The following is a 112043-nucleotide window of genomic DNA, read 5'->3' as shown; positions in this document are numbered from 1 at the left end:
GGAGCAGCTGAACTTCACCTTCAGAGGGTTTTGTGATGCTCGTCGTCGCATCTGGTGACGAAGCTTCAGCTGCAAGATGCAAAAAAAAGCACAACAAGTGCAAAGAGCAACAGCAGAGCTATGTCCAGATGCTCTTCATGGACTCCAGTTCTGCATTTAACACAATAATCCCAGACATCCTCATTACAAAACTGACCACCATCGACCCCCCCCCACCTCTCCCCCGCCCGACGGACATTTACACCTCCCACTGCCTCATCAGAGCCACCCCGGCTCTGACCTGTTTGACCTGCTGCCTTCAGGAAGATTCTACAGAGTCATCAGGTCCAAAACCAACAGACTGAAAAACAGCTTTTTTCCCTAAAGCCATAATCGCCCTGAACAAAATGTGAATGTCTTCAATTACTGTTTTTACCGTGCAATCTTTTGCACATGTAAATTAAGATATCAAGTGTTAAAGTGTGAAATTCTTTGTTTTGTTGTTTTTTTTTCTTATCATCTCTTGAATTCTTGTTTTTTACATGTACAAAATAAATCAAATCAAATGAAAAAAAATCCTTACTTTTTCCCGGCCTATCTGTGCAATATTCCACCACATGTGTAGTTATATGTTATTATCTGTGGATAGGATCCCAGGTCTTGATTTGACTATTTAAAAATGCACCTTAACCTTTTTATATTATTTATACTTCTTGTATCTGTTTGCACTGTCTTGCACTGGAAAGGTGATGCTGCTTTTAATCTCACTATACCCATGTATAACGACAACAAACTATTCTATTCTATTCTAACACACAGATGCTTACGTGTGTTTAAGAGAAGCACTGAGTGGCTTCAGTGGATAAGAGACAGACAAGAAAATAAAGAAATGTTTGCAAAAAAAAATGATGGTGTGAATGACATATTGTTCTATATGTATTATGTGAATCTTAAAGTTACCTTGCATTCTTTTTCTAGTGCAGGAACACCAATTATATTAGGCAGTATTTAAAAAAAAAACTCCACCCATCTATAGTCATAAAAAACAAATCCTACTCCAGGTAAAAAAAAGGAAGATAACTCTGAAATTAATTTGTTCACAGGTATTGTTGGAGTCACAATAAAAGTGCTCTACTCTCAATATGCAAGGTGATGGTGCCTAACACACAGTAGCAAGAAAAATATGTCAAACGTTTGGAATGAACCGGTTTTCTTCACTAATTTATAATCAAATGTAATCTGTTTTTCATCTGAGTCTCAATATTAGACAATCACAATGTGCATGACACGATAGCACACAAAAACAATTGAGCACCCGTTAAAGGAGCATGAGGCAGGATGAGGCAGGATTTATGAAAAACATTCGTATACGTTTTAAGTTTTCTAGTAATAATGTCAGATGAAGCGTTCCAAACCAAAAAGAATGAGCCCTCTAGTGTATCTCTCCGTTGCCTTGAACAGGCTGTGTGCTGCAAAATGTGCTGCAATTGTGGGCCCGAATTTCCCGCGCTGTCCTGCGGATGTGACGTCACATGACGCTGCATGCGCGTTCTCCCCGTTCTCCCGTGCCGACTTCACTGTTGGCTGCAGTACCCCCAACGGCCGTCGTGGTGAAGTGTGGCGCTATAGAGTCTCATTTCTTAAAAGGAGCCTCATGCTCCTTTAAACATTCACAGTGCTGTTGGAAAAAGTAAGCGGACCCTTGGATGCAGTAACCTCTGATCATCTGCACAGTAGTAACAGGGAAAAACAATGCATTTAGCAGCTAGTTGTAGGGGTTGGAGTTAACATCCTAACCCCACCCTTTCTCCTGCTGGGTGTCCCTCATTTGAAATTTGTGTTACAGATTTGTGTTACCCTTTTTGTTAGGAGGTAATGACGTTAAACCCTTAAAGAAATGCTTTGAGGGACGTCTGTGTTTTCATATGTCACCTTAAAAGAGCTCACCTTACCTCAGTTTCGTTGGATCGGTTTTGTTGTGTAAAAATGCTGAAGTCACCGTGTTTATATATAAACAATAACCAGCCACGTCTGATATGCCGGTTGGAGGAGAAATACAACATACAGGAACCACTAACGGTGCTTTTATACTAGTACCTACTCAACGTGACTCCACTCGCCTCCACTCGCCTTGCCCTTGTTTGTTTTTAGACACCCAGATCAGAAGTAGGAGGTTGGAGTGAAGCTGCTGTGACGTATTTGATTGTGTGATTTAAACGGAGAAGACAACAACACTAAAGATGTAGAACCTGAGATGATATATGTGCTGCTGGGTCTGTGGCTTGTATTTGATATCACGTTAAAAAATGAGAGAGAGAGAAGCTTCAAGGGGCTACGCTTTTTTTGTTTTTTTGTCTCGGCGTTGCTGAAAAGTCAGCTGGAGCCGTGAGCAGCTATGAAGTGACAGAGCTCCTGGTGGATCTGGTCGTTCCTTATCACCCGTCTAGATCCCTTTTTAATTCTCTCCTCAGCCACCAGGTTTATGAACATCTGCACCTCAGAGTTGGATCATGAAACCGACTTTTGCTGCCATTGCTGGTGGAATAAAATGAACAAGAATCCGTCAGAGTCTCTTTCTCTGATGTCACATCCTGACTCAGACGTCTGACTCCAACCCCCCGACCAATCGGGGGCCTGTAGTGTGATGACGTTGGATACAGCCGACTCAGCAGCTTAGAACCTTGGCAGAATAGATACAGAAAAGTATCTACTCGGCACGTTAGACCCCCTAGTATTAAAGAACCAAACCGAGGCGAGTCGAGTTGGGCTGAGTAGGTGCTAGTGGAAAAGCACCATAGGTGACTGACTGCACTCACAGCCGAGCAGTTGGACAGCAGACGCCGTTACTAGGATCCTGTCTTTGCTTCATGCGTCTCCACCGATGTGAGTGCACTCCATCCTGAAAAAAGAGAGTAGTACGCCGACCGAGCCGCGGCAGAGGCTGCTCATCAGGAGCCCCGACTGCCTGGATGGAAGCTGTTTACACACAGATACGTTATGTGAGCACAGACGCCCCTGCAGGACGTCACCTGCTACAGTTTATACTTTTATTTGGATCCCCATTAGCTACAGCAAAACTGCAGCTATTCTTCCTGGGGTCTGACACATAATACACACTACATCACAACAAAATATTAAAAGCAAACCTAAAGAGGTAGCATATAAAAAAGAAAGGAAAAACAGAAAAAAACAGAAAAATAAAAAGTAATTCTGTTTAACATTTAGATATAAATAAAACAATACATATTCATACATTTTATAACACCAACAAATTCAAACAATGCATAGTTATAGTTTGTACCAATAACCATTTTTTATAAATGTAACCCTAACCACCCACGAGTCTTTATGTCAAACCATTTAAAAGTTATGGCAGAAAGTAGGGACTATCAAATATGGACCAATCAGATGAAGGGGGGACACGCTTTTTGGCGTCTATCGTTGCCACTGTAACGCTTTTTTTTTTTATATATTTTTATCCCGTTTTTTCCCCCCATTTTTATCACCCTGTGCTCCTACCTGACAGTCCTGGGCATTGCCATCCTCTACCAACCCCGGGAGGGCCCCGCACTGAGCTCAGGTCTCCTCCTTAACCTAAGGAGTAAACAGGCCGCATCTTTTCACCAGACAGGGTGGGGTTTCTCCGGCCGGACTTAGCGCGTGGAAGGATCACGTTATTCCGGACGGATCCTCCCCACCCCATCTGGTCCCTGGTTGGCCAGAGGGGGCACGTATAACTCAGGACTGGTGCATGTTTTTGTGAGGGTAGCTCACATTGCTACCCAGGGGAACACGGGGAGAACATGCAAACTCCACACAGAAAGGCCCTTTCGCCAACCCCACCCAGGGTGTGGGCACTGAAGTCATGGGGGAACTAACACGCACTTCAGCACCCACATGGTCCCCGGCGGGAATCGAACCCTTGCTGTGAGACGGCTGCACTACCAGCTGCGCCACCGTGCCCCTCACTGTAACGCTTTTGACTGAGAAAAGTAATGCAGGTTGTCGCTTGATGGAGACGCACATTTTGATGTATAACACACCAGGGTGCACGTTACGGTTCGGACGAAGATGCGGCCGAAGAAATGGCATAGATTGCGCCAAAATTACACGATTCATTCAAATTGGCCGACTTCCTGTTCGGTTTCGGCCATGGCGCCAAGAGACTTTTTGCGACATGATACAGGTGTGTACGGATTTTCGTGCATCTACATCAAACCGTATTGTGGGGCGTCTCAGCGCAGCTGCGGGTAACAAAACTTCAAAACTTCGGGAGCATTTTAGCCTGGATACGGCGAATACTTGCAGGGTTTGCAAAGGAGACCTTGGTTATCACGGGAGCACGTTGATAATGCACGAGCATTTGAAGAGAAAGCACCTCGGACAGTTGAACGAAACGGACTCGCCTTGGTAAGATATTAAGCGTATTTTGGCTTTAAAAGAGAGCATTAACGTTAGGCCTGACTGTGCCTGACAAAAGTATTTTAAATTAAATGCATGCAGGCCGATGAAGAGCCACCATGGAGCCCTTTCTGCAAAAGAAGCAGACGTGTTCCTGCACCAGACGACTGCGCTCACTGATCAATACTGCAGCTGATCTGTGATATGAGGCTCTCCATGGTTGATGGTGACGGGTTTCACGGATGATACACCAGTTCAACCCACAATACGCCCTGCCATCCAGAACCCATGTACCCACTTGATGTAGAAAAAATATGAGACGTTTTATTTTATTTTATCATTTATTTTTTATGTAACACAATTGCCTGTCCTTAAAAAATGAAAAATAATAAACAATTGTCCCAATTGTCCCCCTCGCCCTCGTTTTCTTCACTTCCCCTAAATTTTGTGCGTTCCCGTGAGGGTAGTGGTGTCCCAATTCCTCTTTTCACCTAGGGGTAGGGGGCATAAAAAGGGGGAGGGGCTGAGAATATCCCCTTCAAATCGAGGGTTTTCACATGCTGACTTCGCAAGCGAGGGGCTATGAAAATTTCCCAGAATGCTACGTAAACTACGCCGTAGGCCAATCAGCGCAGAGCTTCATTATCATAGCCCCCCCGCCCCTAAAATGAAGCACAGAAAAAGGCTTTAGAAGCGGTAAAACTAGAGACATGGCCCACAGGCTGAATTTCCGATTTATGTAGAAAAAACAAGCTTTAGCTTGTTTTTAAGACATTCAAGGCCTTTTTAAAATATACATTAAATGCCATAATATGCCCCCTTTAAAGGAGCTTGAGGCAGGATTGAGGCAGGATTTATGAAAAAAATCTGTATACATTTTAAGTTTTCTAGTAATAATGTCAGATGAAGCGTTCCAAACCCAAAAGAATGAGCCCTCTAGTGTATCTCTCCTTTGCCTTGAACAGGCTGTGTGCTGCAAAATGTGCTGCAATTCGGTCCCGAATTTCCCGCGCTGTCCTGCGGATGTGACGTCACATGACGCTGCATGCGCGTTCTCCCCGTTCTCCCGTGCCGGTGTGGGTACCAGATTGTATCGGGCTGCAATATTTTCCCCGGAAGTGTGCATTTTTTCCCCGCGATGGTATTTTAGTCAGAAGCAGCAGATCATAGTGGAGGTAAAAGGGAGAAGAAACATATACAAGGAATTATCAGAATTATCAGTGATCTTACTGACATAGGCTAAAAAAATATTAGAGTTAAAATATTTATTAGGGACTATTTTCATTAGACAATTGGAGATTCATCAGTGAGCTGAAACAATAATAGCCTACTATGTACAGTATAGGGTAAACAATCTTTTGCTTGCTGCATAGCAGTAAGCAGTTAAATATTTTGATCTTAATAGACATTTTAAATTATCGATTTGCTTTATTACATTTATTAATCATCAGTTTTCACAAGACGGAACGTCATCAAAAACGTCATCACGTACGGTCAAAAGCCAATCACAAGACGAAACGTCATCACGTACGGGGAGCCGGTAAAAAAAAGCAGGTGGGAAAAAAAAGCACCGACACCGGCTTCACTGTTGGCTGCAGTACCCCCAACGGCCGTCGTGGTGAAGGGTGGCGCTAGAGAGTCTCATTTCTTAAATGAGCCTCAAGCTCCTTTAAAGGAATTTGCACACCAGAGATGCTGAGACGAAAAGCTTGATCTTGAGAGTCAAACCTGGGGTTTATTTTGGGGGAAATCCCTGCAAAAAAGCCTTTGGAAGTCTCCAAAAGTTAAGTCAAGTTTAGTCGGATCCTGAAGCTTTACGGCGTTAATGACATCATGACAGTGAGCAGGCTGGATGCTTTGGACAGATCAGGAATGCGATTTTTCATGTGAAACACCGAAGGAGTGTTCGTGTACAGCATATGTGACTGAGAGACAAAGGAGATGGCATTGTGAGCAGTGGTGCATGGGCTGCCATGTTTCCATGTCTATTCAGTAAGCATGCTGATGTCGCTATCTCAACTACCGCTATCAGTTAATTCTTTCAAAAGAAAAATATTAGGCAGATCCTCGAGTGACGCAGCGACCAGAAAAGATGATAAGAAGTGGAACGAACAGTGACTATTTCTCCTGCGATAAAACACTCTCCTGGATACCAGAAAGATAACAACGTGATGATAAGGTGTGTTTAAAATGGACTGAGGCAAAGTAAAAAATGAAATAAAAAATGGTCAGGTGAGTCAAAATTTTAAGGTCGTTTTGGAAACCATGAGAGACCAAATCCCCTGGACAACAGGGGGACCATCAAGTTTGTTATCAGCGCTCTGGTCTGATGGTATTAGGTTTATTTTAATGCTGTTTTGACTCTTTCATATGTTAACTCCAGTGCTTTTTCCTAATGGGGATCTGTGTTGTGGACGCCGACCGTCGGGCCCTGATCTGGGCAGTTACCCCGTAGTCATGCCCTCATTGGTCATTGGTGGGGTGGCCTCCAAGTTATCATTCCTCACCTCAGCATCAGGCCAGGTATTTTATTTATTGAGGTATTTATTTATTCATTCATGATGTTCACGATTAGATTTTAATGTCTATATGGGGTTGGGGGGGGGATATATGTGTGCTGTGTGGGTATTAATGTGAGGATGTGTGTGAAAATGACCAGATGTGTGTGAGTTGTTCTATGTCAAATGTTGATTTTATGTAAAGCACTTTGCGTTACTATTGTATGAAAAGTGCTATATAAATAAAGTTTGAGTTTGAGATCACCAAGATCAGTACGGACTGGGAGTCTCTCCATGACAATGTCCACTGCATCTGGCTCATGGCATTCGTAGTGCATTGCGTATGTGCATTTTATACTAATATTATTATTGATAATTACAGAAATAATACATTTTATTTGCTTAGCGCTTTAAAAAAAACACAAGAAAAGCGTAACAGGACACAATAACACATTAAAAGGTCTGAACAGGTGGGATTTGAGGATTGATTTAAATGTGGGTAGGTCTGTACAGTCACGGGTGTGTTTGGGGAGAGAGTCCCAGAGGGTGGGAGCAGGTATGGAGGAGGTTCTCCTCAGGTCTGGTACTTGGTTCTGAGGCTGGAGACAGGAGGTTGGCGTCGGAGGGGCAGAGGCTGCAGGAAGGAATGTGGCGATAAAGCGGGTTGGTGAGGTTCACTGACACAGGGAGCCAATCTTCTCATCTCTCCTGGCACTACTCCAGCTAAAAGCAGCTCTTTTGCTCAACATTCACAAGATTATTGCATATCAGGGGATATTTTTAAATGTTTTATTTTACTTTTTATATAAACCTTAGTGACACCATTTACAATTTTTTACATAAGCCAGTATGGAAGAACGTGTTGGTGAAAAGAAAGCCACAATGTGGCTTTACTTTGGCGAATTTCACGGGAGACAGTAATCACGGAGTACATTAAAATTCAAATAACCATTTGTTCCAGGGGGTAATTTAAAGTTTTAATTCTGGAGTTAGAGCAAGTTAGAGAGACCAAACGTTACTTGTGCTAAATAGGTCATGTACAATGAACTAGACCACGCAAATATTATATTCCTAAGGATCCCTTAGCTGTCTGACAAGGTGCCTAATGTAAAACATTAAATTCAGCACTGAACAGTTCCTGCACAATAACAATACAGTAATACTAGGGAATTTACAACACTTATATTGTCACCAGTTTTGGCTTAATTTATGGGAAACATCCCTGTGATCAGTATATGACTCTTTCAGCTCAGGCCACACATAATAATAATAATAATAATTCATTTTATTTAACGGCGCCTTTCATGTCACCCAAGGTCACCTTACAGAATAAAAACAAACAATACAATGACATAATGACATGTTATGCAATTGGTTAAAACCAACAACCAACAACCTGTATTAAAGAAGACTAAAGGGATCCCCCTCTCCAATCGGCCTGATTCTTTAATGGGGATCTGCCACCTCAATCAGCAATCCTTCTTTCTGAGTCTAGCCCCTCAAACAATGTCCTCAGATATTTTTAGCCTCCAATATCTGAACATCTTCCAGAAATGTTAGTAGGATCTATAGTTCTTCAGATTTAGCTAAAACTCGACCACAGCTACACCAATTGAAGCCTTCAATTATATTGAAGAGCCTGATATCCTGACAACAATAATTGATACGCTCATCCAAAACTCCAGATGTGAGCTGGCACTGGTGCAATGGATTCTCTCACTGGTAGTTGTCCAAACTGGCTCGCAACATCAAATCGGCCAGTAGTATTGACCAGGCCCCCAAAACTGCCAGAACTTCCTTCTGGTTTGGGACAAAGCCAGGCTCGAGTCACTGAAATCAATCTACCTGCAGCTGGACCCGCCCACAACCTAAGTGGGACCCCAGATACTGGACCTTCCTCCATCCAACTGCACCTTTCTCAGGTTGGTAGCGACTCCATCCTGCTTCAGGGGCTTCAGCATCCCGGCCACTTACCGATGGATGGATGGATGGATGGATGGATGGATGGATGGATGGATGGATGGATGGATGGATGGATGGATGGATGGATGGATGGATGGATGGATGAAACATTTTGAGTTGGGATTGATATTAAACGCAAAGTAAATGTTCTCAATGATGCAAAAAGTTTTTTTTTCATAATAATACACCCCTGTGATGCTAAACCAGGTAAAGTACTGTAAATGACAGCTGAAATAGAGACTCACACCAACAATGTGCGTCTCTTTTGGTCAAAGGAGGTGAAGTAGAAATGATTCTGTTCCTCCAGAACTTTCTCTCTGAAGTCAAACACTTGTTTGCACAACCCTCATCTGGGATCATAAATGGATCCATTCTTCCGTAAAGCTTTGAAAACCGATGCCATCTCTTCAAGTCACTGAACTAGAATTAGCAGAAAGCCGGAAGCTGCTTCTCTGTTTGGATTCATGAGTGACAGATGAAACAATGCTGGATGATAACGATAATGATAATCTTTAAAAACCAAGAGACAACAACAATGATCAGACCAGGAAAGTTTGGAATCTAAATTACTGATGAATGTTTGTGGGATGGAAAAAAACATGTTGAAGTTTTCATGGCAGGAAAACTCTGAAACGACAGCTACATGTGACTGATTTCAGACTCCAACACGGTTGTGAATATTTTCTGCTTCCTGTCACTCCTTTGCCTGTGAGCTCCAGAAATGTCCTGCACGTCTGTGTTATTACAACAACTCTGCCTGAACCTGCAGCGTAGTGGAGATGGAGAGTTTTCCAGGAACTGGAGGAACGAGTTCTGCTGCTGATACCTGTCCCTCCTCCTCCTCATCCTCCTCCTCCTCCTCCTCCTCCTCCTCCTCCTCCTCCTCCTCCTCCTCCGTCTCAGGTGCCGCTCCTCCTCATTCCAGGATCAGTTGGGTCTCAGTGGGTTTCGTTCCGACTGCAGAATCTTCTGCTTCAACTCTTTGGACTGTTTTGAAGATACTGTAAGTTTGTTTGTTTCACTCTTGAACTTTGTCTTCAGGAACTTTCCTGTTTGTTTCTGCAGATTTTGATCCTTCTTGTGCTTGAAGACAAATCTACACGATTGTTAGATGACAATATTCATATTTTACTTTATTGTTCAGCTGATGATTAGTTTTCTTCATCAAACAAACTTTGAGGTGTTTTTATTTCCTGGAATGAAGCTGTTGTTTCCAACATTTCACTTCTTCATATTTTTCATATTTACAGGAAACATACTGATGTAGAGGCCGAGTCTCATTCAGGTTTTTCCAGATTTTCAACTCTATGGTTTCTGCAGTAAACACTCTGTTGTTCAAAGAATGTTCTATTTTTAATATGACAAACAGCAAATCAGGGAAATCAGTGACTGGAAGCTCCACCTCCCACTGCTGTCTGACTGCATTCAAGTGACACTGATATAAAAACTAAAGAGAGGAGCAAACCAGTGCAGGATCAGCTGATCTCTGTACAACACCAGTGATGTGTGTTTCCTCTGCAGATGGAGGTGTGTGTGAGCTGATGTGGACGTGAATTCAGCAGAATGGATCAGTGTGAGGACAGAGAGGAAGGAGTCCCTCCCTCTAAAACCTCTCTGTGTGGGGAACATGAGAGTCGGAGCAAAGCTCAGAGGTGAGATGAGCATATCTAAATGTCCGTGACTCTTCTGCAAGTCAGAGGTCCAAAGTTACATCACCAAACATCATTTTTTACAGGAATCAACCTGAACCTGAACCTGAAACTGAACCTGAACCTGGACATGGACCTGGACCTGGACCTGAACCTGATCATGAACCCAGCTGTCTGTCCTTGACGAGTGACCATTCAAAGGACGATATTATTAACTTTAAAGGAGACCATGGACCTGCTGGAAAGAAGTGAGTGAAAAAAATGCTTCCAATGAATGTTTAATTATTTTTAAATAGCCTGCATATTTTTATGTTGATAATGTAGTTTTAGTATAAACAGAATTTGTGCATTTGAGTTGTTTTTCTTCTATCAGGGTCCAAAAGAAAAGCGACTCTCTTGCAGATGGACCCAGCTGTGTGTCCTTGAAGAGCGACAGGTCAAAGGGCAGGTTAATTAACTTTACAGGAGACCAAGAGTCTTCTTCAGAGAGGTGAGGTGTGTTTAAATGTCAGTCAGTCAGTCAGTCATCTTCTCCCGCTTTATCCGTTACCGGGTCGCGGGGGCAGCAGCCTCAGCAGGGATGCCCGGACTTCCCTCACCCCAGACACCTCCTCCAGCTCTTCCGGGGGGAGTCCGAGGCGTTCCCAGGCCAGCCGAGAGACATAGTCTCTCCAGCGTGTCCTGGGTCTTCCCCGGGGTCTCCTCCCGGTGGGACATGCCTGGAACACCTCCCTAGGGAGGCGTCCAGGAGGCATCCGGTACAGATGCCCAAGCCACCTCAGCTGACTCCTCTCAATGTGGAGGAGCAGCGGCTCGACTCCGAGCTCCTCCCGGGTGACCGAACTCCTCACCCTATCTCTAAGGGAGCGTCCAGCCACCCTGCGGAGGAAACTCATCTCGGCCGCTTGTATCCGCGATCTTGTCCTTTCGGTCACTACCCAAAGTTCATGACCATAGGTGAGGGTAGGGGCGTAGATTGACCGGTAAATCGAGAGCTTCGCCTTTCGACTCAGCTCCCTCTTTACCACGACGGTCCAGTACATCGACCGCATTACTGCGGACGCTGCACCGATCCGCCTGTCAATCTCACGCTCCATTGTTCCCTCACTCGTGAACAAGATCCCGAGATACTTGAACTCCTCCACCTGAGGCAGGACTTCTCCACCCACCCGGAGAAGGCATGCCACCCTTTTCCTGTCGAGAACCATGGCCTCGGTCTTGGAGGTGCTGATTCTCATCCCTGCCGCGTCGCACTCGGCCGCAAACCGCCCCAGCACATGCTGGAGGTCCCGGTCTGATGAAGCCAACAGGACAACATCATCTGCAAAAAGCAGAGATGAAATCCTGAGGTTCCCAAACCGGATCCCCTCCGGCCCCTGGCTGCGCCTAGAAATCCTGTCCATAAAAATTATGAACAGGACCGGTGACAAAGGGCAGCCCTGCCGGAGTCCAACATGCACCGGGAACAAGTCTGACTTACTGCCGGCAATGCGAACCAGACTCCTGCTTCGATCATACAGAGACCGGACAGCCCTTAGTAGAGGGCCCCGGACTCCATACTCACTCAGCACCCCCCACAGAATGGCACGAGGGACACGGTCAAATGCCTTCTCCAGATCCACAAAACACATGTAGACTGGTTGGGCAAATTCCCATGAACCCTCGAGCACCCTGCGGAGGGTATAGAGCTGGTCCAGTGTTCCACGACCGGGACGAAAACCGCATTGTTCCTCCTGAATCCGAGGTTCGACTATCGGCCGTAATCTCCTCTCCAGTACCCTGGCGTAGACTTTCCCCGGGAGGCTGAGAAGTGTGATCCCCCTGTAGTTGGAACACACTCTCCGGTCCCCCTTTTTAAACAGAGGGACCACCACCCCGGTTTGCCACCCCAGCGGTACTGTCCCCTTCCTCCATGCAATGTCGCAGAGGCGTGTCAGCCAAGACAGCCCTACGACATCCAGAGACTTGAGGTACTCAGGGCGAATCTCATCCACCCCCGGTGCCCGGCCACCGAGGAGCTTACGAACCACCTCGGTGACCTCGGCTTGGGTGATGGATGAGCACGCCTCAGAGCCCCAACCCTCTGCTTCCTCAGTGGAAGGCATGTCAGTCGGGTTAAGGAGATCCTCAAAGTATTCCGTCCACCGTCCGACAATGTCCCCAGTCGAGGTCAACAGCTCCCCACCAGCGCCATAAATGGTGCCGGCAGAGTACTGCTTCCCCCTTCTGAGGCGCCGAACGGTCCTCCAGAATTTCCTCGAGGCCGACCGAAAGTCCTCCTCCATGGCCTCCCCGAACTCCTCCCAGATCCGAGTTTTTGCCTCCAAGACTGCCCGAGCCGCGGCCCGCTTGGCCTGCCGGTACCTATCTACTGCGTCAGGAGTCCCACCGGCCAACATAGCCCGGTAGGACTCCTTCTTCAGTCTGACGGCATCCTGTACTTCCGGTGTCCACCACCGGGTTCTAGGATTGCCGCCACGACAGGCACCGGAGACCTTGCGTCCGCAGCTTCGAGCCGCCGCGTTGACAATGGAGGCAGAGAACATGGTCCACTCGGACTCAATGTCCCCCGCCTCCCCCGGGATCCGAGAGAAGCTCTCCCGGAGGTGGGAGTTGAAGATGTCCCTGACAGAGGGCTCAGCCAGACGTTCCCAACAGACCCTCACAATCCGTTTGGGTCTGCCCGGTCTGTCCAACCTCCTCCTCCGCCAGCGCATCCAACTCACCACCAGGTGGTGATCAGTTGACAGCTCAGCCCCTCTCTTCACCCGAGTGTCCAAGACATGCGGCCGAAGGTCAGATGAAACGACAACAAAGTCGATCATTGACCTCCGGCCTAGGGTGTCCTGGTGCCACGTGCACTGATGGACACCCTTATGCCTGAACATGGTGTTCGTGATGGACAAACTGTGACTCGCACAGAAGTCCAACAACAAAACACCACTCGGGTTCAGATCGGGGAGGCCGTTCCTCCCAATCACGCCTCTCCAGGTATCACTGTCATTGCCCACGTGAGCGTTGAAGTCCCCCAGTAGAACAATGGAGTCCCCAGTTGGAGCACTATCAAGTACTCCTCCCAGGGACCCCAAGAAGGCCGGGTACTCCCCACTGCTGTTCGGCCCGTAGGCACAAACAACAGTGAGAGACCTTTCCCCGACCCGAAGGCGCAGGGAAGCGACCCTCTCGTTCACCGGGGTGAACTCCAACACATGGCGGCTGAGCTGGGGGGCTATAACCAAGCCCACACCAGCCCGCCGCCTCTCACCCTGGGCAACTCCAGAGTAGTGGAGGGTCCAGCCCCCTTCAAGGAGCTGGGTTCCAGAGCCCAAGCTATGTGTGGAGGTGAGCCCGACTATCTCTAGCCGGTATCTCTCAACCTCACGCACAAGCTCCGGCTCCTTCCCCCCCAGCGAGGTGACATTCCATGTCCCCACTGTGAGGGTTGATGTCCAGGGATTGAGTCGTCGAGGCACCCCGCCACGACTGCTACCCAGCCCACAATGCACCGGCCTGCCATGGTCCTTCCTGCGGGTGGTGGGCCTACTGGAAGTGTTTAAGTGTTTAAATGTATTAAATGAATTTAATCAGTCCTCAGGTTAGGAAATGTCCTGGATCTTGTAAATATGTGAATGAGCAGAGCTCTCATTGAGGTCACATGTACGTTCTCAGTGAGATCAGCAGGACTAGTAAATCTTCAGCACCAACAGTCCTCTGATGGACTGTCCTCATCCAAACAGGACTTCATGGACCTCCAGCTGGTGTTTGTCTCTGTGAGGACAGACATGATGTGAGCAAATTCTTCCTGGTTCCTCCACAGACTGGACCAGCAGAGCTCAGAGCCTCCCAGCGGTCCGTCTGTCCAGCAGGATCAGACACAGCTGGACTCCATATTTCTGGTCTGTACATGAACAACAACTGCTTCTCCATTTGTTCGGTTGATGTTTGTCTCCATGCTGGTCTCTGGAGACCAGTGGACTGTCAGTCTGTCCAATATGGGCCTGATGTGTGTCTCTGTGGTTTCAGTCTGATTGTGTCCTTCATGTGGTCTTCTGTTCCAGCTGCTGGAAGACAACATTGTCCTATTTGTGAAGAATGAGCTGAATAAGATCAAGAGGGGTCTGAGTCCAGATTACCCAGAATCCCTAGAGCATGTGTTGCAGGGTGAGGATGAAGAGCAGAGGAGGAGCACCAGAGAGGCGTTTGTGAAGATCACTGTGAACTTCCTGAGGAGAATGAAGCAGGAGGAGCTGGCTGAGCGTCTGCAGAGCAGTAAGAGGATTTCTCTGAACATTTCAGCTGCTGTATAAATGACCCAGAACAGGAGATGAACAACATTCATAGATCAGCCACAAAATTAAAACCACTTAAAGATGAAATGAAGAACTCTGCTCATCTTGATCAAACAATGTTATGCTGGACTCCAATCTGCATTCATTATTCACATGAAGATTATGTTGACCATTGACATTCACCTAAACTTGGAACTTTATAAAACACTAATTGTTTTCTTTTTCCACTTGTATTAAGGCGCTTTTGCTGGAGTTTGTAAAAAGCAGCTGAAGTCTAAGCTGAAGAAGAAGTACCAGTGTGTGTTTGAGGGGATTGTAAAAGCAGGAAACCCAACCCTCCTGAAGCAGATCTACACAGAGCTCTACATCACAGAGGGAGAGAGTGGAGAGCTCCACAATGAACATGAAGTCAGGCAGATTGAAGCAGCATCCAGGAAACCAGACCGAGCAGAAACAACCATCAGACAGGAAGACATCTTTAAACTCCCACCTGGAAGAGATGAACCAAAAAGAACAGTGATGACGAAGGGAGTGGCCGGCATCGGGAAAACAGTCCTAACACAGAAGTTCACTCTGGACTGGGCTGAAGGCAGAACCAACCAGGACATCCAGTTCATGTTTCCATTCACCTTCAGAGAGCTGAATGTGCTGAAAGAGAGAAAGTTCAGCTTGGTGGCACTTGTTCATCACTTCTTCACTGAAACCAAAGGAATCTGCAGCTTTGAAGAGTTCCAGGTCGTGTTCATCTTTGACGGTCTGGATGAGAGTCGACTTCCTCTGGACTTCCACAACAATGAGGTCCTGACTGATGTTACAGAGTCCACCTCAGTGGATGTGCTGCTGACAAACCTCATCAGGGGGAACCTGCTTCCTTCTGCTCATCTCTGGATCACCACACGGCCCGCAGCAGCCAATCAGATCCCTCCTGAGTGTGTTTCCATGGTGACAGAAGTCAGAGGGTTCACTAACCCACAGAAGGACGTGTACTTCAGGAAGAGGTTTAACGATGAGGAGCAGACCAGCAGGATCATCTCCCACATCAAGACATCACGGAGCCTCCACATCATGTGCCACATCCCAGTCTTCTGCTGGATCACTGCTACGGTCCTGGAGAACGTCCTAGAGACCAGAGAGGGAGGGGAGCTGCCCAAGACCCTGACTGAGATGTACATCCACTTCCTGGTGGTCCAGGCCAAACTGAAGAAGGTCAAGTATGAAGGAGGAGCTGAGATGGATCCACACTGGAGTCCAGGGAGCAGGAAGATGGTCAGGTCTCTGGGAAAACTGGCTTTTGAGCAGCTGCAGAAAGGAAACCTGATCTTCTATGAACCAGACCTAAGAGAGTGTGGCATCGATGTCAGAGAGGCTTCAGTGTACTCAGGAGTGTTCACACAGATCTTTAGAGAGGAGAGCAGCCTGTATCAGGACCAGGTTTTCTGCTTCATCCATCTGAGTGTTCAGGAGTTTCTGGCTGCTCTTCATGTCCATCAAACCTTCATCAAGTCTGGAGTCAACCTGCTGGAGGAACAAAAAAACACCTCCAGGTGGTTTAAAACAAGAGCAGAGACTCACCTCTATCAGAGTGCTGTGGACAAGGCCTTACAGAGTCCAAACGGACACCTGGACTTGTTCCTCCGCTTCCTCCTGGGTCTTTCACTGGAGACCAATCAGACTCTCCTACGAGGTCTGTTGGAACCAAAACAAAGAAGTTCAGATAACTATCAGGAAACAATCAAATACATCAAGAAGAAGATCAGTGAGGATCTGTCTGCAGAGAGAAGCATCAACCTGTTCCACTGTCTGATAGAACTGAACGATGGTTCTCTGGTGGAGGAGGTCCAACGGTACCTGGGGTCAGGACGTTTCTCCACAGATAAAATGTCTCCTTCCCTGTGGTCGGCTCTGGGCTTCATATTACTGTCATCAGAAAAAGATCTGGAGGTGTTTGAACTTAAGTACTTAGCTTCAGAGGAGATTCTACGGAGGCTGCTGCCGGTGGTCAAAGCCTACAAGAAAGTTGTGTAAGTACCAACGGACACACCTGTAATTACAATCAAATGTTGTGATCATGGAGAACATCAGTTAAATTCACTTTTCACCTGAGTTCAGGTTCACGTAGGACCAGTTCTCAATGATAATTCATCTCAGGGAACTTTACATGAAGCAACATTTAATGATTAATAGTTCAGTTTATCAGTACTCATTAAAGTTCTGTTATTTATTTCTTGACATAATCAATGTTTAAATAACTTAATCATCTCCTCTGCAGGTTGAGTGGTTGTAACATCTCGGAGGACATCTGTGCAGATCTGTCCTCAGTCCTCAGCTCTCAGTCCTCCAGTCTGACAGAACTGGACCTGAGTGACAACGACCTGCAGGATTCAGGACTGAAGAAGCTGTGTCGTGGACTGGAGAGTCCACACTGTCACCTGGAGTCTCTCAGGTCAGAAACTGTTGACCGTTAGACCTGTGGTTTATGTTGAAGGGACGTTTAAGGACTAGAATTTATTTTGCTGTGTGTTTGCAGGCTGTCAGGCTGTCTGATCTCAGAGGAAGGCAGTGCTTCTCTGGTCTCAGCTCTGAGCTCCAACCCCTCCCATCTGAGAGAGCTGGACCTGAGCTACAACCATCCAGGAGAGTCAGCAGTGAAGCTTTTGTCTGCTGGACTGGAGGATCCACGCTGGAGACTGGACACTCTCAGGTACGGGACACAGCTGCTGCAGACACACGGTGTCTAATAGAGGACGTCTCTGTCCTTTACTCACATTCTGTCACATTCAGAACAGCTTGAGGAATTTTATTTGTTTTAGCATCAATCATATAAACTCCACCATAACTGAGATAATACCTACTGACGGTGCACACAGATTCCTGCCTCTGGTGGCCTGATGTTGGTCATTACTGCCCATCACCTTTGTCCCACACTAAAACACTCAACCCCAAATGATCCCAGCTGAGATCAGAAGAACTTCATCTTCAGGATGTTTTTCAGATTAGTTGGTCTCTGACATTGATCACATCTTCATCAGTGTGAGAGCCATGTAATGTCCATGTTTGCTGAAAGAGACTATGCTGGTCTGATCCTCCTCCTCCTTTCAGGGTGGAGCCTGCTGGACAACGATGGTTGACACCAGGTCTGAAGAAGTGTAAGTGTGTTTTTATTTCATTCACACATTCAACCATCTTCACACTGACACATCACTCATTGATGAGTCCATCAATGATCAATAACAGATCGATAATAACTGCAGCTGGGTTGTTTGTTCTCTCCATCAGATTCCTGTCAACTCACCATCGACACAAACACAGTCAACAAACGCATCAAACTGTCTGAAAACAACAGGAAGATGACGTGTGTGAAGGAGGATCAGTCATATCCTGATCATCCAGACAGGTTTGATCACAGGTGTCAGCTGCTGTGTAGAGAAGTTCTGACGGGTCGCTGTTACTGGGAGGTCGAGTGGAGAGGAGAAGTTTCTGTATCAGTGAGTTACAGAGGAATCAGAAGGAAAGGACTCTCTAATGACTGTGTGTTTGGGAGGAACAATCACTCATGGAGCCTGTTCTGTTTTTATGATCGTAATCGGTACCAAGTCTGTCACAATGACAAAACATATTTCACCTCCTCTTCCTCTTCCCGGGTCTCTGACAGAGTAGCAGTGTATGTGAACGTTCCTGCTGGAACTCTGTCCTTCTACAGCGTGTCCTCTGACGGACTGATCCCCCTCCACACCTTCAACACCACATTCACTGAACCTCTTTATCCTGGGTTCTGGTCTGGTTCTTCAGTGTCTCTGTGTTGAAATCAGTATCAACACAGAGAAACTGTCCCTGATGGACAGAAAGTCCAGTCTTTAAAGATGGAAGCTGCCGTTATTCCAGGATCCACATATTGTTCGTCTGTCTGTTTCCAGTCAAAGCTTCACAGTGAACATCAGCATGTTTCTCTGAAGCTCAGTTCAGCCGGTGTCATAGTAAAGGCAGGTTTATTTACGGTACATAGCACAATTCAACAACAGTTATTCACAGTGCTTTACACAGACATTAAAAAGCATGATGTAAAGTTTCCGATTAGTAGTTACCTAAAGACACAAAATAGTCCCCGTCTTTTAGATAGGACTCTAACCAATCCAATCCACTTTATTTATATAGCACAATTTAAAAAACAACAGGGTTACCAAAGTGCTGCACAATAAGTAAAGCAAGACATAATAAAATAGTAAAAACTAAAAACAGAGTAAAATAGATAAGAGCACATAAAAGCACGAAATAAAAACACACCAGACAAACAACAACCAGTGATTCAGAAACATAAAAGACAAGACAGAGACCACACAACTCTCATGCTGGATTAATAACCAAAGAATAAAAATAAGTTTTAAGATGAGATTTAAACATTTCGAGGGTGGGGGCCATTTTGATGTGGGGAGGAAGCTCGTTCCATAGTTTAGGAGCTATTGCTGAAAAGGCACGGTCGCCCCTGGTTTTTTGCCTGGTTTTGGGAACGACAAGACGTGACTGAGCAGGGACCTCAAAGACCTCGAGGGAGTGTAAACGTGTAGGAGGTCTGAGATGTATTTTGGTGCCAACCCATTTAATGACTTAAAAACAAACAATAATATTTTAAAATTAATTCTAAAAGAGACAGGGAGCCAGTGAAGGGAGGCCAGAACAGGGGTGATGTGATCATGCTTGCAGGGTTCCTGTTAAAAGACGAGCAGCCGCATTTTGGACTAACTGTAAGCGTGCAAGGGAGGTCTGGTTGACGCCAGTATAGAGGGTATTACAGTAGTCCAAACGGGTTGAGATAAAAGCATGAATCACTCGTTCAAAATCATTAAAAGATAAAACAGATTTAATTTTAGATAAAAGCCTCAGATGATAAAAACTGGATTTTACTACAGAATTTACATGCTTATCCAGTTTAAGATCACTGTCCATTTTGACGCCGAGGTTGGTGACTGTAGTTTTTAAGTAAATTTGTAGGGAACCCAGATCAATAGGAGGGCCATCACAGGCCCGATTGGGTCCAAACACCATGACCTCAGTTTTACCTTCATTTAAATTTAAAGTTTAATGCCATCCAGGCCTTAATGTCCTTTAGGCACTCTAGCAGAGGCATCAGGGAGCTGTTGTCATTTCTTTTGAGGGGCAGGTAGATTTGTCATCTGCATAAAAATGATAAGAGATGCCATGCTTTTTAAAAATCAGTCCAAGGGGGAGAAGGTATAAAGAGAAGAGGATGGGTCTGAAGGCTGAATTACACTTCTGCGTCAAAACGACGCCGTGTCTACGGCGTGTGGTTTTTGGACACGCAGAGGACACGCCGTCACATGCGCCGTCAGTGACGTGCACCTCCCGAAAATTGTAACTACGCGTCGAGGAGACGCAGACCACACGCAGACCGAGAGGGCTGTGATTGGTTCGTTTGAAAGCGAAGCATTTCCGGTTTCCGGTTTGAATCAGTAGTGAACTTCCAGGGCTTTTTTCTTCGTTTATATGTGATTTTTTTTGTTTTTGATTTTTGCACAATAGTTGTCCTTATTTCTTTGATTTACTGTGACCGGAAAAAGTCGGATAAACCATTCAGAAAAAGATCGCTAACTAGTGGCCGCGGGGGGTACTGCACCGCGACCAAACGGAGAGACGGAGAAGTCTGAACGATTCGTGACGGCACCACGGGTGCGCCGTGTGCTCTGCGTGTGTGTGACGCAGAAGTATACTCAGCCCTTGAGAATTGAACCCTGGGGAATTCCACAACATAAAGGGACAGAAGATGATTAGGAGTCACCAAGTCTGACTGAGAAGCATCTCTCGGACAGATATGACCTGAACCATTCCAAGGCAGTGTCTCTGATACCAACACAATGCTCTAGGCGAGAAATGAGAGTTGTGTGATCAACTGTATCAAAGGCAGCCAAATTTCAGGCAACCAGGCAAGTGCTGTGCCAGAAAGTCCCACCCAGTTCTTCAACCATACTATCAATATATTATGGTCAACCAACCATGTTGAATGCAGCACTGAGATCCAGTAAGACCAAGACTGAAATGTTGCCAGTAACCGTATTGGAGTGGATGTCATCTAGGAGCTTTACTAGATCTGTATCCTCTCACCACTGCTCTTCTCCCTCTACACCAACGACTGCACCTCAGGGGACTCGTCTGTGAAGCTCCTGAAGTACACGGATGACACCACCGTCATCGGCCTGATCCGGGAAGGTGACGAGTCCGCGTACAGTTGGGAGGTGGAACAGCTGGTCACCTGGTGCAGTCAGAACCACCTGGAGCTGAACCCGCTCAAGACTGTGGAGATGACAGTGGTCTTCAGGAATTCCCCCTCACCATCCTCAACAGCACTGTCTCCACCACAGACTCCTTCAGGTTCCTGGGATCCACAATCTCCAGGGACCTGAAGTGGACCACCCACATCAACTCCGTCAGGAAGAAGGCGCAGCAGAGGTTGTACTTCCTGCGTCAGCTCAGGAAGTTCAACCTGCCACAGCAGCTGCTGATCACCTTTTACTCTGCCATCATACAGTCTGTTCTCTGCTCTTCCATCACTGTCTGGTTTGCATCAGCCACCAAACTAGCCAGGCACAGACTGCAACGGACCATCAGGACTGCAGAGAGGATAGTTGGGACTAACTTCCCATCTATCCAGGACCTGTACCGGTCCAGGACCAGGAAACGGGCAGGTCGAATCTCTGCGGACCCCTCACACCCGGGACACAGTCTGTTCCAACTCCTCCCCTCTGGACGGCGCTACAGAGCTCTGTACGCTAAAACCTCCAGACACAGAAACAGTTTCTTCCCGCAAGCGGTTGCTCTGATGAACTCTCACAAATAACAGTCTCATGGTAACCAAACACGTGCAAAAAAATAAATAAATTATCTAGCACCCTCTTTTATAATCATGTCTGCCTCACCCTGCTGCACCTCTCACTTTGTATTCACTACCTCAAACTGCTGCACCTTTAAAATGTTTATACTGTACATAGAAATACAACATTTGTTTATTGTTTATTTGTTTATTGTTTATCTTTTAATACCAAAGAGCGAAATAACCAGAGTCAAATTCCTTGTTGGACAATGTTCGAACCTGGCCAATAAAGCTGATTCTGATTCTGATTCTGATCAGTGCTGAGATGTGGACAGAAATCTGACTGGCAAACATAATTTATTGTAAGGAGGTTATACGGCTTTGAAAAAAAAAAATTCTATGATTTTATTAAGAAAGGGGAGGTTTGATATGTGCCTATATCTGTTTACAAGTGATTTATCTAAATGAATAAAGTGGTGTTTGTATACTCTATATGTAAGTTCTAACCAAGATGAATACAATGATCCATCCATTATCTAAAACTCTTTCATGTTCAGGGTCACAGCCTTGTTGATTTTAAACTGTACTATGATGATTCTTATGTACATTTGGAGAAAACGGCGTGCTCCTATGTTAGTTTGCTCTAGAACAGTGTCTCCCAACCTGGGGTCCGGGCCCCCCCTTGGGGGGGCGCCAGAGATCTCTGGGGGGGGCGCAAATCTTTGTGTGCTTTGAAGATATGCAGTTGTAAAAATTATATTTGCGCATGTTAAATAAATAGAAAATCATAATAACACACCTAATAGAATACTGTAATCCAAGTCTGTATAAACCCACTTAGTATTTTATTTATTCATACTACTACTCTGACAGGTTGTTGAAGGAAAAATGTTGAAAAATGTTGCTCTCATATTAAAAGACGCATTTTTCAGAAATTATTTTATGTTTTTGTTCGTATTTTATACATTGGTGATACAAAATGAAGGTGAGAAAAAAAAAAAGTGTCTGTACAGGATAAACCAAAGAGAAATGTATCAAAAAAACATAATAAATGTTAATTTTTTTCAATTAAAGATTTGTAACGAATCACTTTACTCTATTGGTGCTAGTACGTATGGGTCGGGGGGGCCTGCTGGTCTTAGACACAAGTAGGGGGGGCTCAAAGGAAAAAAGGTTGGGAACCACTGCTTTAAACCCTTAAAGAAATGCTTTGAGGGACGTGTGTGTTTTCATATGTCACCTTTAAAGAGCTCATCTTACCTCAGTTTCGTTGGATCTGTTTTGTTGTGTAAAAATGCTGAAGTCACCGTGTTTATATATAAACAATAACCAGCCACGTCTGATATGGCTGTTGGAGGAGAAATACAACATACAGGAACCACTAACGGTGCTTTTATACTAGTACCTACTCAGCGCGACTCGTCTCGCCTCCACTCGCCTTGCCCTCGTTTGTTTTTAGACACCCAGATGAGAAGTAGGAAGTTGGAGCGAAGCTGCTGTGACGTATTTGATTGTGTATCTAAACGGAGAAGACAACAACACTAAAGATGTAGAACCTGGAGGAGATGATAGATGTGCTGCTGGATCTGTGGCTTGTGTTTGATACCAGGCTAAAAAATGAGAGTGAGAGAAACTTCAAGCGGCTACGCTTTTTTGTGTTTGTTTGTCTTGGTGCTGCTGAAAAGTCAGCTGGAGCCGTGAGCAGCTATGAAGTGACAGAGCTCCTGGTAGATCTGGTCATTCCTTATCGCCCGTCTAGATCCCTTTTTAATTCTCTCCTCAGCACCAGGTTTATGAACATCTGCACCTCAGAGTTGGATCACCAAACAGACTTTTGCTGCCATTGCTGGTTGAATAAAATTAACAAGAATCCGTCAGAGTCTCTCTTTCTCTGATGTCACATCCTGACTCAGACGTCTGACTCCAACCCCCCGACCAATCGGGGGCCTGGAGTGTGATGATGTCAGATACAGCCGACTCAGCAGCTTAGAACCTCGGCAGAATAGATACAGAAAAGTATCTACTCGGCACGTTAGACCCCCTAGTATTAAAGAACCAAACCGAGGCAAGTCGAGTCGGGCTGAGTAGGTGCTACTGGAAAAGCACCATAGGTGACTGACTGCACTCACAGCCGAGCAGTTGGACAGCAGACGCCGTTACTAGGATCCTGTCTTTGCTTCGTGCGTCTCCACCGATGTGAGTGCACTCCATCCTGAAAAAAGAGAGTAGTAGCTGACCGAGCCGAGGCAGAGGCCGCTCATCAGGAGCCCCCGACTGCCTGGATTGAAGCTGTTTACACACAGATACGTTATGTGAGCACAGACGCCCCTGCAGGATGTCACCTGCTACAGTTTATATCCCCATTAGCTACAGCAAAACTGCAGCTATTTTTCCTGGGGTCCGAGACATAATACACAGTACATTACAACAAAATATTAAAAGCAAACCTAAAGAGGTAGCATATAAAAAAGAAAGGAAAAACAGAAAAAAACAGAAAAATAAAAAGTAATTCTGTTTAACATTTAGATATAAATAAAACAATACATATTCATACATTTTATAACATCAACAAATTCAAACAATGCATATTTATAGTTTGTACCAATAACTATTCTTTATAGATATAACCCTAACCCTAACCACCCGCGAGTCTTTATGTCAAACCATTTAAAAGTTATGGCAGAAAGTAGGAACTATCAAATATGGACCAATCAGATGAGGGGGGGACGCGCTTTTTGGCGTCTATCGTCGCCACGGTAACACTTTTGACTGAGAAAAGTAATGCCCATCGTCGCAGGATCGAGACACACATTTTGATGTATAACACACCTGCGTGCACGTTACTGTTCGGGCGAAGAAACGGCCGAAGAAATGGCATAGATTGCGCCATAATTACACGATTCATTCAAAATAGCCGACTTCCTGTTCGGTTTCAGCCATGGCGTCAAGAGACTTTTCTTTAAGTTGCAACATGATACAGGTGTGCAGGGCAGCTGACAGTCCTGCCGGGGCCCGGGACAAAATAATCTAAGATGGGCCCCCCTGCGAACGGATCTCTCCTTCTCCTCTTCCTCTCCTCTCCCTCTGCTCTTCAGGTTTTTATACAAGCTAATGGACGTTAACATTAGAGATAGCCAGTTAGGTTAAGTTACAAGGTTGGTAAATGTTGGCTGTGCTGTTTCTTACCTTGCTCTACGCTGACTTTATTAATTCCAGCTTCACCGTCACCACCTTTTTAAAATATTTGTGTAGAGAATCTATGAGGCCTCTATTTTCTTCTTCTCTTCTTCTCTTTTCTCTTCTTTTCTGAGCACCAGACTTGTGCTGACCAGACATTTTGACCATTCTAATGGTTGAATTAAATGATAACATCAAATTTTGATCAGCGGCCAAACCATTTTTGTGTTGGGGGTTCTTGACCACAAGGACAACTAGGAAGAAAACAAATAACAAGCTTTTATGTAACTCAAATACTACATATTTTTTCCACAAATAGACATATTTTGAAACATTTTGAAAAATGATTCCATAATTTAATGAGAATTTAAAAAAAAAAAAAAAAAAAAAATTCTCTTCAGTTCTGGGCCCCCCCCTACCCTGGGCCCGGGACAACAGACCCGTTTGTCCCCCCCCTATCAGCGGCCGTGCAGGTGTGTACCGATTTTCGTGCCTGTACGTCAAACCGTATTGTTGGCCTTGAGGCACAAAGTTTTCTAGGGGGCGCTGTTGAGCCATTAGGCCACGCCCATTAATGCAAACCATTAAATATCAAATTTTTCGCCAGGCCTGGCTTGCGTGCAAAATTTGATGACTTTTGGGGCACGTTTAGGGGGAAAAAAGGCCCTCATTTCGTCAGAAGGAGGAAAAAAAAATTCCTACAGATAGAATAGGGTTTTCGCACTGTCAGTGCTCAGGCCCTAATTAAATTAAATAAGATAAGATAAAAAGCAAAAATAATGCCCCAAGAAGGCTTCTGAGACTCCACGGGCCACTTTTGACCGTACTCTGACTGTACTGGACTGTGTACTGTGGCAGGGTGGATTAGCTGCAGCCACTCAGGCTGACGGGACACAGGTGTGTCCCGTCAGCCTATCCACCCTGCCAGCCTTGATAAGGACTGGGAGACTGCAGCTGGGCAGGTGGGAGGCTGAAGCTGCTGGAGCTGGAAGCACGTGTGTCCTGTGTGTTGGTGAAACTGCTGTAATAAAAGGGTCTGCACGAAACTCCGTGTCTCTCCATCCTGTCGGTCGGGCCCCGTGGCAGCGAGACCTGCTACATGTACCTTCTGGAGTTTGATGGACAAAAAGATGTGTGTGGGTAACCTATCACTTTAAGAGTGGGAGAGCCCCTCAGTGGGCTCCTCCTGTTCTGTTTTTTCTTCTTCTTCCCTCACAACAACATCTTTCTTCTGCTGTGATGGCTTGTTGCCGGGGTAACAGGCCTGAGAATAGTTGAGTATTTCAAGCATTGCCTAGAGAATCAAGCAATGCTAACACGCAGCTGACATAAACAAGCAGCATAACAGGTATTTTTGACCACAAGTCAACAACCACCTGGTGCTATGGGATTCTATTCTCGTTTCAAAGGTGCCATGTTTGATATTCTTCTCAGCTGCTCTGCAAGATTGTCACCAAAGCATGCAGCAGCATATGACAGAGCTTTGGGTTCTAAAGCTAAAAATCAACCCTAGTTATGGTTATGCCATGTGTTAAGTGTCAGCAGTCATCCTTCCTCTCATCTCTATCTAAATCTCTAACAGGCATGTTATTTTGTTCCTCCAGCAGAGGACGCTGTGAGTGTTGCTATGTGGAGGCTTGTGCCAGGAGTGAGCCATATCATACCACATGGCTATTTTATTTAATCTTCTTTTCTATTCAAGGAAAACATTAAAGCACCTGAAAACTATAAATTACTGACTTGAATGTATCCATGAATTTGGATGTATGCATTACAAGAATAAAATATATCAGTCAGTCAGGAGCAGCACACTTTTGTTTTACCTCTTTGTGGTGCTCTTATTTCACCAGATTATTGAGCTCCTCTCTTGCCAACTTAAAGCACAGCAATCAATTGTTGCCTGCCTCGTGCTGAATTTCTATTGCTCCCTTTATAGCCTTCCTGTTGACTTGCTATCAGTCCGTCAGCTACAAAACAAAAGCACCACTAATTGACAAGTGAGGGTTGATATTAACAGTGCAGATTAGTGTTTTTAGCTCTCTAGTAATTCATACTAATGGCTAAACAATGTACTTTTTTCATATATATATATATATATATATATATATATATATATATATATCACCACTCCTATTAGGTGTGTACTTGAATCGTAGTTACACAAATTACAGTACCAAAGCAACATATGCACGTTTCACTTCTTAAATATGTACCATATTGAAAGACAAAGATGTCACTATAAACACAGAAAATAATACAATATTCCTGCTCCTGCAACACCCGAAATGTATAGATGACTGGGATATCAAAAAAAGGTTATTTCACTGATTTATTTAACACTAACAGCTATTTTTTAAGCTGGTATAATTCACTTATCCATCTACAAAAATGTAATCAATATGCATAGTCACTCATTGTGTCAACTGGAACACTTCGGCCTGCAGCAGGTGTGATGCAACATCTTGCAATAAACAATGTGTAAGCCAGAGGCTAGTTGCCAAAGTTAAAACCATGTTTAGGGGGGAAAAAATCCTGTTCACAGATGCAAAAACCACTTTTAAAAATAATTAATCTTACCTGCCTGTGTTCCTGGACTAGTCTGAAGTACAGCAAAGGGAGGCGAGAACTGCAGGGCAGTCAGTCCACATCAGAGGTGTTATGGTGTGCTTTGATTTGTGTTGGTGTGTGAGAGTACTCAGTCCCTGTTCCACCTTTTAAATGAGAACATATTCTGGGTATTCAGTAAGTATTAATGGTTTTCAGTGTCCTTTTCCCCTTGTCTGAACATCTGCCACACTGAGTTGGTTTTCAGAGAAGTTGATGCGTGCTAGTCCCAAACCCCAGTCCTGAAGTGGCCTGCTGGCTCTGTAGGTTACTTTACATCGAAATTCCACAAATTAACGTTGACGAAATGAATTTCATGTGCAATCACTTATTTGTGTGATATAATAGCTTCATTGTTCCCAGAAGGAGCTACACCTGAAAAGGGATGCTGATGTGGTGCTGAAAGAACAGCTCCCAGTTCTTCATGGAGGATGGGAGAATGCAAAACAACAGTATGAAGGAGGCAGTTTTGAAATATAACTATAATTTGTCTTTTTATTTATTGTCATTAGTGAGATACTTAATTGATGCGAGGAAGAGAAATACAGGATTGTGCTGGAAAACATTATAACTACAGAAGGTTATTGAAGATAGTGACTGCCTCTATGGCAATACACCATCCTAATAACAGCAAAGGTGTCAAGAGGGCCATCCATTTCCTCCCTCTCTCCACACACACACCTCACACAACAAAGAAAAACACTTTTGAAAAAACAACAATCCAGTCGGGTTGTTATTCTTCTTTCATGACTGAATATGCTAACAACATCCAAAGTGACAAAAAAAAAAATCTCAACGTGCAGTTAAACTGCGACAACACGTTTTATTATTATTATTTCAAGAATAGTGTTTCTAAAACTGTTTGGTATGCAATGCTTTGGTTCACTTTATGTCTCTTTTTAAAAGTGAGAACATTTTCCTTTAGATCTCAAGCGTACCCCTAAATTAAACTTACCTGCTGTATTCTACTGCCCTTATTTTTAACAGCTTGTGCATTTTATTATTTTACTTCTTTTCTTATCATCTTATTCAATCATATTTGTTATTTACTGTGTAATTATGTCGAATTATTTACTGTCTAATTATGTCTTGCCGCTTTTAATGTCAATGTAAAGCACTTTGAATTACCTTGTGTTGAATTGTGCTATATAAATAAATTTGCCTTGCCTTGCCTTTCATTGATAGGATGTTTTGAGGAGAGATTCCCTCCCACGATTAAATTGGGTCTTTAGGATAAATGAGGTGTTTAATTTGAATGGTAACCACCATAAGTGAGCGAGGCGGTGCTGGGTGCGCGGCCTTCAGGGAGGGCGCTTAAGGCTGATTTATGGTTCCGCGTTACACCAACGCAGAGCCTACGCCGTATAGTGCGCGTCGCCGCGTAACCTACGGCGTAGGTTCTGCGTTGGTGTAACGCGGAACCATAAATCAGGCTTTACTCCAAACAGGAGCAGCTTTAGGACCCGGTGCTTCTCCTGTGTAGTTTGTGAGGAGACGAGGCAGCTGAGAGACGCTTCTTCTTCTCCCGATCACGATTCACACCGCGTCTCCCCGAGGATGCTGAAAGGAGGAATTTGAAACCAATATCAGCTCCTGCAACTCGTGTTTTTTTGTTGTTTGTCTTTAGTTTTTTAGTTGTTTTTTTTTGTCTTTTTTTATGTGTGTGTTTTGAGTAGCCCCCCCACACACACACATTTTGTATTTATTAAAGTCATAAGAATATTTTTCTCTTTTTTTCCCTTCTTTTAAATGTATTTCTTCCATGAAGCCATCACTATGAGGAGCATTCCTCCTGTTGGCTGCAACCATGATTTACCAGCATTTGCAGCTTTGCTCTAATGACAGTCTCGCACTCACAACAGTCTCATGAAAACGAGCGAGTATTGAATTGTCCTTAACTTTCCGGAGCATCAACCCCGATTCCAGCTGCAGCAGGAGCTACTTTTTACACTTGAGGTGAGTGTTTGTCTCTCCTCTCAGCCACAAAGCTCCTTTATTTGATCTCTCCTGTTGCCGAAGAATATGCTGAGGAGCGTGGGAGTGAAGCATCATCTCGACAATATTGCATGTCATAGCCCTTTCCTCTCCTTATTTTCTACATTTAGTGCTTTTTCTTTGTATAATGGGTGCGATAAGGCCTTTAGACTCATATTTTTGGTAACAGTGATGTTAAGTGAAAGAAAGCGTGGGACGTGTCAATGAATACTAATTACTGTCAGTGGCTGTCTCAGCCTCTTTTTCTTCCCCCTCCTTCCTGTTCTGATGTATTTATTTATTTATTTCTCGCTGAAGGGGGAACCCCTTCAGAAATCAGGATTTACCAGGGTTATATTTGAAGACAGTGCATGCCAGATGCAGTGTAAGTGTAGTCAGTACTCGAGTTGTAAAAAAAAAATCAGGAGCGATGGTGGATTTTATCATATGGGGACAGATAATTTGTGCTGATTACAAATAATATAATATATTACAAATAATAGCACTAACCAAAACACCTGCGGAAATACTGCAGGAATGACATAGCAGCAGTTAAATGCAGCCTTCTGTAAGCTTTAAATATCCACTGGGCTTACATCAAATACATCAAAACACAACAATAAAAAACAGTTTTCTGAATTTATCAATATGACTCTGTCCTTAACAGGATAAGTAAAATGGATCACTGCAAAAACTCAAAATCTTAACAAGAATATTTGTCTTATTTCTAGTTAAAATGTCTCATTTTAGTAAAAAAAATCTCATTACACTTAAAACAAGACTCATCACTGGAAAAAACAACAATTTTTCACCTGTTTCAAGTAGATTTTCACTTGAAATAAGTAGAAAAATCTGCCAGTGGAACAAGATTTTTTTGCTTGTAATAAGAAGATAAATCTTGTCCCACTGGCAGATTTTCCTACTTATTTCAAGTGAAAATTTACTTGAAACAGGTGAAAATTGTCAAATAAGTTATTTTTCTGGTGATGACTCTAAAGGTTGAAATAGCAGTAAAACCACATTCATTGATGAAATGACATAAGGGATGGAAAGGGGGGATGGCAGTTTTACAGGGGGGATGATTTTGACCATCCCCCCTCATCCCCCCTCATCTCCAGTACTGGGTATGTGGGATTGAGCTGATCTGTGCCCGCAGGTGCGGAGCAGCCATGAGCCGGGGCAGCCCGTCCTCGCTGCTGCTGAGCGCGCTGGCGCTCACGGCTCTCTGGAGAACCAGGTGAGTGTCCACTGGGGAGCCATGGAAACGAATAGCATCCAAATGCGGGATAATACACACTTTTTTGTTGTTTTTTTACCCAGGGAACGACTGGAGCTCTTTAAGTTTTTAATCTAGGGCTGCGTCCCAAATTGCATACTTCCACCCTAATGAGTATGCAAAAAGAGTAGGCTATGTGAGATTTTTTAGTGCGTCCGAAACATTAGTACATACTCAATCGGTGCGTCCGAAATGCCATACTAAATAGTATATACTAAAAAGTATACTTAAATTCGGCACACTTTTGAGTAAATATCAGTAGTATGCATTAATTCGGACGTTCTATCAAGAGCGCACACGTCATTTCCTGCCGTTGGCAGGAAGTGACGTGTCACAGCAGCAGTAGCAGTGCTCCGCTCTTTCCCGTTTATCCTGGCCCAAACAAGATGACGTTATATAATATTATTATATACGAATATTATAATATTTATATTATATAATAATATTATTATACTTAATATTATACTTATGACATATACGTATCACTTAGTTAGCAACCAAACGCCGCTGCATTGCATTGTGGGAAGTTTCTGCTCGGCTAGTGTCCATCAATCCATACTAATACATTTCTCCGGAATGAGTATGGATAGAGCATACTATTGAGTACGTACTAATGTTTCGGACGCACTAAAAAGTCTTGCATACTCATTTTGCATACTAATTAGGGTGGAAGTATGTGATTTCGGACGCAGCCAAGTGATACGTATATGTCATAAGTATAATATTAAGTATAATAATATTATTATATAATATTAATATTATAATATTCATATATAATAATATTATATAATGTCATCTTGTTTGGGCCAGGATAAACGGGAAAGAGCGGAGTGGTGCTGCTACTGCTGCTGTGACACGTCACTTCCTCCCAACGGCAGGAAGTGACGTGTGGCTCTGAGTAGTACATCCGAATTAATGCAGACTACTGATATTTACTCAAAAGTGTGCCGAACTTAAGTATACTTTTTAGTATACTGTTTAGTGTGGCATTTCGGACGCACCGTGAGATGGCTATCAAATGTACCAAAGAGTATCAGGGCCATGCAGGAGAAAAAATAGTTGAGAGGGGAAGATTTTTTTTTATTGTGCACTTCGAGAAAAAAGTTGAAATGTCGAGATTAATGTTGAAATACAATTTAATGAATACAGTCGAAATTTCGCATTTCTTCTCAACATTTCGACTTTTTTCTCGAAATTGTACTTCAACATTAATCTCGACATTTCGACTTTTTTCTCGACATTTCGACTTTTTTCTCAAAGTGCATAATGAAAAAAAAATCTTCCTCCTCTAAAATATTATTTGTATTTTTCTCCTGCCTGGCCCTAATACTCTTCCGCACAAATGAGAAATTAAAACCCATAAAAGCCTTTAAAAGTAAGTCAATGACATGTGAAATGTCTACAATGTTGGGCTAGGATTTTTAAATTCATTTTTCATTTTATTTAATTAAAGACAGTATTTATTACCACATTCCCATAGACCTTATCGGTGTAACTAGGTTTCCAATGATCTTGGCCACAGTGATGGATCAGGTCACTCTCTTTCGCACACTCAGTTACTGCTGATAAAATATAACAAGCAATGTCAGAACCACATCAGGCGAACTAAATAAGGCCACTGAATTCCCCTTGAGGCTCCGGGATCCCACTGAACAAAGCTTTCTGAAAACCCACCCGTGTCATGAGATGTTGATGTGTAGAGGAAAACTATGGCTGTGACCTATAGCAATGATGCTGCTGATAAGCTTATTTGTTCCACTGAACAGTTTCAAATCACACTGTGCTCAATATTATTAACATAACCTGTGATTTTACACTATGACAAATTGGACCTATGCCACCTGTAGACAGTTTGTAAAAGATAGATGAACCCACTGGTTCATCAGCTACTGTACAGCAGCTCTTAGGCATGTAATCTGACCATTATTGTTTTTTTGAGCCAGAAATTACCAACTTTAGACACAAAGGAGGAGCGTTGTGTTTATTTGATATAAGCTAGCTTGATTGGTAATTGTAATGTCATTGTGAGTCTCGATAAAACATCGAAAGAAAGTGAACATCTTTGGGGTGTAATGTACACCTCTAATGCTAAATGTGACACAATTAAAACTATGAAGAAACATTTTCTTATTGAAAAGGTCAACTGGCTGACTGTTGCTCCAAATAAAAAGAAGAATGAGACATAATTATATTCAACTGAAATCTGAAAACGTACCATGTTTTCTCAACTTTTCCCAGTATGCAAGCAAGAGCTCTCGTCTCTGACATATTTGCCACCTATGGATCGGTTAATTTCAGGTGAAATGTCAAGGATTTTCAGCTTTCTTTTTTTTAAGCTGGTTATTTGGTTCTGGGAGCTTCGAATCGTGATCAACGGGAGAGTTATGTCTTCGTCTGAATATTTACTGCTTTCAAGCCTTTACGTTACAATTATATTAGCTGGAGAATTCGTCCACATACTAAATCTGGTTTGACGATGACGTGATTAATATTCAGTTTTATGAAGCACCAGCAACTTCTACAGGTGTCATTACTACAAGTATACAAGTACATAAGACTACACTTGAAGATAATAAATTAAATAGTTCTGGTCTAATAGATTGTAAGACAGGTAAGTATGTCACATGAGTATATAAGCATGTAGCCCAACACTTTAAATGGTAGCAGCTAATTAGACTGTTATGGTCCAAATGTAAAGAGGGAGAAAAATCCTAGATGCAAACAGTGATTAATATTGCATATGTTCACATGCACTGCTTCAAGTAAAATATGCCCACAACCTGAGGCTGTTACAGCAGAACTGTCAACTGGGGTGATTAAGTTGAGCTTTAATGTGGGATCTTATCTGAATTTATTTACCATGAGTCTCTGCACTGATTGCATTTAGATATTCAGCTGTGTTTTGGCTCCAAGATCGGATGGCTCTCGAATGTTCTGCCTTGAAATGGGTCAGCTATGATGAGAAACAATATGTATGTGTCTGTCTACAGTATGTGGGCGTGAAGTCTTTCCCCGATAATAATGAGGCCTTTGCTTTCCATAAATCAGGCCTCTGAAAAAAACCCAAAAGAATCTAAATACATTTGAAATGTAATCAGGTTGCCGGTTGCTGAAGTCTGTCTCAGCTGGTCATGTTGCTGTCATGTCTTTGCTGACTAGATCAGTGAAAGCCGATGACACATCTGATGCCTTTCAAACCAACATCACGCTGTTCACACGCATCTTGGACAGCCTACTGGATGGATATGACAACCGTCTGCGGCCTGGTCTCGGAGGTGAGGAAATTATGGGCTGTTACTGCATGTACGCTCTTCATTCGGCTCATGCAAATGCATAAATGTTATGAAACTGCACGTCTCCTTTCTGAGAGTTGATCGCTCATTTGAAATGAGAACACTTGATTTAACATCATCTTTCATCGTACCAATAACCTTTAGGAGCAGTTCTCTCAAGAGTAGACAAGGAAACACACACGCATAGCATGCACAAACACACACACACACACAAATAGATTGCGTACCACTCAGTCCACCTCCTGGACAGTAGCAGCCAAAGAATCTACATTTATCCCCACAGATGGCTGTTTGTTGTTTGCATTTTTGTTGACGATCTCCCAAAATCTGCCACATAATAAGGAAAAGACACGAGGGAGATACATGGCAGCACCGACTTTGCTCTTTAGCGTTGTGCATTTGTGATACTGGGTTGTCGAACTTGTTGAAGGAATATGGCTGAAATTATTTGGTAAGTAGATAGCAAATGTATGAGTACGTTTTGTATGTTATGTTAGTATATTTAGATTTGACTGGTCCATGAATATCTCAGGTTGAGAGATGAAAAATTTGACACATTTAAAAAGCATTTTTATTTATGGTTATTTACTTATGATGCAACAGATGGGGATGCAATATATTTTCCTTCGAGTGCGTTGTAACTGGAAGCTTCCTGAGCTTCTGTTGGGTCTCATATTTCAACCTATGGAAGCATGAGAAACCTTATTTTAAGCATTATCTGCAACGCTTGGTTTTTCATTTCCAGTTGGCCCCTCACCCCAAACCATACCCCGTCCCTCAGACTTTGGAGCCATTTGAGTGTCAGGTCCATCGGCCATCATGCCAGGAGCTGCCATATGTGGAAAATACCTCCTTACGCTTGATGGCGGTCTGCCTTTTCAGCTGGATGTAGAGTGCTGGTGCTGCCAGGTCATTTACTGAACAGGAAAAGCTAAAGTGTTCCTCACGTATACACCTGTAGGTCAGTCATATGCGCTTCCAGTTTTAAGTTGGAATCTTTCACATCAAGAGGATAGAAATTCTTTGTTTTCAATAGAAAAAAAAAGGAATGTACAAGTGTTGTGGATTTCGTAGATCAATACAGGGCAGAAATGATACACAGGTCAAAAACATCACTTCACTACTCTCTCTGTTTGAGTTTCTGTTAGCAAGACGTGCTTTGACCACATCGTTTCCAATGGCAATCAATAATCTTCTGGCAGGATTCTGGTTGGATCTTTGGGTGACGGTGTTATGCAACTCAGGTAGCTAAGCTGATCAGTTATCGAAGGCTATTAATGAATATTATTAATAATTATTAATAATTAATAAAGTTGACTATTTATCAAATTGAATTATCAAAATGATAATAATTCTCGTCGGGGCACCACCCCCGGTGCCTTACTCCGGGGGAAAGATGATAACTAAACAGCAGAAAATCAGTCTCATATGATTTGAATTATCCTGCATAACAGCAAATCCTACTATCACTTACAGGATAACAGTTGAAGGCGTGATATCCGAACACTAGGCTCTGCTTAAACAAATCAATTTGTGACCAAATCTTGCATGAAATAACAACAACCACTCATTAAAAATCAATCAGGATTTATTTACATACAGGTGTCAAAAGATGATAAACGCAACACCCCAAATAAACCTGATGGCAGAACTTAAGTATTATAAAACAATTAATTAACTAGGAAAACAACAATCAATAAAAATGAAATGAAAGTTAAATGCATGGAATGGGAAAAAGAAATCAAAGCAATAATAAAAATGATATCACGAACATGTACGGTTTAAAATATTGTGGCTGCATAAAGATGGCTGCGTTTTTTAAAGATGGCGGGACTGTAACCACGCCCCGTGCAGATCTAGACCGGATGTTACTCCCGGTGTTTTAAACGTGACTACGGCAGAAAACAGCGCTTTAAAACATGAATGACTAGCAGAAAGTAGTGACTACAAATTAATGACAACAGTCATGATAATGATGCTGATGTAATCTCAGCTCTGACCACAGATTTAGCTCTCTAACACTCCCAGTTAAACTCATACACCCAGGTCTCAAAACATCACGCCTCCTCGGGTCTCCGGGTGCCGATCAGGGGTTCCTGCCGGGTCTTTGGTCGGAGTCCGATCCAAGAGAGTCCTCCCGCCTCTCCCGCTCCTCCTCCTGACTCTGGAATCACGAGAGGACGGGGGTACAGCTGAAGCAGCCGGCGCTCCCCCCCCGGTCCGGAGGCTATCACGTCATCTCGGGTGCGCGCGGGGCCGGCCCACTTCTTTACAGTGCCGGTGCCCGTCGGGCTGAGCGCGTGGCCGCGGGACGGGGCGGCAGGATGCGTCTCGGTTCTGCGCGGGGCAGGCTGTCCACAGGTCCTTTCAGGTGAACTCAAGAGCAGAGAGAGAGAAGTTAGGAAAGAGGAACGGGTCTCACCCTGGGCCGGGGCCGAGCCTCGAAGCGGCTTCCCCACCCCCTTTCCAGCTCCCAGGGACCAGGGGCACGTGAAGCAGGAGTCGGAGCTCCGGATGAAAAGTTGAGACCGAGTTAATGGGAGCGGCTCCGCGGCTTCAACGGGCTGCAGGTCCAACGGAGCGGCCCGATCCGATGGGGGGGCTTACACCTCCCCCCAGCCGGGGGAGAAAGGAAGATGGGACCTTGGCCCGGAGCCAAAAGTCCCGCTGTTCAGGAAGAGAGGTTGATCGGAAGAGAGAGAGGAAAAGGAGAGAGAGGGATTCTGCGCCGCGGGTCCTCGCTGATCCTCCGGCCAGACCACGCTGCAGACCTCTCCTCTTACCCCCCCCTTTGGGGGGGGAAGGCCGTGGTCCCTTTGGCCCAGAGCCAGAAAGATCCAGCTCAGATGAGATGAAGTGGAGAAGAGAGAGAGTGGAGGAGCAGCGCAGCGTTTTGATCCTACGCGCGCTGCGGTGACGTCATCAGTGCCTCGTTGCGATTGGATGCGCGCCGCTTGTAGGCGCCACCCCCCCCACGCAAGGCATGCTGGGGGTTGTAGTTCATGGCCAGGCGGCCATTTTTGGAGGCACATTACAGCCGATTTTAGGCTTGGGGGGTTGACCAGGGTTTCAAAGTTTTCTTCTGTTCAAAGGGGCAGCACCCCCCCCTCCGAGGCCTGGTTTACTGGGTTTTGCTGTCCTGCTTTGATCTGCCATGCAGCGGGGGTCGTAAACGGACTATCTCGAGCCCGGCCGAGATAACCAGAAGTTAGCAGCAGGGGGTCATAAAACTGACTTCAGGAAGCAGGGCCGAGTCTGGCCTTACTGGACTTCATAATCACAAAATGTTCATACATTTTATAAGTTCAGAGTTCACATGGGCGACGCACAACAACGGGTAGATGTGATTATACACCGACGCCGTATGTTGGTTTCCATGTGAAAACCTGACTGTAATGTGTAATTCACAACAAGGAGTTTTAAATACTTTAGCCATTACACTTTAATTAAAGCTTTAATGTCTTTGTCAACTATAAAACACAACATTTGTTTCTGGGTATTCAATATAAGTATGTTGAAGAATTCTGAGGTAAACGTCCTCCGGGGTCTTGTTCACGAGTGAGGGAACGATGGAGCGGGAGATTGACAGACGGATCAGTGCAGCGTCTGCAGTTATGCGGTCGGTGTACCGGACCGTCATGGTGAAGAAGGAGCTGTGACAGGAGACCCTTGTCTTGTTGGTCACAGTGTATTCCTGACCATTTATACCAACGTAGCTACAGATGAACATTTGGACCCACTTCCAGATCTAATAGTTGCACCACCAAATAACTTTTTGGACGTCCAAACGTTTCAGCTGAGGATCTTGGATGTTTCAAATGTTTACAGCACAAATGCCTCCAAGAGAGGGGACTAATCTATGTAAATCTATGATCCTGCTTTTCAAGGTCAAGGTTTACTTTATTAATCTCCCACGGGAGAAATTGGTCTCGGAGTAGAGGCCACAATGCTGCAGTACAGACAGACACAGACGACACATTAACAACATCAACAACACCATCAACATTAACAGAGGCATGTGCAAACACTTGCAACACCACTGTACAAATCAACAAACTAGTGCAAATTGGTAAAAGACGATGCTAGCATCATCAGTCTTTTTAACTTTACTGTACAAGATAGCATCATCAGTTGTTAACCAATCCACGTGGGCCGGCTTCTCTCAGCCTCCTATCTATCTCTCTAACCACTCGGGGGGGCTTATTAATACGTTTTATTGATTGTGGAATGAAGGAGTGCTTGTACCTATTGTACTTACACAGGGGGAGCCTGCATCTCCTGCCAGAGCTCATCAGCTCATACTCAGGGTTCAGCACATGGGATAGGTCAGACAGGATCTTGTTGGCCTGCTGAATGGTGGATTGTTCAAAGATTTCTGCTGTTGAGACCCTGCTGTTGTGACCAGGCTAACTATCTGGGATTTTGATTTGACCGTTAGGTTCCGTAACCAGCTGGTGATGCCATAGCGTACGATGGACTCTATCGTCGCTCTATAAAAAAAATCAGCATGATGTTTTTGCAGACCCCAAACACTCTGAGCCTACGTAAAAAATGGAGGCGCTGGTGGATCCTAACACAGACATTTGTCACATGCGTGCTCCAATTGAGATCCTTGTCAATATGGACGCCTAGGTATTTATAGTACGTGACCTGCTTGATGTTATGGCCATGTATGGTAGTTGTGCTGTGATCCCCAATTGACTTTGGGTCCACCACAATCTCCTCGCTTTTCTTAATATTGATCTGCAGGTGGTGTTCATCACACCAACCCACAAACCTGTCCACTCCAGCTGTATGGCTGCTGATGTCCAAGCTGCTTGTGAGTAGACTGAGGATGACAGTATCATCAGAGAATTTAACCACATACTGGTCGGGTTGGGAGCTGACACAGTCATTTGTGTACAGAGTAAACAGAAAGGAGGAACTGACAGATCCCTGCCATATCTTCATCGAGCAATTTGGACTTGGACTGTTGTTCTGTGTGTTGGTCAATCAGATCGTACTGTAATACTAATTCATGCCGAATATGCACCAAAATCTTTGTTTTGTGCTCTAAGAAAGTCGTATGGTTTCATTTCATTTTTCTCCACAATAACATTTCCAAGAACGTTTTAAAAACCTAACATGAGCATGTCCATAATGAATTCACATGTGCTTGTGAAGTCTTATTTTGAAAATATCAATGAGTGTATTTCATACAAAAAAAATGGCTGAAGGAAGAAAAATAGTTCCTGACTATCTGGTTTCTTGACAACAATATGGTTGTCAAGAAATGGATTTATCAATAAAACTATTTTGATTTTGACTGAAAACTACATTGAGTGATGACCCTCAACCAGGAGATGGCTCTGAATAATTCAGCTTGGGATACACTTAAATAAAACATCAAAAACATGTATTAGATGCTTTTAAGACTGGTACAGTACAATGGGAACATACATTTTTATAAGATGAAGGCCCAGCGGAAGGAAAAGCCTGTTATGCTCAACATGTAATATTGCATTGTAGCCATTAGCTTACACAGGGTCGGACCAGGTCACAAAACTCTAAAAGAAACGAACATGACATCAGATGTACATTTTCCACATCGCAGACATTAGAGTTGTATGTTGCATCTGTGGGGAAAACATGTTAACGCTCCACTGCTCTTTGGTCCATAACACATTGATTCTGTCTGAAAAAGAGGCTCCTCACAGCTGCATGAGCCACTCACACGTTCACGCAGCGTATCCAGTTAAAGAGTTGATTCCTTGGACTGTTTTCATGGCTGTTTTCTTTGTGTAAAAGTAAAAAGTAAGAGACATGCCTAGATATGGGGATATAGACAGTATTTGAGTTGTAAAAAAAATCAGGGGGGATGGTGGATTTTATCATATGAGGACAGATCATTTGGGCTGATTACAAATAGTATAATATATTACAAATAATAGCACTGACCAAAACACCTGCAGAAATACTGCAGGAATGACATAGCAGCAGTTAAATGCAGCCTTCTGTAAGCTTTAAATATCCACTTATATCAAATACATCAAAACACAAAAATGAAAAATACTTTTCTGAACTTATCAATATGACTCTGTCCTTCTCATGATAAGTAAAATGGATCACTGCAAAAACTCAAAATAAGAATATTTGTCCTATTTCTAGTTAAAATGTCTAATTTTAGTAAAAACATCTTATTACACTTAAAACAAGACTCATCACTGGAAAAAAAAACAATAATTTTCACCTGTTTCTAGTACTTGAAATAAGTAGAAAAATCTGCCAGTGGAACAAGATTTTTTTTGCTTGTAATGAGAAGATAAATCTTGTCCCACTGGCAGATTTTTCTACTTATTTCAAGTGAACATTTACTTGAAACAGGTGAAAATTCATATAATTTATTTTTCCGGTGATGACTAAATGTTGAAATAGCAGTAAAACCACATTCATTGATGAAATGACATAAGGGATGGAAAGGGGGGATGGCAGTTTTACAGGGGGGAGGATTTGGACCGTTTTTATTTCAGGGGGGATGCCATGCCCCCTCATCCCCCCTCAACTCCAGTACTGGATATAGATAATGTAATTAGAAGGCACACGATTTTGCTCCAAAATACTGAGCTACAATTTCGTTTTTCTTCTTGTTGACTGACTGTTCCCAAACCTAAGAGACACTAAAACACAAAAGCAGAAGATCAACCTGATGATAAATATAGGAGTTGAGTTAAAGTTCATTTATTTGATTCAGTTTGTCTTTTATTTTACCTCATTCGATCGACTACTCTGCTACTTCATTATGCAACAAAAGTACAAAATATATAGTCATTAAAACACATTTTTTTCATGTTGCCATGGCAATGCATCCCAGAAATGTTACATTACAACCTGGAAAAAAGTGTGCACATCCAAACATAGTTTTTAGGGGTTGTCTAAGTATTCAAAACATTGCCTGTGTGGTTAAAGAGACTGGATCCACCTGCTGACATGTTTCCTAGTTGAAGTGATCACACGCTGGTGACTCTAAGTAAAGATGTGAACAGGCTCACACCTGCAAGATGATTTCGTCTTGCTGGTCTGCACAGAATGGAAAAAGTCTTCTGGATAAAGACTCCAAAAGTAAGATTTGTGCCATTCAGAAAAGCTTTTATCTTTCATTTCTGCAGTAACAGTAAACAAAGCTGCTGTGATCACGTCAGCAGAGCATCGATCGGCAGCCAGATATTGTCCGAGGCAAACACAGGCCATGTGTGCATTACAGGAAGTTAAGATTTATTAGTGGCTGCAGTCACTATAGCCACCTGAGCATATCAGCATGGGCACAAACACAAAGTGGAACCTGCAGAGTTTTAGTTTTCATGGCCTTTCAGAGCTGTGCTGACTGAGCTGCAATATTTCTAGATATTATACTTACAGAGTCACAAGATAATCTCCATAAAAAATTTGGCCAATTACGTTGACCTATAGATGACAGCGGCTGAGATACTAAAGCTTATTTGTTGTGACATGTTCTCCGGGGTTGTTAGCAGTAAAACGGAAAGACATTGACGACATGTACTGTTTTAATATTCTAAATAATATTGTTATTGCAGTAGTTTTGTTGCTTGATACAATCATTTTCCCGAAACAAGATGTAATGATGTCCTAATAATATTTAGAGGACATTGTTAAAGTTAATGGCAATTTATTAATTTATTTTTATGTGCAACCTTTTGCCTAAAATCAGTCTACATTTTAAAGGGGACCTATTATGGCATTTAATCTATATTTTAACAGGCCTTGAATGTCTTAAAAACAATCTAAAGCTTGTTTTTCTACATAAATCAGAAATTCAGCCTGTGGGCCATGTCCCTAGTTTTACTGCTTCTAACCCCATTATCTGTGCTGGATTCTGAGGGGGCGGGGCTATGATAATGAGGCTCTGCGCTGATTGGCTGCCTGAATGACGTGTAGCAGGGGAGGAGACAAAGCCTCGCTCCGGGGTGAAGAGCAGCGGCTCCGTACACAAAGCGTGTCCCATGCGAGAAGCTTCGGCGACAAAATAAATTCCATTGCTTTATTTTTTTTGTATTGGACTGTCCTAACTGGCCGCGAGTTTAACGGTTTCAGTGTGGACAGAGAGCGTCCGATGTCACGCAGCTCGACGTGATAGTCGGACACTCGCATGCAGTTATGACACGGTGTGGGATCCTAAAGCCTGATTTACGGTTCTGCGTTAAATCGACGCGTACCCTACGCCGTAGGCTCTGCGTTGGTGTAACGCGGAACCATAAATCAGCCTTTAGTTCCCTGACCGGGTCACCTCGTCTTCACACAGGAAGATTTAATTGAATTCTGAACAGGTACACCACAGTTATTTACTCAGATTCCTCATCATTTCATTTATGTTACAAGACAAATGAATCATGTTAACGTTAAAGAAATCACAACACTGAAGGTTCACAAATGGCAACTTTATTGTTAAAAAAATAAAACATAAGTTGTATATAAATAACATTTATGCACTATTGCTGGCTCAAGGAAGGACCGTGCGTCTTCTGAAGGTGTCGTTGAACAGATTCAGGTGCTTGGAAGATCTGAAACCAGAAACAGAAGAAAAATGTATTACGGTAATAATAGAGCTCGGTAACACGGAGTAACACCGGAGCTAAGCTAAATACTTAGCCCATGCAAAGATCATACTTGTAAACAAATATAAATAACATAAAGAATTAACATCACTTACCGCTGACTCGTGTGCAGTTGCCGGGTCCGTACTGTTGGAACTGATCCTTTTATGAGGGTAAGTGTTGATGCAACACCTCATTATTACTGTCCCTTGTTGTTCAAACAGCCACCGCTTCCAAACAATGGACGCTCCGGCCAGCGGAGTTAGATGTGGGCGTGGTTTCAGCAGCGGAGGAGACCGAGGCGTGGTTTGCATTTTGGTTACGTAACGAAAATGCACAAATCTGAACGGCTCGTAGAAACGACATGACACTGGAAGGATCCTCCGGGGGCGGGGTGAACAGACCCTTCAGAATTCAGTTGCATTCCTCCTTCTCTGAGTTGTCAGGCTGAGGGGAGACCAGCAAAAAAAAACCTGTTTTTCATAATAGGTCCCCTTTAAATAAGGAGCCAGCGTTTTTCTGCCACAGCTACATCCTGGTTGGTGAATATCTTTTGGAGAGTCTGTTTTCTAGGAGTTTAAGAGAGAACTACAATATATTTGACACTAACATCAGATCTGACTGGATGTAACTTGAAATGTGACTTGAACAAATAAACCTAAACATCATGATCTCTGAGCTCCACACTTGTACTGCATTTTAGATTATTCAGATAAACCCTTTAGTTTCTTTGGTTCAGTTTCTCTGGTCCGTCAACGTCTTGCAAGATCATTGTACACATGTACCGGTAACCTTTGCTGTGGCGATCTTGGCCGGGTTTCCCAGATCCGACCTCTCTTAAGGACTTAAGAGAGGTTCAAAGAAGGTTTCACTTAAGAGAGAACCCTAAGATACGGGTGTTTCCCAGATGACTTCTTAACACCGTCCTTTAGTTTCGCTCTTTCAGAAGCTCTTTGGAGCAGCTGTCCGGTTCTGAAACCAAATAATCGATGCCAGGCAAATCAATCACCGATCACTATCAGCGCATTTTCACAGCAGCACTGCTGCCTAACGCACTAATTCCCTGCTGCCTGTGCGTTATAATGAAAAATTAAGATGATAAATATAATTCAATGACCCTTTTTCATCCAAACGGTGCGTTACTCCGTTATTTCTGGCTACAGTGAGGCTTTTTTTCCCCACACGCAGAGACCGGGAGGAAACGTGGTGGGCGTGTGTGTGCGTTCAAAAACATGAGCCAAGAGAAGGCGAGTTTCGCAAATCGCAACGTGGAATTACAGCAATCCCTGGTTTTTCGCAGGGGTTATGTTCCAAAAAGAACCCGTGATAAGTGAAATTCTTTTTACAATTATAGAGGGCTTCAGATTGCAGAGATCATCCCCGCCACGTATTCCACTGCTCTTCTGATGCAGCTGCATCCCGACTCTGTAGCGTCTTTTTATCCTAAAGCCCGCGGTGCAGGTGGGTTTTTTCAAGAGAAGAAAATAGTTATGGGTCGTTGTCTTCGCTCTTTTTTCTTCTGGGCAAAAAGATTCTTTAATATAAACCGACACCATTGATTATATTTGAGACTGTAATGAACGATTCATCAAAGGATCTCGTTCTTCAGCTGCTGCTTCCCTGTCATCACACATGTAGGTGCTCGGGCTCGGGCTCGGGCAGGATCGGTGTCCCAGCTGAGTGGACAGCCCGGTCCGACAGCACGTCCAGGGGACTGAAGTGCTGACGCACGAATGCGTTCATAAAAACAGTTCTGCTTCGCGCACGGCGACGCGGTTGATTTGCAGAGAGAACATGCTGTATAGCAGCCAAATTATCAAATAAATGATATTCATGATGATCGTTTTATTGTGCGTAATGCATAAAGCATATACAGGAACACACTTGTTATTCCTTATTTTTCTTTTTTTTCCCCCTTTGCTGTCACCAATAAATGCTAAACAATATAAATCTAAAGTATAAAATAGATCAAAATTTGTGCGGGGTGCATTGTTTTAATATCTCATTGCTTGGTGTGATATTGATTTGCCTGACGCGGCTGGATCTGTGAGTCTTTGTTCACTAAGATGGTTGTAAAGACTGGGTCAGCAGCATCTTTCATTTCCTTCTTAATGAAAGACATACTTAAGCTAAGAGCGACTCTGGGAAACGATTTTCTTTCACAGGCTCCTTAAGAAGGTTTGAAAGAAGTCTTTCGCTGTTAAGAACTACTTAACTGATCTGGGAAACCCGGCCCTTATCTGTTCCCCGTTTAATCACACGCTGACCGACACACTGAACCGGATGATTTTAATACGGGTGTCAAAATTATTGCTGCTGTCAGCTGAAAGTTTGGAAAGCCAGTAAAGCTACCCATTCATTAGAGTTACAGCCTTTCATCAAGAGCTTTAGGCATCCGGTGTCGAGTGCATCTAATTGAAAGATGCTAATCAATTACTTTTATGGAGGGTGGCAGTTTTATATGTTGTTCTTTTATCTGCAGCCATTAAAACTGAGGACAGTTTGCTAAATGTTGTTGAATCTGTTTTGTCAGATGAAGAGTTCATCTCTCTGAACTGACGTCGTTCACTCTAATGATCCAACATTTGGTTTTTGCAAATGTTCCTTATCTCCGTCCAAACTGGCCGGAGCTGCGTTGCAGAGCTCCACGGAGGAATGTCCAGTCCTCTCCCGGGCAGGTTCATCTTACCGATTAAACATGGTTCAGCAGGCCCATCTCTAGTGAATGATTCAGAGTGCATGAGAAGCACGTGTCCGTGACTGTTGTTGCTGAATAAACGAACTTTTGGTATTGTCCTTGTTCCCATTTATCCTGGAGTCCCTGGGCATAAAATGCACTCTTGATATTTTCAAAAAGTAAACACACGCGTTCCCCCCGAGGCTTGTGCTTTTCTAGGTTTACTGTTGCAAATAAGTTTTGTTTCGAATGGTTTCCTGTTATAAACCACACATGAGCCTGAGCTTTCATTAAATGTGCTTTTGTTTATTATTTCTCATAGAAGTTTTTAGTTTTTTCGCAGGATCCTTATTGTTTTTATAGTGCACAATACATTATTTTTTGCAGTGCACGGTTTCTCTGGATCTCTACTTTAATTGTAATAAGCTTTTGGACCACACTGCTGGGTGGTAAACTAGCAATAATGTCCACTATAGAGTGAGGAACGAGGGAGTTTGGACACAGCCACAGGTACCACTTCTTAACAAGTGGTTGTTCTAAATATTCACCTTTTTCTTTTTTTTTTTTTTTTTTTTTTTTTAACTACGTGTCCTTGTCAAATGTATTTATTAAGTGTTGAATGTGCAGTGTCTATTTTGCTGTTAAAACCGTGAGGCGGGGAGTGCCAGGCCCCGCAGGACAGTGCCCCCCACGACCCGGACCCCCCGCCTTTCGCCTATGTGCGTATGAATCGTGTAGGGGGGGCAAGAGGGGGAGCGGAGGCCGAAGCCAGGAAGCAGGACCAGCAAAGCCGGCCCTGATAATATTCACCTTTTTCTCTGTCAGGATCACCATGATAGGGATACTTGCTTCATTTTAAATGCATATTTGAATCCTCTACAATGCATATTGCCTTTAGTCAAACCTTGAGACAACACCAGGACTCCAAACGTCCACAAACTTCAGTGACGTCACTGAGACGTTTAGTCTTCTAAGATACATTAAACCCTTATGATAAAATACACAAGCGTCTCTTTACAAGTGGAGGCAACTCTCAGTGTCAAACGTAGTTTTTACAGAGTTTCTCAGTGAAGTAAATAAGCTAAAGTAAAAGAGGGCTCTAGGGATGGGAATTGATAAGATTTTTCCGATTCCGATTCCATTTTCGATTCTGCTTAACGATTCAATTCTTTATCGATTCTCATTTGGAAAAAAGGAGAACAAACAATTTTAGTATCAACTTTGTTTTATATCTTTGAACAAAAAAATATAAGGGAGGTCTTAAGACGCCCCCAGGCTTGGGCTCCTCAGTGTGCCAGGGGGTCCCCACAAAATTATTTGTAATATGTATTTAATATAAAATAATAATAAAATAAATATTGTTCTGTATAAATTAACTAAATACAACAAATTATTTTGTGGCAATTACACAAGAATGTCCATTAATATTTTCAACACCACAAACTTAGTCACTGCTGGTGACATTCATCTATTCTGGCCTGGGTCATACTGAAAATAACAACAGATTTATATCAACGTTGTCCACACGCTGAGCCCTGCGTTACAGAACCGTAGGTCTTGCTAAGAGGCTCGAACCTGTTTCCCGACAGCCTGCCACCTCCTCTTCATACACATGAGGCACAGATTTACGATGCAATTTCACAGTTTGAATCAGGAGCTCAAACATTTGTTAGTTCATTGTGAGACTCACATATAAGTGCAAAGGAAGGTCATGTGACTGTCAGGAGCAACAGAGTGATAGCTGAGCTTTCTTCACTGCTCTGTGGTTTCTTTAAACTCTGGCACCTACAATGCAACGTTTACAACCCCATTATTGTTGCACAATAAATATAATAATAAGAATAAAAAAAAAATCCAATCCTTAACTCCACTTACAGCTGCAGTGTGTGTCATGGACAGTTTATGTGATATGTCTTGCAGCGGCTTGAATGGCAGCGCGCCTTGCGGTGCATCAGAGTGCTTTACTTAGGACTAATGATCTCTTTAGATGTACGATGCGGTTCGCTGTGAGACCTGAAAAGCTTTTTGAATTGGCCAAGCCTGAGTGACTGAGCTTCAGTAATTATTGAAAGAGACGGAGCGTTGAGAAGAAGCAAATGGACCTGACAAAGCAGCGCCAGAAAACACAAGTGGCTTTGCTTTTCCTATCTGTCATATCAATGTTTACATTAAAGGACAAATCTCATGTGCTTGAAATCATAGCTCACATGTAACTTTGGTCCAATATGGTCATTTAAAAGATAAATGAGTTTACCGGGTCATGCAGGGGTGAGCTGAGCTGGCACACAGCATCGCTCTAGAACGGTAACGGCAGACAGAAGGAGGACTAGATGCAGCTTGAACATGCAGTCAGGTCCAGAGGTTTGATGGTTTTTATGATTTTAGTTTTAACCGCCACCACAATAGATTTGACATAAAACAATCAGCTTTGCAGCATTCGGCTGATGTGAGTAGCTGTGTACGCCTCTGAATTCATCTTACTTCTTTCAGGGGTCACATGACGACAGTAATCACCAGTGGGCCCATTTCATTTTCAGCCATACATGCCCATACCATAACACTGCCCATGTTTTACAAATGATGTAGTATTCTTAAAGGGAACCTATTATGAAAAACAGGTTTTTTCTTGCTTTAACATATATAAAGTGGTCTCCCCTCAGCCTGCCAACTCAGAGAAGGAGGAAAGCAACCAAATTCTGCAGTGTCTGTACAGCCGCCCGGATGAGCTGTCCAGTGTGATGTGGCTACTACAAGCCGTTCAGATTCTCCCGTCTTTACGTAACGACAGGAGCGATGCGTGAAACCACGCCCACAACTAACTCTGGCCGGAAGAACGACAACAGACGGAGCTTCCGCCATTTTTTCGTAGCGGTGTATCGCGTCATTCATGCAGCCAATCAGCACAGTGCCTCATTATCATAGCCCCGCCCACTCAGAATCCCACATAGAGAAGGAGGTTAGAGACTGGGATGATAAAGACATGGTTTTGAGGCTGAATTTCAAATTTATTTGGCAAACACAATCAAAATCTTGTTTTTAAGACATTCAAGGTGTTAGGGTGTGGTTTTCTAGGACCCAAGTGCAGGAGAGAGAGGGAGGCCAGAGGCAGGTGTTCTCAAAAAACAAAAGGGTTTTAATCCAAAAAGGCAAAACACGAGGCGCTGCAGAGCAGGATAAACAAAAACCAGGAACAGGAAAAAACAACGAGGAGACATGGAGGAAGAACCAGTACGGACCGACAGGGAACCAAGGAATGACAAGACAAGATATCCTGGGGGGGGTAACGAGACATGACGAGACACAATCAGGGCAGATGGGACACAGGCGGGGCAAGACAGAACTGAAAGTTACAAACACTGGGGGGAAGTGTCAAACCCTGACAGTACCCCCCCCTCAAGGGACAGATCCCAGATGTCCCCAGAGTCCTAACCCAGGGTGGGCGGAGGGGGCCTGGAGGAGGGCCCAGGCCACACACGGCCAAAGCTCCGGGGGCTGCCCTCGGGACCGAGCAGACCAGCGAGAGAGCTCGGGGGGGCGTCCCCGAGGCCTAGGCCTGGGTCTTGGCGGGGGGCGTGACGGGGATTCCTGGCGGGGCTCTGAAACTGGACGGGACTCGGGAACCTGACGGGACTCGGGAACCTGACGGGGCTCGGGAACCTGACGGGGCTCAGGAACCTGACGGGGCTCGGGAACCTGACGGGGCTCGGGAACCTGACGGGGCTCGGGAACCTGACGGGGCTCTGGAACCTGACGGGGCTCTGGAACCTGACGGGGCTGCGGAACCGCCTCAGGAACAGAGGGCTGCGGGACCGCCTCAGGAACAGAGGGCTGCGGGACCGCCTCAGGAACAGAGGGCTGCGGGACTGCCTCAGGAACAGAGGACTGCGGGACCGCCTCAGGAACAGAGGACTGCGGGACCGCCTCAGGAACAGAGGACTGCGGGACCGCCTCAGGAACAGAGGGCTGCGGGACCGCCTCAGGAACAGAGGACTGCGGGACCGCCTCAGGAACAGAGGGCTGCGGGACCGCCTCAGGAACAGAGGACTGCGGGACCGCCTCAGGATCCGGAGTCGGGGCTGACAGGAGGCGGGGAGCCGGAACAGGAGCAGACAGCATGCGGGGAGCCGGGACAGGAGCAGACAGCATGCGGGGAGCCGGAACAGGAGCAGACAGGATGCGGGGAGCCGGAACAGGAGCAGACAGGATGCGGGGGAACCCGGAACAGGAGCAGACAGGATGCGGGGAACCGGAACAGGAGCAGACAGGATGCGGGGAGCCGGAACAGGGGCAGACAGGATGCGGGGAGCCGGAACAGGAGCAGACAGGATGCGGGGAACCGGAACAGGAGCAGACAGGATGCGGGGAGCCGGCGTCGGGGGGCAGAGGATCCCCGGAGTTGCCCGAGTGGGGACCCGGGTCCGTGGTGCTGGCTGCGGGGGTACCCGGGTCCGAGGTGCCGGCTCCGGGGGTACCCGGGTCCGAGGCGCCGGCTGCGGGGGTACCCGGGTCCGGAGCGCTGGCCCCCCCTCAAGGGACAGATCCCAGATGTCCCCACAGTCCACATCCAGGGCGGGCTGGGGGGGAACACGGGTCCTCGGAGCTGGCTGAGGGGGGGCACGGGTCCTCGGAGCTGGCTGAGGGGGGGCACGGGTCCTCGGAGCTGGCTGAAGGGGGTCCGAAACCATCACCGGAGGAGGAACTCGAGCAGGAGCTGAGGCGTCCAGGACCACCGCCGGAGCAGGAACAGGGGGCGATGCGTCCAGGACCAGCGCCGGAACAGGGGACGATGCGTCCAGGACCACCGCCGGAGCAGGAACAGGGGGCGATGCGTCCAGGACCACCGCTGGAGCAGGAACAGGGGGCGATGCGTCCAGGACCACCGCTGGAGCAGGAACAGGGGGCGATGCGTCCAGGACCACCGCTGGAGCAGGAACAGGCTGGGGCTGGCGCTGACGCCGTCGCTTCCCCTGGGGCTGAGAACCCCCGGGCCCGCCTCGAGCCAGGCGTGTTCCCCAGAAGGGGGGAACAGGCTGGGATGCGTCCAGGACCACCTCGGGAACAGGAAGAAGGTGCGTCCAGGGCCCCCACCGGAACAGGCTGGGGCTGGGGCTGGCGCTGACGCCGTCGCTTCCCCTGGGGCTGAGAACCCCCGGGCCCGCCTTGAGCCTGGCAGGTTCCCAGAAAGGGGTCCCCATTTTTCTCTGCCTCTCGGCGGAAGAACTCAAAAAGAGTAATATACTCTCCCGCTGGGTCCATGTTGGTCGGTCCGTTCTGTTAGGGTGTGGTTTTCTAGGACCCAAGTGCAGGAGAGAGAGGGAGGCCAGAGGCAGGAGTTCTCAAAAAACAAAAGGGTTTTAATCCAAAAAGGCAAAACACGAGGCGCTGCAGAGCAGGATAAACAAAAACCAGGAACAGGAAAAAACAACGAGGAGACATGGAGGAAGAACCAGTACGGACCGACAGGGAACCAAGGAATGACAAGACAAGATATACTGAAGGGATAACGAGACATGACGAGACACAGGTGCAGACACAATCAGGGCAGATGGGACACAGGCGGGGCAAGACAGAACTGAAAGTTACAAACACTGGGGGGAAGTGTCAAACCCCGACACAAGGCCTGTTTAAAATAGGTATTAGATGCCATAATAGGTCCCCTTTAATAATAATAAATTCAACTTGTAACGCATGTTACATCCAATGAATCTCAAAGTGCTACACTTACACCATTATTCATTCATACACATTCTCTCTGGTGGTGGTAGCTATGTTTTTTTTTTTTTTTTTTGGGCTCTAGTGGCCCTTTATTGAGATGCAGACTGGAAAGGGGTAGAGAGAGAGAACGGGGAAGACACGCAGCAAAGGTGCGCGGGCTGGATTCGAACCCGTGACCGCTGCAGGAGGAGGACTGTAGCCTCAGTATATGAGCCGCCGCTTAACCCACTGCGCCACCGAGCTGAGTTACCAGGGATCTGTGTTTACGACGCTCTTAAAAACTTTCCTCCTCCAAGAACACCGTCCGTCGTGAACGCCACTCCCTCCCTCCTGCCACCTGACTGCACTTGAATGTCTTCCTCGCTTATTTAAATGCTGACTGATTTTGTTCCATGGATGATTAAAAACACATGCAAAACATTGGATTTATGATGAACTATTTCAGTCTGTACAAAAACTGAACCATGTATACATCTTTCACCTAAAATACCTTTTTAGAAACACTTTCCTCGTCATGTCTTAACGCCTCCAATGTGTTTCTGTGATGCAGACAGAGTAACTGAGGTGAAGACAAACATCTATGTCACCAGCTTTGGACCCGTTTCAGACACAGACATGGTGAGTTCAGAGCTGGAATATGTCTTTATTGTTGCTCTCTGACTGTTGTTCTCTGGGAGGTATTCACGCCACACTCAGGCGGACAGCAGGCTTGTTCCTCTATATTTTAGTGTCATTATGGCCTCCCCCATTTGTAAATTATTTCTTCTGTCGATGCACACACTAGGAATGGGCGATATTTTACTGTTCACAATATACCGTCAAAAAAATTCCCCACGGTAAGAATTTGTCATCTTGCGGTAAAAATGATAAATTCCCGTTGATGACGTTTTTGTGTAAAGTCGGATTTATGATTCTGCGTTAAATCGACGCACAACGTACGTGTGCGTGAAAGGAGGAAGGAAGGAAGGAAGGAAGGAAGGAAGGAAGGAAGGAAGGAAGGAAGGAAGGAAGGAAGGAAGGAAGGAAGGAAGGAAGGAAGGAAGGAAGGAAGGAAGGAAGGAAGGAAGGAAGGAAGGAAATGAGCCAGAAAGAAAGAAATGAGCCTGAAAGAAAGAAAGAAAGAAATGAGCCTGAAAGAAAGAAAGAAAGAAAGAAAGAAAGAAAGAAAGAAAGAAAGAAAGAAAGAAAGAAAGAAAGAAAGAAAGAAAGAAAGAAAGAAAGAAAGAAAGAAAGAAAGAAAGAAAGAAAGAAAGAACGATAAATTCCCATTGATGACGTTTAGTAGTATTTATTATTCTTTTACAGCAGTGATTTGGGGGCTCCAAAGACTGAATGTGGTGATAGATTTATAGTTAAAAAAGTGGTTGAATTGGTATTTTTTTTTATCGTCATTTTTATTGTTATTGAGATAAATGCCAGAAATTATTGTGATAAATTTTTCAGTCCATACCGCCCATCCCTAGCACACACCCACACCTACATGGGCCCGCGTTACCCACGTAGCGTGCGTATCTCTTACTAAAACATGATGTGAGTCTGACAGTTTTCATCTCATACATTATTGAAAGTCTTCTTGTTATTCAAGTCACCCCTTTGTTTATCCCGGGCTCCCCTGTTTATCATTCTGAAACATGCGGCCACCCTCACATCATATCACCAGCCTCCTTTCTATAGCCCAACACCCATTTTCCACCTGATTGATCAATTGATTTAACAATTAAGACCCTGCATGTGCAAAGCAGTGATCTCTGAAACATAATTACAGCAGAGGGCTCTCGACTGGACGCAAACCACCACTTATGTGGGTTTAAGTACAGAATAAAAATCTGCTAAAGTAGAAAGTGTTTGGTGGAAATCCCAGATCTGCATCATCTCCCACATGTGATCTCCTGTGACGTGTCGCCTCCTGAGGGAGATCTGCCACTTACCGTACATTTTAGTCTAATGATGTCTTATTTTCTAATTCTCTTCAAAAACAGGCTCAAACACATGATTCCTCTTTCAGGCCTTGCTGTTGCATAGACGCATACGCTCACGTTGTCGCATGAGAAAAATATGCAGCATTAAATATTCTCCTTTGATCTGATAGATTTATTCAATACCCAGCGATTCAGAATATAATGTGGCAGCTTGTCCCAGGATTTATGGGATGTCCAGGGAGACATGTGAGGAAGAAATGAAAAAGTATAGGCTCTTTCAATTCAAGGAGGAATGAGATACAAGCTCAGCTTGCCTTTAGGAAGCCATGAAGGCACCAGCGAGACAAACACACGCTCTCCACAGCCAGTTTGAAATTACACATCAAGCTCACGTACATGTTTCTGGCCGAGGGAGAGAACCTACGCACAAACGGGGATAAACCACAAACTGAAGCTTTTTTACGTGTCAGGCAGCGGCGCTAACCACCGTCATACTGCCCCTGAACAAACGTCATATCTCCCAGATATCTACATACAAATAGCCTTCATGCATTATTACTGTAGGGGAGTAAACGTCTGTACCAGTAGCTGCAAACATGGATAATAAACCAGAACCCTCCTGTTACTGTAAGAGTTGCTTGTCTGAAACAGGCTTGGTTTCAGCAGCAGTTTCAGTCCAGATATCTAAATGTCATTGGCTTTTCAGTCTTGACAAGAAAAAAGAAAAGAGCACTGAAAAGAACACTGAATCTCTGACTCTCACCCTCACCTCATCTTTTACACTGCAAAAACTCAAAATCTTACCAGGAATATTTAGTTAAAATGTCTCATTTTTAGTCAAAAAATCTCATTACACTTAAAACAAGAGTCATTACCAGAAAAATAACTTATTTGACAATTTTCACCTGTTTCAAGTAAATTTTCACTTGAAATAAGTAGAAAAATCTGCCAGTGGGACAAGATTTATCTTCTCATTACAAGCAAACAAATCTTGTTCCACTGGCAGATTTTTCTACTTATTTTAAGTGAAAATCTACTCTAACAGGTGAAAATTGTTGTTTTTTCCAGTGATGAGTCTTTTTTTAAGTGTAATGAGATTTTTTTTGACTAAAAATTATTCAATTCAAAACACTTTATTTGTCCCCGAGGGGCAATTTAAAAGGCATAAGGAGCAGCATTAAAAGACAAAATAGAACATCAACAACATAAAAACATACATACATACCCAGGGTGTGCAGTTAAAAATATCCAAGCTACTGCCAATAAAAGTGCTTTGTGCTTAATGTTAAAGTATTTAACATTAAGCATTAAGCATTAAGTCAGTCGCCGTTGAGACAGGGAGGGGTCGTTGTATAAGCGCTGGACTGCTCTGGCGACAACGGTGGCCCTCCTCCTCTGTGTTCTGTTATTTGACAATTTTCACCTGTTTCAAGTAAATTTTCACTTGAAATAAGTATAAAAATCTGCCAGTGGGACAAGATTTATCTTCTCATTACAAGCAAAAAAATCTAGTTCTACTGTCAGATTTTTCTACTTATTTTAAAATATTTATAGCTTATATTATATATATATATATATATATATATATATATATATATATATATATATATATATATATATATATATATATATATATATATATATATATATATATATATATATATATATATATATATATATATATATATATTATATTTAAAATCTACTTGAAACAGGTGAAAAAAGTGTAATGAGATTTTTTTTGACTAAAAAGGAGACATTTTAACTAGAAATAAGACAAATTATCTTGTTAAGATTTTGAGTTTTTGCAGTGTACATTTCACAGTGCAGTGTTTCCTGCATCAAATCCACTCTGGGCCCATACCTCTACATGTAAAAGCATTAACAAAAATAAACTTGTGACTTGACTTTATTCATTCATCTCTGTCTTCAGGAGTACACGATAGATGTTTTCTTCAGGCAAAGCTGGAAGGATGAGAGGTTAAAATTTAATGGGCCGATGAATATTTTGCCCCTCAACAACTTGATGGCGAGTAAGATCTGGACTCCGGACACCTTCTTCCACAACGGGAAGAAGTCCGTGGCTCACAACATGACCATGCCTAACAAACTGCTGAGGATCAAGGACGACGGGACGCTGCTGTACACCATGAGGTGAGGGACGTCACGCGTGTCGCTGAGGGAGAAGTCACAGCTGCACTTAGATTTTGTTAAGGCCCACTGTTCAGAACTGATGCCGTCCTCATGTCTGCAGACAGATGCCAAGCATCTGGCACGTAACTGGACTTAAAACCACAGGCAGCTGGCGCACGTCTTTGCACAAATTAAAGTTTCATTCAGGAGCTGTAGACGAGTGTTTGGTGTAGCAGTGGAAGACAAGGTGATGAACTTTTTCCGTGTGATAAGCTACACTGCTGTCTGTTTACCTTCAGATTAACTGTAAATACACAAGGCCGGCATCAGTATCGGCAGTTTTTCCACTAAGTATGCAAATAAGAACCAAAATATACATGTTTTCTTGGAGGGGACCTGCTTTGACAGCTTTCCCTCGGAGGCAAGCGGCATACAGATCAGCCTACATTCCTCACAGGTTCCAGACAAATCATTCCAGAGCTGTAGCAAGGCCAGATATTCATTTTGCAGTGGTTAAATTAAGTTTGAAGTGCATATATTTCCATCTGCAACAATTGCAGTTTCTTCCTGCATCGCTAACCTGCAGTCTGACCATCGACACCAGTGTTACTATAAAAATAAATCATTTCTTTCAAGGCGTTAGGGATGAGTCGGTGTGAATAGTGCACAAGGCTTTGTGAGTTGTTTTTGTGTGTTTGTTTATTTTCAGATGCTTTTTCTTTCAGTATTTAATGATTAAATAAACACTCCTATGAAATTAATCCTGTAACACATTCAGTTTTACCTACATATTGATGTCAAACTACATCCTTTACATCTACATCTAGACGTACCGCCAGCCAGAGGTGTCAAGTAACGAAGTACAAATACTTTGTTACCTTACTTAAGTAGAAATTTTTGTTATCTAAAGTTCACTGGAGTAATTATTTGGATGACTTTTTACTTTTACTCCTTACATTTTCACGCAATTATCTGTACTTTTTACTCCTTACATTTTAAAAACACCCTCGTTACTCTATTTCATTTCGGCCTTTAAAAAAAACTATCCAGTTAAATTGCTCCATCCGGATAGAGTGAATTTGGTTGTGGTTGTTTCAGATGTTCTTGTCCAGTTTTGTTCTTACATCCGTTCCCTCAGATTCCTGCAACTAAACTTGGATGTACATTCCAATAAAGGTTAGGATAAATGATAACATGCCTCTGAAGTTTGACTTTTTGCACCATTACAATACTTATAGGCCACTAGTCATCATATCTCCTGCTCTCTGAAACACATGTTAATGCTCAATAGTACACATATATGGTTCTTTAATATATTTACATTATACTAACATGCATTCATTTTCAATGGCTTTTGTCCTTAATGGCTTTTTTCCCCCTTACATTACTTTTACTTTTATACTTTAAATAGTTTTTAAACCAGTACTTTTATACTTTTACTTGAGTAAAAAACTGAGTTGATACTTCAACTTCTACAGGAGTATTTTTAAACTCTAGTATCTATACTTCTACCTGAGTACCAGTAATGCATGTGAATACTTTTGACACCTCTGCCGCCAGCAAACTTAAATGTGCTTCGCAGGTACGTAGCTGCCATCCGTTGGAGCTCGTCAGCTATTCCCAGAAGTCAATGGGAGCCGATCAAATCAGTCAATCCTTGTAGAGAGAGTCTCAGAGAGGCAGCGTAATCTGGATGTGAGCAGTGTAGATGTCTGCAGCTGAGCGACAACGGCAGCTCCAATCAGCTTCGGCATCGACAGTAAAAGATTCAGACCTTTTCTCTGAAGACACTTAAATCATTCTTCTACAAGGTGGATGTTTTTGCTGTTTTGCCGACAGACCACGGAAAAAGTTTAATATATTCTTCTGAGCAACACACTCTGAATACGTCACCTTGTTCATTGCTCTGATTGGTCGGCTGACCAGCTGAGTGCAAAGGCAGGGTGATAAGCAGCCGTTGGATTGGGAGCCTCTGTGGATCGTTGTCGGTCTGATCCGTCACACTACCTTTATGTAGGAAAATAGATCATATTTTTACAGGGGAACTTTATTTCACAGGTCTACGTGTGTTTCTTCATTTGATTGGACCTTTATTGCTCTCGTAGTGCAGGATCACCTCTGTGTTTTTGGTTTAGTTTAGTTTATTTTGGTCATGACATCACTAAAAAAAAAAGAAGAAAAATGACAACAAGAAAACTAATACACTGTTCAAAGAAAACATTAAAAAAAATTTCCAATATACAAATACCATCTAGCCCGAAAAAGGTGTAGGCTGAAGCAAAGCTTATTATTTGCCTACCCTCAAAAATATTAATTAAAGGGGACCTATTATGAAAAACAAGTTTTTTCTTGTTTTAACATATATAAAGTGGTCTCCCCTCACCCTGCCAGCACAGGGGAGACAAAATACCATGAATTTCTGCAAGCTCTCTGACCCCCGCCGGACAGAGTCCCCCAGTGTCACGTGTTTTTTTTTGAGCCGATTAAAATCTGCTCCCGTCGTGACGTCACGACAGGAGCAGATTTCCAGAGGTTCAGCCTCCGCTGCTGAAACCACGCCCACAACCAGCTCTCTCCGCTGGAGCGGCGCTTCCTTCAGCCAGTCGGACGCTGCGCCGCGGCGGAGCAGATCCGGGTTGAATCATCCAGGTTCCCGGGTGGTTTGGGAGCTGGGTCCTCGGGGGTCTGTCCCAGGCTGGGCCAGCTTCACCCTCCGAGATTTTCAGGCAAATCTGTCGGTTTGATCACCGATAACGGGCGATGCGCCGCGGATGCGCTCCGGAGCCGATCTGTGCGCCCGCCGTGCGGTTGCGGCGCCCGTCGGGCAGAATCCGCCGGGCAGATCCGGCTGAAATTCCGCTGGTCGGTCCCCGGGAGTCCCTGCTACCAGTCCAGGCCGGTTCCTGCGGTCCCGGCCGGTCGGAACCGGTCAGATTCCCCCGTTAAATCCGCGGTGATGAGCGCTGCTCCAGCAGCGCTGCTCCCGGGCGCCCGGCGTGGCTCCGGGGCCAGCGTTCAGCATCCGCCGGGTAGATCCGGCTTAAATAGTGCATAAATGTTATTTATAAACAACTCATATTTTATTTTTTTAACAATAAAGTTTCCATTTGTGAAAATTCAGTGTTGTGATCATTTACAGGCTCGGGCTGCTCTGGCGGAGCGAGGTTTATTCTCCTCCCCTGCTACACGTCATTCAGGGAGCCAATCAGCACAGAGCCTCATTATCATACCCCCCCCTTCCCTAAAAATGAGGCGCAGAAAAAGAGGTTAGAAGCGGTAAAACTAGTGACATGGCCCACAGGCTGGATTTATGATTTATGTAGAAAAAACAAGCTTTAGATTGTTTTTAAGACATTCAAGACCTGTTTAAAATATACATTAAATGCCATAATAGAGGGTTTTCACCGACGTCACGAAATGGGCGGTACCGCGACCCGGCAGCCATAGCGGCGGGATTATTTGTAGGCAGAGTGGAGGCTGTGGAGGGCTGGAGGTTGAACAACAACAACAAAGCAGCTAACATGTAAAATTTGACCATGTCAAAACCACGGAAAACCTCGGCAAAACGTGGGGAAGATACCAGATACCGGGAAGGACTTGGTCCTCCAGAAAGGGCGAGGTATAAAGAGAAATTAAACCTTTTAGGTGGCCATGATCCGTACGAGCTGGAGCAAACAACGTGGACCACGGATGACCCGACTATTCTGCCAACGATTAAATATCCTGACATCGTGAATTACCTCATTTTTTTTACCAAATGGACCCCCATTTGTACACTGGCAGAGTAGGGTGCTAGAAATTTAGTTTGAGAAACTCTGTTGTAAGGCTATGAAATGAATAAATCATGGCGAGCAATAACGCTAAATATACAGTAGATTATTATATTATTATATTTATTTTTCACTTACCTGACAATAAATGTGAAGAACAAACACGAATGTTGTCAAGATTATTGCCCGTGAAGTTCTGTTTCAGTGCAGCAAGCCACAGACGTCTCCTTTCTTCTGATAAGTTTCGGCAAGTATCTCCCTGATTTGTGATAACTTTTGGAAGTCTGTAAAACTCCAGGTGTTTTTCTCGGTCAGACCGATTTGTACAACCGTACACACGGCAATAATTGACCATTTTCCACGCGGATTGTGATTACGGTTTATGAAGGAGCAGAAATGTGCAGTCTCTCATACGCTCTGGCTTTGTTTTGGTCTGGGGGGGTGGGGGGTATATCTCCGTAATGGCGACTCGCGTTTGGTGACGTCACGTGAAAGCCCTGTATAGGTCACCTTTAAAGTAATGAAATGAAAGCAAGAAGTAAGAGAAAAGACTGACAGTAAAACAAATTGCCTCCATGGGGATAACAACATTTCCTCAAGAAATAAAAAAAATTTAAACTAAAGGTGTAGTCTACATGTTACCTTTATCCTTAAAAAATCAAATCAAATCACCAATTAAATAAATACCCAACTCAACATAGCAAGCATCACCGCTCATTAATTTAATATAAGGACATCATCCTTCTTTTCAATGTTTTTTTAAAGAAGGTTAAGTTTCTACATCATTTCAAATCCCTATCTAATTTATTCCAAACATCCACCGCTGCCACTGTAGCATCTCAGTTTGGTGTTGGTTCTGATTGTTGATTTCCTGTATCTGCTCTCCCTCTGAGGTTGGAATGGCTTTGTCTTAAATTGAACATATTTTGAATACAGTCTGGCAGCATGTTATTGTTGATTTTGTCGTAGTCAGTCAGCAGCGGACCCAGGACCTGGTTGTACATGTGGTGTTGTCCTCATCATGCGTCAGGTGAACAAGGGAACAGGGAGTGAAAAAGGGATCTAGACGTTCCTTTTCTGGCTCACCCTTTGAGTGATTTTCATCCAAATGATCAAATCTCTGCTTGGGTGTATAATATTTAACTTGTGTAGATTGTAGTTTCCTGATGGTGAGCTGATCAAATCACTTTACTAGAGCAGAGCAGAGCAGCGGTGCTGCTTTTATGAATGAAAACAGCTGTATTGGTAAGTTGACTTTACAGTAATATAGTGTAGTTTAGGACAGTGGTCTCCAACCCCCGGGCCGTGGTCTGGTACCGGGCCGTGGGTCATTTGGTACCGGGCCGCACAGAAAGAAAAAATAATTTCTGTAGCCCCGACTGATGATGGATGACTCTCAAACTGATGGTTCACAATGTTTTTATTCCTTGGATGTAAATACACTGCAAACACACCGTTAGAGCTATAAAGGAATAAAATAAAATAGAGTTAGTCTTTCTATATTCATATAAGTTTCATTTAACTTAAATACAGACCGACACGACTGTTCGCTCGGTCGGCAATAAAGCTACCGTTAACCACAATACATGAGTGGCCAAACTCAAGCTGGACATAAATACGGCATACAATTTGCACAAATCCTCATCAGCAGGAGCTTTTTGTGTCAGTTAGGCTCCACTTTAGCATTCCCGACACTCGTTTAGTCTTTCAGACAAACTTTCTACTGCCGTTAAACTTTTACTGTTAAAGTCCGAAGCGCCGGATGTTTACAATGTCTCGCCTTCAAAATATCGGTCTCCTTAATATATAACAAAATAAAAGCCTGGCTTTAAATAACGTTAATGAGAAAACAAACATAAAAACACATTTATAGAAATACTCATATTACATTTCCATTATTTTATTTTATTTTTTCGAAAATGATGTTTTATTATTATTATTAATTCATCATTATTATTATTATTATTATTATTATTATTATTATTATTATTATTATTATTATTATTATTATAGAGAAAATACCACAGTTTTTAATGCCGATCTTGTCATTTTATTTAGTTTTCATCAGCTACACCTTTAGATTGGGCCGTGAAAATATTGTCAGACATTGAACCGGTCCACGGTTCAGAAAAGGTTGGGGACCACTGGTTTAGGACACAGAAGAAATAAATAAAGCAAATATGTGCAAAGAGCTGCACAAAGTAGAATGAAAAGAGTTGAATGAATATGCTAAACAGCACACGACATCGTCTAACAACATCGAGCACCTTTTTGAAACAAACTTCAACAGAAGTCAGCACAATTGAAAGTATTGGAAATATGAAGTATCTTCCTCAGATGAGCGCTTAGCTGTTGTTGCTGCATCTATTGTACCAACTCAATCAGGGCAGACACGCCTCCTCATCTAATATAAGAAGTGATTATTTGTTTATTAATGGATGAAACAGCATTCCATGAGACGGTGTTTATCTGTTGTGTTTCCTTCTCAAGCCTTTGTGTTGTGTGACTTGCAGGTTAACTGTGCATGCAGAGTGCCCCATGCATCTGGAGGACTTCCCCATGGACTTCCATTCCTGTCCTCTAAAGTTTGGCAGCTGTGAGTAATTCTGATGATAATAGTTCATGAGGAAACTTGACATGAAAGGCTTTTCTTTGTTTTCTTTCTTCCACGCCAGCAGCCGTCTAAAGACTGAATGAAACTGGCTCACTTTTATGGCAGCAGCCCCACTATTTTTGATAAATGTGCTTCATTTAAACAGATTTAGTGTAGTATCGAGTTTAGTATCGTATAAAGAGATAACTGAATAGGCAATAAAGTTCTAAACTCATCCAAATATTTTTGTTTGCTCAGATTAAATCTATTATTCATCTATTTGGTATTGTTGTTTCTTCTTTACATTTGGATGAATAACTTTGTTTCAGGCTTTCTTTCTCTTCTTTCTTAAAATGTTAATGTAAAAGGATCATTTATCAATTATTTTAAGATCCTCAGAAGGTAATGGGCCATGTCTGAAATGCCTTGACTTGTCTTATTAGTTAAGTTTTTATGTTTCTGGGGTGGTTGACAGTGTTTTACACCAATCCCTTTTCTCAACCGGTATCTTGTAGCAAGAGACAGTTGAGCATAATTGGTCAAATATTTCATCTACTCAGGAAATAACATGGAAACAAAACAAAATGATGTTTTCTCTTTAAAAAAAAAAAAGACCCTAAAAAAAGAAGTGGTTGAGAAAGGCCAGTATCACTGTGCACTGAGTGATGTTAATGTTTAGAGTCTCCGTCTCCTTCGTTCTTTGGCTTTTTTGTTTCAGAACCAAACTGGAAAAAAGGGAAAAACAGTGGTTTATTTTCATGTTTTCCATTCTCGGTGCCTCTCTTTGCAGCCGGCTGTCAGACCTCTCTGACTCAGCCTGAACTAAACCTGAAAACAGTCAGTGTTACAGCTGCAGCTGCTGAACGAGCTTCAACTCTCCCAACGTGTGTCTGTCTTCCTGTTTGAAGACATCATAGTCACACACCTCCACCTTCCCTGCTACGGTTTCTCTCCTCCCCCTCATCTACCTCATCCATCGCCAGGATGGAAGGATGTACAGTACCGTGCTTCCACCTCAGCAACTTCAAAAACTAGTTAACATCTCACATCCATTTCCTGAAAGCTTTCTGGTTGCCTAGCAACTAGACCTGTGTTGAAAAGATCGATTCTCCGATTTTAAATCGATTCTCATATTAATTCCTAAAAATCGATCCGATTCATATGTCTAAAGATCGATTTAAAAAAAAAAAAAAAAGGTTTTTTTTTTTTTTTTTTTCATCATTACATTACAACTTTTGGTATTTTTTTGTTTATGCCCAAGAAAGGAATATTTTGTTGGACACGAGAATAACTGGTGCCATGTTTTTGCCTTTAAATATGTTTAAAGGTATGAAAACATTAAAGTTTTCAGTTATAATTGCATAAATTGTCCAAATTTCTTTGCTTTATATACTGTCTTGGATTTACATTTGCATAAATGTTAAAAACCAAATTATCATAAATGGGGAAAAAATAAAAGCGATTTCTTTCGTCCTCTGTTTTCTCCCTGGATCTGTTTGGTAATTCTGACCCACATGATGTTTCTGAAAGCAGTTCTATCAGCATTCTGGGAGGTGATTGGTCCTTACAGCATCATTAGCTGCCAATACTTGCTGTTGAATCTCAATATAATACTAGTATTAATATGTTGCATAACTAGACAGTCATATAATTCATGCAACAGCTCAATAACAGTTTTATTAACAGTAACCCAAATCAATATCGGATCGAATCGAATTGGATCAAATCAAAGCGTGATAATCGATTCTGAATCTTAAGAATCGGAATCGAATCGATTCTTGGCATTTGAATCGATCCCCAGCCCTACTAGCAACGTCCTCCATGGATGGGGTTTGCACTGGTGTGCACCCCAACCCCGGCGGTGGACGCGGCGCACGACCCGTCCTTTCTTATACGTCGATTGTTATGAAATTATTCACATTTTTGAGAGTGGGCAACCAAAGTCTGAAATCAGTGATGTGTTCCAGCTCTTATGAGCATCTTTGGAGCAGTGACGTCGTCACGTTTCAAATTTGGTCGCCTACTCTGGGGGAATATAAGGAACCCAGCCATTTTTACTGCTCAGCTTACGGCAGTTACATCCTGTCCCTTTTTGTTGTCAGTTTAATTTGTTTCTGTTTAATCGCTTTTATTTTATTTTTAAGTCAGAGAAATTCATTTTTTTTATTGTTTTTATTTTGTTATTCGGATTTGGTTTCAGAATGGAAATGTTTCCTTTAAAAAAAATAATTTGTTCTGAAATAAAAAAGCAACAAAGAAACAAAATCAAACAGATTGTTTTGTAAATTATATTTCTTTGCTCTCTCTTTCTCTCTCTTTCTGTCTGTCTCTCTCTCTCTCTCTTTCTGTCTCTCTCTCTGTCTCTCTCTCTCTCGCCCTCACTCGGCAGTATCTTTTTCTTTCTTTCTCTCTTTTAAGCCCAGTGTCAAAGACAATATTGTGGGGACTTTTCATGTAGGTCACTAAACACAAAAATAATTGAGAGCCATAGCTGCCCTAGATTTATTCCCCACAGGTTTACCCTCTCCCTTATTTATTTTATTTATTTATTTTTAGATGCCTACACAATCTCAGAAGTGACTTATGCTTGGACCCGAAATGCGTCAGACTCGGTGGTGGTGGAAGGCGAGAGCTCTCGTCTGAACCAGTATGACCTCCTCGGACAAACTGTCGGCCAAGAAACTATCAAATCCAGCACAGGTAAGCGCTCGTAGATCCAGGGGAGGCCCCCTGTCCTATTAACCTCCATCCACAGCTTCCTCCAGGCCAGAGAAGTCTCAGATACAAGACAGAAAGTGTGTGTTTTTATAAGCACTACCAACCTGAACAGCCAGCTCCTGCCGGGTAGCTGCCTGCTGACACGAGCTGGATGTTTAATAACTGTTCCTAGAACACACTCCAACCAGAAAACACGGCACTAATCTGGAAGTAATAATAATAAATAATAATAATCGATTTCATTTATAGAGCGCTTTTAAAAGATCTCAAAGACGCTTCACAGACACAAAGATAAAACATATATAGCAATTTGCATGCAGTTTGTGCTACATGAGCTTTACAGAATTACAACCAAAGATGCACAAGTCTTAGTAGATTCACAAGTACTCGTTATGATGACATTTCTAGAAACAGAACTCAATTTCTATGTTGTTTGCTCTTAAATCAGCAGAACAAATTACTATAATCATTACAAACATGCTCTTGGAGGGGAAAAGTCCATCTGGTGTTGGAAAGTGAACACTGCGCGTTGATACCAGCCTCATGTTTGCATGTGGAAGATGTCATGTGGTGCTTTTAACATGTTACATTTTTGATATCTGTAAAAGCTATAAAGATTATATTCACACATCTTAATTTCACTGACATATGTAAAAGGAGCATGTTTTTATGGTGGGTGGGGCCAAGTTGACCTGGAGTTCCATTTAGTTCAGTGCTCACAAAGGTTACCATGACAACATTCTATGACATCAAAGCACCGTTGCACAGAACCGTAGTCTCTTGTACCTTCAAGACACTTGCGAGCCTCTCTGGTGGAAACCACATCTACGACTCGGAAAACACCTCAGAAAACGCTTCAGAACCTCTGACCCACATTTCCTACCGTGTTGATCGCAGAAATGCCTTTTAGACGACGTCCAAGACCCAGACAGGGATTTGTGAGCTCTCCCAGCGATGGAGCTCAGTCCCAGGTCTCAGAAGAACTCCACCGACTCCAAATGGAGATTGAAGACTGCAAAAGAGAACATGATTTCCTGACCGACTGCAGCAATAAACTGGAGTGGGAAATAGTAGATTGTGAAGACGAAATGGAAAAATTGATGTTGCTCAACCAGAACTTGGACTCAAACAGAGCTGACCTGAGAGAGCAACTCCAGCAGCTACAGGAGGAGAATAAAACCCTCCAAGAGAACAACAAAAATCTGGAAGAGTACAACATGGAGATCAGTCTCCAGCAGAAGCAGGAACAGGAAAAATCCTGGTTCCAGCTGGAGGAGGCTCTAGCAAAACTGACAAGTGAGAGGAAACGGTTCGAGGAAAGAGGGGTTGAGGTTGAAAATGAGAAAATGACCCTGGAAGAGCTCAAAAGACAGACTGAAGAAATAAAACTAGAATACCAGAAGGAAAAAATGGATCTGAAAGAGCAGAAGGAAAGCTTGCAAAGAGAAGAAAAGATAGTGATGGAGGCCAAGAAAAAACATGAGATGGAGATGGAAGTGTTGCAAGCAGCGATGCTTGATCTGGAGGAGAAGAGGACAGACCTGCAACTGTTGCAGTGCAATGTGGATGTGGAGAAAGCTGAGATGAAGAAATTGAAGGTACGAGAAGAGGAACATGCTGTAAACCTGCAGAAGAAGAAACAAGTAAACAAGAAGAAGCTGCAGGGAGGGATCAAGATTTTAATGGAGAACAAGAAAGAAGTGGAAACGGGTCGGAAGGACCTGGAAATGGAAAAGAGGAAAATCTGTGATACCGAACTAAAAACAGACAAAGACTGTGCAGGACTCAAGAGAGAGGTGGAAAGTGTGGAGGAAAAGGAAGATGAAGCAGCACAGGAGAAAGACTTGGAAGAGAAGGATGTAAAACTGCAGCTGGAGACACAATTAGAAGAGAAAGAGAGAATCCTGGAGGAGGAGGAGATTGTTGATTGTAACTGTAGCAGTGTGAGTGCCACGGGGGCCCGACCGACAGGATAGAGGAGGACACGGAGTTTTGTGCAGACCCTTTTATTCACCCAAATCACCGCCAACACGTGCACAAGCACATCAGCATACCAGGGCACCCCTTGCTGCTGTCCAGCTCCGCCTTATAAAGGCAGGCAGGGTGGAGAGCGGCAGCCACTCAGGCGGATGGGACACAGGTGCGCGTGTCCCATCAACCTCTCCACCCTGCCACAGTAACTGTTGTGATAAAAAGGAGAAAAAGAAGAGCTGGTTCTCAAAGATCTTCAAGAAACAAATGGGAGATGAGGAAAGAAGAGGTGAAAAAGTACAGAAAGAATTGAATGACATCAAAGAAAAATATGAAGAACATATTATCTTAAAGAAATGGAAAGGGGAGAGAAGAAAAAGAAGGAAAAGGTGGTGAAGAAGAAAAGTTGGTTCAGCCGGATTTTCAAAAAGTCCAGCAGAGAGAAGGCTGCTGGGAACCAGTAGCTCAGCGACTTCACCTCCTCTCCTCCTCCTCTCCAAACTCCTCTCCTCAACATCTCTTTTGTTCCGTGTTCATCCTCTCATTTCCAGATCATCTCAGCTACAGGAGGAGAATAAAGCCCTCCAAGAGAAAAACAAGTCAACAGACAAGAAACGGAGCAGCTCAACTTCACCTTCAGAGGGTTTTGTGATGCTCGTCGTCGCATCTGGTGACGAAGGTTCAGCTGCAAGATGCAAAAAAAAGCAGGCAAGAAAATAAAGAAACGTCTGCAAACATCTGAATATTGTGCAGGAATGATTCACTTCTTGATCTGGAAGCTTATATCGACGGCCTGGTCATCCCTCTATCTATGTCACAAATCTGGGGGTTCGATTTGAGCCCCACCTCACTTCCAACAAGCACATACAACAACTATGCAAAAAGTCTTTCTACCACCTCCGGAACATCTCCAAACTCCGCCCCACTCTAACCCTACCAGATGCAGAGAAACTGGTACATGCCTTTATCTCCTCAAGGCTGGACTACTGCAACAGACTCTTTTTTAGGATCCCTGGCAAGAACATCCAGAGGCTGCAATATGTTCAGAACAGCTGCTGCCAGGGTCCTGATGAGAGTCCGCAAATACCAACACATCACTCCCATTCTTCATACGCTGCACTGGTTCTCTGTCTCCTCCCGGATCAACTACAAAATCCTGCTATACATCAATAGACACGCACCCCCATACCTACAAGACCTCATCACTCCACAAACCTCTGCCCGTTCATCACTCCACAAACCTGCACCCGTTCATCACTCCACAAACCTGCACCCGTTCATCACTCCACAAACCTGCACCCATTCATCTCTCCACAAACCTGCACCCGTTCATCACTCCACAAACCTGCACCCGTTCATCACTCCACAAACCTGCACCCATTCATCTCTCCACAAACCTGCACCCGTTCATCACTCCACAAACCTCCACCCGTTCATCACTCCACAAACCTGCACCCGTTCATCACTCCACAAACCTCCACCCGTTCATCACTCCACAAACCTCCACCCGTTCCCTCAGATCCACAGGGAGCTGCTCCTTTGAGTCCCAAAAACAAGACTCCACCCTGGGGGACTGAGCCTTCTGCTCATCAGCACCAGCCTGTGGAACAGTCCCCCCGCCCAGTTCAGGGCTCCACAGAACCTGGACACTTTTAAAACAGGCCTGAAAACCTTCCTATTGAATTTATTCACAATTTATTCACAAGTTTGAATTTATTCACAATACCATAATAATAGTTATAACAATACAATCAAATTAAGTGAGTAGAGTGAATGGGTCCCCCAAGGAAGCTAGGAAAGCTTATAGGTGGGGGCCCATAGTCCATACAGTCAATGGTGTAAGCAGTAACCATCCGTAAGGAGATGGTGATGGATAAATGCATACTAAGTACACAAAAAAAACACTTAACATACATACTTAACATTACATACACATACAGTCACACACATACATCCCAGCAAGCCATGAAGAAGCATTTTATATTATATATAGGTTAGTAAAAGATTATTTTTTAGTTGTCTTTTAAACTTGGAGATAGAAGGCAACACCTTGAGGCCATCATCAATCCTATCCCAAATCTGCGGCCCCCTGCAAACAACACTTCACTTATTCAGGAAAGCTTTTAACTGCTAAGGAGAGTAGAGAGGAGAGGCTGCTGGCGTGTTTGTTCGTCGCTTCTCCGTCTCTGAGTTTAAATTTGTACCTGTTTTTATCTTGTTTTTAACTTGTTTTAATCTTGTAAGCACTCAGATTCTTTGAATGAAAAGTGCTCTATAAATAAAATCTATCATTATTATTATTATCATTATGTCTAGTTGGTGTGTAGAAAGAGGACGGATAAACATGTTGCCGTTATGAAAATAGAACAGAATCAACCACAATGATCACATTATCGTTCTACAAAAGTTGCTTAGTGGTTCAGGGCAAACGTTGTCATTAAAAGTGTTTTGTCTGATTGTCACAGAAAAAATGAACAAAGATCAGTTCACTGAGCCTCCGATTTGTGATTTTAATGTTCTGGTGTCATTTTGAGCCGTATTTTCCGGGATTATTACAACATAATCTAAAGGTTGGAGACCGATGAGTGAATCAATCAGCTCATAATTGGTCATTGGAAGGGCAGTGACGCTCACATGGATGAGGGCAACTTTGACTTCTGTTGGTGTTATTAGTCAGAGTCATTGCTATCTTTTGAAGAAAAAGTGAAGGCAACAGCGAGCCAAGAGCGGGTTAATGCAGTCACCCAGAAATGGTGGAGAGTCAGACATAATTACAGCACATACAGTACATGTCCTCCGCCGAATGTATTTTGTGGAATCAACAACCTAATATCTTCATCTCACCCCTGCTGCAGTGCGAAGCCCAGACTAATTTTGTGCTCGTCTGTGTGGATGCTGAGCTCGTCCACCTCCTACATGTTGCTAAGCTCGTTGTGAAACAGCTAAAACTTTCATCCTTTTCATACTCTATATCGGGCGTGAAAAGAGCAGCTTCTTTTTTTTTTTTGGTATCTTTTCCTACTTGCCAAAGATTCAACAACCCTCCGATTTGGCATTTATTCATATTGAATCGAGTACCCTCGCTATTTGTCGTCTATTTATAGAGTGGGATGTAGCCACAAAAGCAGTATGGGTGGTAAATGAAAGGTGAAATCTTCTCTGTTTGACAGCCCTCCACCTCTTACAGTTTTTTCTGAATGCTTAAGTACATTTTTTGTAACATTGGCTATTTTTGCTAAACTCTACACACAAATGAGAAAACCTTTCACCAAATTATCAAAACGTTATAGTTCTCTTGTAAAAGCAAACACAGTTTGATTAACTCTACACACCTTAGTAAAAATGGTGTTTTCATATCAGATAGTAAACACATGCCATCATTTACTAAGCACATAATGTGCCAACTACACACTGATGGTATGAATACAAAACACATCTGGCTTTTTTCTTTTTCTGTGCACAAGGTAGGCTAGGTCAGTTTGAGGTCATACTTTTGTCATAGTTCTGTAAACACACAGGGATCCAAACTTCAAGTATTGGTGTTTATTCACACTCGTCAAAACAAAGACACAGCACAGAACACAAAATAATAAATTCACAAAAAAAAGACAATCAGCCTACATCATGCCGTCTCTCTGGGTCCGGCCACAAAATCTCATCCACATGGCATGTGATGTCCTCCAGTCCAAGGCACTGGGGAAAATACCTCCTTGCATGCCGTATCCAGGCCTGACATGATGCCTGATGCCAATCGGATTGAAGAATGGAGAGTATGGGGGAGGTTGAGTGCCATGAAGAGTGGGTGATCGGTAAACCAGTTGCGGACCAAAGCAGCCCTATGGAAACATTGTCCCATATGATGACATATCAGGTCTGCTCTGGCCCTTCCTCTTCCCCCTCCTCGTCCTCCTCTTGCTCCTCCTTGTCCTCTTCCTCTAACTTCCTCTAAACCTCTCGCTTCTTCACCTCCACGTGCTCTCCCTCTTGCTTCTTCAACTCCACGTCCTCTTCCTCCAATTCCTTCACCTCCACGTCCTCTTCCTCGGCCTCCTCTGATTCTTACTCTTCTTGCTCCTTCCATTGTACTCCACACAGACAGCTTACCTGTGGCTTATTTATAGTGCTTAGGCTGATTGCAAAGTGAACTAATTCTCTAAAATTGTTTTCACATGTGAAAGTGTGCCAGACAGTTGGCAAAATAGTGTAAATAATAGCCATACATGTGTATAATTTTGCTAGGAGTGTTTTGGAAATTTGGCAATTGAGTGTAAGCAGCGAATTGTGCCTACAGTTTTGCAAAGTGTGTGTTACAAAATTACAAACTGAGTGCAAAGCAGTATTTGTGCTTTTAGTTTGGCTAACTCAGTGAGTGGTTTTGCTATATGTGTTAATAGTTTTAGAAATTGTGCTACAAGAACATGATTAGCGCCTAAGCTTTCAGAAAAAACTGTAATAGATAGGAAACATAGGAGATGAGAAATGATGATGATGATGATGATGATGATGATGATGATGATGATGATGATGATGATGATGATGATGATGATGATGATGATGTGAGAAAGAAAGTACACTCTGTTTTGTTTATCAGGACAGTAGTGAGAAACATATCTGCTCCTTACCAAGTCTTAACATTTGGTACGTACAGTACAATGTGAGATTTTCTCCATAATAATATCAGCCTCTCGCATCTTCCGGAGGATTTCAGCCCCTCTCATTTAATTCAATTTAATCCTGTTTATATAGCGTTATTTACAGTGTTGCTGAGTTCACTGAAGTTGGCAGCATTCAAAATGTGTTCAACAAAACACTTCACAATGTGTGTCACATGCCTGCATGTTCACAATTCAGGCATCCACACAGTCACACAGTATTATGTGGGCATATGTAATAAATGATATATGCACCCCAAGTACAGCGTGCAGCACTTTTATTTCTTTAACCCCTATTAAAGGCTCCAACCGGACCATTTTACTCCATTTGAGGTCTGGACATCGACGTCCAACTTTCTATTTTAGATCTTAATCTAGCTTTACCTGTTGGACAGGTGGGTGACTTTTGACAAGAATACTTTGGTATACAAAGGAATCCTTTCTCAACTCGTTGTTCCTCCACCACTGTACTTGACACTTGTTATGAGCAGAGGTGGGTAGAGTAGCCAAAAATTGTACTCAAGTAAAAGTACTGTTACTTCAGAATAATATGACTCAAGTAGAAGTAAAAAGTAATCATCCAAATAATTACTTGAGTAAAAGTAAAAAAGTACTTGGTGAAAAAACTACTCAAGTACTGAGTAACTGTTGAGTAACATCTGATTTATTTTTTTTAACACAACCATTAGAACAGACTAAAGTAAAAAATAATCATCTTCAGGCCAATTAAATCAATAAAATAATAAAATAAATTAAAATTCATAAAAAATAGCTTGAATTAAAATAATCTTAAAGTAAATTCAAGTACTTTAATAAATAAAATAATAACAGAATAAAAAAATAAATTAAGCACAAGTAGCACAAAATGTCAAGCCTTTGTACTTTTAACCAGGCAGAACTAGAACAACATGAACTCATAGAAACTCTGTGTGTGTTTGAGTCTGTGTAAATGTGACAAAACATGCAAAAACAAACATTTTTCCTAAAGAATCACCAGTGATGTCATGAGATTGACGCATACGCGGATAAAAGGGATAAAAGAAAAGTAACAGCTCAACGTAGCCTAATGTAGCGGAGTAAGAGTAACAGTTCCTTCTTCACAAATCTACTCAAGTACAAGTAAAAAGTATAGTGATCAAAACTACTCCTAAAAGTACAAAATTTCCCAAAACTTACTCAAGTAAATGTAATGGAGTAAATGTAACTCGTTACCACCCACCTCTGGTTATGAGGTGTTTTTTAAAATTCTTTACTGTATACTGTATGCTGCATTCGGTTTGTGAGAAGTGGGTTTCCTCGGGATACTCCGGCTTCCTCCCACAGTCCAAAAACATGCATGTTAGGTTAATTGTTGATTATAAATTGCCTGTGAATGTGAATGTGCACGGTTGTCTGTGTATCTATGTGGCCCTGTGAGGGACTGGCGAGCTGTCCAGGTGTATTCCTGCCTCTCGCCTGTAGTGAGCTGGGATAAGCTCCAGCAGACCCCCGTCACCCTGCTAAGTATACACTGGGTATAGAAGGATGATGGATGGATGGTTTGTGAGAAACTTGACACTGTGCATTAAGGCTGGAAATCTTCACTGTGGTCTCATCGCTAACATTCTTCAAGTCTTGTGGTTTGTTCAGAAGCAGCTCTGCAAGCCTAAGGCATACTGCCTTGTTCTTCATTTTAGAGAAAAGGAGACAAAAGGTTTTCTGCTCGCAATCCTTGCACACAATCCCTCCAAACAAGTAAAGCGCATTATGTCAGGTTCAAGGAACTAGACCTAAATGCAGGAGACCTGGAGGCGGTGGTAAATAAAAATATAGTCCTATATTTTTGCACAAAGCAGGATACAGGACGGAACAACAGGTAGAGATGAGCAGAGACTAGCAGATGTCGGAGCAGAGGGACGGACAGAGAAAGGAGGACAGAGAGATGACAGACTGGTAGAGAAGGGAGGAAATATGAGGCGAAACAAGGACACATGCACTGACTGATGTGCAGAGACTAATGACTCCAAGGTGTTGACAATCAGGACAGAGCGGACCAATAGAGGAAGTCAGACAAATAGGCAAAATAAAAAAAGAAGCACTTTCATGATAAAACAGAGAAGTACAAGAGCAAAAAGGCACAAATCCCCATCAGTAGAACGCAGATACATTTGCAATCAAATACCAGTGCATGACAGTTTACTTGCTGTTTATTTTAATAATCAACATGGTAACTAAAGCCTATGGAGCCTGAGATCTAGCTTTTACGTCTTTTGCCATTCTGGGGGCATTGTTTTGTCCTACACAAAGTAAACTTGCTGAGACTTTCAGAATAATGGACTCCAAACTGTCTTACTCAGATTGATGTATAGCAACAGTTGCTTTTCTATGACCATTACTGATGTTTTTCCTTTTTGGCGTTGTGTTAATACACGTCTGAAGTCTTCCCTTTGGTAAACAGGAGCATTTGTTTTAAAAGAACAAAAAAAACAGTAAAACCCCAGCGATTTAAATGTATGACAAATAAACCTATTTTATTTGAACGGGAAAACTATCACTTGGAAGCAATGATCAGTATTAATCTTTTTTGATTAGTTTTGGTTTGCTAAAATAAGGACACTGTGAAGTATGTCACATATTATTGTTCACCTGAGGTTGTAGTTACATAATTTTGGTTATAAGACCCTGTAATTAAAAGACTACCCTCTCTTTTTTCACATGGCTGTAAGAGGGAACTTTGCTTTAGCTGCAACATGAACAGATCAAAGACTAGACTGTAGGAGAGATTACACAGAATAACTCTACTTGTACTTGGAAATACAATTTTTTAACAAAAATATGCAAAATTTCAACAAAAAAAGTTAACAATTTGCTAAATGCCTTTAAAACTTTTGTTCATCCATTTATAGTTCAAACTCTGAACTGCATAAGCGCAGCCCTGGTTTTTATATCTATGGGAGCCAGGGAAAGTGAATTGTGCCGTTTATAAATACTGGAGGATGAGATTCTTTCTTCTCAGCCTGAGACACCAACTAACTCTAGTTTAAAGATAACTAACAGATACAGCCAATCCCAGAAATGATGCTGTTTTGATATTGATTTGTGCACATTTGGGAAGCACTGTGTGACTGATCAATGAGGAAGGATGTCAGGAGGTCGGGGGCTGGCGGGGTCAATGAAGCACTCAAAAAGGCTCAAGAAAAAGAAGAAAAATAAAGAAAGCGGCTGCATGATTTTTCAACGTACATCCGTCTAGTTACTTGCAGTACTTTACCAGAGACAGATTTCAGAATATCATAAAAACTGAGGTTTAAAGAGAAAGACTTCAGAGTTTGTAGAGATGACACCTGCTCAGTCCAACTGAGGAGCAGATCGACTAGGCAAGCCTTCTGGTCCCAGGAAATGTGTTAAGTTGAAGGATAAATAAGACATTTGATTGTAATATGTCAGGAGGTTTTAAGGCACATGTGTCAAACTCAAGGCCACAATGCCATAACTATTAATGTGGAGATTAAAAGTCATGATTAAAGGTCATTCATGATCGTGATGTGGCCCGAAATGAAAATGAAAATAACGCCCCTGTTTTAAGGTAACAAAATAGTTCCTAAAGCTAATAACTTTTGCCCTGGTCTTTTGCCCTGGTCTGCATCGGGGTAAAGTTAAAGGGGACCTATTATGGCATCTAATCCCTATTTTAAACAGGCCTCAAATGTCTTAAAAACAAGCTTTTGATTTTGATTGAGCTTTTTGATTCTGAGTGGGCGGGGCTATGATAATGAGGCTCTGTGCTGATTGGCTGCCTGAATGACACGATACACCGCAGCGCTGCGCAGCACGACGCTACGCGACCGTTTTGAGCTGAACATTTGTCGGACGCCCTGCTTCTATTCTTTTCCTGTCGCTCACGTTGAAAGCCGGTTGAAAGCGCTGTAGGAAACAGTCATGGATGAGGAACGGCTGACCCGGTTAGTTGAAATGGGAAGTTATCTCTATGATTCCTCCTCATTTCACTACAAAAACCTCAATAAAGTGGCAGCTGCTGGAGGGAGATGGACAGAGAGTGTCCGATGTCACGCAGTGCTACGCGATTGTCGGACGCTCGCATGCAGTTACACTGTTATACATTTGTGGGCGTGGTTTGCATTTTGGTTAAGTAACGAAAATCAGCAGAATCTGAACAGCTCGTAGATCCACATCACACTGGACGGCTCATCCGGGCGGCTGTACAGACACTGCAGAATTTGGTTGCTTTCCTCCTTCTCTGAGTTGGCAGGCTGAGGGGAGACCACTTTATATATGTTAAAGCAAGAAAAACTTGTTTTTCATAATAGGTCCCCACACTGCTGAACCCAGACTACCCTTCACAGTCTTTTACTGCTGGGACTGATGCTCCGCTTTTGCACATTGCTGTCCTGTGGGAGAGTACAGGTGGGCGTAAGTGTCATAATTACACCTCGGACCTGGCAGCAGACGTGCTCTCAGAGCCAAACCGGCGTGTTTTTAGGGGCAACATGACATAGTAGAGCACAACACTCTTTAAAATGGTACTGAGGTCATGATTGCTTCTGTTACTTGTTCGTTGAAAGTATTGATGCAGCAGCAAGCTGCATGAATTACCAGGGAAGACAGTGGTTATTGAACAAGGATGACAATAAGGCAAGGACTTTGTGAGAACCGCCTGGCATGACTTTCCCTTGACCTCAGCGGTTCTCGTTTACAGAGAATTTCTCATACTGTTAAAAATGTGGTGGAAAAATGTATAACCTCACGAGTCTAAAAATAGGACTGACATGTTTAGGATATCTTTTGAAAGACTGAAAAATCTCTTTTTCTGTGTGTGCATACAGAAATAGAAATGCCCTCTAACCAAGTTCAGGCTTTATAAAAATCACAAAGTAAATTCAGAATACCATGAATACAGAAATCAAAGAAAACAAAGACATATGAAAATAGGGTATACTATAAAAGAATTTGATAATGAGGACCAAAAATAGAAGTATCGCGTGGCGCACAAGCCCAGCGACACAGATGCTCAGAAATACCGGAGCCAGAGTCGTTATCAAGTCTGTATGTTTCTGTGCCTGGAATTACGAACGCAACATCACTGACCAGACAGCAGACGTCCCAGAGAAACACATTAAAAGAATAGAACAAAAGCTGCTTATAGGTTTTGATGAATAAATAACAATTTAGTGTGGATTTCAAACTCTGAGGTCTTTTGATATCTCATCTCTATAGAGTCCTTCCTCATGAACAACCAAAATAGTTCCTGATGGAGGTTGGAGGGTGACTGGACTTACTGGAAAATCCTGAGTCCTAGACCAGTTTCAGCTTATTTTTTTTAACTTTTTTCTTTTTCTTTTTCTTTTCCTTTATACTTTTATTAAACTTTGGTTACTTGTCGCTTGGCCAGATTAAGGCATTTAACAACGCATTTAGGTTTACGCAAACTAGAGATAAAGATTTTACCCTCATGTTCATGTTTAACGTAAGAGCCAAAAGATCTTAGTTGAGCTAAGGAGGTGATTGTTTCGTTAAAATTGGACACTTTCACAATTTGATACATTGAAAACCTTGATTAAATGTGTCTCCTTTGAAATTTTGCCCAAACAGCAGTAAGTGATGCCTTCTGATAGGGAACAGGCTGAAAAGGACTCGGCTTAACCATAAGGTTTAAACAGTACTGGAGTTGAGGGGGGATGAGGGGGATGCCATCCCCCCCCTGAAATAAAAACGGCCAAAATCATCCCCCCTGTAAAACTGCCATCCCCCCTTTCCATCCCTTATGTCATTTCATCAATGAATGTGGTTTTACTGCTATTTCAACATTTAGAGTCATCACCAGAAAAATAACTTATTTGACCATTTTCACCTGTTTCAAGTAAATTTTCACTTGAAATAAGTAGGAAAATCTGCCAGTGGAACAAGATTTATCTTCTTATTACAAGCAAAAAAAATCTTGTTCCACTGGCAGATTTTTCTACTTATTTCAAGTGAAAATTTACTTGAAACAGGTGAAAATTGTTGTTTTTTTCAGTGATTCTTGTTTTAAGTGTAATGAGATTTTTTTTTTACTAAAATGAGACATTTTAACTAGAAATAAGACAAATATTCTTGTTAAGATTGTGAGTTTTTGCAGTGATCCATTTTACTTATCCTGTGAAGGACAGAGTCATATTGATAAGTTCAGAAAACTGTTTTTTATTGTTGTGTTTTGATGTATTTGATGTAAGCCCAGTGGATATTTAAAGCTTACAGAAAGCTGCATTTAACTGCTGCTATGTCATTCCTGCAGTATTTCTGCAGGTGTTTTGGTCATTGCTATTATTTGTAATATATTATATTATTTGTAATCAGCACAAATTATCTGTGTCCATATGATAAAATCCACCATCCCCCCTGATTTTTTTTACAACTCGAGTACTGGGTTTAAATACACACTGCGTATGGAAAAGTATGTTGTTATGGTAACAATCCAAGTGATCATGGCAATATCTGCATAAACTAATCAGTACTTTCAGAACACTTTTGAAAACATTGCAAATCATGGCATTCTGAAGGAAATGGGATCATACAGGTGATATGAAGAGTCAGTATCATGGTTTAGAAATATATAAAGAATGAGTCCCGTCGGATGATCATGAAAGAATCTGAGAAGTTTGCTCCTGGTTGAGGATATTGATCTGACGGTTATAGCCTCCAGGTTAGACTGTACGGTTAGGGGACGAGTAGGCAGCTGCAAAGCTTCGCTGTGGAGATAAATGCTTCTGTATGTGCCTGAGCATGCACAGCAACACCTCCTTTTTGCACCCATTTGTATTTTTGGGACGTACTATAATGATGTTTCCAGGTATCTGAAGATAATGCAGGTACAACTGAATTATTACAATATACATCTAATTTGCATATGTTATTGAAAACCTCACCAATTGAAAATAACATTATATTATAATATTATAATATTATTATTGGTGCAGCACACATCTAGTATCTACTCAGCCCGACTCGACTCGCCTCGGTTTGGTTCTTTTCCACTAGGGGTCTAACGTGCCGAGTAGATACTTTTTCTGTATCTATTCTGCCGAGGTTCTAAGTGGCTGAGTCGGCTGTATCTGACATCATCACACTACAGGCCACTGATTGGTCGGGGGGTTGGAGTCAGACGTCTGAGTCAGGAGGAGGAAATCAGAGAAAGAGCAACTCTGACGGCTTCTTGTTCATTTTATTCGACCAGCAATGACAGCAAAAGTCTGTTTCATGATCCAACTCTGAGGGTCAGATGTTCATAAACCTGGTGGCTGAGGAGAGAATTAAAAAAGGGATCTAGACGGGCGATAAGGAACAACCAGATCTACCAGGAGCTCTGTCACTTCATACCTGCTCACGGCTCCAGCTGACTTTTCAGCAGCACCGAGACAAACAACATTTTTTTTAAAAGCGTTTTTTTGAAGCTTCTCTCACTCTCATTGTTTAACTTGATATTAAACACAAGCCACAGATCCAGCAGCACATCTATCATCTCCTCCAGGTTCTACATCTTTAGTGTTGTTGTCTTCTCCATTTAGATCACACAATCAAATACGTCACAGCAGCTTCACTCCAACCTCCTACTTCTGATCTGGGTATTGAAAAGAAATGAGTGCAAGGCGAGGCGAGTCAGGCTGAGTAGGTACTAGTGTAAAAGCGCCATTAGAAACCCGTCCGACCATGTCGTTTTGGTGACCTCATGCAACGGTACCCTCATTGTACGGTAGGCTGCTTCCCTCAATCGTTTGTGTCGCCTTCACCGCCCTCTGCAGAGCCTTTCTCTCTGCTGCAGAGCAGCTGCTCTGCCTCACGGTGATGCAGGAAGTACAGACGCTAGAGGGCCGTCCCGACCCGGCAGGAAGTGTTGCAGCTCCAGGTGAGGTCTTTGGTCAGGTGTATACCCAGATACCTGTAGCTGCAGACCACTTCAGATGTACAGGGGAGGAGGGTATCGTCCACCACCATCTCTTTGGTTAACATTGATGCAGAGGTTGTTTTCTCTTCAGCAGCTCAACAGTTGTTCCACCTCTCTGTGTTCCGACACGTCGCTGTTGGTAATGCATCCCACTACGGCCGTGTCGTCCGCAGGCTTCACTATGTGACAGCTTGGGTGCATCACAGAGCAGTAATGTGTCACCAGAGTGAACAGGAGGGGGCTCGGTACACAGCCCTGGGGGGAGCCGGTGCTGAGGGGGATGGGGGAGGAGACGGTGTTGCAGATCCTGGCAGTCTGGGGTCAAGCTGGGCATACACTGTGCGATATTTTAAATCGTATGAGACTGCCCCATCTCAAACTGCACGACTAGATCGCGGAGTTCAAAAGTTCACAGCCCACGATTTATGGTCTCACACTGTACGACCCGATGCTCGGATGCAACCCGTCTGCTCACACTATACGATCATAATCCTCACGTCGGACTTCTGTGTACTGGAACTCGAGGCCGGTTTTGGGGCAGGGGTGGGCTGTGTCCACCCAAACGTGCGTCCTGCCCACCCGATCAAAGGTTATGGGGATCCTTTATTTTTTTATAATTGTATTTTTTTATATATATAAAAAAAATCCCCAAATATCTGTACTGTTTCTGATTGGGTCGGCACTGCGCATCATTTTTAGACACAACAATGAACGCATACCGCAAAAGTTGTGTCTCGGCGGAGGGAAGTGTTCAGAACAGCACAGAGCGCACACTAAAGGCTGATTTATGGTTCTGCGTTACACCAACGCAGAGCCTACAGCATAGGGTGCGCGGTGACCCGCACCATACATGGAAATGCAGTCTTTTTTTTTCTGCTATTAAAACATGATTTGTAATTTGAATTTTCAACACTTAAACTAAAAATAATAGTTTTTGACGTGACATCAGAGATTGCGCATGCTCTCTGTGAAAGGATGAGTCAAATCGGGTCGCAGCTGCTTCAGCTGTGATTCCTTCACGAGGAGCGACCAGGATTTCAAACACGCTTGATTTTCTTGTGACCTCACGATTTGTGATCGGGAGCTCGTCGTGAGCTGTTAATCTTTCGTCGTTTCCTCACGTTTACTGCACGAGGCACGACCAACGATTGGGTCAAAATCCGTCCCGATCCAAAAAATAGTCGCACGACTGGAAAATCGGCTCAAAACGAGCCGATAATCGCACAGTGTCTGCCCGGCTTCAGTTGGTCTGGAGGTCCAGGACTCCAGCCAAAGTCTGTGTGATGATGGAGTTGAAGCCAGAGGTGAAGTCCAGGAAGACCAGACGGAAATAGGACTCCCTGCTCTACAGACGGGTGCAGTCTGTGTGGATCACTGATGAAATGGCATCATCAGTGGTGTTTCTTCCTCTAGGGGTTCGGATGAGGGTCTGCAATGATGTCAATGGAGTCTCTAATCTGGGTCATGACCAGCCTCTCCAAGCACTTCCTGACTGCTGGAGTGAGGGCTGCAGGCCGATAGTCATTCAGGCCTGTCACTGCTGAGTTCTGGGGTTGTTGAACCAGTACGATCATTTTCCTTTGACCTCCAGCATCAACGAGGGATTTTTAACCAGGGAACTCTCACTCACGCGACATTTTCTGCTTTCCAAACTATTCTTACCCTAGAGATGCTTAGACATCAGACCAGCCTGTCGAGCGCCAACATTCATGCCACATTTAACGCAATTTAAATCGTCTTTCTTTCCCATTCTGATGCTGAGTTTGAACTTTAGCAGGCTGTCTTGATCATTTCTTTTTGAACTTCTGCCATGGAAGCAGCTGGTTAGATATTTTGTGTAAAATGGCCAGAGATGTAAATGTGTATGCATGCAGCTACAGGCCCTTACAGGACTGTCTCAGAAAATTAATATATTGTGATTTTCTGTAATGCAATTACAAAAACAAAAATGTCATACATTCTGGATTCATTACAAATCAACTGAAATATTGCAAGCCTTTTATTATTTTAATATTGCTGATCATGGCTTACAGCTTAAGAAAACTCAAATATCCTATCTCAACAAATTACAATATTCTGGGAATCTTAATCTTAACCTGTAAACCATAATCAGCAATATTAAAATTATAAAAGGCTTGCAATATTTCAGTTGATTTGTAATGAATCCAGAATGTATGACATTTTTGTTTTTTTAGTTGCATTACAGAAAATAAAGAACTTTATCACAATATTCTAATTTTCTGAGACAGTCCTGTAAATACCGGCTTTTCTGAGCAGAACATATCCCCCCCTTCCCGGTGCCTGTATGTAAAATGCACCGCTTATGTATGAAAGGGACGTCTCCTTATAACTGAATGAAGATGACGTCACCCGTCGTCAGGCCAAAGAGTCGGTCACAATTACTCAGTATGACATTAACACAGTCAGACAACGCTGATTACATTTGCTTTAAGTGACATAGATATGTGGAAGGCTGACAGCATTGTGTCCTATGCCATTATTGTTTTTATTTACCAGCGCGCACATGCACAATGGACGTTTCGTGTTGCATCGCACGCAACGTCAAGTCACACTTCATTTCCGGTGAATGTAAAGGCACACATTTGTGGGAGTTTTCTGTCTTGCTTGGGCCGGTATGTAAAGGTTAACGGGGGGGGAAACTGGCGGCACACTTTTATGTAAATGTTACAGGATGCCAGTATAACAGCGCCTTATGTCTCTTTGCCAGTACAGCCTTTAAATATTAATTACCAGTATGCAGAGTTCCCCAGGCAGCTACAATCCACTACCAGGGATTTCCTTGATGAATTCCCTCCGAGTTGGTATTTCCTTTCTCGCACTAAACGCTCCTATCTAGATTAAATGGTGTTTGATGCCTTGGTAGAAGGCAAAATGCCTACCAGTGCCCGTCTCTCTTGTTTAACTCGTCACTCCGGATTATCTGATTGGCTGGTTTTAAATTAATCATTCATTGCTAGTGTGTCAGTGTTTGGTGTAGCATACTTGCAAACTAGGTCATTTGGCACAAATGAATATGCTCTCAAGCCTCAGTGGGAAAGACGTCTTGCATAAGACTGTGAACGTATCAGCACGCTGTTACAGAAACCCCACTATCCAACCGTGCATTCATTTGTCACACAGTCATGTCGCGCTTGCTTGTTTTTGTTTCCCCTTGAATACATTTATGTGATACTCTTGCTGAAAATACTGTAATTCATGGGATTTAAAACAGTATTTAAAGAGGTTAAAAAAAAGAAAGCATTTTATTCATCGGGACTGCATAAGAAGAACTGAACCAATCCCTTGGGACATCACCCGTAGGTTTCCAGAAGAGTGATTTTGAAGCCTATTCTGATCACATTTGTTCAAACATCGCTACCTCAAGTGTGACTACAGAAACATCTGAAACAATAGGCTGAGCGCTGAAAAGAGAGCTAGCAGCGGTCAACTGAGACTAAAGACTTTTTAAACCTTTAAAGCACAACTCTTTGCATGCATTTGCTTTTTTTTTCACTTTTTTTATAAGTGCATGCAATATTACAGCATTTATTTCCATCCAGAGCTGTAGCTCATGGACCTTTCATCATATTTTATAGTAATTATGATAGGATTGTTGCAGAAAGTCTAGCTTTGCACAGCCCAAAGATGATCAATATCCATTCCCTCACCTCCAGCCAGGCCGTGCCAAAGCCCGCTAACCGGCCCTGGTCTCAGCTTTCACTTAGAAAAATATGTCCCTTTTCCATTTTCAAGCTGTTAGCAATATTTTGCTGCTCCTATGACCCACCCGCGATGTTGCGTCATGGTGGCAGAGGTGTCAAAAGTATTCACATTCATTACCCAGGTAGAAGTATAGATACTAGAGTTTAAAAATACTCCTGTAGAAGTTGAAGTATCAACTCAAGTTTTTTACTCAAGTAAAAATATAAAAGTACTGGTTTCAAAACTACTTAAAGTATAAAGGTAAAAGTAATGTAAGGGGGGAAAAAGCCATTAAGGACAAAAGCCATTGAAAATGAATGCATCTTAGTATAATGCAAATATATTAAAGAAGCATATATGTGTACTATTGAGCATTAACATGTGTTTCAGAGAGCAGGAGATATGATGACTAGTTGCCTATAAGTATTGTAATGGTGCAAAAAGTCAAACTTCAGAGGCATGTTATCATTTATCCTAACCTTTATTGGAATGTACATCCAAGTTTAGTTGCAGGAATCTGAGGGAACGGATGTAAGAACAAAACTGGACAAGAACATCTGAAACAACCACAACCAAATTCACTCTATCCGGATGGAGCAATTTAACTGGATAGTTTTTTTAAAGGCCGAAATGAAATAGAGTAACAAGGCTGTTTTTAAAATGCAAGGAGTAAAAAGTACAGATAATTGCGTGAAAATGTAAGGAGTAAAAGTAAAAAGTCGTCTGAAAAGTAATTACTCCAGTGAAGTATAGATAACCAAAATTTCTACTTAACACCTCTGCACGGTGGAAACACATTGCACCTGCCACTTCCTTAATAAAGTAGAATAGCAGCAATGTGTGGATCACATATGATGAAAAAGTCTTTTTGATGAAGAAACTGAGCCCACTCTCCTACTGACATGATCCGTTAACTTCATAGTTCAGCTGAGCTCAGTGGTAAACGGGGCAGCGAACAGAGACGGACTACACTGAACACATGTGATCGCTTCTCTACAAACACATTACTTTGGCGATAATGTATCACCGTGTACCCCGCGCTAACGGCAAATGTAGTTGGAGGATGGGTCTTCATACAATATAACACTTAAAAGTCACACATTTGTTGTGCCATAAAGGAGGGCTGGTTCAGTTATTAGAGAGTTATTAATTGTCTTACGATAGTTATTAATAATGAATAAATCCAAACGAGGTACCACTTGACTTTATCAGGACAGCAAAATTAGTCTCAAAGTAGCGGTTATTCCATACGTGCCAGCCTGTTGCCAGGGGTGGCGCTATTGAGTAACAGTGAAGGAAGGAGTCTGAGCACAGACCTTTGCAACCAGTAGCAGTGCTTTTCAAAACTGCTGGGGGAGGTTTTCTCCACCCAGTGGTAACTGAAAGTTTTGGAGGCCTGATGGCCGGGGTTCTAACTTGTCCGTGTGGGTTAGTAATGACGGAAGGAAACGTGATCTCTTACCACTCGTACCTTTATTGCTCTGCAGTTTCCCACTCAGGAGCCAGTGTGTGGAGCAAAATCCACCACACTCGCTTTAAGCTTTTGATGGGGAAACAGGAGCACAAACCAATTCGGTAGTGAGGGAACACGTTATATGAGTCCACCTACACGGGCCTGTAACAATATAACAATACAAGCGCGCATGGTCCCCCGTTCCGCTCGCCGAAGCGTCGGTATATTTGCGGGTCACTCCGTCTTAACGCGGGCGGAGGAAGGATGCGTTCACTCAACCCAGTCTCACATAAAAACGTACCCTGCCTACGTTGGTCCAAAGTGCAAAAACATAGAGGGGTTACAATAATAGCCCTTGAATTGTATTACTGTTAAATTTTTCTGCCTATTCGTTTTGCGTCCAAGTCACGTGACTTTCAAGATTCTGGCCGTGATCAGGATCTCCGCTCGTCACTCTGACGCAGAGCCGCCTGGGAGATTTGCGAGGCCCTGTGCGAAATGGCTGGGGGGGCCCTCGAAATTTTGGGGTTTTTCGGGTCGGATTGGGTGTCTATATGCGCAATTTTAACCCTCCAATTAGCAAAATACTGGATACCTTCCCCTGCCTCATCATCATCTCTTGCCTCGACACGGGCCCCCACGGCTGCTTGAGACCCGGTCGGATCGGTGATTTTTGTAACAAATTTATCAAACGAGCCTTTCAGAGAGGCATTAAACTCTTCAATTTTCTTTAGTTTTTTCTCTTTTTTCATCCCCTGATGGAAATTTCCTGAATCTGTCTCGTTCTCTCGACATTGTGTGACAGTTTGTTCCAACTCCACCCGTCAGGATCAGAGCACCTTGTGTCTGCGCTTGGTCTGATCAGTTGTGTTGAACAACAGACACGCGCATCATTGCACATATATTTATTGATATGCACAGACTAGTACACATTTAGGTCTGTAATGGAACGTGACTGTTGATATTTATAAGGGAAAAAACGAAAAAAAACGAAAAAAAAATTGGGGAAAAAAAAAATGGAAAAAAAAAAAAAAAAAAAACGCCCATAGCGCGAGGCCCCCTGGGGCGCGAGGCCCCCTGGGGCGCGAGGCCCTGTGCGGTCGCACGGTTCGCACACCCCTTGCGGCGGCCCTGCTCTGACGTATAGGGGACCCCCAGGGAATTCCCCAACCTGATAATCAGGTTGAAAATGTTGCAGTTTCACATTATTCTGGCAAGATCTGAAAGAACTTTGCAACAACGAGCAAGCGAGTGATTATGTACATTCACTGAGTGAATATTATGAAAGTAAAATATATATTTCTAGCTAGAAAGGGAATCAAAACGCATTTTACTAGCTCAAAATATTGATTTTTTTCACAAAAAAATTAGAAATGTCCGCCATGTTTTTTGGTGTCTCGGCCAGAATCTTGAAAGTCACGTGACTTGGACGCAAAATGAATAGGCAGAAAAAATGTAACAATGTAACAATTCAAGGGCTATTATTGTAGCCCCTCTACGTTTTTGCACTTTGGACCAACGTAGGCAGGGTACGTTTTTATGTGAGACTGGGTTACAGGACAATCGTCTTCAGGATCAGGGCTCCACTCATGTACCAACAGTATGTATGTTTTTCACCAAGACAAACAGTTCTACTGTAGAGCCTGATGTCTTTGTTTCAGGGGAGAAGCTACGGGTCGTATCTGAATATAAGTACCTCGGAGTGCTGATTGATTCAAAACTTTCTTTCAAGGCTCAGGTGAAAAAGGTCTGTAACCGGGTCAAGTTCAATCTTTCAAATTTCCGGTTCATTCGAGATTACATGTCACCAGAGGCAGCTAAGATGTATATGCATTCTATGGTCATTACCCATATCACTTACTGCTTAACAACCTGGTCGCAGGCTAGCACCACTACTCTAAAACCATTACAGTTTTTGTATAAACGAACACTCAAAATCCTTGATAAGAAATCAGTATTTCATCATTGTCCAATACTGAAAAAATATAACTTGTTGAGTGGGGAAAATATTATTAAATATGTAAATATTTGTCTTATGCACAAGATTATATACGGCCTGACTTCTCCTCCACTCAGACACTTTGTCAACATTAAAACAACTGCTGATCGGTTCACAAGAGGTGCAGCAAGAGGGGATTGTTTTATTCCACTCAGAAAAAGTGCTTTCAGTCAGTCTGCATTCTCTGTTAAAGCTGCACTAGAATGGAACTCCATCCCTGCAACTATCAGAGAACTGGACACATATAGTTTATTTAGAGCTCATTTAAAGAAATGGTTGATTAATACTCAGCTCTGTGAGCACTAAAACTTAATTGCACCTTTCTGGACTTTACACCTTACATCTGTCCAGGGACTGCGGATGAAAAATAGCCTCTTGGCTAACTCTGGCACATTTACAGCAATGTTTTATTAATGTGCATTGTCCCTGTCAAATAAACCAATAAATACAAATACAAAATAAATAAACATACCATACAACAGAGCAAACTAATAACAGCAGCACTGAATGGGTCTTAAGTTATGATCAGCTGCTCAAACTGCCAAATAAGGCTCAACAAGTTCAAGAGCCATGTCGAACTGTAGACCAAGACATCAAAATGTTTTGAATTCCTGAAAAATCTGATGTGTTTATCGAAGCAACAGCACTTTTGGAAGCTGAGAATCATGAGCCGAATCACGAATGTGTTGGGTTTTTTTTGTGTGTTTGTGTTTCGTTTCTGTTGCAGTCAGAGTTCAGATCAAGTGCTGAATGATTCAGTGAGCAACGGATCTTTTTAATGAACTGATCCTCGTGATTCAGTACGCTGAAAAGGACAACTGAGTCCATTGCGAGGCGCAAGCAGCACAACAAGAGCAAGCACGCAAGAGCAGAGAGATGATGCAAAAGTGTAACTGGAGTTAAAAAAGTGAAACCTGAATCCACCATTTCTGAGACGAGTGTCAGCAGCAGTTGTCAGTTTATAAAAAAAAAACTGAACTGAACAGTAAAAGCTTCCATCTACCTAAACACCACCTTCAGATCCATTAAGCCCTGCCAGGCTGCACTCAAATATGATGCCAGAAATCGGGGACCGGAACGTCCTTGTACAGCGCTGGACGTGACAATGGGAAAGCAACTGACCCAAGAGGCTTGGCTTTGACTTGAGGACAGGAAATCAGCTTTTGAATGGCTGATTGTGGACCTGACCGACTGAAAAGTGCTTTTTTTATTTCCTTAATGTTGCTATGTCCTTGGGCTTGTGAGTTCTGCTGTTGGTTTTATTCAAATAGATTTCACCCGGCACTTAAGCGATCTCGAATCACTGTCATTGTTGACCACATTTCTTCCTGGAAGACTGTGGTGAACCATTAACCTTCCAGGTTTCCAGGATGCATTTGGCGGTTTCTTGACCAAAAACTGTTTACTTTGCCTCAAGCAGAGTAATAATTGTGAAAGAGAGAAACATCTTTTCCGTGACCACAGGATGTGCCTTACCAGCGAGGTTTTTTAAGGCATCAGTTCAGGCTGAATAACTTCTTTCCAGTTGAAACTTAACGATCGCTGCAGTACATTTACAGATGGATGCTCTGACCTCAGTTTATTTTTATCTTTATCATATAAAATGGAACAACAGCTAAGTTATAAAAAGGCAAAAAGAAGTAAGAAGGAAACTAGACTAAGGGGAATCAGTGGTTTCAGGTATGTCATTATTATAATCTGCCATGAAATCATGTAATCCAGTTGATTGAGGTATCCCCATCCATTTATCAAAAAACCTTTTTACCCTGCTTCTTTAGGAAACCGGATGTGATTGTTATCCGTGTCCTATGATTAGTATCTCCCCTTCCAGTAACACAATAACAGGCTTCGCTGGAGAAGATTTAGCCACATTCAGAGGATTCCTTGTGCACATCCTCCACCCCCATCTGCAGCTCAGGCACGAGGACTGGCATGCAAATTAAATTACACAAGATATAGAGCTCCATAGGGTACCGTGTGCACTCAATTTCTCTAAATTCTCATGCTGGTGTGTGGTTGTGGATACGGCAACGGAGAGATTTACAATGTAAGTGCCTGGAACACAGACGAAATAACTATAAAAAGGGGGGGGTGTAAAAAAAAAAAAAGAAAGAAATCTGTTGTGATTAGTCTGGGGAGTTGACACCCCTCCCCCTTCCCTTTACTGGAAAGGACTTTCCTCTTGCCAAGGCAGCACGTATCAAGGCCCTCATTTCAAAATCGCAGCAAATGAGCTATGTTACTGTGTTCTGTTGCCATGGGTAACGCATCTTTGTCTTCTCATGTCTAATCTTGGTTTCTCTTTGAGATATCCTCCGTATGGAGATCCTGCCTGCTACTGCAGCTCTGGCACTGTTTCATGGCTCTGTCGGCTGGTAGGGAACCATGCGGCCTACCTTTGTATTTTAGACGGGGTTTACTATATATTCATGCAACTTTGGAAACTGCAGCAGGTTAATCTTTATCTAAGACCGCATTGGCTTTTTAGAGCCAAAATCTTGAGATAAAAGATTACATAAGTGCTCTTGCACTGATTCATAATGAACTGCATCTTGCGCATCTGGCAAAGTTGGACAGATTTATGTAGATCAAGCTAACCTTGCAAGAATACAATTTATGTGACACATGCAACAGCTCACTGAGTTTATGAAGAGTAACCCAAGAAAACTACACTAACAGGCATGGTAGAGGAACCCTTATTTATTAGATTTTAAAACATGTATAAAGAGGAAACAAGGATTGAAAAAGTCATTTCCATCTCAGTATTTAATGTTAAAGGATGAAGAGGCTCTGTAACTGAGGCAAAGGCCAAATAGATGACGGCTTAAAAGCCTGGATACTTTGTTGAATTCCTGCACAAAAACTGCAAATAAATTAGCAAATAAGACCAAGACATCAGAGGTTATAGAAATGTGTGTTGACATTATAGGCAGCGTGTAATTAAAATATCTGTCAGATGGTACTTAGGATGCATATTTATATGTATTTGCAGGTGAATACACAGTGATGACAGCTCATTTCCATCTGAAGAGGAAGATTGGCTACTTTGTCATCCAGACGTACCTCCCGTGCATCATGACAGTCATCCTCTCCCAGGTGTCCTTCTGGCTGAACAGAGAATCTGTGCCAGCCAGGACTGTGTTTGGTAAGCATATATACATATATAACGGTCAAAATCATCCCCCCTGTAAAACGGCCATCCCTCCTTTCCATCCCTTATGTCATTTCATCAATGAATGTGGTTTTACTGCTATTTCAACATTTAGAGTCATCACCAGAAAAATAACACCAGAAAAATTATTTATTTGACAATTTTCACCTGTTTCAAGTACATTTTCACTTGAAATAAGTAGAAATCTTATCTTCTTATTACAAGCAAAAAAATCTTGTTCCACTGGAAGATTTTTCTACTTATTTCAAGTGAAAATCTACTTGAAACAGGTGAAAATTGTTGTTTTTTCCCAGTGATGAGTCTTATTTTAAGTGTAATGAGATTTTTTTTACTAAAATGAGACATTTTAACTAGAAATAAGACAAATATTCTTGTTAAGATTTTGAGTTTTTGCAGTGATCCATTTTACTTATCCTGTGAAGGACAGAATCATATTGATAAGTTCAGAAAACTGTTCTTTATTGTTGTGTTTTGATGTATTTGATGTAAGCCCAGTGGATATTTAAAGCTTACAGAAGGCTGCATTTAACTGCTGCTATGTCATTCCTGCAGTATTTCTGCAGGTGTTTTGGTCAGTGCTATTATTTGTAATATATTATATTATTTGTAATCAGCACAAATTATCTGTCCCCATATGATAAAATCCACCATCCCCCCTGATTTTTTTTACAACTCGAGTACTGCATATATATACAGTATATACATATATGTATATATATATATATATATATATATATATATATATATATATATATATATATATATATATATATATATATATATATATATATATATATATATATATATATATACTGTATATACACTATACTATGTCACTGACCAGATTATGTATAGCTTCTAAGCCCCAACAGCACTGATGTGATATAAGACCAGATTTAGAAACATTCATCCTCACACACATCAGGAACCCAAAAACAGGATAAAGAGGTGAAATATCTTAACGGTCTGTGCTTTTGGGATTCAGTAGAGACGCTGCTGCTGAACTCATCTGTGAGCCAAGCGAAAGTAATGTCAGTGACCTCAGATTGGTTAGCTCACGGAAAAATAGTATGAAAGCTAAGAATAGATCTGTGGCCCAATAAACCAAAGCCTCTGAACAGCTGAAGCAGTGATAATCACGCTCCGCAGGAATATTAAAGACAGACATGGCTAACAAGTATTCTGTAATGAGCCATCAAAATTGCAGCTAACACTAAACATATTAAGGAAATGATTATTCATATGTATGCTGTATTTGATCTATTTCTTATGTTAAACACTCACACTTCATACAGGAAATTCTAAAACGACAACATACAGTAAGCTGTGTATAAAAAGGTCCTTGTCTCCTTTTCCAGGTGTGACCACCGTTCTAACCATGACCACTCTGAGCATCAGTGCGAGGAACTCCCTGCCGAAGGTCGCGTATGCCACTGCCATGGACTGGTTCATTGCTGTCTGCTATGCTTTCGTCTTCTCTGCCCTGATTGAGTTTGCCACCGTCAATTACTTCACAAAGCGCGGCTGGGCTTGGGATGGAAAGAGCATCGTGAGTGAGAAGGTAATGAAGAAGAAAGCGTGTCTTCTGACAGGCTCCACTTTCAAAGAGTTTGTTAGCACTGTGACATTAATTGTGACTTTAAAGGTGTTTGTTGGGGATGAAAGAAAAAATACATTTAAACCACCACATGTTCATCGTATAAACTCGATGATTTGGTTAAATTACAGACACTCACAATCATGTACACAGCTAAATGTAAAGCATTACCAGAAAACTTACAATACATGTTTACTTTTAGTTCAAATAATGAAGATAGTCGTAGAAAATTAAATTTTAAACATTTATTTGCCCGAACAACTTTAAAGCAGATGAGCGTTTCAATTATTGGAATTAAGTTATGGAATTCATTACATTATGATTTAAAGGGCTGTATAAACATATTTCAGTTTAAAAAGAAATTTAAAGAGAAAAAATAGCAATGTATGGATGGATGAAAAAATAGTCAAAATGTATAATATATGCGTATGGAGACAGACAATCTATCTTTGATTTTTTTGTTTTTCTTTCCTTGTGATATTAACTAAGTAATTGTGCAGACCATCTGTTATTATTCATCAAGTAAAGAGAAAATCCGAAGTGCTCAGGGAATTGTTCAGAAAAAATCTTGAAGGTGCTCTTTGGTGTTGGGGAAAAAAACAATATCTAGTCAAAAAAGGGAGTCCAAGGCACTCTTCTTGTGGAAAAATATTAAAAAGCCTTTATTGAAACATGGCTAATAAGTATAAAAACATGGGAGCAGAGACCCACGCGTTTCGGCGCAAGCCTTCTTCAAGGTACTGCTCAAACAGGAATTCCTAATGATATACACCTGCCCTGCACAGGTAGGAGGTCACATGAACCATTTCCCAGGTAAACATTACATGCAAGGGCCACTAGGTGGCCACGCAGGTGTCAAAAGCCAGTGAATGGCCAGGTAGAGAGAAGAAAAATAAAATAAAAAATACATGAAAGAGCCACTAGATGGCCATACAGGTGTCACAAGCCAGTGAATGGCCAGGTAGAGGGAAAAAAAACATACAAACAAAAGAAGATACATAAAGAGCCAGTAAGTGGCAGCAGTCTTAGATAAGGACAGCTACCAATACTAGAAAACCACTTATAAACTGAGAAGTCATTACAAATAAGGACTAAAATCAATTTCTTCATTTAATCCTGGGTATGTCATGGCCTGCAAAGTGTATATGTAGAAAGTTTCCCTTTGTAGTAATAATTTTAGCCTGTCACCACCCCTAATATTCTTTTTGATAGTTTCTAGACCTTCAACCATTAACCCATCCGGATTGCTATTGTGTGCTGTGTGAAAATGTTTAGCCATAGGATAATCCAAGTTAACCTTCCTAATGGCATTTTTATGCTCGGAGACTCTGTCTTTTAGACGCCTTTTTGTACGGCCTATATAAAAACAGCCACAGGAGCATGATAAACGGTACACCACAAAGGTGGTATTGCAATGGCCACATTTGTATGTACCAGTTGGTACATACAAATGTGGCCATTGCAACCATTGCTCCAACATGAAAGAATGCAAAACAATTTATTGATTTCAAATCTAACAAAACATATAACATTCAAGCATTCATCAACTGCAGTACCACCTTTGTGGTGTACCGTTTATCATGCTCCTGTGGCTGTTTTTATATAGGCCGTACAAAAAGGCGTCTAAAAGACAGAGTCTCCGAGCATAAAAATGCCATTAGGAAGGTTAACTTGGATTATCCTATGGCTAAACATTTTCACACAGCACACAATAGCAATCCAGATGGGTTAATGGTTGAAGGTCTAGAAACTATCAAAAAGAATATTAGGGGTGGTGACAGGCTAAAATTATTACTACAAAGGGAAACTTTCTACATATACACTTTGCAGGCCATGACATACCCAGGATTAAATGAAGAAATTGATTTTAGTCCTTATTTGTAATGACTTCTCAGTTTATAAGTGGTTTTCTAGTATTGGTAGCTGTCCTTATCTAAGACTGCTGCCACTTACTGGCTCTTTATGTATCTTCTTTTGTTTGTATGTTTTTTTCCCTCTACCTGGCCATTCACTGGCTTGTGACACCTGTATGGCCATCTAGTGGCTCTTGCATGTATTTTTTATTTTATTTTTCTTCTCTCTACCTGGCCATTCACTGGCTTTTGACACCTGCGTGGCCACCTAGTGGCCCTTGCATGTAATGTTTACCTGGGAAATGGTTCATGTAACTTCCTACCTGTGCAGGGCAGGTGTATATCATTAGGAATTCCTGTTTGAGCAGTACCTTGAAGAAGGCTTGCGCCGAAACGCGTGGGTCTCTGCTCCCATGTTTTTATACTTATTAGCCATGTTTCAATAAAGGCTTTTTAATATTTTTCCACAAGAAGAGTGCCTTGGACTCCCTTTTTTGACTAGATCTGTTATTATTGTTCAATTTAGTTTTGAGGGAGGGGCAGGTATAATAAGATTTTCTTCTTCCTGCTCCTTTCTGGTTATGGAATATGCTTTTGATTGTGTTGTCATTTTACTTGTTTGTTTCTTTTGTTTGCATATTTCCATGATCGGAATAAATAAAAATGAAATGAAATGAAATTAAATGAAATAATTAGTATCAAGGGTTACATAGAGTACCTTGACAGAGATAAGTCAATATGAAAGATCAACGCATTGGTGGCATAACATAGTCTATAATCTTATTTGGATAAGCTATAAACAAAATGAGCGTTGATATTTCAGAGGTTTCTGCTCCAACATTTATTAATCAAATGGATGGAGTGCCTCATCCACTTGTGTGCAAGGTTAGCACACGGCTGTTGATGATCCACTAATCTGAGGGCAGGTGTGTTAAAGCGAGGACATCTCAAACATGCAGGACAGTGAGTCCTGAGGACCAGGCCCACGTCCCCGCCAGAGACGACTCCCGTCTAAAGTTGCTTTCGTCAAGGAAAATTATGACTAAATATCGTCGTCAACGAACCTTTATCACCTGAGGAAAACGAGACGAGACGAGATGCAATGAAAATGCTGGTCATGTGACGATAACGATAATTAAATATATAATGCAATATCGTAGACGTAGAGGAAAAAAAAAAATAAAAACTCTGCTAAAATGCGTCTTCATTTTCGTTGACCAAAACAAGACGAAATGTTCTAACAAAGATCCTTAATGTCCATGTTTTCAGTAGTTTCCTGTGGTTTAGTTCTGCTGCTGGGTGAAGTCACCTCCTCCATCGGGGAATCAGATCCAGAAGATGCAGCTGCAGAGTTAGAGGCTGATGCCGTTAACGCAGAGCTCTAGTAAACGTTAATTAAAGACAAAGTTACATAGAGAAACACATGGATCTTCTCTGGGGCTGGAGAAGAAGAAGAAGAACCATCTTTGGATACACTTTCCTACATAGACGTGGAAAAGAAAACCCAATGTGTCGTTGAAAAAGATGGGGAGAAATGCGGAAAAATAAATATGTTGTAAACTCAAATTAGAGTCTTCTGTATCTGGAATGAATGTTTTCTTGAGTCTATAAGGTAACAATAATATAAATATAATAATAAGATAACCTTGTTTGAATTGTAAAATGGGTTTGGCTAAATACAATCTTTGACTAAAATGAGACTAAAATGGTCCTGGACAATTCTGACTAAGACTAAAATGCCCAGACGTTTAGTTGACTGAAACTTGACTAAAAGGAGAATGAACGTGACTAAAACTAATAAAAACTAAAATGATAGTTTGACCCAAAGACTAGACTAAAACTAAAATGGAACCAGGCTGCCAGAAACAGCGCTCCTCCGGTCCAGGGGCAGCTGTCTGTGTCCAGGGAGAAGAGCACGGGGGAGACAGCTCAGCCTGGGGGTGAGCCGGTGCTGACGCTCCACAACTCTGACACTTGGTGGTCTGGTGTTCCCAGATTTACCTTCTGCTTCCTGTCACTCAGGATAAACTGGATCCAGCTGCAGGTGGACTCATCCACATTAGTTGGGAAGAGCTTGCCCTGGAGGAGACTTGGGTACAGCATTATTTATCCCGCTATTCTTACCATGTTGCCTCCACTACTCTAGGAGGGAGTAAATCTGGACCCGTCAGCCCACATGGCAGTTTTCCAGTGCTCTAGAGTTCGATCTATATGTTTCCTCGCACACTGAAGCCTTTTTTCAGCTCGGCACAGCGAGAAGTCTTCTTAAGGCTGCACTGCAACTGTCTAGATCCAATACCTTAACTGCACTCAAGGTTATTCAATATTTTTGACCACATTTCTTTGTCAAAGACAATGGTTCACCACCGTTATTCAGTCCTTTCAAATTTTAACAATGCTTTTGGCACTTTACTAAATTCCCTTGAATTTCAGCTTGATGCAGACCAATATTTAACCCTCCCGAATCACAGTAACAGCTTGTACATGAACACAGGATGTTTTCTGTGGCATGGTTGTTTGAGGAACGATCGATTCTGGACGAATACCTTGTTGCATGCAGAGACTGTATAAGAGGCTCGACCTAAATGCACTGGCCTTCAAGTGGGGGAGAATAAGAATAAGAATAAGCTTTTAAAAATGTAAACAAGAAGTCTAAGTAGTCCAGTTCAGTTCAATTCAGCTTTATTCATGTAGCACCGAATCATGACACATGTCATCTCAAGGCACCTTAACAATACAGTTCACCTCATCCCAAATGAGTCTGATTATTACAAATGCAATAAAGTAAGAATAATAATTATTGCTTTGCCAAGGAAGCAAACTTTCTTTGATTGAATCCTGGGGGAAAGGGGTCTTTTTGTGTGGAGGTTGCATGTTTTCCCCGTGGTTTCATGGGTGTCCTCCAGTTTCCTCTAAAAAACATGCGTCTGGTTAGTTGGTGATTGTAAACTGCCTAGGAATGAGTGTGTGGGGTTGTTATTACATGACCCTGTAATGGATTGGCAACCAGTCCAGGGTATAGCCCTGTCTTTTACCTACAGACACCTGGAAGCAGTACTGGAGTTGAGGGGGGATGAGGGGGAATGGCATCCTCCCTGAAATAAAAACGGTCAAAATCACCCCCCCTGTAAAACTGCCATCCCTCCTTTCCATCCCTTTTGTCATTTCATCAATGAATGTGGTTTTACTGCTATTTCAACATTTAGAGTCATCACCAGAAAAATAACTTATTTGACAATTTTCACCTGTTTCAAGTACATTTTCACTTGAAATAAGTAGAAAAATCTGCCAGTGGGACAAGATTTATCTTCTCATTACTAGCAAAAAAATCTAGTTCCACTGGCAGATTTTTCTACTTATTTTAAGTGAAAATGTACTTGAAACAGGTGAAAATAGTTGTTTTTTCCATTGATGAGTATTGTTTTTTTTTACTAAAATGAGACATTTTAACTATAAATAAAACAAATATTCTTATAATACATTTTATAATAATACATTTTATTTATATAGCGCTTTTCAAGGCACTCAAAGAGGCTTTACATTAGTAACAAAACACATACTACAATCTTGTTAAGATTGTGAGTTTTTGCAGTGACCCATTTTACGTATCCTGTGAAGGACAGAGTCATATTGATAAGTTCAGAAAACTGTTTTTTATTGTTGTGTTTTGATGTATTTGATGTAAGCCCAGTGGATATTTAAAGCTTACAGAAGGATGCATTTAACTGCTGCTATGTCATTCCTGCAGTATTTCTGCAGGTGTTTTGGTCAGTGCTATTATTTGTAATATATTATATTATTTGTAACCAGCACAAATTATCTGTCCCCATATGTTAAAATCCACCATCCCCCCTGATTTTTTATTACAACTCGAGTACTGCCAGGAAGAGACTCCAGCAGACCTCTGTGACCCTAAACAAGGATACGCAGGTAGAGAGAACAGATGCAAATCCAGGTGATGACTTTTATTGGCCAGACAGTTTATATCAGCGATACAAAGGAAATTATTCTGCAAACCTTCAAGTGGCACTGATACAGTACACAACTCTCAGGTAACTGTGATATAACAATGGCAGACCACTCCACCCTCAACCTGCTTCAAATTAGTTTCTACCTCTCTACACTTGCAGGTGACGTATTTATAAGAGCTGTAAATTGGGTTTTCTTTCTTTTTTTGACAGTAAGTTATAATTTTGGTCTCCCAACAGAAAAAAGAGAGGGCGTCTGTCGTCAAGAAGAATAACGCCTACGCAGTAGCGGTAGCCAACTACGCGCCCAATATCGCCAAGGACCCCGGCTCTCTCCCAACCATTGACAAGGGTGGAGCGACAGATCCCGGCAAGGCCAGAACGGATGGCAAGGCCCCAGAAAGCAAGAAGACCTTCAACAGTGTCAGCAAAATTGACAGGATGTCACGGATTATGTTTCCAGTGCTTTTTGGAAGCTTCAACCTGGTGTACTGGGCCACCTACTTAAACAGAGAACCCGTTATAAAGGATATGGTCCCATCTACTTAGAGACCACTTTTGATTACTTCTGGTCTGGAGATGAAGAGATGAACCAAATACCTCCAGCAACTACACATCATACCTTTGCAGTCCTGGATTGCAGTGTGATCCTCTCTCTCTGCGTGTTTTCTACACTGTCTGCAGCACTTTTGAAAAGCCTGGCTTTTGTACATGTGTACGTATATTTATATTCATGGTTTCACCGTGACACGTTGTGTTATAACTTTAATTAGACTGCATATTTCCTAGAAGGTGTGTTTTCAAATACGGTGTGTGGCCAATGTACATATATAATCATATGAGAGGCAAACATGAACATAAACATTTGATTTAAGATTACTTATACTTGTGTTGAATTGTACTAATTATAATATCAATTTTCTTGATATCAAACTATTAGTTTTCTTCTGAGTGAAAGAGAGGGATTTTACCATTTTCATTTTGTTCATTACCATATAAGAGTTGCGCAACTCATTTTCTATGACATCCAAGCCGATGCAAAAACACATTTGTATGATATTATTACAGTTTGAATCTTCTGTCATTGTGTGTGAAAAGACGGGGCTGTCATCAATTCCTGATCTCCAGAATTACTAATACACGTTTAAAAGGTCCAATCTCCATAGAAACAAAGAAAAGGCTTCTCACTTGCACTATAACAGGTTTTTGCACACCTTTTAGTTATGCTTTGTTTACTACAGTAAAAGCTCGGAAGTTGCTGGGGGTCCAAGATGTTTCGTCCGGGGTTAGCAGGTTAAGTTGTTATTAGAGGACGGGTTACATGCAGATGGTGTGTCAAAGCCACAGACGGTATATAAAAGATGAACATATAGCCATCCTGACATTCAGTAGTTTGTGGACTCCCGTTTTGAAGCCTTTAGTTGGTCACATTGTTGTTTTTATTTTTTTTCAGAAACCAAACATGATGGACAAACACGACTCCAATCCAGGAATGCTATGCACACCGGTAGTCTCAATGTAGCACTGACTTGAAGAATATCCTGATTTATGGTTTATTTTACCCCTAAATGAATTCAAAGAAATGAAGATACTAATGATTTAAGCGGGGGCAAACCAATCAAAACTTCTAACAGAGACAGAGAAGTCATCATAGTTAAATAAATATGGGTCTTTTTTTCATAGATTGCTTTTGTTTTTGCGCTCAGAGAAGTCGTCTCCTTCTGGCCGTCACAAACCTTGAGGGTGGTTTGTCATTGGCTTCATTTTTCATACAAAAATATCACCTTTATAATATTGGAGTATAATATTTTATATACGGTCTGTGGCCATGACTTTTTTTCATGTAAATAACTGGCTGGAGACTAGGGATGGGCGGTATGGACTAAAAAATGTATCACGATAATTTCTGGCATTTATCCCGATAACGATAAAAATGACGATAAAAAAAATACCAATTCAACTCCACCTTTTTAAATATAAATCTATCACCACATTCAGTCTTTGGAGCCCCCAAAACACTGCTCTAAAAGAATACTGAATACTACTAAACTACACCAATTAAATTGAATTGATCTTTCTTTCTTTCTTTCTTTCTTTCTTTCAGGCTCATATCTTTCTTTTTCTTTCTATTCTGGCTCCCTTCCTTCCTTCCTTCATTCCTTCCTTCCTTCCTTCCTTCATTCCTTCCTTCCTTCCTTCCTTCCTTCCTTCCTTCCTTCACTTTTTTTAGTACTTATTTTGTAGTGTGGAATAATAGAAAAGGCTTGATAAAGTGACACTGCTCAAAATGAGAGTAACATACTTCCTGAGATGAATAGTCCACAACAGTAGGTTATTATGACAAAACTTGAGCCATTTATTAGATATTCAATATTTTTAACATAAAATAGGCAGAAGAATTAAATAAAATAAATAACATGAAAAAGCCAATATAAAAAAATCAAGCAAATTTAAATAAAAAAATCAAGCAAATTTAAAAACAAATGTACTAAAAGTAGGCTTTGTTACCATAAATAAAAGTCGTGACTTCCAAAGTCAGATAAATTCTACTGCCAGTGGCAACCTGTGCTGCTGTGTGGTGAAAACAGAACTCCTTCCTTCCTTCCTTCCTTCCTTCCTTCCTTCCTTCCTTCCTTCCTTCCTTCCTTCCTTCCTTCCTTCCTTCCTTCCTTCCTTCCTTCCTTCCTTCCTTCCTTCCTTCCTTCCTTCCTTCCTTCACATACGTTGTGCGTCGATTTAACACAGAACCATAAATCAGCTTTACACAAAAACGTCATCAACTGGAATTTATCGTTTTTACCGCGAGATGACAAATTCTTACCGTGGGGAATTTTTTTGACGGTATATCGTGAACGGTAAAATATCACCCATTCCTACTGGAGACTAAGCTGATGAGACACATAGCAAGGTCTCTAGGATATGTACCGTCATTATAGTACAAGTTCTGCTGTTCAGAAAACCATACAAAGGTAAACAACACTTAGACTAAAAACTTGAATCTACAGAGTCAGATGATAATCTTTGTTCTCTCTGAGTCACTCCTTTTACATGCAACAACACCGGACTATTCCTGATAATAATGATTATAAAAATACAGAATAGGATGGCAGAAGGATGGCAATAAGAAAGGAAAGAGAAATAAAATAAATATATACCAGTAGTTTTTCTTTATCCACAAAGTAATTTGTGTGTTGTATTTTGAATGTGCATTGTCTTCCACTTGATTTTGTTTATATCGTGTCCCCCACGAGTAGTTTTAATTCTGGAGGATACCATAGATGTGTTGATATTGATGAGAAGAAGAAGAAGATGGTGAGAAGAAGAAAAATGGCTCATTTGATTTGTTTAATGTTACAGGCTTAAATTAAGAGGATGGGGTGAAGATTTTGGATGAAATCAGAATTAAAAGCCAACTCGGTGCAGAAATAACACAAATATCTGGTGGATGTACATCATCGGTGTCTGCTGAGAAAAATGATCAAAGCATCGGCATAAGTCCTGAACGTGTCCCGGAGCTGCTTAACTATTAAAAATGTTTTTTTGAAATGTGAGCAGTATGATGATACAAGACTCCCAGCATTATAGACCTTTTTTTGTTAAAGATATGGTTGCTTTTCCATAACTTCTGCCAATGTTTAAGAAATATCATGTTCAGCCCTACACCAGCTGTCATATATGGTAAGGTGTTAATCTTTGTCATAAATATATATGATTTTACTTCATTATTTAGCTAAACTTCATTTTCTGGGGTTAAATGAAACTTTTGCATGGGTACCATTCTTGGATTTTGATAACTCTTTTTTAAATTTCAGCAGGTCGACTACAACTCACAGTTTCTCCAACATCCAAATAGAAACTTAAACATTCCAGGTAAAATGATTGTTCACAAGTTGTATGCTTGATTCAGTGCACAGGTTTTAATAAAACAAATGATTTCAGATCTTTATATCCATTTTTTGTCATGTTTTGGAAGCTGACACTAACAATAAGTCCTCTGTAAGAAAGAGTAATATAAATAAAGATAAAGTTTATTCTGTGAATTTGGCCTATTTTTTAGTTGTCAGGAGAAAAACTGAAAGCTGTTGAAAACATTTAATTTTTCATTCAAAATTTCCATCTTCTCTCTGACAAACTAATGATCAAATTATTTTGAATGTTTATATGTATGTTTGTTTTATTCCCTCTGCTTTTAAACTTTCAAGCACTCCTTTTCACTCAGCTCCAGCCACCTTATTGATGCAAAGATTTATTTTAAAAGTCAGAGATAGTTACAACTCTGATATCATCTTGACTTAAACCTTTTCTGACTAGATTGTATAGCTATATATACTGTATGTACTGTATATATATGTACATATATACATATATATATATATATATATATATACACATATATATATATATATATATATATATATATATATATATATATATATATATATATATATATATATATATATATATATATATATATATATATATATATGGGGCAGGGCAGGGTTAAATAAGTTTGACTTCAACCTGCTCCTTTTCGGACACTGTTTTTTTTTCCCCCTGTTTGTATTACGTTTTTGTTGTTGCTTTTTTTTCTGAATGTTTTGAATTTGTTTTAAAATCTTATATTTTTTTATGTTTTCGAAATAAACAATTCAATCAAATCAATAAATCAATATCAATATATATATATATATATATATATATATATATATATATATATATATATATATATATATATATATATACTCATATATATATATATATAATTTGGATATACAATTTGGATATATATATATATTATATAAATAAAACAAAGAAAAAAGAGATTTTTTTTAACTATTGTTCTGTCACATTTTGGAAGTTTTCTGACAGTGATTAGACTGAAATGATTAACAATCTCAATCTACTGCTTTTAAAGCAGTACTGCATTCAAAGAAGGGATGTTATCAGATCTACAGTTCACTGGTAACAACCTAGTAAGCTCATGGGACCATGAGTGAGCCAGATCAGCTCCTGTTCAGCAGAAGAAGATCCTGTCAACCAATGCTGTTACGCTGCCAGGGCCTATCACTATAAGTGTGTTGGTAAAACCCACAAAAAGCCCCGTGGCACTGAGCTGTAATACGATGCTCGCTGAAGTTCCATTTTCCACCCTCATCTCCAAGCTCTGTCTCCTCAATGTACAGCTGACTCCGATTGTCTGCGCCGAGATTACGGCCTGACAGAAATCACTGTTGATAGATAGAGACATGGAGTTGGTTGGACAGCACAGTGGAGCTGCTTATTTACATGTCTTAAAATATTCAGAATTGAGGATCTTTCGCAATTGGAGCATTCAAATATGTGTCGCAATCTAGAGAGTTTTGGTTGCATATAAGGAGCTAACAACTGTAATTTAAAGCTCTTATGGATTCATTATTTTGTTTTTCTTATTTCAGATAATGATGAGGATAAGGAATATGATGGATGCTGTGAAATTAACCAAACTGTCATGAAAGTCCTCTTCTACAAACCACTACTTTTTGTAATCTTTATGAATTTTTCAGCAGTCTGAACAAAAAGACTTATATTATAGATGCCTGTCAGATGCATGCACTGTATAACAAACATCTTTTTTTCATTAATTGTACAAGAGTCAAAACTGAAAAGCATTTGAGGAATGGAGAAAGGTCTCCTTTAATGATTCAAAAGCATATAGTCATAAATGCAAAAATATTCAATTTATTATATGATAAAAATTGCCCTATAAAGCAATACAGTAATATACGTAAACATACAAACAGTCCGTGGGTCACCAAGGAGCTACAAAATGCCTGCAAAAAGAAAAATACATGATATAGACAATTCATAAAGCATTGAACTACAGAGGCAGAGGAAAAGTATAAAAAAATATAAAAATAATTAACTAATATTATGAGGACATGTAAGAAAGACTACTATTATAAATTATTGGAAAAAAATAAAAACAACATTAAAGGTATATGGAATGTCCTAAATAGCATAGTGAGAAATGGACCAGAATTAGCAACAAAAATAAAGAAACCAGAGACAACAGAATTTTGGCTTGTAGAAGATGTGGGGGACAGAAACCCAAGTACAATGACTGCGTTTGCATGCAGTCAATAACCCTTTTAAAACCCGAATATTGGCAATAACCCGAATTTGCACGGCCATGTAAACACCAATAACCCTTTTGAATAACCCGAATTTGCTCATATTGGGGTTTTTAAAAACCCCAATATGACCCCTGGGTTACTCCTTTTAAAACCTGAATATTGGGTCATGTAAACGCCTAACGGAATATCCCCATCGTCACGTCTGGTGTATGGTGTGGACCCAAACCCAGGAGAGTAGGAGGCAGGAGTTGCAAAAAGGCCAGGCCGACACACGGCCCTGGTTCCGGGGGCCGACCTCGGGACTGGGCCGACCGGCAAGACAGTTCCGGGTGTCGCCCACGAGGCCGGGCAGACCGGCGAGACAGCTCGGGGGGACTTCCCCGAGGCCTGGGCCTGGGTCTTGGCGTGGGACCTGGACGACTTGGCGTGGGGCTTGGCAGGGGAATCTTGACTTGACGGGGAATCTTGACTTGACGGGGAATCTTGACTTGACGGGGAATCTTGACTTGACGGGGAGCTCAGGATACGAGGAGCTGGTTGAGGGGGTACCCGGGTCCGGGGAGCTGGCTGCGGGGGAACCCGGGTCCGTGGTGCTGGCTGCGGGGGGTCTGGGACCATCACCGGAGCTGGGGCTGATGCGTCCGGGACCACCACCGTCGACGCGCCCAAGACCACCGCCGGAACAGCGGCCAGCTGGGGCTGGCGTCGACGCCGTCACTCCAGAGCCTGGATGTTTCGGGGCCCACCTAGAGCCAGGCGTGTTCCCCAGAAGGGGGACTCCTCCTCCTCGAACCACCTCATATTTTTCTCCACCTCCCGGCTGAGAAACATCCAGAGGGAAATCCACTCTCCCGCTGGGTCCATTTTTGGTCGGTCCGTTCTGTCACGTCTGGTGTATGGTGTGGACCCAAACGCAGGAGAGCAGGAGGCAGGAGTTGCAAAAACCAAGGATTTATTCCAGAAAACCAAAAAACAAAGCGGTGCTTGGCAGGATCAAAAAGAAACTAAACAGGGATCAAAAACTTTAGCAGGAAAAACGTGGCAGGAAACATGGAGGACAAAACAGTACAGACCGACAGGGAGCAAGGGAATGACAAGACCAGATATACACAGGGGATAACGAGACACGACGAGACACAGGTGCAGACAATCAGGGCAGATGGGACAAAGGCGGGGCAAAACAGAAACAGAAAGGCTGGGGGGAATGTCAAACCTTGACACCCATCAAACGGAACAGGAATTTGTTTTCTGCGCATGCTCTGTTCACAAGGAATCCTGGTCTTTTGAGTCCAGGAAGTTCTTATAAACACGGAGAAACGCAAGAGCACGCCACACTTTTGGAGTGAGGAGGAGACTAATCACTTCATAAATGTAATGAAGGATATGAACATTTTGGCATTTGTAGACGGTAGAAAGTACGGGGTTAACGAGATTTAAAAGAAGGTGAGCGAAAAGTTGCGCGAAGCAGCATTTGTTTTGAATTTGGATACGGGAAGAAGAAGCGGAAATGACGGGAATTGCGTCATCACGTTCTGCGCGTCGCTGGTTTGATCGAGATATCCCGAATGATTAATTACCATGTAAACGGAATATTCCGAATGTTTCAGTAACCGGAATATTAGCAATAACCAGAATTTTGACTGCATGTAAATGTCATGGTTTCCCAGTGTAGTTTTTTAGTTTTACTCACTCCCCTGTTTTTCCAGATCCTGCCACCCTAATCAGCCAGAGATCCACTCATTCCCTTCACCTGTGCTTCCCCACCCAGCTCCACACCTGGTTTCCCTCATCAGCAGTTCCCCTCATATACCGGCCCATTTCCACCTTCTTGTTTGCCAGATTGTCGTGTGTTTTTGCCTCGCTTTCCAGCCTGCATATCCTGTTTTGTTTCTGCCTGCCTGCCTGTCTTTGAGCCTGCCTGATTCTTGGGGTATGGATTTTTGCCTGTCCGTTTTTGGTTTTGTTTGCCTGATCTGCCTGACTACCCGGTTTGACCCCTGCCTGCCTTTTGACAAAGATTAAAGCCTCTTAGACTCTGATCCTGCCTGGTGTTGTGCATTTGGGTTCTCTGTCCTGTCTGAGCCGTGACAGTACAATCTGGCCAAGACTGAACCCAGCCAACATGGACCTACCACGTAAGGAAGAGGATTTGTGGGATTTTTTTTATGGGGACCGAGTGGAGTTCTACCACAGTACGGTGAAGGGGACGGGGACATGCCCCCAGTTCCGGCCTGTTGCTGTTCCCGAGGTGGTCCCAGACCCACCCCAGTCCCTTCCCCCTTTCTGGGGAACACGCCTGGCTCTGGGTGGGCCCAGGAGCCTGCAGGCTCAGGGGAGGCAACGACGAAGGCGTCAGCCCCAGCCCCAGCTGGCTCCAGCTCCTGCTCCGGCTCCTGCTCCAGCTCCTGCTCCGGCTCCGGCTCCTGCTCCAGCTCCTGCTCCGGCTCCGGCTCCTGCTCCGGCTCCTGCTCCGGCTCCTGTTCCTGCTCCGGCTCCTGCTCCGGCTCCTGCTCCGGCTCCTGTTCCAGCTCCAGCTCCGGCTCCGGCTCCTGCTCCAGCTCCTGCTCCGGCTCCTGTTCCGGCCCCCCGCATCCTGTCTGCTCCTGTTCCGGCCCCCCGCATCCTGTCTGCCCCTGTTCCGGCCCCCCGCATCCTCTCTGCCCTGGTTCCGGCCCCCCGCATCCTGTCTGCCCCGGTTCCGGCCCCCCGCATCCTGTCTGCCCCGGTTCCGGCCCCCCGCATCCTGTCTGCCCCGGTTCCGGCCCCCCGCATCCTGTCTGCCCCGGTTCCGGCCCCCCGCATCCTGTCTGCCCCGGTTCCGGCCCCCCGCATCCTGTCTGCCCCGGTTCCGGCCCCCCGCATCCTGTCTGCCCCGGTTCCGGCCCCCCGCATCCTGTCTGCCCCGACTCCCCGCCTCCTGTCAGCCCCGGCTCTTGTTCCTGAGGCGATCCTGGATGGATCTGCCGCAGTCCCAGACCGACCCCCTGACCAGCCTGCCGCAGTCCCAGACCGACCCCCTGACCAGCCTGCCGCAGTCCCAGACCGACCCCCTGACCAGCCTGCCGCAGTCCCAGACCGACCCCCTGACCAGCCTGCCGCAGTCCCAGACCGACCCCCTGACCAGCCTGCCGCAGTCCCAGACCGACCCCCTGACCAGCCTGCCGCAGTCCCAGACCGACCCTCTGACCAGCCTGCCGCAGTCCCAGACCGACCCCCTGACCAGCCTGCCGCAATCCCAGACCGACCCCCTGACCAGCCTGCCGCAGTCCCAAACCGACCCCCTGACCAGCCTGCCACAGCCCCAGACCGACCCCCTGACCAGCCTGCCAAGCTCCCAGACCGACCCCCTGACCAGTCTGCCAAGCTCCCAGACCGACCCCCTGACCAGCCTGCCGCAGTCCCAGACCAACCCCCTGACCAGCCTGCCGCAGTCCCAGACCGACCCCCTGACCAGCCTGCCGCAGTCCCAGACCGACCCCCTGACCAGCCTGCCGCAGTCCCAGACCGACCCCCTGACCAGCCTGCCGCAGTCCCAGACCGACCCCCTGACCAGCCTGCCGCAAGCCCCCAGACCGACCCCCTGACCAGCCTGCCAAGCCCCGACACCGACCCCCTGACCAGCCTGCCAACCCCCGAGACCGACCCCCTGACCAGCATGCCAAGCCCCCAGACCGACCCCCTGACCCGCCTGCCAAGCCCCGAGACCGACCCCCGGATCCGCCTGCCAAGCCCCGAGACCGACCCCCGGATCCGCCTGCCAAGCCCCGAGACCGACCCCCGGATCCGCCTGCCAAGCCCCGAGACCGACCCCCGGATCCGCCTGCCAAGCCCCGAGACCGACCCCCGGATCCGCCTGCCAAGCCCCGAGACCGACCCCCTGACCCGCCTGCCAAGCCCCGAGACCGACCCCCTGACCCGCCTGCCAAGCCCCGAGACCGACCCCCTGACCCGCCTGCCAAGCCTCGAGACCGACCCCCTGACCCGCCTGCCAAGCCCCGAGACCGACCCCCGGATCCGCCTGCCAAGCCCCGAGACCGACCCCCTGACCAGCATGCCAAGCCCCGAGACCGACCCCCTGACCAGCATGCCAAGCCCCGAGACCGACCCCCTGACCAGCATGCCAAGCCCCGAGACCGACCCCCGGATCCGCCTGCCAAGCCCCCAGACCGACCCCCGGACCAGCCTGCCAAGCCCCCAGACCGACCCCCTGACCAGCCTGCCAAGCCCCCAGACCGACCCCCTGACCAGCCTGCCAAGCCCCGAGACCGACCCCCGGATCCGCCTGTTACGCCCCAAGGGCGACCCCCCGAACTGCCTCACCGGTCTGCCCGGCACCGAGGACGGCCCCCAGAGCTTTGGCCGTTTGTTGGCCGGGGCCCTCCTCCGGACCCCCTCCTTCCGCCCTGGGTGGGTGGTTTTGGGACATCTGGAATCTGTCCCTTGAGGGGGGGGTTCTGTCATGGTTTCCCAGTGTAGTTTTTTAGTTTTACTCACTCCCCTGTTTTTCCAGATCCTGCCACCCTAATCAGCCAGAGATCCACTCATTCCCTTCACCTGTGCTTCCCCACCCAGCTCCACACCTGGTTTCCCTCATCAGCAGTTCCCCTCATATACCGGCCCATTTCCACCTTCTTGTTTGCCAGATTGTCGTGTGTTTTTGCCTCGCTTTCCAGCCTGCATATCCTGTTTTGTTTCTGCCTGCCTGCCTGTCTTTGAGCCTGCCTGATTCTTGGGGTATGGATTTTTGCCTGTCCGTTTTTGGTTTTGTTTGCCTGATCTGCCTGACTACCCGGTTTGACCCCTGCCTGCCTTTTGACAAAGATTAAAGCCTCTTAGACTCTGATCCTGCCTGGTGTTGTGCATTTGGGTTCTCTGTCCTGTCTGAGCCGTGACAGTAAATGCAGTCAAAGAAACTGTAAAAACAAAACCTCTACAGACTGGAATGGTATTGACATGTTAACAGTGACGAATGTTATTGAAGGAATTGCAAAACCACTAACCCACATCTGCAACATGTCTTTTCAATCAGGTACATTTCCAAACAAATGAAAAAAGCAAAAGTAATACCGCTGTTTAAAACTGGAGATAGACACCACTTCACAAACTACAGGCCTGTTTCTTTACTCCCCCAATTCTCCAAAATACTTGAAAAACGTTTTACAAACAGACTGGACAAATTCATTGAAAAACACAATCTGCTTACAGATAGTCAATATAGATTCAGAACAGACAGATCAACATCTCTAGCACTTATTGAGTTAAAGGTATTATCCATGATTTTGGAGAGCTAGCAAGATTTGAAAGTGGCACCTCCTCTAAGCCCCGCCCCCTCCTCTCCCTCCCGTCAGCGCTTTCGCCTCCTCTCCCTCCCGAGTTTTCCAGGACATTTTGGACAGCACATTTTCAACAAAACTACCCCATGTCTCATTCACCTGTAAGCGAGGCCGGTTTTAGGGGGGGGCAGGGGTGGGCTGTGCCCACCCAAACGTGCATCCTGCCCACCGCCGTCTCCATCCCGGCGAGAGTGGAGAGCAGAGAGCGGAGAGCGGGTGGCGGTGCGCTGCAGGCTCTAGAGCCACAGCTACGCCGTAGGATACGCCGTAAGCTACGGCGTACCCTACGGCGTAGGCGAGTGCGCGCATGGGACAGGGGGGGGGGGGGGGGGGGGTTGTGGGCGACATTAAGGCATCTGATTGTTTCTTTCCCCCCCTGCCAAGCCCCTGGTCCTGGACCAATCCGTTTCATTCGGTTAGAGTTTTTAGATGATTTAAGCTGGGAGGGGGAGGAGGGGGCGGGGCTTAGAGGAGGTGCCACTTTCAAATCTTGCTAGCTCTCAAACATTGCATACTATAACTTTAACAGAAGAAATCACAAATTGTATAGACAGCAAAAAAATTGCAGTTGGAGTATTTTTGGACTTAAAAAAAGCTTTTGACACAATTGATCACAACACATTATTAAATTAAAGCTGCAAGAAGCGATGAACAGGCCCTTGCGCATGCAATTTTCACCAATAAAGGCCAAGGACTCAAAACCGAGTGTGATGACACCACCCACAACTCTTTATGTCAAACCATTCAAAAGTTATGCCAGAAAATAGGAACTATCAAATCTCAACCAATCAGAAGAAGGGCGTGGCCAATTCATGCCAATGAAGGTCAAGTACTCAAAACCGAGTCCGATGACACCACCCATGACTCTTTATGTCGAACCATTCAAAAGTTAAGGCAGAAAGTAGGAACTATCAAATATGGACCAATCAGATGAACGGGGGGGGCACTTTTTGGCATCTATCGTCGCCACGGTAACGCTTTTGACTGAGAAAAGTAATGCCCATTGTCGCAGGATCGAGACACACATTTTGATGTATAACACAGCGGCCGAAGCCACTGCCTACCATGATGAAAAAGATATCAAGGACCGTTACGTCGCCCGGATCGGCGTCACCGGGGCCCCGCCCTGGAGCCAGGCCTGGGGTTGGGGCTCGTAGGCGAGCGCCTGGTAGCCGGGTCTTTGCCCGTGGGACCCGGCCGGGCTCAGCCCGAAACGGCGACGCGGGTCCGCCTTCCAGTAGGCCCACCACCCGCAGGAAGGACCATGGCAGGCCTGTGCATTGTGGGCTGGGTAGCAGTCGTGGCGGGGTGCCTCGACGACCCAATCCCTGGACATCAACCCTCACAGTGGGGACATGGAATGTCACCTCGCTGAGGGGGAAGGAGCCGGAGCTTGTGCGTGAGGTTGAGAGATACCGGCTAGAGATAGTAGGGCTCACCTCCACACATAGCTTGGGCTCTGGAACCCAGCTCCTTGAAGGGGGCTGGACCCTCCACTACTCTGGAGTTGCCCAGGGTGAGAGGCGGCGGGCTGGTGTGGGCTTGGTTATAGCCCCCCAGCTCAGCCGCCATGTGTTGGAGTTCACCCCGGTGAACGAGAGGGTCGCTTCCCTGCGCCTTCGGGTCGGGGATAGGTCTCTCACTGTTGTTTGTGCCTACGGGCCGAACAGCAGTGGGGAGTACCCGGCCTTCTTGGAGTCCCTGGGAGGAGTACTTGATAGTGCTCCAACTGGGGACTCCATTGTTCTACTGGGGGACTTCAACGCTCACGTGGGCAATGACAGTGATACCTGGAGAGGCGTGATTGGGAGGAACGGCCTCCCCGATCTGAACCCGAGTGGTGTTTTGTTGTTGGACTTCTGTGCGAGTCGCAGTTTGTCCATCACGAACACCATGTTCAAGCATAAGGGTGTCCATCAGTGCACGTGGCACCAGGACACCCTAGGCCGGAGGTCAATGATCGACTTTGTTGTCGTTTCATCTGACCTTCGGCCGCATGTCTTGGACACTCGGGTAAAGAGAGGGGCTGAGCTGTCAACTGATCACCACCTGGTGGTGAGTTGGATGCGCTGGCGGAGGAGGAGGTTGGACAGACCGGGCAGACCCAAACGGATTGTGAGGGTCTGTTGGGAACGTCTGGCTGAGCCCTCTGTCAGGGACATCTTCAACTCCCACCTCCGGGAGAGCTTCTCTCGGATCCCGGGGGAGGCGGGGGACATCGAGTCCGAGTGGACCATGTTCTCCGCCTCCATTGTCAACGCGGCGGCTCGAAGCTGTGGACGCAAGGTCTCCGGTGCCTGTCGTGGCGGCAATCCTAGAACCCGGTGGTGGACACCGGAAGTACAGGATGCCGTTAGACTGAAGAAGGAGTCCTACCGGGCTATGTTGGCCGGTGGGACTCCTGACGCAGTAGATAGGTACCGGCAGGCCAAGCGGGCCGCGGCTCGGGCAGTCTTGGAGGCAAAAACTCGGGTCTGGGAGGAGTTCGGGGAGGCCATGGAGGAGGACTTTCGGTCGGCCTCGAGGAAATTCTGGAGGACCGTTCGGCACCTCAGAAGGGGGAAGCAGTACTCTGCCGGCACCATTTATGGTGCTGGTGGGGAGCTGTTGACCTCGACTGGGGACATTGTCGGACGGTGGAAGGAATACTTTGAGGATCTCCTTAACCCGACTGACATGCCTTCCACTGAGGAAGCAGAGGGTTGGGGCTCGGAGGCGTGCTCATCCATCACCCAAGCCGAGGTCACCGAGGTGGTTCGTAAGCTCCTCGGTGGCCGGGCACCGGGGGTGGATGAGATTCGCCCTGAGTACCTCAAGTCTCTGGATGTCGTAGGGCTGTCGTGGCTGACACGCCTCTGCGACATTGCATGGAGGAAGGGGACAGTACCGCTGGGGTGGCAAACCGGGGTGGTGGTCCCTCTGTTTAAAAAGGGGGACCGGAGAGTGTGTTCCAACTACAGGGGGATCACACTTCTCAGCCTCCCGGGGAAAGTCTACGCCAGGGTACTGGAGAGGAGATTACGGCCGATAGTCGAACCTCGGATTCAGGAGGAACAATGCGGTTTTCGTCCCGGTCGTGGAACACTGGACCAGCTCTATACCCTCCGCAGGGTGCTCGAGGGTTCATGGGAATTTGCCCAACCAGTCTACATGTGTTTTGTGGATCTGGAGAAGGCATTTGACCGTGTCCCTCGTGCCATTCTGTGGGGGGTGCTGAGTGAGTATGGAGTCCGGGGCCCTCTACTAAGGGGGACTTCAACGCTCACGTGGGCAATGACAGTGATACCTGGAGAGGCGTGATTGGGAGGAACGGCCTCCCCGATCTGAACCCGAGTGGTGTTTTGTTGTTGGACTTCTGTGCGAGTCGCAGTTTGTCCATCACGAACACCATGTTCAAGCATAAGGGTGTCCATCAGTGCACGTGGCACCAGGACACCCTAGGCCGGAGGTCAATGATCGACTTTGTTGTCGTTTCATCTGACCTTCGGCCGCATGTCTTGGACACTCGGGTGAAGAGAGGGGCTGAGCTGTCAACTGATCACCACCTGGTGGTGAGTTGGATGCGCTGGCGGAGGAGGAGGTTGGACAGACCGGGCAGACCCAAACGGATTGTGAGGGTCTGTTGGGAACGTCTGGCTGAGCCCTCTGTCAGGGACATCTTCAACTCCCACCTCCGGGAGAGCTTCTCTCGGATCCCGGGGGAGGCGGGGGACATCGAGTCCGAGTGGACCATGTTCTCCGCCTCCATTGTCAACGCGGCGGCTCGAAGCTGTGGACGCAAGGTCTCCGGTGCCTGTCGTGGCGGCAATCCTAGAACCCGGTGGTGGACACCGGAAGTACAGGATGCCGTTAGACTGAAGAAGGAGTCCTACCGGGCTATGTTGGCCGGTGGGACTCCTGACGCAGTAGATAGGTACCGGCAGGCCAAGCGGGCCGCGGCTCGGGCAGTCTTGGAGGCAAAAACTCGGGTCTGGGAGGAGTTCGGGGAGGCCATGGAGGAGGACTTTCGGTCGGCCTCGAGGAAATTCTGGAGGACCGTTCGGCACCTCAGAAGGGGGAAGCAGTACTCTGCCGGCACCATTTATGGTGCTGGTGGGGAGCTGTTGACCTCGACTGGGGACATTGTCGGACGGTGGAAGGAATACTTTGAGGATCTCCTTAACCCGACTGACATGCCTTCCACTGAGGAAGCAGAGGGTTGGGGCTCGGAGGCGTGCTCATCCATCACCCAAGCCGAGGTCACCGAGGTGGTTCGTAAGCTCCTCGGTGGCCGGGCA

General features: G+C 43.6%; 2 protein-coding genes across 2 annotated transcripts; both read left to right on the top strand.

The window, feature by feature from the left end:
* Positions 1–9764: 9764 nt before the first annotated feature.
* LOC133447673 (NLR family CARD domain-containing protein 3-like) lies at positions 9765–18581 on the top strand. Its single transcript, XM_061726401.1, has 10 exons — positions 9765–9843; positions 10362–10492; positions 10863–10979; positions 14307–14385; positions 14548–14758; positions 15017–16799; positions 17048–17221; positions 17306–17479; positions 17878–17924; positions 18055–18581. The coding sequence occupies exons 2-10, from the start codon at positions 10404–10406 to the stop codon at positions 18579–18581; spliced, it is 3201 nt and encodes a 1066-aa protein (XP_061582385.1). The 5' UTR covers positions 9765–9843; positions 10362–10403.
* Positions 18582–28917: 10336 nt separating this feature from the next.
* On the top strand, positions 28918–100230 carry LOC133447256 (gamma-aminobutyric acid receptor subunit alpha-2). The gene is made up of 10 exons (XM_061725859.1): positions 28918–29335; positions 30510–30590; positions 33789–33904; positions 51453–51520; positions 54755–54975; positions 61238–61320; positions 63874–64017; positions 88723–88875; positions 90261–90463; positions 96561–100230. Exons 2-10 carry the CDS (start codon positions 30523–30525, stop codon positions 96867–96869), a joined length of 1365 nt encoding a protein of 454 aa, XP_061581843.1. The 5' UTR covers positions 28918–29335; positions 30510–30522; the 3' UTR covers positions 96870–100230.
* Positions 100231–112043: the final 11813 nt, after the last annotated feature.

The sequence above is a fragment of the Cololabis saira genome, chromosome 7 (assembly GCF_033807715.1).
Source record: "Cololabis saira isolate AMF1-May2022 chromosome 7, fColSai1.1, whole genome shotgun sequence".
Taxonomy (NCBI): Eukaryota; Metazoa; Chordata; class Actinopteri; order Beloniformes; family Belonidae; genus Cololabis; species Cololabis saira.
Note: the sequence above shows the minus strand (reverse complement) of the source record. Positions and strands in the feature narration are given on the sequence as shown.

Excerpts from the sequence above, each read along its gene's own strand:
- LOC133447673 (XM_061726401.1), top strand. The coding sequence starts at position 10,404 with ATGGATCAGTGTGAGGACAGAGAGGAAGGAGTCCCTCCCTCTAAAACC. Across the intron at positions 16,800-17,047 it reads AAAGCCTACAAGAAAGTTGT|GTTGAGTGGTTGTAACATCT; the intron begins GTAAGTACCAAC and ends TCTCCTCTGCAG. Across the intron at positions 17,480-17,877 it reads TGGAGACTGGACACTCTCAG|GGTGGAGCCTGCTGGACAAC; the intron begins GTACGGGACACA and ends TCCTCCTTTCAG.
- LOC133447256 (XM_061725859.1), top strand. The coding sequence starts at position 30,523 with ATGAGCCGGGGCAGCCCGTCCTCGCTGCTGCTGAGCGCGCTGGCGCTC. Across the intron at positions 30,591-33,788 it reads ACGGCTCTCTGGAGAACCAG|ATCAGTGAAAGCCGATGACA; the intron begins GTGAGTGTCCAC and ends TTTGCTGACTAG. Across the intron at positions 54,976-61,237 it reads ACGCTGCTGTACACCATGAG|GTTAACTGTGCATGCAGAGT; the intron begins GTGAGGGACGTC and ends TGTGACTTGCAG.